Source organism: Esox lucius, chromosome 8 (genome assembly GCF_011004845.1).
Source record: "Esox lucius isolate fEsoLuc1 chromosome 8, fEsoLuc1.pri, whole genome shotgun sequence".
NCBI lineage: Eukaryota > Metazoa > Chordata > Actinopteri > Esociformes > Esocidae > Esox > Esox lucius.
Genome location: NC_047576.1, coordinates 8,334,166 through 8,476,317, shown reverse-complemented (window position 1 = coordinate 8,476,317; position 142,152 = coordinate 8,334,166). Strand labels below are relative to the sequence as shown.

Genomic DNA, 142,152 nt, shown 5'->3' with positions numbered 1-142,152 from the left:
GAAACAGGACGAGATCTATGAGATAAAAATATCCTAATGGGATATTTCAAAAAGTATTTCAATTCTAAATACTATCTAGCTAGCCCCAAGCACTTAATTCCTAACCTGAATTGTTACCTTTGCTCTTAACCTAACTCCTTAAGGCTAATATAAACTGTTTTCTGATGGGGACCTAAAAAGTTTGTCTTTGTTTCACTATACTTGTGGGGATATTTGGTCTGCGCAAGTATACAAAAACAAGAACCAGACATGATTGTACACACTGTACACACACACACACACACACGGAGACACACATATACAGACATAGACACACGCCAACACAAGCACACCCAAAGACACATATGAACACAGACATGACTTAATTGACAGTAGTTAATAGACAGTTTAGATGTGACAGTTAACAGGGTGGTGCGGTTTAGAGTTACTGGTTGTCAATGTCCCAGACAGGTGCCCCATAAGATAATAAGTAGTGGGGGGGGGGTCCATAAATTCTCTAACCGTGATCATCAACACACTGCACATCGTAGTAAAGGTCACGATCATCCACACCCGTCTCTCCCATCCCCCTTGCCCCAACTCCCCGTCTCTTACACACAAACACTCTCGCTAATCTGTTTTGACGAATGTTCTGCCACGGATAGCGACAACAACAGCAACAGCTCAGCCGAGGGAGTGGTTAGGGATTCGGAGGTGTGACCGATGAAGTGGCCAGCCTATAAGTATTGAAGCTATACTCGCTAATCTCCATATGGCCCTGAGGCAGAGAACAGCACTGGTATTACATCACCGTTGCCTAGTTGCCATCACACTGTTTTGTTTTGGTCTTTTGGCAGACAGAGACAATGTGAAAGGAGTTAAGGCAGAGGAAGTATGTGGCCACTACGCTGGACATTCAAGTTGATATAGAGCTTACCGCAGATGGAAGTGTGTGCGCTTGTAACTGGATGATAAATTTAATGAATATTACTGCAACAGTAGCATCTTCTAAAGTATATATTTCTGATGTCACAGTTTCATTGTGTGTGTCTGGGTGTGTGTGTGCGCGCGTGAGATCCTGGTTTTTTACATGTGGGGATGTGGAATCAGATTCAGAGTAAAACTTTGGGGTTATCGTTCGAATTGGGGTTTCTTTTAGGTTTAAGCATTAGGGTTTGGATTTTAGGGTAAGTTCAGGCTTAAAGGTTAGGTTTTGGAAGTTAGGGTTAAAGGTTAGGCGAAGGTGAAAATAGGGAATTCTATCCTCTGGTCCCCACAAAGACAGAAAACCAAATATGCGTTTTTGCACGTTTCCCTGCATGTGTAAGTGTGCAGGCACACGTGTGCGGCTGTTAAACTGATCTCACATAATAAATAACAGAAATTATTCTTGCAGATGGAAAAAGATTTCTGAAAGTGCCAGCAGTAGAGGTATAAAGCCTTTGAAAAGTGACCACCTCTGTTTGTTGTCTGGGCAGCTGCTACCATTGGTTACTAGGCCACGCTGTTCTCCCTCCCTCCCGCTGGCAGCTTGTTATGTCTCCTTAGTAACACTACAGCTCTAAAACAATTAATTCACCACGTTAGAAACAGTCGGGCCAAACTTGAATGTTCCCTCCACAGTCTCAAGACAGCGAACTTGATCCTCTCACAAAGCAGTGGTCATTCTGCCTAGTTAACAACCATGGTATCAAAACTGCATGTCACCTTTGTACCGTGGTCGACAGACAGTGGTGCAGTACTTCCTAAATGAAAACAATACAGGGAATTTATCTGTAGTAATTGTGTCTACCCCTTTGACAACAATGACCCATCTCATCTCAACAGAGGATCTATACTGAGTCACAGAGAATGTACTCAAACAGTGCTAAGCAATCCGTTTCAAGACTGGTACTAGCTGGAGGCGATGAATCTATTGTGCAAAGCACTCTGTAGAGTACTTCCTTTAACATTTACAAGACTGAATGTCAGCAATAACATGACTAGTGTCCTCCTCGTCTTCCCTTACCAAACAAGACCAGAATAGTATTTGCTAGTCCAGGGTGGAAAGCATAGTACTGCAAGTGTCAAAGTCAATGCAAACTGATAGACAAACAGAAAAGGACAAGGCTTTAAGTCGTTACGGTTGGACGAGTGGGCAATCTTTCTTTTTTTGTCTGGAAATATATTCCAAATGTACTCAAATAAATAATGATTAAACATAAATAACAATGCAGGGATAAAATAAATCAGTAAATAATTAGTGTTTGCTGATCCATAAAGGTAGGAGATTCATGGCGTGTTAACAGAAATCTTACACTATAGTTCTGATGCTTAACCAGGTTTCTACTAAATACAAATATGAGGAGCTTTTCACGGCTGGCGTTCAGCGTCCAAATCCAGGTCAATTGTAGCCACAAGGCAGACATTCAAATACGTTCGTATAACCTTCCAACCACCCAAGTCTGTCTGCGTTTATCTTGGTGATATGCCGCTATCACGGTGCAGCCCTTTCATTATCTAAACGTGTATTTGGAAACACAATGTCGCACTTTGTTGTATTCTCAGTGGCTACACATTCAAGTCAATGGGCGGCAAATTGATTGCAAATGAGTCCAAACAAAGACGGACAATCGCTGTTTCTATTTGAGGGGGAAACTCATTGAACCTAGTCAGTGAATGCACGGTCTGTCTGACCAGCCAGTTGTTTCTTTAAACTCCCTGCGGACAGACCTCCTTAAGAAAGACATATCCGTAATAATACCCCCCCCCCCCACACACACACACAAAACAATGAAATGTGATAAAAGGTACTCGTCTCATGCTCAAACAGTCGTTCATCGCTGTAATATTTTTTCTATATTCCTTTCTTTCTTTTATCCCACTCTCTTTTTCTTCCTGAACAAGTTGGAGCTTGTGGAGTAAGTAAGGCCAGACACAGATGTGGGGAGTTCCTCTGTAACAGGAAACCTGAGACATGCTAACCTCCTCCCCCTGAGACCATTGTAGATAGAGAACAGAACATTGCCAACACACTGCTCTTAGCGCTGGCCATGAATGATCGTGTTTCATGGGCTTTTCATGGGGTTAGACGAGTCCAGACTGTGTGTATGTTTGTGTCTGTGCTCAATAATGAATAACTGCTCCTTTTTGAATGAGCGTTTTGGGCCTTCCTTTCTGTGTTTGTACTCTGTAGTGTATATTCTTACACAACAACACATACTTCTTTGGTTGTATCTATTTCTGATGTCTTCGCTTGTTAGGAAATATCCACCATTCCAGCAGTCCACCAAGACCCCCTCCCATCCTTCTCTCTCCCAGCCTTCCTTTCTCCCTCCCTCTCTACCGCCTCCGATTCAGGAAGCCCAACCCTGACACTGATCCCACCCTGGCATTTTTCCCAGGATACCCCTCCCCCCGTCGACGATTCCCTTTTCCCCCACCCCCATCCTGACAACTCCCTCCCCCACCCGCCTCCTGTGCTCCGCAAGTTCCCAAGATAAACAAAGACCTCAGTTTGTCTGGGCTCCAACCAGGGTCACATAGCCGTGAATGAATGGGGCCATATTGAGGGGCCTCTTTCACTCCTTTTATATAAGAGTAGGAAAGGCAGCATTGTCTTTGTTATGGTTCAAGGGGGGCGAAGCCAGGTAGTATTGTATACCTGACAACTTTTGGCTGAAGTTGTGTCTATTTACTGTTTGACTTTAAATAGCAAGTTAAATGTTTTTCTATCACTTAAATCTGTTCTTGCCTTTTAAGAACGTTTGGTGTTAACATTGAGATCTCAACCCCTGATTGAGTTGGTAGGAAATGTGAGATCCCACAAGCATTCCTGGGGCTCACAGAGACCTATCGGTATAATCAAGGGGATATGTGAAGTAAAAAAATTTCATAACTCGATAGCATCTGCAAGGGCATTCTCACGATGCTGTGTTCTTGGTGTTTTGGATAGCTTTTATAGGGTTTTGCTCATTTCAGCAACACACAGCATTGATTCCTTTGGACAATCACCCCATTGAGCTCTGAAGAAGAGGGATTTCTCCCACTGTGTGTGTGTGTGTGTGTGTGTGTGTGTATAGAATAGATTTACGATCTTCTAGAAGTCCGCTCCTCTGGCTACATAGTCACATGCTTTCAATCTCAAGGCTGTGTGCTGGTACAAGATGCACAAGTGTCAGCTCAGCTTTGTGTACATCAATCAAGGAAACTGCAAGCCGGTAAACAAGTAAAACAAAGGTATGTGACAGTCTGATAAATGAATGATGGGCCCATTTGGCTTTGTAAAGAATATATATTAATCTAACTGATGAAGTCTAGACTATTACATCTCTTGTCTTCCCTTACTTTCTGATAACAAAGGGGTTATTGTAGCAGAACTTGTCCGGACATGTTCAGGGCTGTTGATTGGGCTGTTTGGCTGCTGCTTTAGAGAGGTTTCAGATGAACTAAAGAAAAGTATGCCACAGAGGGAGTAGCTGTGACCTCTAACCTCACATAGCCAAATGTGACCAGGGTCAAAACACCTTGTCATAATCCATCCATGTCTTTTATAGTATTGCCTATCTCTGTGTTGTAGCCTGTAGAGATCTGGTTATTTTGTAGCTAATTAAGTTAAAATATTTGTTGTTTGTATATAAAAAAAACAAGTACACTATCTCTATTTTACATTGCCACAGTTTCATTAATACATTGTTGGCTAGAGGGTTAGTTGAATACTTATTTTTCACCAGCCTTCACACACTAAGAACACACACTAAGCACACACACACTAAGCACACACACACTAAGCACACACACACTAAGCACTAGCAAACGATAAACACACTAGGCACACACACTAAGAACACACACACTAAGCACACACACTAAGCACAAGCAAACGATAAACACACACTAAGCACTAGCAAACGATAAACACACACTAAGCACTAGCAAACGATAAACACACTACATCAGCTTATTATCACTGTGAGTTTGTTTTTATCAAACCAACACTTCCCTTTTACTCTTTATATTTAGCCTTTAGATAACAATCTGTCTCTTACACACACACACACACACACACACAGTTCCTCAGCAGGAAATGGTTTCGCAACTCACTTCTCTTCTCTACATTTCTCTCCTGTCTTTTTCCAGGAATCTGGAATTCTGGAAGTGGGGCCAACTGGTTTCATAGCGTGATGGGATGGACAGCTGCTTGTGTTTAGCTTGAAAGGAGCCAGGCATGTGGTGACATGCATGCAACCTATCCTTGGTCTGCTTCAGGACTAGGAGAGAGGACGATGGCTGACTAATTGCATCACATGCCAATTAGTCATGCAGCATAAAACATGATCAGACAATAACATCTTTCCCACACCTGTAGATTTCTTTCATGCATACTTACTTTCTATGGTACTGTCACGAACACACACACACACACACTCACATCACAACTCGATATGTTCTGAAAAAGGTGATTTGTAATATTTACCTCAAATCATTTCCTATGCCCTCTTCAGCCTTAATATACAAAATCAATGAAATGGGTAAGACACAACAAACTACGCTTTTGCAAAATAACTTAAATTCCAGTGTTCTTTAATCCTTGCCCTGTAGACCCATTGCACAATGTGTGCAATCCGTCATTCTGTGGAGGCACTATCAAAACACCTGACTCAGCTGACCAAGGCCTTGATGATTAGTTGGGTCAGGTTTTGAGCGTTGCCACCCCAGGAACCAGGATTCAAGTACACTGCTCCCCTCCTCCATTTTGTCCCGTGTTTGGCTACACGCACGGTCACCTGACCTGTGAGAGCCCTTGTCCTGGGTCAGCAGTGACCCACATACCGTGAGTACGCCTAGCCAGGATCCGGCCAGCATTAGCCGCGCCTTCTGTCGCATCTCCGGGGAGTGTCGGCTATTAATACCCTGCAGCCTTGTCCGTGTGAAAGAATGTGGCCATGCAAGACACAGGAGGCTAAATCCCACTTAAGCCCACGCTGCATTGCCAGAGTAGCCTCACTGGACCGCTATGGTGCTGGAAACATGTCTGCCCGGTGCAGAGACGTTCAAGGAATTTGGTTATCCATCGTACCCACAACAAGACGGCACCGTGTTATTTCCTTTGGCATGTTTAAGTAGTATCCAATGACATGTTACAGGATATAAAGAAAAAAATTAACACACATCTCTAAAACTCATCGTGATACGTGTTTTAAAACAGTCCGTACATTTACGTCTAGGATACTGTAAGCGTGTCATGTGGTGTCTGCTGTGTTTGTGAAGATGACCTCTTGAAAGACGTAACTGACATTGAAGTTTAAATTAACCCAGCGGTGTGGTTTATATGGTTCCGTTGGTAAGAGAATGATCAAGATTATTCAACAGATGATCCCTGGCCACATTTTGTGAATTATTTTAGGTTAGAAGCACTAAGTCACTGGTACACAGGTAGTTATATTCTTATAACATATTGTGTGCTTTAAACAGCAGTTTATTTCTGATCTGCTGGCAAAAGTCTGATCTTATTGTTCTAACGACCAGTTAGGAAAATATCAAAGTTGGGATGCCTGTGTAAAAATCCATTGTGGAGCACTAAGCAGGATTAGCTTTAACATGGGAAAGGCTAGAGTAGAAACTTGAGACACATAGCTGACATGCCTGTAGGCCTAATGGAAATGGTTTACAGCGTGCTGTAAAAACTGGTTTGAGGCCTGACAAGTTCCCTAACAATCTGGTCTGGCAACAGACCAGAAACAACTCCTGAATACTTTTATCAACCACTATCTTTTTAATAAGAAATAAATGGTGTAGTATATATTGCCATTTAATTAGACCTGGAACATCAGTGGCATGGCATTCTGAACACCTGCCATGATGCTAATCAACTGTTAACATTTAAACAATAACTACCATTTCACTACCAATACCACCTGAATTGCTGTTTGAAAAGGGACACTGCTTATAAATAACTATGTTTATATATAAATAGAAGCTAGTGACTGTTATGACTGCCAAACCCATTTTACTTAAGTGACTGGCTACTGTACGAATGGTAGCATACCTCTCCCACTAGGCCACTCACTCTTAGGTGACACTTCACATTGCTGTGACACCACATTCACTACGACATTAAAAAATTAAAGCAAAAAACAGTGAATTGTTAGACAAAATGTTTTAATACGTGAGCATCACGCAATTATAATCCATGGCAGATGCCAAAATACATATTCATAATAAGACATGGGAACAGTATTTACAGGCACCATATTACAAATGTACAAGTCTTTTTAAAACAAAGACAATTGGAAACCGTGACCTGTCATATGTATGTCAACAGACGGCGTCAGCAGTGGTCACATTCAGTCCTGTAATTGTCATAGTAAACAAAAAACATAAGAATGGGCCTATCAACCAACATACGTTCACGTTTCATGGATACATTTCAACAACTGATATTTTGAACTTGATAACATGTAGACGCCTTGTATGGAGGCATGTTTCAGAGTGTTGACCATCATGAGAAACTGGTTATATTTGTATCACTCTTCGTCTAAGTTCTGAAGGCATTCTTGCTCAGTCTTCGAACAGGACATGTTCCGTGTACAGAAGTGCCAGGCAACAAAAGGCCTACTTTCATGTTCGGGGAATTCCAGTTTTACTACTTGAGTCCCTCACATTCCACCACGTGTTTGTCGGGTAGCCTAGAACTGAACTTGTGATATCTTAATTAAAAAACCCAAATTACAGATCAAAACTAGTTTTAAAGTTTAAAATGCTACTATTGCTGTACTCCAAGGGTTGAGGTTTTTAAGCATTTGATCACAACAGATTTGCCCTGAGTCACTGTCCTCTGTCTCGGAGTCAGATTCCGCTCCGTCTTTACTACTCAAGAGTCCAGAAAAACTGGATCCGAATATAGTTATTAAACTCGATACATTACTAGTGTCCATTTCTTCAGCGTCCCCGGTCTTCTCGCCGTTTGTAGACGGTAAAGAGGCGTTCAACACTTTAGTTTTTTTGGATGGTGAGTCTACGAGTTCACAGTCGTCTGCACTCCGTTTCCTGGTGATACATGCCTGGGGGGGTTTGGGTTCGTGCGAATGTTCCTCCGCTGATTTAATTTCGCCCGTCTGGCAGTCGATTTGTGTCTTTGTGGTTTCTTTTGTAACATTTGTTGAATGAATACTAATACAGTCAGGTGTGACAGTGGTAACATCAACACTGGATATCTTACACGTTTGATTAGCCTCCGGGCTCTCTTCCGGGGTTTTGAGGTCGCTGCATCCTGAATCCGACACTCCGTTATCGGCGTTTTCTTGCTTGCCACTAGTTTGCGCTTCTATATGCCGTTTCGTGGGGCAATCAACCACATCGCTGGGCTCCCTTTTATCTACAGCCACCTCGTTTTGTACTTCTGATTCAGGCCGGTTGTCCGTCGAACCGGGGACCGATTTGTCTTGTTCTGAGTCCATGTACTCCCCCTCACACCACGCTCTTGCTTGTTGGGCGCTTAAGCATATCCCGCCGTAATAGTCACTCAAATATACTTGCCGGGCACTCCGTAGAACGAGGGAGACTAGTAGATTTTTGTGTAGTTTGATCCCACCGCGTTGCACTCGGGAGTTATAAATTTTCCCCAGTGAAATACTCATAATCCGATGCGCCTCAACTTTATACTCCATCGCTGAAAAACTGAGTTTGATAATCAAAAGCACCCGGTCTTTAACGTGTCTTCGTGGAAACAAGTGGTAAAACTTGAAGGAAATCCCAAAATCCCCAGTGTTGTTGATGTTTGTTCAACAGTGACGTATGTAGTTGTTTATTTTAAAAACTGACGTTTGATAAATGCAAGCTGTGCTTCATCGTTCTCGTAAGCAGAAGCATGTCAGTACATTGATAAATAGCTGTCGCTGCTCAAGTTATCTACACCTATACCTTGAGACAGAGGAATGGGGCTGTTTCTATTTTTAACACAGCTTTATACCCTAACGTAATAGCTACGCCAGCCAATGAAAACATATGTCGTCTCTACAATCGTTACGAATTCAGCCCCGCCAAATTTCTAAGAACCAATGGGCGTGTGCTAAACAAATACATCACATTTTAAATACAAACGTGGGAGAGCGTTTTAAAGGGGAAAGCACACATTGTTAAACAGTCCGATGAGAATTGCTAATTAAAGAAACGTCTGTATAATAAAATACAACACCAATGACACGCGTATATTATTTTACTAGGCTACAAACGTGATTCCACATTAAGAATTGGATTAGTTTATATTTACATATATGTAGGATATTTTTATATTATCCTTATCGATTTTTGTAATCGTCCTTTAACTCTAAAAATACGTTTACATTTCTCCTCACGTTAATCTGACCAATATAGGAACAACAACAGTAATTTATACCGTGATTTAATAATGTGTGTGTATGGTACGATTTATTTTGATGGTCGACTTCCTGGGCTGATGTAATGCTTAGACGGTTTTCAGCCAGGTCACATGATGCTTTTGTGCGGTGTCTTGGCAAAGGCAAATGCTAGTGAATGGAACCGTTAGGAGGGGGAGGGGCGGTGGTGTTTTGTTTCAGGAGACTGTTGGGTATGTAGGGGGATGGGTTTGTTAAAATGCGCTCTAATCTAAATGGAATGGAAAATGTGTGCCGCTTGAGCCTATAGCGGAGCCTACATTTTTTTAGTGATTTATCAAGTAATTATCTGGACCATAGCCTAGTTCAGAATTTGCATTATGTTGAATAAACATGAGATCTACTTTAAAGGAGGATTTCTGCCATTTTGGTGTTTGGACATATCCAACTTACCTGAATTGTTGGTGATTATTTAGACTACAAGACTGTTTTTGGTCCATAAATGGTATATTTGCTCATAGGATTCAATAAAACTGGATAAAACCAGTGCTTGACTTAGGCCGGAATGGTCCGGAACGGCGTTCTGGTCCTTCTAATTTTAGGCAAACCATGTTCCGTTTCCTTTTTAGGCAAAGAAGCCATCAGGGATGACTGGGATAGCATAGTCTAATGGAACATGCCTTATTAACACATACATTTTGATGAATGTAGTCTAATGTGCGATTTGTCAGTTCCTGCATTTATTTTATCCCAAGTCAAGCACTGGATAAAACACATAGCCTATAATACCACTCAAAAAGTAAAGATTTGTTTTGTGAAAAGTAAAAATATGTCCCTTTCATTACAATCTCTTGTGATGTTAAAAAAAGACAGATGAGTGTGCATGCTGTGTTCTATGTGTACCTGGGCACACCAGACAGCTACACCACCTTATAGGCCAAACTTTTTAGTGTATCTACAAAGCAGTGGGGGGGCGGCGTAAAAAACAATCACAAACCAGATGGACTCACGTGTCTTGTCTCTACTCAGTGTTTGGACAGCACAGGCTGCAAACTCATGGCTAGTGTTGCTTTTGGTTGTATTGTAACAAGGAACTGAGAGTAAAACAGCATATAGAAGACTATTGAATGCTTATATAATATCCCCATCGCTTGCATTTAATATCCCAAGGGTTTACTAGGATTGATATTCCTGTTTCTGAACCCTCTGTTACTGGTCATAGATAATGACAGAGACACTATCATCTTTATATCTTTTCCATTCCAGGATCCACCAAATCCACATCAAAAGGTATTGAGGACCCCCATATAGGGAGTCCCAGGACATATGAAAATTGTACGATATGACATCCTCATCAAAGTGTATTGCTGTGATTTATTTTAATCATGGCAAATTAGTCTGGAGACAGAGATTCTGATCTCTTTTGGAAATCATATTTTGGCCAGATCAAGCTTTTTAATACTCCATGTTTCCCAGCCTCTGTTCTAGACTGGGGTACTGTAAAGATTCTTCTGGTAGCATGTTTCGTACGGTTTGGATGAGTGTCGTGGTACCAGCTGCTTCAACTGTGTTACTTTCAAAAAGTCTACACCACATACAAAGACCCATAATGATGCAGACAGTGTCTTTTAAATTTAGAGCCAAGTGAGGCTGACGTGTGTAACTGGCATTCATAATCTCTGTACTCCTAAGTGTAAAAGTTGTTTTTTCTGAACCATGCAATGTCCTTCCAACTGAGCAATGGAAGGATGCTGAAGAGATGTCTTTATGTTTAAAAAGGGGTTGAAAAGACATCTTTCAAATTATTTTGCTTAGTGGGTTATTTGCTGCACCTGATCACACAACTGGATATTAGTACAGCTGCTACAAACCTAGGGCCTTTAAGATCTGTCAGATTGACTGAGATGTCAAAAAAGCAGGGCAACACCTTGTCATGAAAATACGTTATACTGTACTGTTAACTAGTAAACATAGATTGTCTATCTGAACAATTTAGACTCCTCAACTTCCTCAATTGTCAAATTAATTAATAACAGGTCTTGGGTGAGGTGTAGGGGTTGTGGGGGTGTCTTTTCCCAAATACGATGCCTTCATATTTATAATTAGCAATATACTTTAAAACTGACTGGAGCTCTGTGTTTCTGTTCACTGTTTTACTGCCACAGCAGAAATGTTTACAGTTGAGTCACCAGGAGCTATAAATCAACATTCAATATTCCAAACAGGTAGGGCAGTTCCAAAATGTCCTGGTGGAATTCATTGACAAGCACAATTGCTAGAAGAAGCTTACATCTATAGCACTAAAACCGAATTTTCTATCCCCTGGATGAGAATAATGTTTCTCAGATTAAAAAAGATAAATGTATTTAACATTAAACTATATAAAATGAATGTACTAAATATATTTAATTCAACCACACTTATATTATGAAAATAGAAACATTGTGTGTAGAAAACAGCTTCCCGTCCCTTCAAATAAATCTCCCAAAACAACTCATGTCAGTTTAAATGTGTAATTTTGTCTGGGTGTTAATGTGCTGTAAGGAGTATTGCCAATTAGCCAGGCACATGTATTTTTATTTTAAGTGTACATGCAATGCGACAAGCACTCAAGCACCATGCACTAACAACTAAGCTACACGGGCCAAGAGCCATATTACTTCCAAAACATTTAACTTAGGCTCCTTTTTCAGTCTAACAGGAATATTGCACATATAAAGCAACACTTCCACCATTTGCATTCCTATATTTTCTGTGTAACTCATAACCAAATCTACTGCAGGAGCATTTAAAGGATGATCTAAATGTGGAAAAGTAAAGTTCCCGAAAGATCTGTTTTAGAGCAATCAACGTAACCCTAACCAGTCAGGTTGTAAGGCAGGTCACAAACACCTCTTGTCAGTATCACAGTGGCCCTCTCCTTTTCTCTCTCAAATCAGAGTCACTTGGACCATCATATATACTCACAGGGTCTCTTTTACCACTGCTGTGCAGATGACACTCAACAATCTCTCATTTCCACGTTCTGACAGCCAGGTGGTGACACATTTCTGTGTGCCTGGCAGATATCTTTTTGTCAATATTGGCCCAGCACCTCAAGCTCAACCAGGGCAAGACAGAGTTGGTGTTTCTTCGTGGAAAGACATGTCTGCTCTAAGATCTTCCCATCATGGTTGACAACTCCACAACCTTGGTATTACACAGGAAAACTCCCTGATGTTCCCTGCAACTATCAGAGCAGTTGTTCTTTCATACATCATTCAACATTACTTCACACAGCATGCTGCTCAGGTACAAATCAAACACTTGTCGTTTTATCACAGGACAAATTGAACTCATCGTTGGTATGGCCCCCTGCTTGGGCTATCAAACCCCTGCAGCTCATCCAAAACCTCACTACTCATGTGATGTTAGAAATTGCTCTAGACACAGATGTCTGCTAAGTGACTAAAATGAAAAAATTGAATTGTAATAATGTTTGAATATAATAAAAATGCATAGAAATGCATTCAATTTAAATTCATCTCAGCTTCATGACAACATGTTTGGCATTGCAAGGAATTAGTGTTAAAACGGCAAATTGTTCCTTCTGATGTGAAGACAAGGGTGACAAATATTATTGCCAAGGGCTCAGACAGACATCTGCTCATTGATAAGCCCCTTTTCAAAATACTACCATAATACAATCTTCATTGTTACTATAATTCCTTAAAAATACAGTAGATCTTTAAAAAAAATTACGTACACAAATGTTAATTAATGTACATATTTTAAATGAGATTAGAGTATTAGAAATGTTTTTGTTGTGCTTTGGTATGTATTTTTTGTTTTCTTAAAACGTGATTCTTCCATTTAAAACCTCTGAGTCAGAATACTTCTTGAACGCCCTAAATTCGCAGTTGTGTACAAAAACTTAATTACAAACATTTTCTAACAGTATTTCTTTCACATATTGTTTGATGTTCTTATTGTACAGACCACTTTACAATAACCATTAGATTATTATATACATTTTCAACTGTAAAAGTCCAACAATCAGTAGGGGAGGTCTTTAAAAGTAAATATTCGTAGATAATATTATAATAATTTATATTCCTGTCCCAAATAATAAATCAGTGCATTTACAAACAACAATCTTAACGAATTTAACACTGACCTGCAAACCGGAACCAATTCTGTGACGTCATGGCTTTGAGGCTGTGATGATCGGATGTCCACATGTAAACAGAACACTGGACAAGAGTCCCCTCGTTTTGTTTTTGTTAGTACAGTCAAGAAGTCGGAAATGGCTCTTGAAACGTTATGAGATTTAAACATCAGTAGATATTGCAATCATTTATTTGCCATAATGTCTATGGAAGATCCGTTTTTCGTCGTCAAAGGGTAAGTATACGTTGCTAACGTTAGCTATCTAGTACGGTTACATCGCTAGCTAAGCTTCTAGCTTGTTATCTTATGCCAGTCATCTGGCTTTCTAGCGGGACTGTAACACGCTAGCTACCTAGCGAAGTAACGTTAGGTTGAAACAAAAGGGTTTGTGGTAGCTACGTGTTGTAACAAAAATGCATGTATTTAGTCAGCTAGCATATTGAATATGTGTTTGCCAGATGTAACAAAGAAGATATGCGTTTGGTATGCTTTTGTGTGGTCCCTATTCACGTGTAGTTCACATTAGGTTGCCCAAAATAGACCTTAACCTCTTTGTTGCAAGAGTAACTTGACAATGTTTAGCTATTTTCGTTATCTAGCTAGTGTTGGATTATTATTTTTCTTCATAGGTTGTGGCTACGTGGGTTCATGTAGCCTCGTCAAGAACAACATAACTGTCATATAGGAGCTAAATCTACATGAAAATAGGGTTGATGTAGTGGTATTGTAACTTTGCGTGGTTGCATGTTACTGTCAGTGACTATACATATATGTAAACTTCAGCATTTTGCCAGTTACTTTTTTGGTTTACAGCTAGGTGCATTTATAATTGACTAACCCAATACTTCTACAAATCTCCAGTGAGGTTCAGAAGGCGGTAAACACCGCTCAGGGCCTATACCAGAGATGGACAGAGTTGCTGCAGGACCCCAGTGGCGCTTCCAAGGAGGAGGTGGACTGGACCACCAATGAGTTGAGGAACAGTCTGCGGTCAATCGAATGGGACCTGGAGGATCTTGATGAGACCATCAATATCCTTTCAACAGAAGATTAAATTTAGTTTAGCTTAATGATTTATCAGAGCTCTTCTGAGCCATGCAATGCCTGTGGATCTAATACAATCATTTACAAAGTACTTTGTCCCCCAATTTTTGTATGCTTTCATCTTAATAGGGAATAAAAAGTTGTTGATCTTTAATATTCCTTTGATGAATAAGCTGGGCAAATTTACCTTAACTGTAATTGCAAGTATTGTTGAATCAAACCCTAAGAAGTTTAATTTGGATGCGTTGGAGCTGACCAAACGGAAAGGTTTCATCACAAGCACTAGACATACTGTCAAAGTGAGTCAAAGCACACATGCATGGAATAAGTCTGCCTGCACTTCAGCCAATAACATTGGGGCAATCAGCATTAACACCAACAGAAAAAATATTAGCAAATAATTTGAAATGTTATTTTTTTTTCCCTTTTTTTTTTTTTTTTTTTACAGCCATTATCAGCCAATATGAGTTATAATAGGCAATGCATAGAGTATATTTTCAATTAAAGTACTGTGTTTTTAATCCCAATGCTATTGCTCTTTCTGTTTTAGGAAATGAAAGACCACATGTCCAGTCCGTCGGTCTTAGCCCTGTCAGATAAGAAAAACAGACAGGTTTGTAGCTCAGCATGGCTGTTGGACTAAGATCTTAGTGATAATACTGTTGACTGTTTGCATGTAATGATGCGATGGGGTGGGGATTCACTTATAAAGGGTGATGCTTAAAGCAACATGCGGTTGGGCTACTACTTGGTCTGATTATTGACACTGGTAACCCCTCCCCCTCACAGGCCCTGTTAGGGGATACTGGGTCCCAAGGCCCAATCTGGCAACCAGGACCGGACAAATACACCAGGCTGGACCAAGAGCTTCGGAGTGCCAACTCCCAGTTCATTGAGGAGCAGCAAACACAGCAGCAGGTGAAGCCTGTTGAAATGTGACTCGTTCTTATGTCCACCTCTGCTGATTGCTGTACTTTTTACTTTTTGCTGTCGTTTTTACATATATTTTCTGATGTGGTTCCACGGTATGTACTGCAATGCGCCTTTGTGTTAGAGCATTGGACCAGTGACCGAAAGGGCTGCTAGATGAAATCCAAGTTCTAACTCATACTTACTAGTGACATGAAGGTAAAAGACTGTCAGTGGTTTAACGTTTGTGTGTGTGCCTGCCTGTGTGTGTGCCTGCGTGCGCGCCTGTGTGCACGTGTATGTGTCAGCTCATGGCAGAACAACAGGATGACCAGCTGGAGCTGGTGTCTGGGACCATCGGGGTGCTGAAGAACATGTCAGAGAGGATTGGCATGGAGCTGGATGAACAGGCAGTGTATGACCACATTGACTGATACAGCAGTCATCACTAGCATTAGTTCAGGTCCTAGCAGGTAGTCAGGGACCTGATTAATCATGTCTGATTCCTCAGGGGGACCTGATCCTAGATAAGGACTGCCCTTAGACGCTTTGTCAACATGGGACTCATTTGAAATCATAGTTTATTTAAATAGCATTTTAACAAGCCCTGACACACTTAAAAGAAAAAATAAACTAGCAAAAAAAATGATGAATAAATAACAAACGTCTTGTGTTCTTTCTTGCAGGATGCTGGATGACTTCTCCCATGAGATGGACGGTACCCACTCTAGACTGGACAACGTCATGAAGAAGCTGGCCCAAGTCTCCAACATGACCACGGGTGAGTTAAGGCTCCACAGCCTCTTCTTTCCCCACCGTTACACTTAGAATCCAGGGAAAAATTTTAGATCCATTTCCTCATCAACAAGTTATCAAACCTTGGACCTTTGGAGAGGTGAGTCCCATGGGTTAATTAGCTGACACATTTTCCTGTGGAGTTCTTTTCATGTTCCCTCAAATGCCAAGCTCCCGATCATTGGTCATTAGCGATGATATATGCTTGACTTGAGAGAAGAGGCCTATTCATTAACTTCCTGTCGAAGGGCATTTCTGTGCCTGACACTCTGCAGTAAGGTCAATGGCTGGAGAGGAAGACCCCGACACACACACCCTCTCAAAATGGTGGCACATCCTTATATGGAAACACTCTCAGGAAGTTTCCAACAGGAAATAATGGGGAGATATTGATTCTAAAGAAGTCTGGTCCTTTTGAGTCAGGATATCCTGTGGTACTTTCCCTCTGGCCCTTAGACAATGTATATGGGTTTTAATATTTGGATTTCACTGTATTCTTTTTTTGCTTCATGTCCACTACTTTGTGTTTTTTGCAATATGCAAGTCTTAAAAATTTATTTTTAAAAACACAGTAGCCTTCATAGTTCATGTATGTTCTCTGTTGTATGTAGTTTCAAAACATCCAATCAAGCTCACTCATCTGCAAGGCTCTGGATCAGTACTGGTTTATTGAGACACAAAATGAAATGTCTTGTTGCCCTTTTGTCTGGTACAAGTAAATCATTGTCTGTGAGCCAGTTACTCGTTTCCAACTCCCCAAGGCTTCCCATCTACGCCGTTTTCTTCTCCCAGTTTCATGACATCTAATTCACAATTATGGCCTAGATGAATGTGAAGACGCGTGTCCTCTGCTGCGCGGCTGGCTAAGCCGTTCTTATCACACTGCTCGGCTCGACCCAGACATATTAGCCAGCGTCTATTGGAGATGAGTGCGTTCCTCCCGCTAGATCCCCGGCTCACAGGCCACCTTGCTCCGAGTGTCTGAGAGCGATGTTGTTGTCAGTTCTAATCCGCCTCTCCCTCAGATGTTGGATGACTCTCCCCTTCCTGGTTGTCTTGCAGATCGCCGGCAGTGGTGCGCCATCGGCATCCTATTGGCCATTCTGTTCGTGGTCGTCATGCTCTTCTTAATCCTGTGAGGACCGGGACCGCCCATCACCACAACAAACACTCCCACTTGGACCCCCCCCCCCCCCGTTTGCGTTTGGTCATAGGGATGAACTTTACATGGTGCTTGGAAAGTCATCACGGTTTTTATTGATATAGCCATCCCCCTGTCCCCCGGCGACCCCTTGTTACTTCCTGCTGCTGTAGGTGTGTACAGCCATACTCCTGAGGTGGCTGCAGTGTCCTCAAGGAACTTTCAAAATTCCTGCACTAAAACCTGCCTCGTGTGAAAGATCTACCTAACGTGCGTGCACATCTTTAGGTAGGATTTGGCGCCGAGCGACTGCTAGTCCTCTGACTGTTTTCTGGAGACGCGTGGGTGGCAAGGTAGACCAGGGTGTGACCAGGGGCTGTGGAATGCTCCTTGTCACATTTTAGTGTTAATATTCAGAAAAGAATGTGTGAAGAAGACGTATCATTGGTGTGATTATTCAAAGGGGCCTTGTCTGTCGTTTCTTGCTGAAAACCGCTACGGCTAGCATGGTCATATGTTTTTTTATTTTTTCTCATGCACTGACTTGCGTAACAGGTTTACCGGACTACTAAACTGTCTATTCAGTATAATCGTAGTTGAAATAAAACACTGGAGTTCCCCAACAAGGACAATAATATACAGTATGTTGCTGGTAAAGGCATTACTGACCACACTAAAATGAAATAACAGAATGTTATTGTTTTTATTTTTTTTAGTGTATTTTTGGATAGTTGCTTATACACTACCAATATGTTAATGACTCGCCTGCAAAATCAAGTCACTTCCTCCAGTATTGAATGGAAAGAAGCAGAACCATGCAGTTTTAAAAAAGATAAGTATTGGGTAGTTGCTTATACACTACTAAGACGTTGGAGACTCGCCTGCAAAATCAAGTCACTTCCTCCAGTACTGAATGGAAAGAAGCAAGACCATAGACTTTAGTGTGTGAAACAGGGCTCAGTAATTGATTTCCCTTTTCACCGAGATGTCCTCCGTGTGAATCTCCTCAATGGTCTGGTTTGTGTCAGTGTTGAGAAACTTCCTAACATGCTTATTAACCCTCTGCCTGACCTCCAGGCACTTCAGAAGTACTTGTCGGTACAGCTGAGAAGCGAGTATGTCAACAGAAAACCTATGTAACGCTGACGTTTGTTTACCCAGGCGACTAAGAGCTTGCAGGTGTCTTTGACATTTTTATTCCGTTTTCAGGAGGCCCTAATACCAAAGTTCTAGTGTTAAAATCTCCCCCGCTCACTCAGAAACATGACCTGACCCAAGTTAATGTTTTTCAGTATTACAGGAACACCAATATTGTATTTAGGACTAATAAGGGAAATGAACAGAATGAGTCATGCCGCGGTTGTTTTCATTAGGACATTTTGCAAAACAAGAGTTCCTACCTGTGTCAGTGAGTTTTTGTTTGTCAAGAGACCTAATGAAAATGACCCTGCTATTTGCCATGGAAACGGCAGAGAGCTGAGATTTGCATAGCCAGTGCCTTAGGCTGTTGTATGTATGTATGTATGCTATCCTAGGGCATTTTGGTCTTGCTTCCTTGCATTTTGGTCTTGCTTCCTTGTCCCCCCCCCCCCGGATAAGTCATGGGTTAAATGAACACGCTGCAGTTGTTTACCTGTTTTCGTTGTTTCTTTGTGTACAGTTACAGGATAAGGATGGTGTTATGGTACTTATCATAGATACTTGGTTGCAGACTTTTATTGAATAGGCGCGTTTGAGGATCTGATGTGAACCGAATACCTTGTTTGTATTTAAGGTTGTACAACATATCATAAAGACTATGATTCTGCAGTACACCAGGTGGATAAGGGGTGATCGTTCCACTATGAAGTACAGAGGACACTAGTGATCAAGATATATTTTTTCTGTATTAGAAATGTGTTTAAAAGAGAGAGAAAACAAGTCCTGAAAACATTTCACAATCTTTTTTCAACGGTCTTATTGTGAAGTTCCAAAATGTATATGTGAATTGTTTTTCTTGTTTATTTTAACACTACAACTTTACTGTAATATGCATACATTAACTATATAATGTTGTTGGAGGTCTAGGAATGATTGTTAAAATGATTACTGTTTTCTCCGTTTGTTTTGCTCTTTCAATTTGTGTCTTCAGGTATCCATATGTTTTCAGCAGTGTTATATCTAGGAAGGTTGTAACCACAGAATTTACAATATTTGCATTTATTTCAGCTTTTGGATAATTATGAAAGCATGACATTAACCCAAACAATTATTTACCATATTAAAATCACTTGGTTGTCACAAAAGAATCAATGCGTGTATACGTTGAATCTTTTTCATGCTGTATTACGATACAAAGCTCATTTTGCATTCAAAACTGTCCTCTTTGCACAACCAAGTGATTGGTGACAGTGACTGGTGGATGATTGGTACAAGTCCATGACCTAGTAAGTTCTGCCATTTGTTTTTGTGAAACCACTGTGTTCTTTGTAGTTTTCATGCTCCGGGAGTGTATGAAAATACTTTTTACCCTTGAACCTTGATCTTTTGACCTCTGCGTCATCGTGGCTGAGAGACTTCTTGACTACATTTGAAAAGCAAAACTGACAAGCAGGATGCTGTAAAGATTCACTCGATTTCAGCTCATTTCAATAAAATACGAACAACGTGTTCAATTTGCCTGATTGTGATTTTATTTTTCTATAGGGGCACTGGTCCCGATTCTAACCTTTTCAAGGGGATGGTACGTTATTTTCTGTTGTCTCAACCACAGCTCCCAAGCTCAGTTTTGTCTTCATTGAATTGTTCGGGTGCCTGTTAGGTGGATGGGAGAGAGCCGAGAGGGACGGTGTTAATGTCAGCGTGGTCAGCTGCCGTCCAGCAGTGGCTGTTTGAACGGCCTTTTATCGATCCCTACTTGAAGCAGAGGGCCTCTCGTCAACCGCCAGCGTGCTGTGTTTGAACCCGGGCTTGGTGACCGGTGGCCCTCAGCTCTCCTTCGCTGCTCTCCCTACGGTGATTTTCCTTCACCCGAGGAGGAAATTGCTCGTCGTCCACACCTGGTTACCCAGCACAACGCCCTCCGCCTGAAACGGCATATCTGCTGGAAAGACAATGGTTGGCGGGAAGCCAGGCTAGTATAGCGTTACGCTGACACCGTAGGTTGGTCCTCCTGACATTGTCTGACTGCCCTGTGTGGGGGGTGGGCCGGGCGGTGTCATGGTAACAATGGGATGTTTGGAAGTCACTGGTGGGAGTGTGTAGGGGGTGGTGTAAAGACTGGAGGGGGGGGGGGGGGGTTGGTGTATGTGGTGGGGCGCAGGTGCAGGTTCTCAGCTCCCCTCTTTTGTTCCCCTAAAGATGGAGAGAGGGGCCAGCTGAGCCCACGCCCCTATAAGGAGGGGCGGCTGGGTTGGGGGGGGGGGTTGTCCAGCCCCTTTAGACAGCTGCTGTCAGTTTGTTTGTAGTGCAGGGTGGGAGTGAATGTTCAGGGCTCGGTGTGAATATTGACAAATGAGAGAGGCGGTTGAATTGTTTCCTTTGCCGGATTCTAATTGGCCAAATCCAAAAAGGCAGCGTTGGATTTGGTGATCTTTTCCATCTACTTGTTAGTGTTTCCCACCAGGTGGTGTGCGACCACGCTCCTCTGGAGGGGCCCGCTCGCTGGTGACGGAAGACCGCCTTTGTGTTATCGCAGGGATTTGCGCAGAGTATCGATCACTTCCCGTCTGTACCCTCCTCCGTTTTCCCAAGACCACCTGAGGCCCGGCTTGCTCTTACCACTTCCTCCATTCACCTCCTCAAGGCAAACAAGCCATTGGCTTAAGTGGTGAAAGACGACCCCATTGACAAATCTATAGTCACGTGAGATTGGTTGATGCTTCATGCAGATGCTGCTTGCCCTTGAAGTGAAACTGATCTAATTTCCATTGAGGTACATACTTAAGAGCATTCCACTAAAAGAGAAACGTGCCTTTGAATTAATTTACACAATGTTTAAACGGACATTGGCTTGTAGCAAAAGACAAGCCAAACGTTAAAAACCTATGCTTTATGAATAACAAAGAAATGAGAAGCTTTTTTAATTAAAGGCACAAATCCACATATGCTTGGTACACCTTTTATTTCATTTGGACCATAGATATAAATAAAAGTAACAAAATACACATTTTGAGTGACATGAAAGTCTCTGTTCTTTGTACACTTTAATACAGATGAAAAATGTAAAATGATTCTTCAGATGTCAATACTTTCAGTGCTTTCCTCTAGTCATGCACCATGTATAGAAGGACCTCTAAAATACCTTGTATAAATACAATGGACATTTCAAGCTAATTTACTACACGTCTTGACCAATGGCAATGGTTTTCTCAACAACAGCTTTCATTTATTTTCTCATTGTTCTATGTGCCGATGATGTTGACCTTGTGGTTTTAAATAATCAATCTAACACTTTGGCAGTTATTGCTTTGCATACAACACATTCAGGTAATGACAGTAACAAAAGCAGCATTGGTAAACCCTTTTTCTATTGATAGACAAAACACTTGAGTTCAGAACCAGATCAGGGGTGTTTGAAAGCCTAGCAGGAATGTAATAAGGACCAATGATGAGGTGGCCTGGTCCCAGATCAGGCCTGACAATGACCATAGGAAGACGTAATAAGGACCAATGATAAGATGGCCTGGTCCCAGATCAGGCCTGACAATGACCATAGGAAGACGTAATAAGAACCAATGATAAGATGGCCTGGTCCCAGATCAGGCCTGACAATGACCATAGGAAGACGTAATAAGGACCAATGATAAGATGGCCTGGTCCCAGATCAGGCCTGACAATGACCATAGGAAGACGTAATAAGGACCAATGATAAGATGGCCTGGTCCCAGATCAGGCCTGACAATGACCATAGGAAGACGTAATAAGAACCAATGATAAGATGGCCTGGTCCCAGATCAGGCCTGACAATGACCATAGGAAGACGTAATAAGGACCAATGATAAGATGGCCTGGTCCCAGATCAGGCCTGACAATGACCATAGGAAGACGTAATAAGGACCAATGATAAAATGGCCTGGTCCCAGATCAGGCCTGACAATGACCATAGGAAGACGTAATAAGGACCAATGATAAGATGGCCTGGTCCCAGATCAGGCCTGACAATGACCATAGGAAGACGTAATAAGGACCAATGATAAGATGGCCTGGTCCCAGATCAGGCCTGACAATGACCATAGGAAGACGTAATAAGGACCAATGATAAGATGGCCTGGTCCCAGATCAGGCCTGACAATGACCATAGGAAGATGGCACAAACAAACCTGGGAGCAGGTTTCTGATAAAACTAGGGGCTCACTCACAATGAGTAGCTTTTTGAGGTGAACTTAATCCTATTTGGTTACTGAACAAGTGCATGGTGAAACGGCAACAAATGTATTCTACTTTGTTTGGCAAGCTGACACGAGCAGAGAGGAAAGTGGAGGATAGATTGGTACAATCTAACATGGATATAGTTTTGTTGCTCAACTCTGAATGATGACAGTTACACAACATGGAAGAGATTCAGGCTATGCACATTGGCTTTTTTTTTTGGTGAATATAGATAATGTCTATGATAGAACACAGTCACACTAGAGTTCAGGGAGGAATTAGTAATGCAGTTACTTCAAAGTCTCATTACTGTGACGACTGCGGAAATGTGGTTGTGAGCGGCACCTCATTCTTTGGAGTAGTCATACCTTAGCATGGGTGCCTGACTCATTTTACATTTGTGAACCTTGTCAGAGACAAGCTATAAAGCACAAATAGACTGGCACTCGGGCTAGGAAGAAAACCGACCTATCATTGGTCAGACTTCACACACCATCTCCTTCATTTATTGTAATACGTCATACACTAATACTTCATACTATTGAGAGTGCTTCATCTCCTTAGTTCCTCAGTTCATATCCAAGACTAGTCTATGACTAAAAAAACCTTATTCAGCTAAGAGGATCTTAATCCACAAAGAGAAAGCAAAGTATCTTCTTTGATAAGTAAGCTTCAATGGTGTCAACTATTAGATCATTTGTGTTATCTAATAAGAAGTCAAACAGAGATGGTAATATTTGTCCTGTTTCACATAAACAATCTGTTTTTGCATAACTTAACTCCCCTGAGAGTGGGTCAGGTAAGGAGCCCTTCAGACCTTCAGGAAAAAAGACAGGACATGAGAGAAGGGGAGTAGATCTCGTAGAGCAACTCGGTCTGAACCATATAGAAAAGGTAGCCAATCGTTTCAGAAATCCTGACGTGTGCCCTCAGAAGAGCAACGCTGTGTTTGGACATTACTACTGTCACAGCGGCCTCAGAGATAGTCACACACCTCTCCCCGTCTGCCCCAGAGACCCCAGGTTTCCATGGCGTTTCTGTTGTCCTCTGCGTTTGTGGTTGCCATGGAGCTGCCGGTTGCCTTTTGACAAAGCCTTTGTGGTGCTACCGCAGCGTTCCGTGGTCGCCTAGCGTGGAGGGGGCGGCCTCCTGTGTCGGAGCACGCGGACGGAGGTCACACCGCCCTGGGTCATGAGGTGTGTCACCAGGTCCAGACTGAGGCCTGCCACCTTCTCGCCGTTCACCTCCAGCAACTCGTCTCCCACTCCCAGCAGCCCGGCATACAGCTTCTCTGTGCTGCTGTCGCACATCTCCTCCACGTACACACCTACACGACAGACAGAATGAAGTAACGAACTGCCACTGGCGAGGTTACACACACACACACACACCTACAGAAAAGACGCACACTACTGATCTCTTAGGACACGAGAGATCAGCGTCACTTTGAAAACATATACAGGAGATCAGAAAGAACACACACACACACGACTGATCTAAAAGCCTTAGAACACAGGACAGAAAAACATGAGCAACCACACACACCTACAGGGCACATACATGACTAAACATGCACACACGCACACACACACACACACATACACACAACTGATCTAAAAAAAACACAGCCTTAGAACACAGGACAGAAAAACATGAGCAACCACACACACCTACAGGGCACATACATGACTAAACATGCACACACTCACACACACAAGGATCACACACCTTGACGCATACATTTGGTGAACATTCTAATGGACACTGTCACATTGCTTTCGGAATAAATAACGCCAAACGACAGGGCACATCCTACCCTGGGAAAATATTCTGTTTCCGGTCCATCCTGTTACAGTTTGGTGAGACTCTGACCATAGGTTATGTTAACGTCACAAACCAATACGGAGACCAAGCTAGGCATGGCCGGGGTCTCCTGTCCTCGGGTACCTGAGTCTGGTCGTCCTTTTCCCCGAGAGATGAGGAAGCCGAAGGGTCCGTCGGGGGGTCTGCTGAGTTCCAGCAGAAAGGTTCCGTCAGGAAAAGCCTGGGCCACCCTGCCCACCGAACGCATCCCACTGGGGCCGCCCACATCTTCCACACTCAGAGCCCTCTGGAGCCCCCTACTGGAGACACAGGAAAGCTGCGTTGAGTTGACATTGATCTATGGTTAGATTCCATTGGCAAACTAGACAGCCCTATAAGCACTTGCCCTATTCAGTTTCCCTTGGAGGAATCCCTGTCTAGACCAGATGAAGTTTCAGAAATACTGGTCCAATTTACAAAAGCCCTGTCCCCTCTGCGCTTGATTATCACGTGCTCCATACTACTGTGTATGTTATTCAATCTTGTTTTAAAGGGTATCATGCTCTCTATGGCCATTGGAGTTTTGATGGTGTTAATAGTATGCTTTCCACGTCAATAATCCTTAGCTGTCATGATATTTTATTTCAGCACTATGCAATAACAAGAGATGATTAATTACAAGCGAAATTATTGTGACTTGGGCTATTTACAGTTTTACGATGGACGGTGAGAGAAGGCCTGGTCTGCAACGTAGCCCACAAGTCTACGGAAGAAACAGTGATCTCTCCCGCACTTCCCAGAAAGCCACGTACCGCAGTCCATATATGGCTGGGCGGCTGTTCCTATCAGATTTCAGACTGCCTCTCGAAGAAGGTGTTGTAAAAGAGACAGAGGCTGGAATGTGTTCTTCACTGGTGTTCAGTAAATCAGCTGCCGCCGCACATAAACGCACATGATTCGGTGGTGTCAACCTAACCTAAACACATGTTAAAATTTGCCACAGCCCCCAGCACCTTTCCCATCTTTCAAACGTGTTCGGAATTCCATGTCTTTCTTTGGCAGCGCCGTCACCGTATTTTTACCTCCCCACTCGCAGACACTATCAGAGTTCGTGAATGGAAACTATTCGGTTGCACAACACACATGGCAGCGATCCATGCATACCAAAGATATACAGGGAGCCCTGAGCACATCCCGGGCTTGTAACCTTCTATGATCGACGTAAATGGATCGACGCTAAGTCCATTCATAATATTTTGACATGGGTAGCCAATTTGGTGCGAGCTTTGCATCGTGACCGATTGGATGTTAGTTGCATCCGTTTATTCATCTTACGGATGCCATAGTTCCAATGACGTATGTGTATTTGTTTAATACCTAGCACGAGCACATGTAAAAACATCCAAATTAGGGACAAAAGGATGAGTTTTGCGGGGCACTCGCCCCCACCCCCGCAGATGCACGGGACGAGCTACCGCGCACGTAGCCTACGTTATTTTGTGACGCAGACACAAGACACCACAATCAGGTATGGCTGTTTCACGAAAATCTGGTAGCCAAGGATGGATAAGGCTACGTATAAAAAATCAAAATGGCGTTCTGTCAGTTGGTGTACTGATGTGTTAATTATGCTTTTGATTTAAGCCAGGTCGTGATTGACAATGAGAATTTGTTCTTCATTGACTTATCTGGCACATAAAGACGAGATACAGAACCCGCAAGAAAAATCTATCCGGAAACTAGTAATTTTGTGATCTAGTTATATCCGTGGTTGTCAACCTTTTCGATCACTGTACCACTAACTGATTTTTGTTCTGTCCAGAGTGGTACCACCCCTCCCACGCATATGTGCATTTTATCTGTAAGCCTATGGTTTAATTAGCTTTCTCAGGTACACCCAGGGGTCCTTGTAACCATGGTTGGGATCATATGACAATTATAACCACCTAACCCCCAGCTTTGGAGCATTTTATTGTTCTTGTAGGACATTTTGCCGGGCATAGGCCTACCGGGCATAGGCCTACACGTCAATTTGCGCCACGTTCAATAATGCAAGATCTTTTCTTATTCTATGTTTTCTTATTATGATGTTGTTTTGATGTTTTCATTAGAGTATTTGGTTTTATGCTATTGGATTTTTATATTTTTTCCTTTTTCTTTGTAAAGCACATCGAATTGCTTCTGTGTATAAATTGTGCTGTGTAAATAAGCGTGCTTGCTTATTTAAGAATTGTATTTTAATTCGGACATTATCGTTTGTTTGCGTGACCAGGGGCCAAAATGTGGAACTATACAGCACATTTTGCGTGGCCACCCTAATTATACCTGAGAGCAGGGCTACGGGGTTGATCTCCTGGTTTGTAGGCACTGGAACGGTCTCCCTTCTTCCACGACTGTAAATTTTGGACTGATGACGATTTCCTCAGCTGCATGAAAGGAGACCCCTGGTGGCGAGAATTAAAAAAAAACAGCCGCTTCATGAAACCTTCCATCCTATTGGATCCTTCTTAAGTGCTACTTTTTGAAACGCCAGTGCCATATGCATTTTACATGACGGTTACCAGGAAAACAAGGTACATTTCTGTTTCTGATACACAATCACAATGTCCACCCGTTGAACTGAGATTTTAATATCCTTCCAGTTTAAACTTGGGGTTAGACTGACATTCAAAAGAAGGCTTTCAGACTACAAGCAAGGCTAGAATTGCTACAATCCCCTCATCATCTACTGTCCTGTAGGATTTCTCTCCAACTCTAATTTAGCACACCTGATTCTAATAATTACCTGGATGAAAAGCTTAACGATTTAGTCACAAATGGGGTTGAAAAGAAAACCTACGGGACAGTAGATCTCCAGGAACAGAGTTGGGCAGCCCTGATTTAAAATAGACATTTGACATAACAAAGAACTGTCTCCTTTCACCATGCGGAGGGACTGGAGCGAGGGAGCTTTCCTCAGCTGGTTGGACTCTGGCTGTGCGGGACTGGAGCCAGGGCTGGAGGTTGAGCTGGGTCCAGAAGAGGCCGGGGGGTTGCCCCGGGGCTGGATGCTGAGCTGTTCCATGCTGCTCGAGCGTCCTTTACCAAGCTTCCCCACTCCATTCAGGCCGAAGGCTGAGAAGAAACGACGCAGAGAGAGCTTGGGCCTGCCCTCCCGCTGTTCATCCTCTGTACCTACCCTCCTGTGAGAAGAGAGAGATAGACAGATTGAGAGAGGAATACAGAGGGAGAGGGAGCGAGAGACCGAGGAAGACAGAAAGGGACAGTGAGGAAGACAGGGAGAGACAGTGGGGAAGTGGTGAAAGAGAAGTTGAAGGAGAGGAAACCGAGATGAACTACACCACAATAAACCAAAACAGGTGCAGTCTAGCAAGCACATTTATTTATATAGCACAGTTCATACATAGATGCAATTCAATGTGCTTTACAATGAAAAGAAAAATATAAAAACGCAATAGAATTAAAACAGTCAGATTGTTCCAATTCTCTAACTCGGCTGTCTCCAGGGGGACTGCATGAACTTCAACACCCCGGTATCTCAATCTTCGCATTCCAGCGCTAGGATGAACCCGTCAGTCCCTTTGTGAGATAATCTTTGCATCGAGGTCTTACCCGGCTGTCTGTACAGTCCTACTGAGTAGGACTTGGGCTGTCCTCCCTCTGATTCTTCACTCCAGACATCATAAAACCACTCTGGCCAGAGTGTGGCTCATTTCCATTATGAATATTTAATTAAATTTGATTAGCACTTAAAATGCTGTATCAGATTCAAATCACCTAAAAAAAAAAAGAATTAACTTCTCTTCTGACAGGATTGCATCACTTACTGATCAGAAGAGGTCAGTGTTGAGCTGAAAATGCATCGTCTGTTACATTGCTCTGTGTGGGCAGTGGCACTCTAAAACCACCTTGTTTGACCTAGTTTCTTTTAAAATGTTAACACACTGTTAGGCCGCTAATGGCTATGGGCCGAGGCAGGCAGGGCACCAGATGATAGCGTGGTAAAACAGAACATGGTAGGATTCTCAAACTAGCTTTCCTACTCATCTCTCTGAAAGATATTAGGCAAGGGTAGAGACATAGATTGTTGGTCAAACCTTAACATAGGGCAGGTGTGGGCAGGTCTACAGCATATGCTTTGTTCCAGCCTAACACACCTACAAAACTAATCAAGGTACATGGGCGAGCTGTCCGGAAGTGCATTCCTGCCAAATTCTGCCTTACACAAAAGACTGACAACCTAGATTAATTACATAAGCATGGAGCTAAGGGTCAATTGCATAAGAATGTGGTGAAGAGGTACAAATCCTTACTGAGTAGGACTTGGGCTGTCCTCCCTCTGATGCTCCGCTCTCATTGGTCCCCTGACCCGTCCGTTACCCCCAGAGCGGTAAGGGGGCGGGGTTATGATGCTGGATCTTTCAAGACTGAGCTCTCCCATTCCTAGATGATGCTGTTCAACTGTAAGCGAAGACAGAAAAATGCAGGCTGTTTACAAGGTGAAGGATTATTTGTTTTTTATGACTTTTTAAGTAAGCAACTGGCCTTGGTGTGAAACAGAAAATAAAGGTAATTCAAATTAGCAAAACAGTGTTTGGGGCTGAGCAGCAAACCTCTGGGACTAGAGCAAAATACCTCTGGGACTAGAGCAAAAAACCTCTGGGACTAGAGGAAGAAAGCTTGGGTCTACATACATATCCACATAAAGACAATCAATGCTTTGTAGAAGCACCTTCAGTAGCCATTGCAATATTTTGGGGTGTCAGTATTTGTTTTGCACATCAGTACCTTTTTCTGTCGTATTTCCTTAGATTTTTAAAAAGTGTCAAGTTAGATGGGGCGCATCAACGAACAACAATCTTCAAGTCTTTTCACAGATTTTCAATGGTATTCAAGTCTGGGCTTTGGCTGTGCCACTCAAGGACTTTCCTTTTCTGAAGCTATTCCAGCATTGCTTTGGCTTTATGCTAGCCAGGGTCCATTGTCCTGTTGAATTGCCCCCAGTCTAAGGTAATTTGTGCTCTGAAGCAGGTCTTATCAAGTTTTTGCTCCTTGTCTCTTTTCATTATTCTCTGTATTCCTCTAGTCTGCCAGTCCCTGCCACTGAAAAACACCCCAAATAATTTCCCCTTAATAAATCATATAAAAAAACATGAATGTTAAAGAACTCCCATGTACAACAAAGACACTAAACACAAGTTCTCATATCTGTTCCAATATACACTAAAGATGCTCAACAATGTTTCTTTCCCGTCCACGGTGGCAGAACTGAGCCCATTCTAGAGGAACCTGTACTCAGTGGAGTGAGGCTACCTGGGGAAAAACAGATTTTTAACTGGTTTGCTGATAGCGTGGCACACGTTAAATTCAGTGGCTGGTAAGTAGAGTCTACACAGATTATACAAGTGCCTTTGCTAATAGGAAACGTGTTCTTGCCGAGCCCAGCTGCTTTTCAGTAGGTGTATGTTCCTTCTACACCCATGTGACGAAGCACAACTAACGATGTGGAAACGTAAATATCACATCACTGACATGTAGACAATTTCTTAGCTGCGCCCCGAAGCAAGATGTCCACATACTATATAGTTGCAGAGGCTTACTAATGGACTTTAGACACTTTGGACAAGCATGCTAACAGCTGTGTTTCAGAGTAATTCAGTTTGTTGAGTATGGGGGACTGACTTAAAGAGGCTGAGCAGTAAAGGGTGGTAGAGATATAGAAAGAGAAAAAAAGGGAGGGAAAATGAGAGAGAGAGAGACTAAAAGAGAGAATGGGAGAGAGAGAGACACACACACACAGAAACAGAGAGAGAGAGAGAGAGACAGATGCACTATCAGATGCTTCACATATCGAATCATCTAGCCAGGGAAAACAAGGCGTCCAGGCCTGGGTAGGATTACAAGCCTGGGACTGGGGGTTGTGTGGATGGGACTGGGGGTCGTGTGGATGGGACTGGGGGTCGTGTGGATGGGACTGGGGGTCGTGTGGATGGGACTGGGGGTTGTGTGGATGGGACTGGGAGTTGTGTGGATAGGCTGACTGCAAAATGCCCTGCTGGGACCTGGATGCAGCACACATGCGTACAGGCAGCGACGAACAGAAACAAACACACACATTTACACACACATACACCCACATAACCCATCACAGCCCAAGAGCTGACACCTCCCTGACACAAGCAGGACTCAACCAGCCATGAAGCTGTGCATTTACCATACGGCCACAAGGGATCTGGAGGAAGACAGCAAAACACATTTCATTGTTTGTCTTTAAAGTGTATTTTTCCTCTGCGAGACACCCGCACCAAAGATTATTTTAGCAAATGTTGATTGCAGTTGATGTCTTTTCGGATCATATTTAAGTTATCCACCTTCCCTTTCTGTAACATAACATGTAGTCTTTAACTTAGCCTTTAACAGCGGATGGTAATGAATTTGAGTTCAACATGGACATTACATACACAGTCAATTGATATCCAAATGATGCACAAGTGACCATACATACATTACATACATATATATATATATACATACATACCCCAACCAGAAGCCTTGGATTACAGGCAACATCTGCACTGTGCTAAAGGAGTGAGACACAAATCCCATCGCTTACAATAAATCCTGTTTACGACCTCTGATGACAAGCCATCAAACAGGCTGGGTCAATGATGGACTAGGATCAAATCGGCAGTGACACTTATCAGATCGGGCATGTCTTCCAAACAGTCATGGACTTCACAGGGAATCCCAGCTGCAAGCTTCCTAGTGACACAGATATATCAGGCAAGCTAAATGCTCAAGCTATGCATGCTTCATGTACACGAGCACCTGCTATTCCAGGCAGGTTAATGTTTGCCAGGGTGCAGGGTCAGACAGAAAACCAGGGCACATAACTCAATGCATGCTCAGACCAGTGGGACGATGTCTTCACTGACATCTACTGATTATTTTTGACATGTAATGCCAACAGGTTTCAAGCAGACCACCATAGTCACCGCGGCCAAGTACGCCAACGCTTACTGTCCAACATCTACGTATGTGAGAATGCTGTTCAACCACAGCTCAGCGTTCAACACCATACCGCCCTCCAAGCTCATCACTAAGCTCATGACCCAGTGGGAGAAATGCTCCCTCAGCAACTGGGTCCTGAACTTCCTGACAGGCCAACCCCAGGTTTTTTGGGACCCTCAACAGAGGGGCCCCTCAGAGGTGGGCCCACACAACACCATCATCAGGTTGACAACATGACGGTGGTGGGCCTGACAGTGACACAGCCACCGGGCAGGAGGTCAGGGAACTGGCAGCTGGTGCCAGGACAACAATCTCTCCCAGTCAAGGGCCAGCAAGACCCAGGGATGGCAACGTAGACTACAGGAAACGGAGAGAGCACACCCCCAGATACGTCAAAGTGGAGCAGGTAGGGAGCTTCAAGTTCAACAGTGTCCGCATATCTAATGAATTGCCATGGTCCAGCAACGTCCAGATTTGGCATGGGCCTTTCCGAAAGTTCAAAAACACATGTGCCACTAGGCTGTGCCCACAAAACCGGCCCACGGTGTCTTCCTAACCAACCTGCTATCCGAAAGCACGTGCAAAATAGAATGTGTTGTGTGTGTGTGTATATATGTGTGCATGTGAGCATGTGTGTATTTCAAGCTGACCTGGTGCCTCTGGCTCAGGGTTGCCCATCTTCCCCACTGTCGTCCCAGCTGGCGATGGGGGTGTCTTCAGCAGGGAGGCGTGCCTGATACAGGGCGCCGTTGTACCCGTGATGGAGGTCAGCCCCAAGGAGGCCACTTCCACGCCATGGTTTACCCCAATAGGACGCTCGATTTGGGGACTTGGTGGGGCCCCTCTCTCCTGGTCCTCCAGGGAGTCTTGGGGTACAAAGTGGTGCTGTGTTGAAGGCGTGGGTTTAACTGGTCGCTGGCCATTAGGCCTGCTCTTGGGTCCTGTTTTCAGAGCTGATTTGATGGGCAGTGCGGAGGGTGGGGAGGGGATGCCCTTGAGGCACGGGGGGCTGTTTGTGTTTTTGTGGGGGGGGGCGGGGGAGTGGATGGGCAAGCCCACCACATTTGACACTTGTTCAATTGCGTACGGGTTGGGCGGCACTACCACAAAACCGTTGGATGAGCTCACTGGTGCCATGCTGTGATTGGATGAGCTCACTGGTGCCATGCTGTGATTGGATGAGCTCACTGGTGCCATGCTGTGATTGGATGAGCTCACTGGCGGCAAGCTGTGATTGGGCCTGGGTGGTGGTGGGGTTGGCGACACCGTGACCCGCCCTCCATGCCCATTTGTGCACAAAATCTCCCCTCTCCTACTTCGCCTCCTCACCTTCATCGCCTGAACACTCCCACTAGTGTCTGTCCCTCCCGCCGAACTGGTCGCTATCCTATCGCCGTCCGCCACCTCACCTGGGGTGACCTTCCCAATGTACGTCTCCTTGATCAGCTCCGTGCGCAGCGTCCGTCCGGGCTCCTTCCCCTCATCGTTCAACCAGCTGTTCTGTCCTGACCCGGTCGAAGGATTCGCATGACGGTTTGGGGTGGGGTTCCCACCTTCCAGGAAGGTCCCACACGAGTTGCACTGCATGTTCAGCGCCTCCTGTGCCGCTAGGGCTTTCAGACGTCCCTTACTGCCCCCGTTCAGGCAGGCTCCCTGTGCCCTGGGGCCCGTGTGCCATAAGGAGGCGCTTTCCGGGCAGCGCCCTCGTTCGATCACCTTCCCGTTAGCGGAATCCGTGTCCCTCCGCCCGTTCACATAGGAAGAGAGGCTGGGCTTGGATATGAGCAGGCCCTGGGCCCTCTCACCTGCCCTCCTCCTCTGACGGAGCCTCTCCAGGTAGCGTACCTCCGCGTCTTTCTCCGATTCGTCCTCAAAGCGGACTCTCGTCGGCGAGGGGCCACGGCGCCGGCGCGGAGCGCAGGCCGAGTCGCCGCTCGATGAGTCGCTGAGGTTCCCAGACAGTGTGGTAACCGCAGGAACCGTCACCGACGACACCGACGCAACGCCCTTCCCCGCCAGAAGAGCCCGGTGCAAGGATGCTCCAACCAGGGACAGCTGCTCCCTGTGGAGACACACACACGCGCACGCACACGCACACACACGCACACACATCTTGAGGGACACACTAACAGAGCAGTCCTGTACATTAGGTAACACACATACACAAAAGAAAGACTGAAAGCCCATGAAGAAATGTTCAGCATTGAATTGGTAACATGGATTGGTAACATGGATTGGTAACATGCCTCTGGGCCCCCGTGTCCTGGCCAAGGTCTGTCCCGGCCTCGACATTCCATGGTCAGTTCCCACTAAGGGGAAGGTCATTCCCAGTATCGCCATGCCCTCCCTCTCTATCCACTGTCCAATCATTTATGCTCACTACTACAGCTACTCCTGATATAATTATACAGTATTTTCTACCTTACTGATGAAATACCCACATTTCATTAAATGTATATATTTCTTATGTTAGTCTAATGATAGACTTTGAATAACTACCCTGAGTAGCAGGTTTGGAACCACCAAGACTTCCTAAAGCTGGCCTTCCAGCCAAGGCCAGGGAAGTGACCAAGAACCCCACGGCCGTTTTAACAGACCAGCACTTCATCAATCAGGCTTTTAGGATAGAGTAGGTAGTCTCTCTATGATCTACAGTTGTGCTCATAAGTTTGCATACCCTGGCAGAAATAGTGACATTTTGAAAATATGACTGATCATGCAACAAAAAAAAGTATTTTGTTTAAGGATAGTGATCATATGAAGCCATTTATTATCACATAGTTGTTTGGCTCCTTTTTATATCATAATGATAACAGAAATCACCCAAATGGCCCTGATCAAAAGTTTACTTACCCTTGAATGTTTGGCCTTGTTACAGACACACAAGGTGACACACACAGCTGGAAATGGCAATTAAAGGTACATTTCCCACACCTGTGGCTTTTTAAATTGCAATTAGTTCCTGTGTATAAATAGTAAATGGGTTTGTTAGCTTTCACATGGATGCACTGAGCATGCTAGATAATGAGCCATGGGGAGCTGAAAAAAAACTGTCAAAAGAAATGCGTAACAAGGTAATGGAACTTTATAAAGAGGGAAAAGGATATAAAAATATATCCAAAGCCTTGCAAATGCCAGTCAGTATTGTTCAATCACTTATTAGGAAGTGGAAAAGTCTGGGATCTTTTGATACCAAGCCAAGGTCAGGTAGACCAAGAAAGATTTCAGACAAAACTGCCAGAAGAATTGTTTGGGATACAAAGAAAAACCCACAGGTAACCTCAGGAGAAATACAGGTTGTTCTTGAAAAATACAGTGTGGTTGTTTAAAGGAGCACAATACGATGATACTTGAACAAAAATTAGCTGCATGGTCGAGTGGCCAGAAAGAAGCCTTTACTGCGCCAATGCCACAAAAAAGCCAGGTTACAATATGCCTGACAACACCTTGACACACCTCACAGCTTTTGGCACACTGAAAGATGGAGTGACGAGACCAAAATAGAGCTTTATGGTCACAACCATAAGCGTTGTGTTTGGAGAGGAATCAACAAGGCCTATAGTGAACAGAATACCATCCCCACTGTGAGCATGGTGGTGGCTCACTGATGTTTTGGGGGGGGTGAGCTCTAAAAACACGGGGAATCCAGTGAAAATGTATGGCAAGATGAATACAGCATGTTATCAGAAAATACTGGCAGACAATTTGCATTTTTCTGCATGAAAGCTGCGCATGGGACGCTCTTGGACTTTTCAATACGACAATGACCCTAAGCACAAAGCCAAGTTGACCCTCCAGTGGTTCCAGCAGAAAAAGGTGAAGGTTCTGGTGTGGCCATCACAGTCTCCTGACCTTAATATCATCAAGCCACTCTGGGGAGATCTCAAACGTGTTGTTCATGCAAGACGACCAAAGACTTTGCATGACCTGGAGGCATTTGTTCCAAGACGAATGGGCAGCTATACCACCTGCATGAATTTGTGGCCTCATAGACAACTATTACAAAAGACTGCACGCTATCATTGATGCTAAAGGGCATGCAGGTCAGTTCATTGCCATGTTTTGTTTAATGATTGTGCCATTCTGTTTTGCCTGCTCACTCTTGTTTTCTTTACAAATGGCACATGTATTTCCAATTCTTCAAGGGTATGCAAACTTTTGAGCACAGCTGTATACTTAATCTATAAGTAGAATCACTATAATAACTAATAGCCATATAATTCCAAATTTGAAGCGAATATTTGACACTGGATATATCACCTGTTTTAACTTGACAGTGCCACTTTTACAACCAGTTACCACAAATCCCAGAATCCCAGAACAAAGAGTATAGAAAATGTTGAATATATTGCCTCTTGTTATATATGTATGTATGTATATATATGTATGTATGTATGTATGTATGTATGTATGTGTGTGTGTGTGTGTGTGTGTGTATATATATATGTGTGTTATATAACTTCTTGTTAAGGAAATACATTAAATAAAACTCTTATTGTAAAAGAAGATTATCATTAATGCTCCCTCTATGTGAACGCTACGGGCAATATTCTTGATATTTCTACTTAAATGTTTGTCCAGCAAATGTTGGATGTCCATGTTTCTTTTTCTTTCCATCTAAGCTAAATCCTCAGAGAACACGAGTGCTTTTCTTTCAATCTAAGCTAACTCCTCAGAGCCAACTCCTCAGAGAACATGGGAGTGCTTGGCTCTGCTTGCCTTGCTTATGCTTCTGCACACTGGGTTTGCACCCCTGGGAATGTGTGTGTGTGTGTGTTTGAGGGGGTAACAGCTGTCATATATGACAGGTGTAGCAAAGCAGTACGGGAAATTGCCTTATCAAGCGACAAATCACAATATGAAGATCCTTCTAAATTAATCAGACCCAACTCAGCAAGTACAAAATGAATTGTTCTTATGTAACACATAACAGAACCCAACATATGGCATCTCAATCGCGTTAATCCAGATCACCATCAGTATAAAGGATTTGTTTTCAAAAAGTTGTCTGTCATTGCAGGAAAATATATGAAAGGATTCATATCACATTGCATAATTTGTCATAACCACATCTGCGCCCAAACTGTCCCTTCCAATCATTGTGATCTGAGGTTGACAATGTATATGGGAACATCCTGTCTTGCTCAGAATAAATGCGCTGAGGAAACTACTGACCACAACTGGACCACAAATGGTATTAGGATTAGATGGGGCGGGTGTAGGCCTTGTATAATTCCCACGGGAATAACTAATGCTTTTTAAATAAATAAATTAATAGACAAAACTTAACGAATGGTGGAGATACATTTCGCTATAATTATTTACTTTACTTTCCAGAGGATAACATTCACCCGTTAACTAGGATATTGTATTTATTGTGTGGTTGTTAAATGTAAACATCAACATTTAACCACAAACTGTTGCACATTTGTAACACAATTCTATGGGTGACCTTCAGTGGATTTATAAAAAAACAAAAAAGTGCACAGTCAACAAAACATATATGACAACAAGTAAAACCAACGCTTTAGATAAATATACATCAGCCTCACAGTGAAGCGACACGGCACAGCCTGCCGCTGCTAGCTACGCTGATCCCTGTCAGTAAACACACAGAGATCTGCAGCCCACTTTAACCAGCCAAACACAATGCAGCCTTTCCGGTCGGTTCGGCGCAAAAGCCTACAGAGATTTACTGGCCACCCTGGGCCCCACCGAACTGAAGAGAAAATACTGGGAAAGAGAGCACATTGGGGAACACATCTCTTATTTCGTTTTGTTCGGTTGGTTTAGATGCTACAGGTGTCTGCCACCGCAAATTGCGTCTGGTAAACACACACACACACACTGGTGAGTCGACTCCTCTCACCCCCCTCCCCCCCCCCCATCCCCACACACAAAACACTTATACAAACAGGCAGTTGTGGAGCAGCGGACTTACGGGGCGTCTCTCTGGGGGGGTAGGATGGTGTGGTCGGCCTTCAGTGGGAACGAGCGGGCCTTCATGCGGGCTCTCTCCAGGAGACGCTTGGCCTGCTCATGGCGCGGACTCAGCGGCAGGTCCTCGCTGGACACAAAGGCCCTGGAGGCCGCACACACACCGTCACACACACTGACAGCCGGAGGGGTGGGGTCACGCGTCAGAGTCTGTGCGGGAGGGACACTCATAGAACAGGGGATTAGGCGGAGCGCGCCGTCACTACTAATTAGGCTGACAGTGTGCATGTCTGTGTGTCTCTGTAACTCTGTGTGTATGTGTTGTGTGTGTGTGTGTGTGTGTGTGTGTGTCTGTGTGTGTTTTGTTTGTTTGTTAATGTGCGTCCATTAGCTTTTGAGTTGGTGAGTGTGTGTGTAACTTTTATCCCATTCGCTAGGTGCTTGCGCTAATGAGTGTGTTTTTGCGAATATGTGTTCCACCGCGAAGCAGTGCCGCGCGTCACGCAGACAGCACTGAACACGGCGACAGGGCAGGGTTTTCGCCCCGGCGTCTCTGTGGGGATGTGTTTTTTTCAGACGTGTAGACATTTTTACTAACACCAAAACACACAGTTACCCACAGCTCCCAGGGCCCGAACCACTGAGCAACACACAGCTGTCTGTTCAGTTCTGAGGCACCTGCTACACGGGCCCTCGACAACAACAGAACAATTAAGTTATTGTGTTTCAAATTTTTGCCACCAGCTAGAAAGAGACTGTGAGTGAGAGGACATAGAAGGGAGACATGTAATCCTCTCTGATGAGGGTGGGGCTTTTAGTGACAGCTGTTGTAAACACTGTGTCGCAGTCACTCACTGCAGAAGTCTCAGGGACAGTACAGGAGTTGGTTCTGGTAGTCCTACAAAAAGTACCAGAGTTGGTTCTGGTAGTCTTAAAAAAGTACCGGGTCGGTTCTGGTAGTCCTACAAAAAGTACCGGAGTTGGTTCTGGTAGTCTTAAAAAAGTACCGGGTCGGTTCTGGTAGTCCTACAAAAAGTACCAGAGTTGGTTCTGGTAGTCCTACAAAAAGTACAGGGTCGGTTCTGGTAATCCTACAAAAGTACCGGAGTTGGTTCTGGTAGTCCTACAAAAAGTACCGGAGTTGGTTCTGGTAATCCTACAAAAGTACCGGAGTTGGTTCTGGTAGTCCTACAAAAAGTACCGGAGTTGGTTCTGGTAGTCCAACAAAAGCCCTATGTATATGGATCAGTGTTGAAACATCTAGTTTGGGGCTTTGGTAAAAGCCATGGAAATTAGTTTTGATACATCCACAGTTATAGTGAGAGACGAATCATGTGTAATGTTCCCTACATTTTCCACCCAGAGTTACTAAGCTGTTTAGCATGTGACTGTAGTAGGGCACTGTACTATTACACGAGAATCAAGGTTTTTACAGCAGGGCTGTAACAAAATATTGCGTCTGTAGTAACTCTATAGTTAGTTCTACAGTACTGTACCTCTTGCTGTGCTCGCTGTCTTGGAGGGAAATGCCTGAGTCCCAGTCGCTGTCATTCAGAGCAATGAAACCTGTGGAGAAATAGATGTAGTAGAATTTCCATCCATTATAGAAATATATCGTACAAATGTGAAAGAACCACATAAAAGAAAATGTCCTTGCTACTTTTTGACTTATAAAACGACTTTCTGTCTATAAAAGCATGATTCGTTTAATATGAGGATACTTGAGGCCATTAGAATGAGGGGCAAAGCATGAACCTACAGGCGGAAGGTAACGTTTGTGGCAGAGTTGCAGTTAAAGAGGCATTAGGCTCATTAATATTGATATTAGTTCAAATGTCTCAGTCAAAAAAGCTGTTGTTGGGGTGGATGGTTGTGGTGGACACTTTGTATCTACCTGGCCATGCAGAGATCATGTCAGAGGTAGGTAAAGCCTACCTCCTTTTCTTCACAGATTTTCATAATTGTTGCCATATATTATCATGAAATAGTAGGAAAATCTAAATTTTGACTGCACTGGGCCTTTAAACAAGGCTAACATATTTGCTGACAGAAGCATAATACAATATAATGCTTTGATACCATTATATGTCTGAAAAGTTGAGAAGGTAGTGTGAAGAAACTGAAAACAGCAGCAGAAGGTGCAACTTGATATTAGGGGAGAAACTCATTCGAACATTCAATGCATTTTTGGTTTTGTTTGGTGTGTTCTTCTGGCGGTTGACATATAGGCAGGAGAATCCAAACAAGGAATATCTTTCGCTCTTTACTGTACCTTGTTCGTTGCACTGGGCCACCTCTTCTGCCCTCTGCTCTTTGTCTACGGTTGTTTTGGCCCCTGGTTCTGGCCCCTGGCTCTTGTTCAGCATCTGCTTAAGGAGGCCCCGGTTCATCTCCACTCTCTCTGCTAGAGATATGGAGCTACCACTGCTGCACATACTGTCCAGGCTGTCAGGCCTCCACAGGCCTCCCACTTGCCTCTGGGACCCCAGCTCACCCAGGCATCCCCTCAGAGCCTCCAGGCTGTCCCTGCGAAGCAGATCCCTGCGAATTCCGCCTTGCCTCTGAGCTTTTCCCATCTGGGGCGTGCCTGGGGCCGGGGGCGTATCCCCGGTCTGGAGCAGGGCTTCGGGCCCGGTGGCCTTCCACAAGCCCTCAGGACTGGCCCAGGGTTTAGCTGCGCTAGCCCAGCTGAAGTTATCCTCCAAGGAACTAGCGCTGGCGCTAACATCAGACAGATTCTCTAGGCTGGAGCCCTCGCCCAGCCCGCGTGGGAGTGCTCCCAGGCAGAGGTCCAACCCAGCCACATCTAAACCCTCCACCGGGCTGTCCGGCACCACTGGACGGAATGTGGAACACTGGGAGTCTGCATCATCGTCGCTACTGCTGGAGCCCCAACTCACCAACACAGGACTGAAAAGGGAAGAGGCCACAGGGGAGGCCTTCTTATTCACGCCAACCTCGAAGGCCTCGCTCCCTGCAGCCATGTGGCGTTCAGACAGGGCCTTGATCTTGGACTGCAAGGCAGACACCGCAAAGCCCTGGGACGAGGGCTGCCGCTGAAGCAGGAGGGCGCCTGGGGTGGGTGAGGCGAGGGTAGGGGCGGTGGTGGCAGGACCCAGGCTGGACGGCGGTTGGAGGTTCTTCGCGTCTGGATCGAGGGTCTGGGATTCGGCCCTCTCCGGCACACAAGGTGTGAGGAGCAAGTAGTCTGCCGTGGTTGCCTTCTCCATGGCCACATCACACTTAGACGGTTGAACCTGGAGTGAGGGCTGCCTCAGTGCTGTGCAGGAGACAAGAGCACAGGGGGTGGGAGGTTTATGGTTGGGTACTACCAAGAATATGGTCGTTCAAAGATGATTTTGTCAGACTAAGATATTCCAAGAGTAATATTTTTTATGACACAGTTAGTTGAAGTTGAGCTTTCCTGAATGCCTCTTTGAGTAATTCAAGTCATATTTCTTTGAAATAACCTATTATCGATAATCAGTATTTGCCAGCTCATTTTTATCAGGGGGATGAAAGGCTCTAATTAAATTGTAGATTCAGATGATGAGTTTCAGATATATATAACTCAAACCCAATGGTGTTGAAGTGAAGATATATTACAAACCCGATTCCAAAAAAGTTGGGACACTGTACAATTGTGAATAAAAACAGAATGCAATGATGTGGAAGTTTCAAATTTCAATATTTTATTCAGAATACAACATAGATGACATATCAAATGTTTAAACTGAGAGAATGTATCACTTTAAGGGTAAAATAAGTTGATTTTAAAATTTCATGGCATCAACACATCGCAAAAAAGTTGGGACAAGGCCATGTTTACCACTGTGTGGCATTCTTGTCCAATACAGGCTTCTTGTAGCTCAACTGTCTTAGGTCTTCTTTGTCGCACCTTCCTCTTTATGATGCGCCAAATGTTTTCTATGGGTGAAAGATCTGGACTGCAGGCTGGCCATTTCAGTACCCGGATCCTTCTTCTATGCAGCCATGACATTGTAATTGATGCAGTATGTGGTCTGGCATTGACATGTTGGAAAATGCAAGGTCTTCCCTGAAAGAGATGAAGTCTGGATGGGAGCATATGTTGTTCTAGAACTTGGATATAACTGTCCAGATGTGTAGGCTGCCCATGCCACCCGCACTCATGCAACCCCATACCATCAGAGATGCAGGCTTCTGAACTGAGCGCTGATAACAACTTGGGTTGTCCTTGTCCTCTTCAGTCCGGATGACATGGCGTCCCAGTTTTCCAAAATGAGCTTCAAATTTGATTCATCTGACCACAGAACACTTTTCCACTTTGCCACAGTCCATTTGAAATGATCCTTGGCCCAGAGAAAACACCTGCGATTCTGGATCATGTTTAGATACGGCTTATTTTTTGACCTATAGAGTTTTAGCCGGCAACGGCGAATGGCACGGTGGATTGTGTTCACCGACAATGTTTTCTGGAAGTATTCCTGAGCCCATGTTGTGATTTCCATTACAGTATCATTCCTGTATGTGATGCAGTGCCGTCTGAGGGCCCGAAGATCACGAGCATCCAGTATGGTTTTCCGGCCTTGACCCTTACGCACAGAGATTGTTCCAGATTCTCTGAATCTTTGGATGATATTATGCACTGTAGATGATGATAACTTCAAACTCTTTGCAATTTTTCTCTGAGAAACTCCTTTCTGATATTGCTCCACTATTTTTCGCCGCAGCATTGGGGGAATTGGTGATCATCAGCCCATTTTGACTTCTGAGAGACACTGCCACTCTGAGAGGCTCTTTTTATACCCAATCCTGTTGCCAATTGACATAATAAGTTGCAAATTGGTCCTCCAGCTGTTCCTTATCTGTACATTTAACTTTTCCGACCTCTTATTGCTACCTGTACCAACTGTTTTGGAATGTGTAGCTCTCATGAAATCCAAAATGAGCCAATATTTGGCATGACATTACAAAATGTCTTACTTTCAACATTCGATATGTTATCTATATTCTATTGTGAATTAAATATACGTTTATGAGATTTGTATATTATTCCATTCCTTTTTTACTCACAATTTGTACAGTGTCCCAACTTTTTTGGAATCGGGTTTGTATATCCATATGTCCAAATGTGTAAAAGAGAAGACAACTTTCCAGGGGCTGTAGTTACTTTTTCACCTGGATATTGCTGGGATATTTAATAAATTAAATTGCTTACATAATTATTCAACCTCCACATATTAATATTTTGTAGAGCAACCTTTTAATGCAATAACAGCTTTAAGTATGTGCCAGATTTACACAATGTTATATAGTGATTTTGGCCTGATCTTCTCAGTTCTCCAGGTTGTTCAGGTGGGTCGGCTCAGATTCTCAATGAGATACTAATCTGGACTTTGACTGGGTCACTATAGAACATTAATCTTTTTGTTCTTGAGCCACTCAAATATTGCTTTGGTCTTCCGCTTGGGATCACTGTCCCCAAAATGTCCTTCCAAATGTTAATTCCCTAACCAGTCCTTGTTGATGAGAAGCATCCCCACAGCATGATGCTGCCACTGTAGGGATAGTCTGTGCTGAGGCATGAGCATTGTTTGGTTTGTGCCACACATATGCCTTTCGGTTCTGGTCAAATTCATATCTTATCTAACCACAAAACCATTCATACATGGATGACTCTCATGCTTTCAGATGTTATCTTTTGAGTACAGGCCAGTTTTATACAAAGCTCTTGATAAATTTGAGCAGTGTACCATTACTCCACTCCCAGCCATTGAACTCTGTAGCTCCTTCAAAGGGGTTATTGGCCTCTCCTCTCCTCTTCTCTCAAGAAGTCCCCTTCTTGTTTGAGTGCTGCGTTTTGAAGGGACAGCCTTTTCTTGCAATGCTTGGGTAGTGGGATGCAGCAAACCCTTATTTTGTACCCTTTTCTTAATATATGCATTTTAAATTACTTCATCTCTAACTTCTGTAGAATGCCCCATATGTATATGTTTTTATGAGATAGCCACACTGGACTTTTCTTTCATTGTCTTTGTCTGAGGTTTGTAAGAGGTTGAGAGAGAAAACACGCAATATTGCCTGGCAGCTAATTACTATAGCAACCCACTCTGATATTCACTCTACTTTGAGTTTAACACTTTGTTGCCATGGGTAACTCAATAGTGGCTCAAAGGCTAGCTAGAATCTTTAAATAGGTCCCCGTGCAGCCAATAAATGATGTCACAAAAAGACCAGAGCATGTGATACTACGCAACTACAACAAAAAATAAAGGTCAAAATTGGAACAAACTAATGTACTCTAGTGTGATGCAAAACAATAACTATTTTGGGTCTGTGAAAAACATTAAAATGGTTTAGTTCTTCGAAGGACTGCTTCAACCATCCAGGGCCGTTTCAAAACCAGGACTGTTTCAACCATCCAGGGCTGTTTCAAAACCAGGACTGTTTCAACCATCCAGGGCTGGAATGGAAATACCGTGCTGTAGGGTCCCGATCTTCCATTAAAGCACATTTTAAATGTACCAGTACTACCCATTACTGTGTTAAGGAACACCATCACAACATACCTTAAAATAACATCTTGTCATTCCAATGAAATGAAGTGTTTCAATGTGTAATACAGTGACCTGAAACACATACGTTTCAGGTCACAACAGGCCCGCAAGTCACATTAACTTGCTTGCAATGTGATGGTTAATTCAGTCTGTAATCTAGACAGAAAATGGACGTTTTGTTCACCTGCATTCAGAATGACTGACAGGGTTGGGAAGACTAAGAGACAACCTAGTCCTTTTTCTAAACAACTTCAACTACCATTTCAGTAACAGGTTTAATAACTTCAAGGATATTTTAAATAAGAAAACTGACACCAAGGTAATACTCGGTAAAAGCACCCTGTTTGAAGAAGTCTCTACTATGGTTGCACACCTAGATTTGGCAATATTTTACCATTCTTCTTTACAAAAGCTCAAACTCTGTCAAGTTCTGAGGGAGTGTCTATTGACAGTTTTCAAATTATGCATTTATTTTCCTTTCTATCCTGGCAAGTTTCCCAGTTCCTGATTATGGGAAACATTCCCTTAATATCTGCATATTTGTATATATTTGTATTATTGTTGTTAGAGAACTGGCCTCAGCTTGAATTCTCTGTATAAAGAGTCCTGGACATAAATGCCTTTAAATTTGTCAAAGTTGCCATTGGCTTCTTGCTAGCCACTCTGATTAGTTTCCTACTTTTAGTCATCCAATTTGGAGGGACGGTCTGATTTAGGAAGGGTCTTGGTGAGGCCATATATCTTCCACTCCTTAATCAATGTCATAGATGTAGGTCATTTAGGTGGAGGCCATTCTCATTGTGTGGGATTTGGTAGATGATCTGAGCTAATTTAAGATTGCTCTTACAAGGGTAGTGAAGACATCTAATTATATTAAAATATTTTATATTTTTAACATATAATTTCACATTTAAAAAACAATCCCCTTAAAATAGTTGTGTAGATAAGTGGAAAGACATTGCTATAGGCACCGTAAACCAGCAAGACTGCATACTGGGAACTATGATAATGATGGGCATAGTTTTGGTTACCCAAGATATACAAAAAGGGGAAGTTTGTCGGTTTGAACACAAAGTCTAACATAGATCTGGCTTCCAAAATAAACCCAACTCCTCAAAATGAACAGCAACACTTGGGTTGAAAGGCACAACATATGCAGGCTTTTATACATTTCAAATATATTTAAATGATACTCCAAGAACCCCATACTCAAAGGTTCTTCATCAGGCCAGAGTTCTCAGGTTTTACTGCATTGTGAACTGTGAAAATGTACAGATGTTGGGGAAGGAACCCAATAGGCTACTGTATCGTTCTATATGATATTTAGGTAAATAATACACAACTCAAAGTTATTGAAAACTATAGAAAGAAAGGTGCATGTCCATTTCCAAAAGAGGTTAAATAGACAATAGTTTCTCTTATCACAGCTTGTTTTTCCAAATCAGTATGCAGCCTCAAATCCACAGGAGATCTCTAACTCAAGCCAAAGACAATTAGATACACATCAACAAACCTCAAACATCTAAATCCCATTATTACTGGGTAGAGGTTAACACTGTTGCAGCAACTACATTTTGAATAATTTTCTGCAGTGCATTCAGAGTAAACTCACATCTACATTTAAGGGTTAGGTTTCAGTAACTTACAAGTGTATAGCATGTCACATGCACACAAGTGTTAATTAATGCGAGCTGGCTGTAAAATACAACCCATCTTCATCAAACAAACCCCAATACCATAAAGGGCTTCTCATGAACCAGGTAGCCAAAAAACGCTGGCAGATCACGAGGGAGCACACGCTGAAATTAGCAAAAAAACAAAGTTCTGTAAACCAACAAGACCTATTAACCTAGCCCGTGACAGAGAATCCAGATGAGGGACGTTTATGCAGATGTAGAGCTTGTTCATGCATGGCTCGTTCTGCATAGAGCTTAATTTGATTTAATTAGTGTGTGCTTCATACGGAAAGCTCCCTGCCAAGTTAAAACCACCCACAGGCCTCAACTATCAGTTGTCAAGTACCAAGAAAAGTAATAGAGTAAACCACACTCCTCTAAAATGAATCAGTTTCTGGTCCGGTTCTGAGAGTTAGACAAATAGGCAGACTGGCAGAGGTAGAAAAGCAGAGAGAAATACAACTTATATATGGAAGACAAAGTAAGTAAGTCAGAAAATAACCAGAATGTTACGTCATCAGAGGCCGTCATCTACCAAGATTTCACGTAACGAATAGAAATATCAGTAACAGATCAAGAGTCCCCAAGAGTCCAAGTCAATAATTTGTTGGTTTTAGTCATTGTATCTGTACCAATTTCATCCTATCCAAAAGGGTAATTGCAGATAGATAAAACAAGTCTCATGGCAATGGGATTTGGATACTTGACACCACACAGAGTACAATAGAGGGTAAAGACAGAAGATATTTGATTGGTCGTGCCCTATTGTTATTTGAACTGGATCTGCCATCCTAAGTCATACAACGATTTGATGGTAAGATTTAAAGAGAGCCCATTAGAGGTCTCAGACTGGTCTTAATGTCTTTTAACTTTTCCTGCTTCCTGTCAAGAGAGTTCAGAGCCCATACTTGCAGTGTCTTTAAGTGCTGATCTATATGCATTCCTCTTTTGATCCAAATTAATAATATCATAAGCCTATGGACAGTGCAGACCTGGCCCTAGAGCAGTGCTCCTACTCTGGAACTCGTTACAAAGTGGATACTAGTACGCTGTAGGGTTTTAATCATCACAGATTCAGTCTGGAATGCAGCTGCTGTCTCCAAATTCCAGGGAGTGACTGGGGAACGCAGAGAGCATGTTAAGGGTTAGAGGCTACCCTTCTAAACCACATTGACCGGGTTGCTTCTACAAATAACTGTTTTGGTGTGAGGCAATTTAGTAGAATTTCCTCGCATGGCAAGTGAAATGCTAACACATTAATTAACATGCAAATACTTCACGTTGGCCCAAAGGCTGTGAGTGATTTTGACCTTTCCTGCCTGTGTCTGAACTCACCACAGAGAAGACGCCACAGATTATGTGATCACAGTTGCACTGAACACTTAAAAAGTAGTTCTAGATAGTTCTAGAGAGATGCACCTGAAGGTACGTGAAAGGAAAAGTGGTGTCTTACCTCTCTCCCTCTTTTGATATTTGGAGACTAAGAAAGAACTGCTCCTGGCCTCCTCTCTCAAATCCCATTCTGAATTCTGCCAAAGCTTGGACCAGTGCCTTCTCACTGTTATTTCAGCAACGCCTTCTATTTTCCCTCCAGCTGTGTTTGGGGCAACTCACGTCTGAGGACTGTCTCAACTCAGCAATAACTCTCCCTTGAGTAAAAATCTCAGATTTTCACCAACCTTCTCCTCCCTTCAAAAAACCCTGCTCCCAACTATCTACCTCCTCAGACACACTTCCTGTGTGAAAACATCTTCAGCAGGCAGAGGGGAGCAGCTAACTGTAAAAGGTGATCCACATGTGTGGAAACCTCAGGGTTGCTCGGGGAGACAGTCTTGAGCAGCTGTTGGAGGATTGGCCACAAAACCTCTTACAGGAAATCTGAAAACATTTCTATTGGAAGAAGGGCTGAAGCTCCGCCTGCTGTGGGTGTTGTCTTATATATTTACCCTTGAATTTTGGAGAGAGGGAGTAAAAAAAAAGGAGGAAAGGAATCTTAAATGCAGAGAGCAGAGGAAGTGCACCAGTCTCCAAGCTCATATTCCAGCTGCCTCTGAATTTCCTTTGTTGATACTAAGTTTGGACTCCGCTGATTCGTCACATTTGTCTTTCACGTTCTAAGTTGCTGTTCGTCGTTTACAAAAAATGAATGAATTTGTTTCCATTTGAATTGCTGTGCAAAAGCGTTCAGTGGTAACACATTTTGTTATCATTTAGTATGAATGGATCCCTAAAGTCTCCAAGGCCTGCCTTGAAACAGGGCCAAAGTAATGGGAAACATAAGAAATTGAACTTTAGACCCAATTACACAGACCTGAGAAGCTCAAGCTCAGAAAAAGAGGAATGTATCATAGCCTTATGAAAAATGCCTCTCTTTCGCCCAAATAAATGATCCTCCTATTTCCTGAGCTGAAATGTGCCTTGCTCAATCAATCCTTTAAACAAGCCCTCTATTGTGCTCTATATTCTATTTTTAACACATCTATGACCACCATAAAACATGGCTATGTCTTACTGGCTAGTATTGCGCAAAGACCTATTCCCATCTCCAGATTGGGATAAACCAAACATCTCTGTCTGGTGTTTGCTCCTGCTTAAGAACTGTCTGCATATTTTAAAAAGTAGCAGTCTATGCTTGTATATCCCCAGTGGATAGGGTTCTCTGAGTAACCCAGGAATATGACCTCATTTCTGCCAGTGGGCCAAGTAGCCAGAGCAAAAGTAGACATTAGTATGTGAAGCTGTGAAACACTACTTTTCAGATTATGGGTTTTTCTGTTTGGTTAGTATTTTTTACTGAACGCACGTAACTAAGAAACAGACAAGGAATCATACAAACAGTAGCTTTGGGAAATATTCAGACATTTTTGGTGTTATGAATTGTATTTACAATTGATTGATATAAAAACAATTTTTTGCCAATCTACACACAATATCCCACACTGACCAATTGAAAAACATGTTTTCTTTTTTTGTGTACATTTATTATATATAAACCAATTAAATATTTCATACAAATAAATATTCAGACTCTTTATTATTCAGTAATTTGTGGAAGCACTTCTGGCAGTGATCACAGTTTCTAATCTTCCTGAGTACACTTCTATCAGCTTTGAACACTTGGTTCGAAGGCAGTCCCGGTTTCTCAGTCAGATCAGACTGTAAGAGTCGGAGAACTGCAATGTTCACGTCTACCCAAGGATGTTGCGTGACTTTGGCTGTGCTACTCAAGGACATTCACAAACTTGTCCCAAAGCCACTGCAGTGTTTTGGCTTCTTCATTACGGGATATAATGTGTAGATTGATGGTAAATATATATGTTTTATAAATTATTCAATTCAGACTGTGTATAAAAGCCTTGCTACCGAAATAACTATTTGACAGTCTCAACAGCACTGTGGGAGTAGACAGACAATGATGCTCTGATAAATTCACCAATATAGAAGAAAAGATTGACCATCTGCACAGATGTAAAATCTATGTACATTATTAACAAACCTGACCACTTAAATCATACTTTTTCAATATACATTCAGATGTTCTGGACTGGATGCTGAAACTCATCAACTGTACTCTGTATATCTACAGAGCCGTTCTGACAAAATGCTATACAAATGTACAAAATACATTTGAACATTAAAAAGGATTTAGCAATAAGTTACATCCAGTTAATCTTGTAAAGTGTGTTGTTACCTTTTTGTGTTTCTTCAGAGCATTGGTTTTCCAGCTGAGAACAAGGTTTAGGTCCTTAGGCTCCATGACCATTCACAGTTTGTAAATATCTCATCAAAGAGGATGGGGAATCTCGCTCATCTTCATACTGCATTTCTCATAGTACTCCTTTAATGTGTCACCCGCTCTCTGTCACACAGTTTCTCTCTGCATATCAATAATTAGTTGAGTTGGTTAACATCGTATGAAATTAAACGGATTGATGTTTAAACGAATCCATGATGGACAGTCGTTGGCTAGACAATTTCGTCATTCACAACTTGGACCCATTAGCCTTAGACAGTGAATAAGGCATGGATGGAGGGATTATTTCTGTCAGATGTGAAAAAAACTCCTCTGACTCAAATGTGTGCTGATGTCACATAAACTACATGATCCCAGCTAATGTTTGGGTGCACAGGGACTCATGGGAGGCCGGATTATTTACTATGAGATCTGTACAGTAGTTGCCCATGTGCGGCCGAGCACTAATACAAAGCGAATAGGATGTCACTGACGTGAAATTGCGTAGTATCGCGGCATATGACCCTTCAATGGATTAAAATTGTTCCGTCAGAGCTTCTGTAACTTGTAATATCGATAAATGAAAACTATCCTTAAAAAAGTAAAATCAAATTACAAAATAATTTACATTCGCCTCTTCTGCTTCAGTCAAAGACGGCTGTTGAAGTTCTGTCAATCATGAGCAGCATGCGGCTATGGAAAATTGCTGTATGTACCGTGTATCTGGTAAAATTACGCCACCTTGTGGTATTTTAGTTTATTTCCTGAGGCTATCGGTATCAAGTTTACCGTTGCGAAACTTGCCATACATACAGTTGCACGGTTATCGCTATTTAATACCATTTTAACAATCCAGATGGATCACATTAGTTAAGTAGTAAGAATGTTTGCGGAAAGTAGGCAACGCCCATTAGTACAAGCGACATCTCCATTCAAAGGTTGTGCTTTCAGCTCTTCTGATAGGTCGGTAGCTAATAATCCGATAATTCTATTGGCTGGATGTTTGCCCCGCCATTGGAACCTGGAAACAGCGCCATAATGAATTTACATTTGACTTAAAACAAGAAATATAGTTGCTGTGTGTTTAACAACTATTGAATTAATGCATCCCTAGGTTGCTGCATGGTGATGTTAAATATTAACTAAACGAAATCGACCAATTTACCGCGAATGTGACCGCTCTGATCTTGTTACGGAAGTCTTGAAAACGCTGCTTGAGGATTTATTTCACTGTATTTCGGCAATACATGTCTGCTGTACGCGTACCCAAATGCTAGTTAGCTAACTAGTTTTTTGGGAAGGATATCATGTGTTATGTTGCCAACTTGGACTGACGAATAGGTAAGAAAGGGTATGTAAGCTACAGTTTGGTACAGGTTAGCTGACGCTAGTTAGCTGCTACTGTAATGCCTTTTAAAGTGCCAGATGACTTTAAACCTAGATAGCGTTGCCTTTATTTCCATTGCTTCAATTTGCCTGTTAGTCTTTTGTTAGACAGTAGCTATATTGCTTCAAAATCATGGTGTGTCTGCACACACACATTCACACGTTGATTTACGCGTTATTAACCCAACGTCACCTTTCCTGTCCACAGAAATGAGTGTACCAGTAAATTTGAGAGGTCTGCCGTCTCATGTCCTCGAGCATGTTTACAAACCTGAGAATATAAAAATGGCAACAAGGTAAGCTTGCTTCCCTCGTAGCTGTATCATCCTTGATATTTCTCATAGTTTTCCAAATGCAGGTTTAGATGTACCATATTTGATTTTGTTAACCTTACCACAGGTCATCAGAAAACTATCTTGCTTCCCTCACCTTTCCCAAATCCAATGTGGCCCTCTGGGACCCCACTCCTAATGGCGATGCAGTTAGCTTTCACCTTTCTTATTACAGGTATGCAAGTTACAGTTTTCCTTTTGACAGTGAATAACTATCAATTAATACATTTTAAGTGGCACGGTTTTCTCGCCTCCTTCCCTTCATCTTCCATATTAAAATATTTTGCAAATGTAAGCAATAGCCCATGTCGTCTTGCTTAATTCTCTTCATTTACACCTTGAAGTCATTTAGCTGTAACATGCAATTTCATACCTTTACATACTGGCTGCATTTGGGAATCAAACCAACAACCCTGAGCCCCATGCTCTTACCAAGTGACCCACAAGTAACCCTGTTTATATTAATCCGTTTGAAAGAACCCACAGTGGTTCTGACTTTCGCGCACTGGTCCTGTGAAACCTGTTTTCTGTTAAACAGAAATCCCAAACTACTTCTGCTGGAGAAAACTCTTCGCTTGGCCCACCGCCACGCTCGACAGAGTAACGTCCCCATGTTCAGCTGTTACCTGCTGGGCACTATTGCTGTGGACTCTGGTGAGAAATCGTTTACAATGTTAATAGGCAATTAGAATGTCATGATACTGTTTGTAATTCCAAAGCAAACCAGTCAGACATTTTAAATGGCCAGTCATTGTAGAATAGGTGTAATAATGATAATTACAGTAATGGGCAGAATACTGTTTGCTTAGTAATCAGTGCTTTTACTTTGGATATGCCCCCTTCCCAATGGGAACTCTCTCCTGCTTCCCTTTCTCTTGCAAGATGAAGAAGGTGTGACTTTGACTCTGGACCGGTTTGACCCGGGCCGGGGGCAGCCTGGCTCCTCGGGAAAGGCCCCCACCGCCCTGATGCCCGGGGACGTCCTGGTGCCCTGTGTCTTTGGAACCCAGAGGGACACTGCCACAGAAGCCACGGTTCACTCTGAAGGAGACTTCCGGACCTCCTTTAAGGTAACATGAATGTTGAAATGTCTCCATTCACATTGAATTCCCTGGCGTTCGTATATAAATGTCCTTTTGTTATGTTTGAATAAATACATTTTTGTGGAGTTCTGTAGGCCTTAAGCTTACCTGCAACAATGTATTCTTATACCATGCTGCTTTGAGTTTTCATACTGTTGTGTGGCTAACATGAGGATCATATCTCAGCCCCTGGCTTGATAGTTACTGTAACCTCATAGTCACCGGTGCTGCTAAATTGTCTGAACTTCCTCAGCTGCTCAAAAAAACTAAACTGTAATAGTGGAACATTAAGCTGTTTAAAACCCATTTCTTGGTGTCTTTGGGTAGTCCAGCGGTCTGGGCTGCTGTCTCCGTACATATACTAACATGCCAGAAAATAAATTTAAAAGAGGAAGATCTAAGTGGCTTAGAACGTGGGTTCATTAATGGGGCGTGGATGGCAGGAGCCTCGCTAATGTTTCAATAGGAACAGTGACTTAAGATCTTTGGGAAAGTCGAAAGTTGTGTGTACACCCAACCTCATTGACAAACTAAATCTGCGGGAAGGAAAAGGGATCAGAAAGTGTGTACATATACGTACATACATACATACAGTTTCCGATCCCTTTTCCTTCCCTCAGATGTAGGTTTTCAGTAAAGGCAATTTGAAACGGTGTCCTCCTGTCAGTAAATGTCCCGTGCGTGCCTCTCATTCTCCACAGACACTGCACCACTGCTTCAGCACCAAGGAGTCCCTGGACCTGTGTAAGGTGCTGGCCCTGCGAGCCCACCTCACTTGCACCCAGCAAGCGGACAGCCTGAGCTTCTGCCTGCGCTGGGCTGCCGTCACCCCTGGCAACGCGCTGGATGCCACGCCCGTCCGACCGGTGTCCATCATCCCCACTGCCCTGGCCAGGAACCTGAGCTGTCCAGCCAGCCTCACCTTGCCTCTGCACAGCAGCTCCAGCCGCAAACGAGGGTGAGCATTACGGATGTGGAATAACTTCTGCATCATCATTATTTAATATCATAGGCCAGTTATTTCCTGCGTTACTGGGAAATCCATCCCTCTGTTCTCCCATGCTTCTCAGCTTTCTGACCATGGATCAAACAAGAAAACTGCTCCTAATACTGGAGTCTGACCCCAAGGCCTGCACTCTACCACTGGTTGGAGTGTAAGTATTCTGGAACTCAGTTCCTTTTTACCTTTTATATTTTAATTTGCCTGGGTTGCTTTTTTATTTGTGTCTTACTTAAACCTGTCCACCATCCAGTAGATATAATCTGAACCACAAAAGGATGTATTTTACCCTGTTGCATTTACTTAGTGAAGTGAATGTGGACAGTTTGTTTGACGTGTGTGTGTGTGTGTGTGTGTGTGTGTGTGTGTGTGTGTGTGGCAGATGGCTGAGTGGGGTCAGCCACATCTCCAACCCCCAGGTGTGGGCGTGGTGTCTGAAGTACCTGTTTAACTCCTCTCTCCAGACCAAGTGAGTGGGACGCCCATCTGTTCACACCTTAGGAAATGGCACACTGACTGTCAGTTGGAGGTAGCCTGGCTCTCTGTCCTGTGTGCCGTTGGGTTGTCATGCCGATCGCAACCAACAAGTACTGCAGAAGTGTCCAATAGATTCCTCCAGCTCTGAGTACTGGCAATAGGCATTCGTTGTCAGTGGAGTAGTCCGTAACAATGTTTGCATTGCCGTTTACCTCATACTTTCAACTTCTGAGTTGCTTTACTTTGTCCCGGCAGAAACTGAAGTTCATGACACAAACACTACTTGGTTAAATAGCAATTTATCTGAATATCTGCTCAACATTTCAAGAGATCTCCCAAAAAAGAATGAGAGCTTAGTCAAGGTCGATAACTGGCTAACTACAAAGCTGTTTTATATATATTCGTTTTTCACATTAAACTGACCAAGTAGCTAATCGTATATCAGCACAGAGGTTCCAGAAGCAATTACCACAATTTGAATGAACAAGGCATGGAACCCAGAGGCCGTTAAAATGTTATTGTCTATGCCACAACCCTTTCTGCAATTATAGGATTATCCGATTTATTTTAGTCGTTAGTTTCTCACCCAGTCCAACTGAAATGTAACCTCCACTTTTAACCCAGGGGGGTTGCCAAATCAGGGGGTTGAATTTGACACACTGTGTCTGGGGCCCGGGGGGAAATAATGGTTTTATGGGCCACCTGTCTGGGCAAAAACTTTTAAAAGAAAAAAGGTTAAAAGTTTTATATATCCCATTATATTATCAATATTAATAAATCGATATGAACATTTTTAATTGTAATTATTTAAATATTTATAAATACTTACAAATCCTGACAATGAAATGCCCTTTTGGTAGTTAACGAATTTTAATTCAAGTTTCGAGGTTGTATATTGTAAATTGGTTGTATAAAGTATGTATTCATTTCTTTTATATCTTGCGGCAACATCACATTTGCACACTGCAACAAGTGGAAAATGGTGTTCTTAGGGAACATGCTCAGTGTGGCTGCCACCTAGCTTCGAAACGTTTTCTCCCTACTGAACGCGGCCCTGATGTGTCACTGTTCGTGTTGCAGAGTGTCGTCAGAGGGCGGGTCCTTCCTGGTGGTGCTGTACTCGCTCACCCACAGAGAGCCGGAGTTCTACCAAGTCCAGCTCAGCAGCGGACAGCAACAGGACATGACCTTCCAACTGCTCACCAGCACTGAGTCACTCACCCTATACAAGGTAGTCACCACGATGAACACAAATGGGACTTTCCATCGCGGACGTTTTCCTTATACCTTCTCCCCCCTCGCTCCAGCAACATTTCAGCAGCTACGTTTGGTGTCACCCGGGCAGTACAATAGGGTCTGGCTTGGCTCGTCTCAGTACAAAGCACAGCCATCTAGCTGGCCTTTACCCGCGAAACACGCTGGGAGCTTATGTTGTGGTGAATCCGGGTGAATGTCTGGTGCTGATGTCTTTCGTTCCTTATCTGTTGCAGAATGTGGAGGTCTCTGAGGGCCGTACTTTGCAGTTTGAGCTGAGTGCAGAGAGCCGAAACCGCGAGGCAGAGTTCTTCAGGGAACTCGTGTCCCACGCCTCCTTCACAAGGTATAAATCATTTTCTTGCAACATCTGCATCTCTTCAGAACATCTGCGAGTTTCACTTCAAAGCAGTGGGGAATCCTGATGAGCTGTGGCTTTATGAGGCGCTGTTTGTTCTCCCCTCTTCCAGCCCTGCTGTAGTTGCTGCCTCGCCTCAGAACAGGCTGTCCATCAGCGACCATGACTCTGGGGTGGAGGACGAGGACCTCTCCCCCAGGCCCTCCCCGAACCCCCACCCTCTCACTCAGCAGGTCAGCGCTCTCATTACTTGTTATTTATTAAATCCAAAGATTCTGCCACCTCTGTCTATTGTATGTCCCAGTCCGTTAGCTGTGTTCTGAAAGACGTGCCTCCGTGTTTCCAGGCCAGGCGTGTCCGTCCCTCTGTGCCGGAACTTTCCATGGTGATGGACGGCAGCTTTGTTGATGGAAAAACTCCATCCTCCCCTCAGCCCCGGCAGAGTGGCCCCTCCACCCGCCAGCCCCACGCAGGGACTCACAGACCCCCTGGACAGGGGCCCTCCATCCTCAGTGGCCCCCCTCCCATCAGAAGGCCCCTGACCCTCGCCATGACCCCCCAGAGCAGCGGTAGCAGAGGACCCCCCATCACCCCGGGTCAGCCCCTGCTGCCACCCTTCTCCGGCAGAAAATCGAATTCTCCAGTCTCTTCGTCGTCATCCTCATCGTCGTCCTCCTCTCCTAAGAGGGATTCCTCCCCGAACGGATCGGTCCACCAAGGCCCCCTCTTCCACAGAGGCTCCTTACGGGTTAGACCCCCTCCCCCCCAGCACAGCCCCAGGCTCAGCTCTGGACCCCCGCCTGCCCCCGCCCCCCCTCACCAACAGCCCCCCACCAATCTCGGGCACTTCCACAGCACACCCGCCTCCAACACGAACCATCCTTGTGGGTGCTGCTCTTTCAAACCGCACGAGCATGTTTCCCCCCCGCCCCACCCGAACCGCTGGCAGGGGACATCGGGCGCCCACGGCAGCCCGGATTGGCATGGTTGCTCCAGCAATAACCCTGCCACCTTTCACCTCTCCCCCTCCCACCAAACACACGCCCGCCACCACCCAGGGGAGGCCCACACGCACCACCTAACCGCACAGGGCCCCTGTCTGGAGCCGCCTGCCCCCGCCTGTCAGAACCAGTGTTGCCGGGCCCAGTCGGTCCCCTTTCTCTCCCCCCTGGACAGGCCTATGGGCCTCTTGCCCCCCGACGCCTACAGAATTCTTGAGGACCAGGACCGGCAGCTCAAGTTACTGCAGGCCCAGGTCAGACATCCAGTGGTGTTAATCATGAAGCTCTACAGCGGGGCTTCTTTGCCTCTTAGGCTGAATCTTTTGCATTTCCTGATTTATTTCAGATCCAGAAGCTCCTCGAGGCCCAGGGGAGAGGAACGAGCAACCCTCCATCCACCGAGCAGGCAGCCATCCAAACGCAGACAAGCCCGGAACAACAGCCCAAAACTACTGTCAGCATTGCTGTAGGCACAGGTAGCAGACTCCTTCATCACGGCTGCTGGCCTTTTCAAACGCGTCGTTCATCCGTTTGTGCGTCTACTTGTCGGCGTGTGTTTGCACAACATTGTGACGATTTAATGTCAAAACCTCAGTGAAAAGTTCTTTATCTTGGTTCTCATCTTGTTTTTCATTCATTTTGTCACCCCCCCCCCACACCCCCCATAAAAGAGTTGTCTGACCAGACATTTACTGACTATCTCTCAACTTGGTGTAGGCGCCAGTCTGTTCTGGGGCCACCCTATTGAGGCCCCTGATCACTGCAAGGATGGGGCCCCAGAGCCGGGGTCACACACCAGGCCCGGAGCCCCCGATGGCAGCAGGTCCTCGGGTCAGAGCTCTGGCAGTGCCAGCCTTACCCACAGCGGGAGCATGGATGTCACGGAAAGAGCCGGCGGGGGTCGAGGAGACCGGGCGCCGGGCTCACCGTCCAACCAGTCAACCCACCTGAGGGAGGAGGGAGAGAGGTAGGGGGTGTTTTTATCTGGGCTGTATTGAACGTGTAGGCCTTTGGAAAGGATGAGAAGGATAGGGTGGTGGGTCAGATCATAAACCACGGCTACGTCAACACCCATGGCTGGTGTACACCCTGAGGTGAGTCTAACCCGAAGGTGATTAAGATGTATGGCACTAACCTGAAAGTTTACTCCAATTTACTGTCTTTCTTGTCCAGTAGAGAGTTGTCAGCTGAAAGGAAAATAGCACTTGTTCTGAAATTCCACTACTTGGGCTCATGGGTGATGTTTAAGGGACCCCCCTAAACCCTGTGGTCTTTCCTGTTTTGTTTCAACACTGTTGTGTGAAGTGCATATACGTTTGTGTGTTTTCTTGGAAGAACCCAGTCAGCGTTTGGAGACGCTTCGTTCCAGAGTCCCGTGTTGGGGGAGAGTGCCAGTATGTATTACGGGTCCCAGTCTCCGCAGAGACACGGCACCAAGAGCCAGGAGCCCAATGCCGTGGCGGACAATCAGAGGTTTTACCAGGATCTACTGGTGAGCAGTCCCATCGGAATAAGTGGCTGAGCATGCAATCCGTTCAGTCATTCATCCTGTAATCCTGTTATAAAATGTATGCCATTAATAATGTGAATCACTCTGAATAAGAGACGTTTCGGCCTTCATCCGTCCACAGGGCCAAGTGAACAGCCGTCTCCAGGGAAATGAGGACGACGAGGAACAGGGCGAGGAGACCTCCTTCCCACGACAGGAGAGACACAGCGTGTCTCCCAGTGAAGTGTACCGCTGTCAGTCGGAGGCCCGGTCCAAGCCCGGCAGGGAGTGCCCTCCCGGGCGAAAGGACCAGGTGCTTCACGCCACACTGCGCCAACTACAGCAGCTGGGGGTCAAAGTTGACCTGGACTCTGCTGACCCGGGTACCAAGGCCGCCCGCTTCTCAGTGGAGAGTGCCGGGTACGTTTCAGCCAGACATTCAGGTCTAATTGATTGTCTCTGCATGTAGGTCATCGTTGTGAGAAAATGGTTTGACAACACTGACACCTACAGGTGGGCCCGGGAACGGCGGTGGTCGTGTTGCTATTGCTACAGCCAAACTGACGGCGCATATTTAGGAAGTTATTAGTGGAATAATTTTTTCGAGTTCGCCTTCGTTAGGCTGTGTAGGTGACATTGTGCCGCAGTTGTTAAAACGCAGCTGTGTCTTAATCTCTGCAGTGTCCTGGCCAGCATCAACCCGGAGGCAGTCGTCAGCAGGCTGTCCTTAACGGAGGCAACGGGGACCAGCATGTGGGGACCCGGTGGCAGCGTGGACCTCAGCCTGGAGGCCAATGCCATCGCCCTCCGCTACCTCAGCGACCGGCAGCTCTCCCGGCTCTCTGCGGGGGGCGGGCTACAGCCCCCCAGGTTCAGCTCCGGCACACTGCTCTCAGAGAAGCCCCCTGCGGAGAAGAGCGCCGTAGGGCTGTCTCCCAACAACATGTCCTTCGCCACCCGCAAGTACATGCAGAGGTATGGGCTGATAGAGGAAGGGAGTGAGGAGGAGGAGGAGGAGGAGGAGGGAGTGGGGGAGCGGTTTGGGATGGGATACGCCGTACAGTTCCATGTGCAACAGGAGCAAGGAGGGCAGGGAGAGAGGGAGCGTCAAGGTTTAATTCTGAGAAACATCACCAACGAGGCGCCGCGCTCCGGACCTGGCAGAGACAAGGAGGCAGACTCTCAAAGCCAGCTGCTCAGGGACCTGCGTCCTCAAATGCAGCTTTTGGCCCTCCGCACCGGTCAGGAATCGGACAAAGAGAATGGCGCAAACCGGCGGCCATCGTTGGGTGACATGCAAAGGGAGTGTCCCCAGCCCGAAGGGTCCATGGGAAATTTTTTGGACCTGACTCGACTTCGACAGCTCCCAAAGCTCTTCTGAAGGACTACATGAACCTATGCTTGAGAGGCAGTCTTAAAATGACTGAAATCCCTGTCTTTGCATGTTTCATAGGAATGCTTTCAGATACTTCCATGTATTTTTGTTTACATATTGTTTTTTTAATCTTCTGATGGTGCTACGTGTTTGTTAGTACTGGGATTCCACCATGCTATGTGATCACTACACTAATGTTATCAAGTCTCTTCCTCACAGGTTGTAGTCATACTGTAGCGCTTAACATTTTTACAATTTCTACTGATGTAATGCAACTTGCAGCTGCATTTTAGCATTTTGAAAGTGTTCTTCTAAATGCTAAAAATGTACAGTGTATTTTAAATGGTAACTGTTTATACCTGGTGTCCTGGTAATTGTTTTCAAATTGTGCATATTTTACAGTACATTTTCATGGGATTCATTTTGTACCTTTCCATTTTTTAATGTTGTACTTTTTTTCTTCATGCTGCCTTGTTTTTATTGTTTACATGAAATGCCCCCAGCATTATTTTGTATTTCTCAACTTGAACTTTCTATTTAAAATTGCCTTAATAAATATATTCTAGATTCTTATATATTTTTCCTTCAGTATTTCAGTCATTTAAGGTTGTCTATAGTGAATTGAAATGTTAGTGTTCCCAGCCTTTCTTTCCAACACTTTACTACCCTCTGAAGGAGATTAACCACTACTTTTATAGCCACAGATTGATAATATGTAGCCACAAAGTAAGAATTGGTTAAATGTTTTCAGGTTTTAATTTAAGGGGATGATTAGGTTAGGGATACAGTTTTGTTTTGGTTGTAGAAAGATTCTGTGCTTATTTGTCACTGACATCTACTGGCTCAGATTCACCGCCAAACAAACTCCAGTCATACTGCGACTTACTCTTCATTGTCAGTTAATGTTGGTCATAGTCATAGTAAGTGTTAGACATCCACATCAGATGCGATAGAGACATGACATTTTAGGGATGGACAGTTGTTTAAGCTGTGTCAAAACAATTTCTCTTTTCAGAAGGTATTAGGTATTGTTAGAGTGTTGCAGTTGTCTCTAGTGTTGAAATGTAGAATGCAGGGAAAGGTGTTTATGTCCATTCTTGAATTCTAATTTGTATTTCTATGGTTTTGATAATAAACCAAGCTGCACTGCAGGTTATGCCATAATGGTAATTATGTAGCCGAGGAAAATATTCATAAATGTTTTTTTATTGGATTGATTTTACCATTTGAGAACAAACACAAGTGGATAAAATGCATTCAGCATCATATTCTATATATTGTGTTTGTTCTCGTATATAGTAAGACAGACCAATCCTGGCTTTAATGACAGTGTATACATTACTAGGTTATGTAAATACATATGTAACAACTCACTCCCCAGTGGGGAGACCACTAAAATGTTTACAAATATTTGAGGAGTTAATTAAAGCGATTTTAATTTGCACTAAACCAGGAAAACATTTATTTATCATTATAGTAATAGCAATTAAATTTTTAAACTGCTTTTCACAACTAAGCTGCTGACTAAATCTAAATTAAAAACACTGTATAATCATAAATACTAACCAAAGCAGCATTGTAAATAAACACAACCTAACTTCATGCAGGTAGACAGGAAAACAACAGTAACAAAGCTCTTAATAACTCCATCTAACTGTTTCTTAAACAAACTGCAGCCTTGACACTGGAAGGAAGTACGCAGCAAAAAAGCCACACAACTGGAAAAACCTAGTCACTGATGGTGGTAAGGACATTTGCAGGTTTTCGCTCTCTCCTTGTACTTGATTGACTAATTTAGTTACTTATTGGTTAGTTTCTACCCACACCTGGTTGTGTACGTGTGAACTGGGAACCTGCAGATACACGGCCCTCTGGAATGGTTTCGAACCCCCTGACCTAGAGGCATCCAGCTGCAGATGTTTCTTTCAGAGAATTACTTATCAGGGGGTTTTCACACTTTGTTACTTTCAGACAATTTTTGTTGACTTATAAATATTTGTTCAGTTTCTGAACACTCCACAGGAGCTCAGACTCATAAAAAGAGGTATATGATAAATATACCACAGCTAAGAGGCAATATACCACAAAACCCCAAGATGCCTTATTGCAATTATAAACTGGTTACCAACACAATTAGACCAAAAAAAGTACTGTGATGTCATACCTCGGGTATCAAACAATAAGCATTCAAACCAACCAATTTATAATGAAGAATAAAACACAAGAAGGTGTCAATTATGGACAATACAGCCTTTGAGCTGTTTTTAAGCATGACAGCCAGAGTGCCTGGCTACAGCAATTAGTCATAGTAAATAGGTAACACGCCACAATCCCACACGATGCCTGCTGTTCTAAATTGCTATTATTAACTGATTACCAATGCATTTATCAGACTGGAATTTGCCTCAAAATCACAAAGACTACCCTTGCCGTTAATGTGGGCATGTTTTCAATACACTACGCTTACTATATTCAATAGGGCAAACATAACCTTTGAAAGTTACTTGGTGTGATTTTTTTTTCTATAGTAACAAAAATGCAGTTTTGGTAAACCAAGCAGTTAAAGCCTCTGAAAAGTAACTGAAGGATTGATAGAATTTCTGAGACGTTAATGTGGAAAATCTGTTGTTCTGACCCTGAGCAAGGCAGTTAACTGGAATTTTTCCTAGGTAGATCCTGTAAATGAGAATATGTTCTCAGTCAAATTGGCTGGTAAAATCTAAATTTAGGCCGTCCTACAATATCTATTGTATGAAGAAGGTTGAAGGTATATTATTCCTAATATTTAGTGGAATTATAATAACCCCCTTGGTTCCAGGAAGAAAAAACGATATGTGGTCTCAGATAGAACTCCTTTAGCTCTGATTTAAACCATTTTGAGTGGTTCCACCTGGAACCAGATATCGTTCCCCTAAGAGTGCAACCATAACCAATGTGCTAGCACGAGAGCAATGCTTAATTCTACACTGAGTAAGTAATGTTGACAGAACCAATAGGCATGAAGAAAAATAAATCGGCCTGCAATTAGTTCAAATAATTCTGTAAGGAGTAGGCCAATTACAAACTTTATCTTCCACGATTGCCGTAGGAGTGAAATGTCTTCATGTCAGACTGGATTCTTGTCATCATCCAACATATATATATATTTTTGTTATAACAGTTATAATATTTTTATTGTATGAGAGTTGGTTTGGTTTCTCCACCTCGAACGGTTTTAAGAGTTGCTGTTTAACCTCTTCCTGGGAACTTTATCCAGTAGGTGGCAGTATAGTGGTCTGAGAAGGAATTCCTCAAGAGAAAAGGCTACATCTGAATGCTGTTGGGAGATACCGTACCTGGCTAATATTAGAAACAAAATCATGCACAACTCGAACAAAACACATTCAAACCAACATTAAAACCAGCATTTGTCCTGATAAATATATTCCACGTCAGTTAACACTACACCATGAGATAAACATAAAAGCATCATCAGAGTGGTACTGGTTCAGAGTTTCTGCTGGCTTCCCAGTCTCTTTACGGCTAGTCGGCTACTCTTACGTGGGACTTTGGCCTGGTTGGTTAACCCTAACCATCCCAATGACATTCAGAACCCTGAGTTCACCTGTCACGTGTCGATCCACATCTTAAGTGTGTAACATTGCATTTCCCCTAACCCACCACTCACCTAATATTGAGTTTTTGACATTTGTGTTTGGAAACAAAACAACGTCTGTCTCCTTATTTTGTTCTAAAACCAAGAGGCCAGAATAATCTACATAAAGGAAGGAACAGATGGCATGAACAGGCAGAGTCTGTATCATTTATGCGCAGCAAAAAAGCAAAAGATAACACACTTGAAATCCAAATCACTTAAATTAGGGATCGTCTTTTGTGCAGTAGTGTCATAAACCTAAATAGTTTATACAATAAGGATTTTATCAGGAGTGTGTGGTGTAGCTGTTATGGAGGTCTGTAAGTACAACATGTCCTGTATAATTTTAAATACACGAGCTTGAGAACAAGTGGTTGGTAACAGAGGGCGAAGAAACACGGTAACGACAAACATTAAAACTGTGTTGTCTGCTGTTGTATATCAACGTTGCTAATAACCAAACAACCATCTGCAATTAGGGCCGGTTTCACAGACAGATTAAGCCTAGTCTAGGACTAAAACAACAAGCACAATGTTTTCTATTGAACTTGTTTTTTTAGACCTAGACTAGGCTTAATCAGTGTCTGAGAAACCTTAAAGTGTTATATGCGTATGCAATTATTTTGTTAAATTAAAGCAAACAAGTATTGCAAAAATAGTATGAGCTATATGTTTTATTTTTTTTAACATTCTTTTTAATCTCAATGACTGTCTACATTTGCATCCCACTGAACTACGTTTAGACTAGAACTAAAAGCTAAAGTTAGCCACTAGCCAAGCTAGTTAGTTAGCCAAGCTAGCTCATTAGTGCCAGTCCACTGCCAGGCTCCAGCTACACGGTCGACATGGCGACCGAGGTAATACAGAGACATTATCGTAAATACAGTTGATCGTTGATGCAGCAGAATTGGAAATTGTAAGTACTGTTGTTATTGGTGGTGCAACGTTAGCTATAACAACCCAGCTGAGCATTAATGTTCTAGAAGTTAGATTTTTGCGGCAAATTTAAATCTGTTATGTTAGCAGCTAACTAACCGGGCTAGCCGTCAAAAATTATGTAGCCTAAGCGTTTCAAACCACAGCTTATCATGTACGTAGCTTAGCTGGCTAGCTATATAACGTCAGCGATTTTTAGGGCTTATTGGTACCAATGGCCTCATAGTATAAAAAGAAATATAACTTCGCATTTCTACGTTAAAAACTAGACTGAAATAACTGGACTGGATGGCTGTCTAATGTTGGCGTACATTCTTAGCTACCTAGCGCGTTAGCTGATCTGGCTTACGTTAACAATGTACCACAACTTGTTACATATTTTGCATGAACTTGCTACACATTGTAGTTACCTCTAGTTATATAGGTATATCTCATTGGGAAATAAGATAAATCACCAGTTAGCTATCAAAGAAACCCGCACAACGAAACAGTTATCAGTGCCTTTGGTAATTGCAATGGGTACTTGTAGATAGCTACTGACTGCAGCAACTAGCAAGCTAACAAGTTAATGTAATGTTAGCTAACTTTAACGTTGGCAAATATTTCACTTTCTTACTACTTGGCTAACTAACTTTAACCGGCTAACTAACTACGTATAGTTTACGTTGTACTGTAATGATAGTTGTGTTTCATGTTTTGATTGCTTTTAACTAGATGACTAATACTTTTCAGAAGCCTTATAACATTAGCTACTACGGTAGTGACTTAACAATATTTGGTAATACACTTTTAGAAATTGGAGAGGCGCCCCATGCTCTTCACTGAAAATAGTTTTCCAGGTTGATTTTGGATTGATGACGTAACAACAGCATGATCATAGTAGACAGCGACGCGTACACTGTAGTTAGTGATTTTTATTTGTACTGCTTACATATTTCTGGAAACCCAGCCCTGATACAACTGCAAAATACAAGTAGACTGATCGGTGTAGGGAAATTATACAGGCCTTTGACCAGTGTTGTGTTAGGGGTTCGTACAGTCGAGTTTCAATGTGACACTTAAAACAATTGTTTGCCTTCAGTGAGTGTCCAACTGCAGTTCCCACTAGGACTACAGGTAGAATATACAGTCTGATAGTAAATCACAAAATGCAACTGATAGTTATGTCTAGGTGCAAAAAGGTATATGGATGTCTGTTGGTAGGATACACTAATCTGTCTGTCACATCATGATTTGAATGGTATGTTATTAATCCATTGCGTGAGTAGAAGGGAGGAGATTTTTTGAACAGTTACCACTCTGCAGGCCAGGCTATGACAGCCAGATTGCCTTGGTGTCCGGTATAAATTTAGAGTCATGTAATTGTAACCTCACTTTGGTGAAGGAGTCATAAGACAGAGGCCCATCTGGCCATCTCTGTATTTTGTATGGGCTATCTAAAAGTCAAAGTGGATGTTACCTCAGTCTGCGTTAAGGGTCAAAGACAAACGGAGGTACGTGATTTGACCTTTTGTGTTTAACATTGATATTTTCCATGATGGAATTTGTTCTGAATTGTCCTATCGTAACTCAGATCATTTGTTTTTAAATTAAGACATAAGTTTTGTCAAGGCTCTATTTCCCATAAGCATATCACATTTATGTTAATCTTTACACGAAGGGTAATCCACCTTGAAAAATGCAAACCATGATATTCTAATGCATTTGGTGAAAGACCTGTGTTTCTATTGGGTCAAACTTTTTTTTTTACCAGGATTTAACATGGTCCGTTGGTGAAGACTGAATATCGTGCAGCTAGGCTATATTTTATTGGAACTGGGGATAGGGGATAATGCACTAGATTTTCATAAAGCTTTTAAAACAATTCCCTGCACTCCAGATTGCCAAATCAACTAGTTGAAGGTATCGCCATACTTGTCAAGAACACATCCATCTATTTCGCTGTGACAAAGTATAGGCTATATTTAGGTTGCATTTCTTCAAGGTTCACACTGTGCCATCAGATTAATATATACATTGCTTACTCAAACTACCATCAAGCAAAGCAGTTTTCAAATTCATCAGGGGTACTTTGGGGAAGATTGGAAACCTCACTGGAATCCTGTAAAGCACATTTTTGTTACCCTGTATGTTGTCCACACTGTGACTTAGTATTAGCATAGCATGCTATATGATAAACCTGAATACGATTGATCAATTGTCTGCTTTGCAGGAGTATTATACTTTCTCCGTTCATTGGCCATTGTGTTTCAAATCTCCTTTATTAAATATCTCAGTTTTAGGCATGCAAATATCTCAGTTTTAAACTTAGAAATGAAGTCTTAACTAAATTGATTGTGAAAAGTTTCAAACTCTTTTCAAATTTTGCAGGTTTTCCTATTTACAAAGCATGTAGAGGTCTGTAATTTTTATCATAGGTACACTTCAACTGTGAGAGACAGAATCTAAAACAAAAATCGCATAGAAAATCACATTGTATGATTTTTAAATAATTAATTAGCATTTTATTGCATGACATAAGTATTTGATCACCTACCAACCAGTAAGAATTTCCGGCTCTCACAGACCTGTTAATTCTTCTTTAAGAAGCCCTCCTGTTCTCCACTCATTACCTGTATTAACTGCACCAGTTTGAACTTGTTACCTGTATAGAAGACACCTGTCCACTCACTCAATCAAACAGACTCCAACCTCTCCACAATGGCCAAGACCAGTGAGCTGTGTAAGGACATCAGGGATAAAATTGTAGACCTGCAGGTGGCTGGGATGGGCTACAGGACAATAGGCAAGCAGCTTGGTGAGAAGGCAACAACTGTTGGCGCAATTATTAGAAAATGGAAGACGTTCAAGATGACGGTCAATCTCCCTAGGTCTGGGGCTCCATGCAAGATCCCAACTCATGGGGCATCAATGATCATGAGGAAGGTGAGGGATCAGCCCAGAACCTGGTCAATGACCTGAAGAGAGCTGGGACCACAGTCTCAAAGAAAACCATTAGTAACACAGTACGCCGTCATGGATTAAAATCCTGCAGCGCACGCAAGGTCCCCCTGCTCAATCCAGCGCATGTCCATGCCCGACTGAAGTTTGCCCATGACCATCTGGATGATCCAGAGGAGGAATGGGAGAAGGTCATGTGGTCTGATGCGACAAAAATAGAGCTTTTTGGTCTAAACTCCACACGCTGTGTTTGGAGGAAGAAGAAGGATGAGTACAACCCCAAGAACACCATCCCAACCGTGAAGCATGGAGGTGGAAGCATCATTCTTTGGGGATGTTTTTCTGCAAAGGGGACAGGACGACTGCACCGTATTGAGGGGAGGATGGATGGGGCCATGTATCGCGAGATCTTGGCCAACAACCTCCTTCCCTCAGTAAGAGCATTGAAGATGGGTCGGGACTGGGTCTTCCAGCATGACAACGACCCGAAACACACAGCCAGGGCAACTAAGGAGTGGCTCCGTAAGAAGCATCTCAAGGTCCTGGAGTGGGCTAGCCAGTCTCCAGACCTGAACCCAATAGAAAATATTTGGAGGGAGCTGAAAGTCCATATTGCCCAGCGACAGCCCCGAAACCTGAAGGATCCCTGCTGCAGTGTGTGCAAACCTGGTCAAGAACTACAGGAAACCAATCAATCAATCAAATGTTTTTATAAAGCCCTTTTTACAACAGCAGTTGTCACAAAGTGCCATACAGAGACACCCGGCCCTAAACCCCAAGGAGCAAACTACAATAGTGTTGAATTTCAGTGGCTAGGAAAAACTCCCTAAGGTCGAATTTTAGGAAGAAACCTAGAGAGGACCCAGGCTCAGAGGGGTGACCAGTCCTCTTCTGGCTGTGCCGGGTGAGATATTAAGAGTCCAATTGGAATAATAAATACATTTCTCTGGGCTAAATCCAGAGTCTATTTGATTTTAGACTAGGTCCGAAATATGACCAGGTGGACAAGTTCAGGGACAGCAACGGGCCCCCCAAACCAGGTAATCCGCAAGTGTGGACCAGGACCTCATCTCTTCCTAAAATTTAAAACTGGAGGAGACAGAGAAAAGTTAGTAGTGCATTCCTCATATCCCCCAGCACAATAATATAGCAGCGTAACACCTTACTGAGAAACGTATGGTCTCTGTAATTGCAAAAAAAGGTTTCTGTACCAAATATTAAGTTCTGCTTTTCTGATGTATCAAATACTTATGTCATGCAATAAAATGCAAATTTATTACTTAAAAATCTTAATGTGATTTTCTGGATTTTTGTTTTTGATTCAGTCACTCACAGTTGAAGAGTACCTATGATAAAAATTTGACTTCTACATGCTTTGTAAGTGGGAAACCCTGCAAAATCGGCAGGTTATCAAATACTTGTTCTCCCCACTGTAAATGAGTTACTTAGGACTGGCCCACGTTCTTCCATCACATGTATAACAGACAATTGTCGGCACTTAGGCTCTCCCAGGCTTTATAGGAAACACTGTCACGTCCTGTCAAACTCACCTCAGAACCCCTGTGGGGGTGTTTCCTGTTCCAATTTCAGACAAAAACACTTGTATTGCTGCGTATGCTGTGCACTCGTTTGGTTCGGTAACTCTCCTTAGTCAACCCTGGGTTAATTTCTGCCGGTGGAATCCCCACCCAGGTTGAAGGCACCTGACATCAGGTGTGTCACAAACTCCTACGAACGCTCTGGTGATGGCGCATGCACACGAGTGAAGGGGGAATTTGAATGTTACACATGTCCCCTGTTGACATAAGGGCAGACTTTACGCAAATACCTTTGTTTTGTTATGGCTTGTGGGAGCGTAGATCGACTGAGAACCACTTCCTCATTGTAGACAGCGGTATGGTAGGTTGGGGATGTTAGTGGCAACATCAGGAAAATATTGCTCCTGGCCTAACAGGCTGGTTAGCATTGCCAGGGAATGTCTGACGCATTGGAAATAGACGCCAAACTACTGAATGGTGTGTCTGTCATATTTTGATGTGCACGTCCTCCGTCTGTTTTTGGGGTGAGTCTTGTTCATTTTTCTGTGCGTGACTGTCAGAGCACTACTTGTGTGAGGTGGGTCTACACAGCCAATGCTGTATGCTGGCAACGTAGACGTTTTTCTGGGTAAGGAATAGGGGGTGGATGTAAAAGCTCACAGCCATGCAGCCGCAGTTTGGCTACAGGTTGAAACGTGTTTTGAAGTGAACCGTCATAGTTTGGCATGTGATTGCACAATAATATATTGGAGTGACCAGGTTGTCCGATTGTCACACAAGCGCTATATTGGTTTGTATTCATCATCTGAATTGCTGTACAGTATTAGTCATCTGAAACTCCATGCTTTTGTATTTGGGGACACCGTTGTCTTTACTCTTCAGATATCAGTATCTAGCTTAGTTTCATGTGCTGCTGCTGAAATGAAGATATTCAGTTACTGCTACTATATGCAAACATATTGGCAACTGAAATTATACTCTACCGGGCATGGCCAACATTGTCAGCACAGATCTGTCATAATCAGTACTGGTTCTCTCATAAAATCAACTTCCAATGTTGGTGATTTAGGAAGGCCTTCAATAATGGGGGCATTATTTAATACAGTTTAGTGGCCTTGTATATTTGTTTTGATCCTACATCTTGGTAATAGAGAGATGTACTTCTGATTGGGATGACTTCCTAAACAAGGGCAACATACTATATGTTTCATATTTTTAAGGGGGTCGTCTTCTGGGTGAGGACATCAGCCTGCCAAACGCAGATACAGTAGGTAATTGCTAGTTAAGTACTCCGCCAATCCTGCCCCCATATGAAGCCATGCCCTGCAGTATTGTTGAATTAAACAATGACAAAAACATTACCAAGTGAAGTCCCTCCCACAAGGCCAGCATCGAATGGAAGGTTCAGTGTGCAGTGGTCTGAGGATTTGGTTATTTGACCAATAGCTAGAGCCTCCCACCACATTTGGGGTACCAAAATATTATTAAAATGAGGCCTGGTTTTGACCTGTGGGCCACCTGTTACTGCCCAGTGGTATATAGCACCAAGGAGCTCTCTTCCCATTCAACCCCAGACTTCCTGTTTTCAGATGAGCGCTTGTTAATGGACACAGGAACAGTCCAAATATAGCTACAGTAACTCATCAGCCTTCTGGCATTTGGACTGTTGGTGTGGGAGATACCCCAGACTGCCCTGTTAAGACCTGAGTAAAACTTAGGGTTACATTGGCATTCTGCTGGATTGGTTCTTTGCTGGACGGGCAGCCAGGTGAATTAAGCTCAAATCATCTGCCGCACCATTGCTGTTTTTTGCTGGTGATAGCATTTAGGTACTTGAGTATGTTTTTACCTGCCACAGAATTAGCTATATTGTTTGCCGTTTGGTGTTTGCACTTTAAATGCTTATGGTTTGGCTTTTTTTGTCTTTCAGGTCATACCACGTGGGGTTCATGATGTCTGGACATTTAGAAGAACATTGATGTTCTTGAATGAGTTATTTTGATTCCAGTGGAATCTGCCAGATCTTTTTAATCACTCTGTTTTCAAGAAGAACTATAACCCAGGTTCCAGCGGACCGATAAACACAAGGATCCACGGTTCCTTGAAAGAGAACGCGTCCATCAAAGCCACAGGTCTTTCTCCCAGGGACCGTAGAGTGTGACCATGCCTGTTCAAGCGCCACAATGGACGGAATTCCTGCTGTGTCCCATCTGCACCCAGCTGTTCGAGGAGAGTGTCCGCAAGCCCATCAGCCTGGGCTGTGGCCACACCGTCTGCAAGATGTGCCTCAACAAGCTGCACCGCAAAGAATGCCCTTTCGACCAGACGCGCATCACCGCCGATGACATCGAGCTGCTGCCTGTCAACACTGCCTTGCTGCAGCTGGTGGGAGGACAGGTGAGATGAACGCTAAGCTAAGCTAGGCTAGGCTAGGTAGGTAGGTACTATTGAGGTGAGAGGCTAGACTAGGTAGCTAGTTGCGATCCAGATAAGAAGCTAGGCTAGTTAGCTGTACAGTTCCACTGAGGTTTAAAGCTAGGTAGGAATTATTCAGGTAGATGCCGTTTTGATGACTAAGTAGGTAGTTACTTTTCATATAACAGGCGATTGTCTTCCCACTTGCAAACCTTCTGTGGGGCATTAATGTGACGCATGCTATGTAGGAATGTGGCATCTCAATATCTGCAAGTGTATACAACAAAATTATTGTGTATCTTTTAAAGATAGTTATATAGAAGGAACCATGATACTCAATCTATAAACATGGTTGACCGCCATCGTTGATGGACAGACACCAGTGTCAGTAACTGTGAAGTATTCGGCCACTGGAGTCTGTTTAGTGCAGTGCAGTGGAATAGCAGTGCGTAATGACAAATGGATTATTCACTATCTGCTCCAACATATTTGTGGTAGTTTGAATCAGGGTTTCTTCTTTCAAAGAACGTGGTGGCAGACAGTATGACCGGAAGCCTTATGTTTGACCACTTACTTGATCATAATCCCAATTGAAATGCAATTTGTTCAATGAAATTAGATGTTTTTCTCTTCCAGACAATTTGACCAACATCCAAAATCCTTAGAGCTTTTTATTTTATTTCTATCACCCTAAAGCGTCTATAGCCAGCAAATGGAATCCCTGGTCTGAATATTAACCCTCATGCAAAAGAACAACTTAGGTTATTTGAAGAGCTCAGGGCACTAAGCGGCTGAAATTGTAATAAGGAAATACAATGTTATTTCCCTCTCATGATCGACCATCCAAACAATAAATGGGCATAACTTAGTTACATTTCTGAATGTTGTTTTTGAGTATTGAGTGCTAGAATAATCAAATACATTCAGACACGGCGGATGCATTTCTGCTTATTGCAGTTTAGACACAAATCTCGTCTTTTGGAAATCACGTATTGCCAACCAAAAAATAATAGCGTAGGTTTATGTAAAAACAGTGGCTGTAGATGTTACCTTGTTATATTTGAATAGGCTATTTCTGATGTTGTCGGAAGTCTTTGTTAATATTGCGTAAACGTATAATATCCTGTCTCCCGCAGCTGCACTTTCAGTGAGCAGAGGGAAAAAAATAGCTTAGTGGTTGTCCATAAGACAATGTTATTTAAAAATATATATATATTTAAATAACATTTATTAAAAAATAAAAAAATAGTAGAATATTGTGTTTATAATACAACTCCTGCAACAGTAAGGTGATAATAAGGATATTTTTGAATTTGGTAGCTTGAACCTTAATTAACTAAATGTTCTGTAATTATAAATAACTTGATAAAAGAAATTAAGCTATTATATATATTCTTTATAACGAGGAAGGTAATTGATTAAGGGTTGACAAATATTTCAGCCTAGGCTTTAGAAACCGATGTGCCTAGAACTTCATAGGTGGTAAAATTAGAAGTGAAATGGGGAACCTTAAGTCTAGTTGCATCTATTACAAAGGGTTACTGACAATGAACACATTTGTTCTCTTTTCCTGGTTTAATCACAAAACAGCTGCTCATTACTTATTATATCACAGCAATTAAACAAAGACCGGTAGAGGCCTAATCCAGCAGAAAAACAATCGGAATCGGTCTCTAAGAAGCTGTTCATGCAGCCCTAGTAGGTACTAATTCCATGTAACTATTACATCTCTGAGCTGTTAGATGTTATAATAGTTAGGATAGTAACCACATTCACTTTGGGCACTTGCTTTCTTCCTGATGAGAGTTCCCACCACTTGGTGAGGTGACTTCTGCTCAGAAATGGGCTATTGATGACTAACAACTCAGCCGTCCATTGCCTATTTTGGGAATGTGGTGATGTCTGTCATTGGTCTTTCGTCAGGTGGATCATAATTCTGTTTTCAAGTACTTGATTCTGAAAACACAACAATGAAAGTCTGGAGGACTTTTACATTTAGACAAAGTAACAGATGTTTTATTGTCATTTTTAACTGTAGTGCTTATGGAAAGTAGGCCTGCTGCTGTGGGTCTCGTTTGGGCCTCCTTGTTTGTCTCCTTGTTGACAATAAACTACCTGCTGTCATTTTCTGCAAGACAATGTATCAATGTGGTCACACAACAGGTTCAGTGAATTCTCGCTTGGTCCTTACAATGGTGCTGGTTCTTATTTTTTAAGAGTGTATTGCCAAAGACACTAGCTTGCCTCTGCTTTGGCCAAAAGCCATGCTGCTGTGTTTTCCCAGCCCAACCAGTGTTGCATACGAGTGATAATATCACAACGGCCATGTCCCCACGGGATGGTTTATTTAGCTGCAGAGGAGGGAGTTCGTTGTGTCTCTGATTGAGGAAGTGGGTTGGTGGATGGGGGCAATACATAAAGACACATGAAAGGATGGAGAATAGAATGAGGAAGGGGAGGGGTGTAGTGGTGGGGTCTGGGGGTCACGTGTACCTCGAAGCAGCATTTTGTCTGCCGCTTTTATTCGGGTTTGATTGGCCCTATGATGTTGTGGTCAAATGTTCTTATCATTTTCAGTTTGTGTACTGTACAGGGCTCTACCATCCACACCCATGTCTCCTTCGCCAGCACTCTCTCTCTCTCTATATCTAGGTTAACACAAGTGGCGTCGTTAGGCCTGGGCGTCCGGGGCTGTAGCCACAGATCTTTTATGAATAGCCCCGGATCTCAAATTGACCAATAATAATTATAAAAAATAGACAGATCTATTCCTCTATAATTCCGATTGTATTGTGATCCTAGCGACGGCTCTGGCTAACACTACTGCTCCCCTCTTATATTCTCATCCAGGTTTTTTCTCCTCTACTTCTCTCTCTCTACTTCTACTTTTCTCTAAGTTCTTGCCTTTCTTTTTCTTCTCTGCTCCCTCTATTTATGTTTAGACCCAATTTCCATTTTTTTTATATATAGGCCTACACAGAAATAGAGAACAAAAGAAAGAGGCAAAAATAGAGAGAAGTAGTGAGAATAGTTGAATCGAGGAAAGTATAAACTGGGAGAAGGGAAAGTAAAAGAAGAAAAAGAGGTGGAGGAGAATGTGAGACAGGGGAGCTGCATCGGTAGCATAGGTTGGGGGGGGGTGAGACAGGATTTGGGTGGTTGTGCTTCTAAAGTACTGCAAAAAGACTAGTAGTTGGCAGAAACATGTTTTGTTTTGTTACATTACATCAGTCCAATACTACCTCCTATGAAAATATTTAGGCTATTATAACGCTGTGTATCTAGTCACATGGCGATAGTTTGATGCGTGACTCCAGCAAAGGGCAAACGTGCACTTTATGGAAACTGATGGGGAAGTGAGCCCCTACTGTTACAGTGGTTGATTTCTGAAGCTTGTGGCACACCCTCTACCAGAGTTTCAGTTCATTAGCTACAGGCCTTTCTGCTGTTGTTGATCTGAAAATAATCTGGATTTCAAACAGCCTTGAAACCCAAGATCTCAGTTTTGCTTTCACTTGCTCTGGAACCATTACAGTTTCATACACGAGCGCGTGCCCGCACACCTCCTTTCAATTACGGTTTTGCTTTTAGAATAAGAAATGTCTTTGGTTTAATACTCTATGCGTGAGACTGCCAGTGCATTTGTTTTAGACTAAGTTTGGTTTTGCTCAAAAGAGTTTGTGTTTTAACTGTGTAGCTGATAAATGCAAAATTTCAACACATAATGTAATGCTTACAAACAAAGCTGATTGCCTTAATAACATTACTGGTCATAGTAGTGTGGTTTCTCAGCAAGCTCTTAAACTCCTGTCTCAGAAAATATGAATGTGTAAATGACATAATAATATTGGTGTAATCAATACCAGGGCTCAACATTAACATTTTTTGCAGTGGGTTTGAAACTAACTGGCCTGAATTCTTTTTTTCCAAAATTGTAATTTATCAGTGTTACAACATATAACCAAATACCTTTGTTACTTAACAAGATTCATCATTTATGAAATGCACTCTTGATTTATAAAACAAAATGTTTTTGTATTTCTTTCATAACATTTCTAATTCAAAAAAAGTCGAAAAAGCATTTGACTTTCAAACAAAACAGTAACTCATTCACCCCAGGGAACAAGGCGACCGGCTGGTCCGTCAGTTACTAGGTATGCGGTTATGTCGTGCAATCACCCAATGGGCATCTGCATTTAAATTCCTGATACAACCAAGGGCCCTGAAGACAGATTGTCACAGTTAAAACGCAAAATCTTTTGAGCGAAACCAAACCTAGTCTAAAACAAATGCACCAGCAGTCTCAAGCATACAGTATTGAACCAAAGACATTTCTTATTCTAAAAGCAAAACCGTAATCGAAAGGAGGTGTGCGGGCATGCGCTCGTGTATGAAACGGTTCCAGAGCAAGTGAAAGCAAAACTGAGATCTTGGGATTCTAGGCTGTTTGAAATCCAGATTATTTTCAGGTGACCAGGTGTTGATTGCTATTGGCATGGCTGGTCAGGGATTGTTTGCGACAGTTGTCAGTGTCTTTGTAAAAAGACCCACATTTGTCCGCTATAGCTTAGGACAGACGACAGTGCATCTGAGTTCAATTGACGTCATCAGATAAAAATGTTTTTGCACTGAGGTAAATTTTTTCGCTTTCGTTTGAAATTGGCCGCAAGTTCACCTATTGGTTAGGGCAGCCTAGTAGTGTCCGAAATGTCCCTGGGTCTAATCCCTCTACTGCCAAGGTGAGAGCTACGTTGTATTGTCCCAGACCGAGGCAGTTAACCTTATTTGCCCCCCCCCAGAACCCCACAGAAGCAATCTGTGTCCTTGCATGTCTTTGTAACCGTGTTATATCTCTCTGGTCTTTCTGCCCAGGTCCCCAAACGGCAGCCAACCACCTTGCTGATTGCGGCAGAGGACATGGCTCACTATGAAGAGGCCAGTGATTGTGTGGAGGTGCTGGCCCTGTACCTGAAACCCCTGAGTAACAACCGAGGTCAGCAAGACTCCGCCTAATCCATGTCACTCACATACATGACTCAGGAATTATGGGACAACCTTCTGTTCAGATCCGATCATTTTTCAGCGAAGCGTATTTTAGAGCGTCCGCTTTACCCTTATTTAATCTACATTAATTCCTCATCCTGTTCCAGGGCGCCCCGGATCAGGTCTGCTTTTGTTTGCTGATGTTAACGGTTGGGGGGCAACTAAAACATAAAACATAACTGAAGCAGGACTGGTGGGGAAAAAATGAGCCAACAGCGTAGATGACAGTCTCAGTTTGTTTTATACTGGTCTCTTTTAGATTTCCAAAGCCGAAGTCCATAGGAAGCAGTGTAAATACAAGTACAAAACAGGTTTTTCACACAGACATGCGTTCTGCAGTTCTCTTCAGACTTTATTGTTACAAAGTGAGCCTCTGAGTGTGAACTCTGACTTCAATAAACGGTATAATTAAAGCCTGAGAAATGGGACTGGACTTATCACCCTGTAGGTTGGTGGGAGGTAATACAGTCAGAGCTATTCCATGAAAACGAGACGGAGGGAATCCGGCAGCCCGGTAGAGCTGCTAACATTCTTTGCTGTGGCGCTTCCTACTCCCCAGTCATCTTCTTGTGACGCAGAGGGGTGGTCCGTGACATCAGAGCTGGCCTCTGGTAGTGCACCCCTGAATGCCCAGCCTGGCCTGATTTTTAGGACGGAGAAACGAGAGGCTGGTGTTGTCGGCTGGGTCCTACAGTTGCCAGGCAGCCCGGACATTTCCACTAAGTAAATTTACACATACCCAGAATTTGACTGGGCAACATGACGTTGCCAGTGGAGAACTGCATATATAGGGACAGAATACACAATATACATAAAGTTGGCATACATTTATATGCGGTGTACATATGAGGTTATTGGGCATGAACGGTGAGACTAACTGAAAGTGAAGGTTTGGGTATATGTACCGATTTACATTTCCAATATATGCATCTCTGTAGGTGTAGGGAGACGAGCAGAGCTTCTGAAGCAGTATAGCGCATGTGTTTCCAAGGTTACAGGTGGTGTGATGTGGTGGGCGGAGTCTCGTCAGTGTGGGAAGGTGGCTGGTTACTGTGGGCCAGAGCACTGAGAAAGAAACTATTTTGGTGTCAGGGTTTTTTTTTTTTTTGTCATGATGAACCTGTAATGCTTGTCTGCTCCTCCACCTGCCAGGGGAGAATTGCTGGAACATCATGTGCCTAGGGTGGGACGCTTTAGCCGTGATCTCCTTCTCAAGTCACTCTTCCCCAAGTGTCTTGCTTAAGCAACTCTGTCTCTTCTCTCACCCTCATTCTCTCCCTTGGCTCTCATCCTTATCCATTCTCAGATACTCTTATACTATATTTGGCTCACCCACAATCCTGCCGTACTGTTTTATTTGGTTGTAAGTACACTGAACAAAATTATAAACACAACACTTTTAGTTTTTGCCCCCATTTATCATGAGCTGAACTCAAAGATGTAAGGGGGGGTGAGCTGTATTGGGGGGACCTGGAACACGCTATTATATACGCCAATCCAGAGCATCCCAAACATGCTTAAGGCACACCTGTGCAATAATCATGCTGTCTAATCAGCATCTTGATATGCCACACCTGTGAGGTGGATGGATTATCTCGGCAAAGTGCTCACTAACACAGATTTAGACAGATTTGCGAACAATATTTGAGAGAAATAGGCCTTTTGTGTAGATAGAGAAAGTCTTAGATCTTTGAGTTCAGCTCATGATAAATGGGGGCAAAAGTGTTGCGTTTATAATTCTGTTCAGTGTAGCTTTTAATGAGTGTCAGTCCTGACCTCGTTTCACACTCCACCTGTTTTCTGTCTCATCCCAGGTGTGGGGTTGAGCTCCAGCGGGGCTCAGAGCTCTCTGAGTCGGCCCATGCAGAGGAAGCTGGTGACCTTGGTTCACTGCCAGCTGGTGGAGGCGGAGGGGCGGGTGAGGGCCACGCGGGCTGCCAGGTCCCTCGGGGAGCGCACCGTCACCGAGCTGATCCTGCAGCACCAGAATCCCCAACAGCTCTCCTCCAACCTGTGGGCTTCAGTGAGGGCCCGGGGCTGCCAGTTCCTCGGCCCAGGTACCGTGAATAGACACACGAACCCGTTCAGAGCACCTGTCCGGGAAGAAGCGCCTAGTCCCCCCCCCCCCCCCCCGTATGTTCTGAGGAAAGGAACTGTCCGAAATTGCTTGCCATTTCTCCTCGGCGTTCATGTTTCGTGTTGTTCTGTGTAGCGATGCAGGAGGAGGCCCTGAAGCTGGTACTGCTGGCTCTGGAGGACGGATCCGCCCTGTCCAGGAAGGTCCTGGTGCTGTTCGTGGTCCAGAGGCTGGAGCCACGTTTCCCCCAGGCCTCGAAGACCAGTATAGGCCACGTGGTGCAGCTTCTTTACCGGGCTTCCTGCTTTAAGGTGGGTCGGACTCTATCTGCTGACATTGCCATACGTCATCAACATTTATGGCTGGGGAGAAACGATAACTAGCTTTGAAATGATACATGCCAACCTTTTGTAACGCGTATGGCTCGGTTTTTGTTTTTGTTTGTTTGTGTTACTATGTTATATAATGAATAATAATGTTTTAAAGTAACTCATTTGCCTATGCGTGTGGACAGGAATTGTCACGGGTGGGGGAGACCTCAACGAGCATTAAAAGCCTTGCATGAGCCGCCTCCATCGTGGCGATATCACTTCTCAGTGATGCTTCATTTTTCATCTCATTGATCAGCTTTGATGAACAGGGTTTAACATGTTTTGACTAATGTAATTTAAAAAAAAATATGGCTCAGGAAGAAAAGGTGATTTCCTATCAGACTATTGCCATTTCTATTTTAAATCATCTTTTTAACCAGAAATGCAATAAATTATATGGACAGTGACACATTGTCTTTGGTTTTGTATTCCAGAATATAATATTTAATGGACTGGTTTCACAGACACTGATTAAGCCTAGTCCAGGCCTAAAACAACAAGCCCACTGCATTTTTTTGTTGTCCTAGACTAGGCTCAATACGTGTCTGCAAAACCAGCCCAATGAGTATAGTGTAAAAGTGCAGACTGTCAGCTTTAATTTGTGGGTATTTCCCCACAAATCAGTAACCGTTTTGAAATTGGATCAAATATCTTTTCTAGTTTCCCCATTTTAGGGTGATGTCCAACACAGTCATGTTCAGAACTTTGCGTACCCTGTATTAGTCATCTTCAGTTCCTGCTTGTTTTGGGGCCATTTGCCTTCAGTGTTGTCTTCAGCATTTTAAAGGCACCCTAAATTGTATTGAGGTTGTATTGACATAGCCAGTGCAGAACTTTCCTCTCTTGGCTGTAGAATCCCTTGCTTTGTCTTTCCATCACGTCCTGGTTAATCTTTATTTATTCTCCGCATAAGACTCCATTTATGCAACAGGCTTTTTTAGGTACTTTTTATCTCACAGCGACCTGGCTGTTTGGTTCTTGAGGCTTATTAGTGGTTTTCATGTTGTGGTGAGTTTCTTATCTTTAAATCTGTTGTTAACAAGGGGGGGGGGGGTTTCTTCGAAAATGAAAGTATTTCTTGCTCACCCACGACTACAGGGATCTTTCTTGTCTTTTGATCTTCATTCAACAACAGTTGTATTTTGGTCTAATTTTTTGGTTGTTTTATTCATATTTTTCTTCTTCATGTTGGCTAGCTGGAAACCTCTTTGGCCATTGTTTGGTCAGATACCAGCATATGCAAAACGTATATCCAAATACAAATGCGAAACCTATAATCAAGGCTAGACAATGGACAGCCATCTTGTGCGTTGACTAACAATGCAAACTCTGTAATGGAGCTTCAGCACGCGACGCAGCTCCTTTACGTGGCTTCGTGCTGCTTCAGGGCACGCCGCTGAAAGTTTTTCAAGATCTTTTGCCACAGAAAATGAGTGTCTTAGGCCTAGTCCACACGGACACGGGTATTTTTATAACCGGAGTTTTTTCTCCTCCGTTTAAAAAAAAAACCCGTCCACACATGCTCGGTTTAAAATAAATCTCCGTCCACATGAAAACACAAAAACGCGCTGTCAAGAGCATGCCACACCAGCAGGCGGCGATATAACCCAAATCGTAAAGTCACCTTGGCCAATCAGAAGCCTAGAAAAAAGTTATAACAACATGACGAACAGAGGAAAGGGAGAGTCGTATGTTTGGACTGATGGCGAAGTTGAGATTTTACTTAATGTCACACGTGAATATAAAGTTTACAAAACACATGAAAATGTGGACTGGGAGTGTTGTCATTAGCAGTGCCCTGCGTAGAATTGCATTCTGACGCCTTTGTTCCTCAATATAGTGATATAATTGAGCATGTATCTGTATACATGTTAGAAGCCCTGTTAGCAGCACAGTTGTTATAAGCACGATTTGGGCTACATCCGCCATTGCAAAGAATCGTCAACAAACATCAACAAAGCAGTTAGCGGCGCACAATATGACGTCAAACACAGCGGATAACGGCGCACACTCTGCGTCGCAAGGCAAAAAACCCGGTTATACTGTCCACATGACAACACTGTAACCGGCGTTTCTGAAAATGCTCACCCTGGCCGGAGTTTTCAAAAATGTTCGGTTACAGTGCCCTGAAACTGCGTTTTCGTGTGGACGGAAGGCCGAACCGCGTAAAAAAAGTCACGGTTATAAAAATACCCGTGTTTGTGTGGACTAGGCCTTAGTAGACCCATCCATGTAGTCCCCCCTCTCATTCCCTTTCTGTGCTTTTTCGTCCTGCCCTGATGTTGTCCTGCTGGCCTCTTTAGGTGACTAAGCGTGACGAGGACTCGTCCCTGATGCAGCTGAAGGAAGAGTTCCGGACCTACGAGGCGCTGCGGCGCGAACACGACTCCCAGATCGTTCAGATTGCCATGGAGGGGGGGCTCCGCATTGCCCCGGACCAGTGGTCCTCCCTGCTCTACGGGGACCAGTCCCACAAATCCCACATGCAGTCCATTATCGACAAGGTATGTGGCAGAGTTTGACTTGGATCATTATGGGTTAGGTGACGTTTACTCTGAATGTTGCCCTAGAGGGATATTGTAGTTGTGTCCATTGAAGTCCAGCGGGGACTGTTGGTCTGGAACGATTTTGTGTCAGTTTTCGCGTGTCTGTGTGTCAGTTGCAGACGCCAGCATCGTTTGCTCAGAGTGTGCAGGAGCTCACTATCGCCCTTCAGAGGACGGGCGACCCAGCGAACCTCAACCGCCTACGACCCCACCTGGAGCTCCTAGCCAACATCAACCCCAACCCTGGTTGGTTTATAATCATTATGCTGGTACCCTCTAACGCTGTCATTCTGACCCTGACCAGATTACTGGCCGTTCAGATTCACAACATCAGCTTGGTACAGCTTGGCTTGGTTTAGTTAAAATCAGCAGTATCATAAGCCCTCAGTGCGATCATCTTTACAGTTGAGTCAGCTATGTTAGTATGTCAGTTGAATGTCCTTCAATTTAAGGCCTTCGTTTGGAATGTAAGTAAACGTGTCCAGTCAAAGCAAGTCAGTTTGTTCACAGGGCCCGTTAGACTGATTGTTCACAGGGCCCGTTAGACTGATTGTTCAAAGGGCCCGTTAGTCTGTGGCCTCTGTGTTCTTCTCAGTAGAATACATTTGACGGAAAAATACCGTATCTTTCCTCCACCTTAGACTCTCCTCCGCCCACTTGGGAGCTGCTTGATACGGGCCTGGTGGCAGTGAAGACGGTGGTTCACGGCCTGGTTGATTTCATCCAGAACCACAGCAAGAAGGGAAGTGACCCGCAACAGGTCTGAATCTAGAAAACCGATGATAAATAAATCCATGACAGTGTTCACTAGGTCTGCAGCGCCACCTTGGAGGCGTGCACACGTCCACACGTCATCTGTATTTGTCTACTTTCTGCTGCAAACTTATTTGAAATTAAATAGGTTTCATGTAGTAGTCATCGTTGCTTATTCCTTTCTCATGAGGAATAATACATGTTCCCCTTAAGAGTCCCACGAAACCTAATGTAACAGTGGCCTTTCAGCATGCTGTGTTTAAGTGAACTGAATATGGGTTTGAGTCATTTTTATGCTGACTCTGGGGAGGGTGATGAGATTCTAAGCTTAAAGAGCCATTTCCTCCATAACAATGACTAATCCCTCTGAAAATGGCCCATGTTGCATTGATGAGCAACATGGGCCAGAAAAAATGTATTCTGTTGTAAGAATGGGCTATGAAGTGTAAGTGTCATAAAATAGTATTTTCCAAATAGTATTTTCAAAAGTCAAGAAACCTGTTGTTAACATGGCCTGTGCTGCCCCCCCCAGCCCCCCCAGCACAGCAAATACAAGACGTACATGTGTCGGGACATGAAGCAGAAAGGGGGCTGTCCCAGAGGAGCCAGCTGCACCTTCGCCCACTCTCAGGACGAGTTAGAGAAGTGAGTACTCCACCTTGAGACACTGCTAATGGCAGAGCATTAACCATATTAACGCCACATTGTATATTTGCCTCAATTAACAGTCGGGATATCAGGTCGAAAGCTAGTGTTCGTTGTGCTGGTCCATGCTGACCATGTGACCTCTTTTCATTAACCTCCCCTTAACCTTCTTCCTGAAGGTACCGTAAGATGAACAAGCGGCTGGCCGCCCGTCGTCCACTCAGCCTATCCCTGACGCAGCTCAACGAGGTGGGCCTGTTGCCCGAGGAGGTGGGCATGCTGGAGGGGCTGGCCCACAAGGGCCTGACCAATGGCATGGTGTCGTCGGTCACCGGCTCCGCCCTGCCTCAGCTTATCTCCCGTGGCGCGGACTCCTCCTACGAACCCTTGATGAGGAAGCCCCAGTCCCAAGGAAGCCTCAGTGCCCCTGGCTCTCCGCCTGACTCGTATGTAGACACGCATACATACACACTCACTCACACACTCTCACACCCCCTGGTTTTACTATCAAAATGTGGACCGTTAGTGCAGCACATTATCTTCTTACTTAACCTCAGCAACCTATTCCTTATGTCTTAACTGACCTCTAGCTGCTTCTAAACCTAACCCTAATTCTGAGCCTAATTCTAACCCTAAACCAAGTCAGATGATGCTCAAACCTCTGTCTTTAATTAGACTGGACACTGCACCCAGTCGGTCCACCCACCAGGCCAGGATGTCAGTGGACCACCTGGCCATACACAAGCAGATGCCCAGGGCCCCCCCCATGTATACCCCCCAGCAGGGGGAGCACTTCTACCCCCCTGAGCCCAGGGCACCTCCATCATCACTGCAATACGAGTCCTCACAGTACCCCCCAGGTAAAATACCATAACTGTTCCTCTGACACATCTGTCCAATCTAACTATGGACCTGTTCCTCTCAGGGAGCTGGTTGACTGTAGAGTTGTGTATTTCCTATCTAACCATGTGTCTTCTCTCCTCTGTACCCTCACAGGTAACCCCCCCTACCCCTACATGCCCTCCCAGTACCCCCCCCAGCCCCGTTACGTCCGGAACCCCCATCCCCCCAGCGACCCGCCCATGTCCCCCTACCCAGAGTCCCCCTATCCCGTCTCCTACCCCCAGGAGCGCCAGTGTCCCCCTCCAGCCCAGCCCCCAGGTCCCCACTTCTCGAACACCGCCCCCCATGGCTACCCCCCTCCCCCCCATTACGACAGCCAACGACACCCGTCCTATCTGCCGCCCCAGTCGTATCCCCACAGGGAGAACCCCTCCTCCCTTCCTGCGGATGACGCCTCCAGGGAACGATATGCCTCAGATGTTTACCCCCCCGCCGGCCCCCACCCGGGCCACATGAGGCCCTACGCCAGCAGGGTAAAATCTGCTAAATTAACATCCATTAGCATACTACTATGTTACTATGGGAATGCGGTTGCTTATTTATGGTCAGTATTCCATGGCTAAAAGCTGTTGTTAGGCATGACACGGTGCCTCGGCGTGGTATATTGGCAATATAGCATAAACCCCCGAGGTGCCTATTATAAACCAATTACCAACACCATTAGGGCATTACAGAGTGATGTCTTGTGTACCACGTCTATATAATAGTAATATAGACACTGAACAAAGTTATGTTTAAACCCAAAATTATTTCGGATGGATGTTTATCAAAGGGGAAATTAATACACTGTGTGGCTAATCTGAGATAAAGCCTTTTGTTGTGTATGGAAAATGGGATCTCTTGTTTCAGCTCAACATGGGGCCAATACTGTACATGATGTGTTTTTTTTATTGTTGTTTCGTGCACACCAGCTGTACCCAGCTGCCGTAACTGTCCCAGACGAATCCTCTGACCAACTCTGCCGCGTTCCTCTCAGTGCTGGTGGCCTCCACAGTGACTGTGTTCTGCTGCTCTGTCTCACAGGAGGCTTACAGCCGGCCCCAGCCCCCCCCCTCTCTGGACTACCTGCACCGGCGCCGACAGGAGATCATGGCCCAGCTGGAGGACAGGAAGCAGGTCGTCTCTCCCCCGCCGTTCACTCCCTCACCGACGCTGCCGCACACCACGTACGAGTCCAGCTACACATCTGAGGTACGAGGCCACGTTTAGCCGGTGTGTGACGACCTGCGGCGGTAGTTCCGCGCGGTGCCTCGGGGGGGCAGTTAGCCTAGAGGAATGGTTCGGCTGAAACGTTGTGTGTTTGTGTCAGCAGCTGCAGTACATGGAGGAGAACTCGCAGGTTCTGGCGAAGTACCGGGAGCAAGGCTACGCTAGCCAGTATTCTCCTTGGTCATGTGACATTATTGGTTCCTACATGGGCAGCAAGGAGGGGAAGTCTAAAGACAACATGGAGGTCATGGTGAGGCTCATTTGTCATAATGTCATCAGTTCACGTCCTGGTCATTCGGACAAAAGATTGACCCCTTTTGTGAGTAACTAACACGAGCATCTGAAGCTAATCCAAGCTCCGAACCTTTTTCCGAAGCTGATCTCTTGCAGTCTGTTTCTGTTTTCCGGTGGCAGACGGTTGTTTAGTGCACACTATTCTGTTGGTTGTTCCTTTCACATGTTGTTGACTGAGCAAAGGTCGCTTAAAAGAAGAGCTGGTGATTTATTGAGAGCAAGGTTAAACCAGGTTTTGCAGATACGACAGTTTTTCTATTTTCTCTGGGGTGTTTTTCTAACGCAGTGTGACTTGTGCAATTAAGTTTGATTCATTTTTCTTGTCATACATTATTGCCATAGTAAGTCATGGTGTTGCTTGTCGTCTCCCCGGGTGTTGTAGAACAATGCGGCGAAAGTCGTGGAGGGCCAGCGCCGGGTTGCCGAAGCCAGAGACGACGACCCCATCATCCCGTTTGGCTCCCTACCCACTGTGTCGCGCTTCGGAGTGATTTCCCGCACCCCCAAGTCAGGCTACCAGATGGCCGGGCCGGGGCCAGCCGTGAACCCCTCCCAGGGGACCAGCAGCCCCAAACACACTGCTCCGACAGGTGAAGGGGGGGACCGCACACCTGGGTTGGGGTTTCTCCTGTGATCGCTGCATTTCGTCCAAGGTCCGAATGGCTCTTGTTTGTCCCCTCAGCAGACTACCCGTTTGCGAACGGCACAGGGTGGGGCGCTGCATCGTACGCCCAGCCCCCTCAACCGCAACTGGGCCAACGGCCGGTCCCAGAGAGGGAGCAGCTGAAGATGGAACTCCAGCAGGTCAACCAGCAAATCAGCAAGCAGTCCACCCAAGCCACCCAGGCCGGCCCGGGGGAGTGGTCGTCGGGCGGCGTCTCCAGCCAAGAGCTGAGTCTGGAACTCCACCACGTGGAGAGAGAGATCGGCAAGAGGACCCGCCAAATTGCCCTGGTGAGTGAGGGAGAGGCAGGCACAGATGGCCAAATGGAGACAGACCAGCTAGATAGGAGTGGGAGCCATTGGCTATAGTTGTAGTGAAAGGCTTTTAGCACAAGAGCAGGGCCAACGGAGCCCTGGGGCTGATTATGTCACTGCCACTGCTGTCCCACAAAGAAATATGAAAGTGTGAAACCAAGCCCAACAGCTTGATAGCTTTTCTGCTGAAACAACAGGGAAGTAGACCCCCCCCAGAGAGCAAGCTCCCAGTCACTGTTGTGGTGAACTGACAGTGGTGCCGTTGTCCCTTTGCAGGAGAACCATGTGTCTCCTGATAGGAGCGGGGCGTACAAGCTGAAGCCCTCTGAGAACGGGCAGGCTGAGCACAAAATGCAGAGAGAGGAGCACTCGTTGGTCCTCAGGTAAACAGCACGTTGTGGGACTGCTAGTATATCTACAGTGCTGTGCAAAAGTCTTAGGCACCCGAAAGTCAAACTAAAGTCATTTATTTGGATAGTGTTTATTTGTAAATAATAATAAAATGTATGTATTATTTCTGTTTATTTTAAGAGTCCCAAATTCCATCTGTAGATATTATATAGATAGTAGGGGTGTTACGGTTCGCGGAAGTCACAGTTTGGTACATACCAAAACTTCTAAGTCACGTTCAGTACGATTTGGGTAAAGTGGAAAAAAACATGCAAAACTTAACATAAATTTACATTTATTTCGAAGTTATAAACTTTGCCCATTGCCACTGTATTTAAACATGCAGTAGGTTGGATTGGAATTACAGCATTTTGCATTTACTCATCGGTCAGCACCAATGCCCAATAGAGAATGATGTTCAGAGAATTACCTGTTCTAAAAAGCGTTAACATTATTCTTAGTCTTGCTAACGTAAGCTTTGGGTTCCTGGTTGCTAGCTAATAAGTTTGCATGTTTTGCATGTTATTTTCCACTGTTACCGAAATCGTACTGAACGTGACTTGAAAGTTTCGGTACATACCGAACCGTACTGTTACACCACTAATAGAAAGTAATTTCAACAAACCACAAAAATATTATTGGTTGATAAACAGCTGCTTGCTAAAGTTAGGGTTAGGTTTAGGGTAAGGGTTAAGGATAGAATAAAGGTTAGGGTTAGGATATAGTTAGTTAAAATGTTAGTCAGCAGACAATCTGTAGAGCATCTATAGGCACCCTTTTGAGACTCTCAAAATAAAGTGTTACCTTATATTCATAAATACATTTATATTTATTTTAATTACATTAAAACACTAACTCCCCAAATAAATGGCCGTAGTTTGACTTTCGGGTGCCTATAAATTTAGCACAGTACTGCGTATATACAAGATATGTAGTGAATAATATGACAACTTTCTCAAATTAGTTTTAAATGTCTTTTTTAATGTCTGTGACAAACCACTGCTATTTGATTTTGTGAAATGCATAGGACCAGAAAAAAACAATACGAAAGGAATGAACACTTGCAAATGAGTGTCACCAAAGCCTTCTTTGGGCTAGATAATGCCAGTAATACAGTACTTAGGGTCAATGAAACGCTCTTAAGATTTGGTTCTGGGTGCTGAGATGGATGCTGTCGGGGTCACCGATGACATGCTACTTGCACTGTTCTCATGGTCAATGGCTGAAGTCAGTGGTTCCCAACCAGGGGTACTAGGAGCCCTGGGGGTACTTGGCCTTTCCACAGGGGGTACTTGAAAACCTTCATGACACCATAGACTTACTAGTGAAATGAACATGAGGGGGTACTTCAGGGGTACTCCAAGCAGTGCAAATTCTTTTTGGGGGTACAGTAACTGAAAAAGGTTGGGAGCCACTGGCTGAAGTAACAAGTCATACAGGTAAATCATGGAGGACGTAGAATTGCTCAATGTAGACGAACAAAGCATGTTTGAGGCGTTCAACGTTTCCCCTGTGTTACTCCTCTGCTTCCCAGCAGTGAGGCCTGTTCCGGCGGTGTGTTGGCGGATGGCGGTTCGTCCAGTGATCTGTCCCGTCTGACCACCAAGACCTCGTCTCTCAGCCTATCAACTGATCTGGCTACTATCGGGGGCGCTGACCGACCAACCAACAGTGTGGTCCACCTGTGCTCCTAGCCAAACCGTCTGGTACTACAACTACCCCCAAACCAACCACACAGAGCCTTGGGGGACCCCCCCCCCCCCCCACACACACCACCACTACGATTGCTAAATCCTTTTTACTGTCGTTCTGAGGAGCACAACCTGGTCCGTCCTTCGCTCCGGGTCCTCTACTCTGTTCTCGAATGCTCTACAGTACCTACATCCACATTTGCAAAATATGATTGACACCACTAACGGGATTTGAACTCCATTACATGTGTGGCGAGAGGTGCTACCTCTCTCCTTGCTTACAATACTGAGAGGCCGTTCTAGGTCTCTTACAAAGAGAGATTTAAGGGCTCTAATTGTGAAACTTTAAAAAGCCACTGATATGCTAATGTGGATGTAGTGCCTGCGTAGGAAACAGAACTTCATCTGAAACAACACAAACTCCCACCATTGCAACTTCAGGTTTCTGCATCTGAGTAGTATCTGCCATACATTTTCCTATTTTTCTTTATTTTTTTATGAACGGTTTTTACATGTGCATTCTCACTGCCTTGGAAACCAAGGATTTAGAGATTATTATTATTTTCTCCAAGAACTCAAGAACGTCGACCCAATAATGATTAAATAATATAATGAAAAGAGACCAGTTCATTGGTTTCAAACGGACAACCATTATTGCATTGACATGAATTACACCTCAGTCATTAGCATCACATGCAAAAAAAAAATGTGTAGCAACCATTGTATCTAGCATACATGCATGTTCTGAAATGTAGACCGTTTGGAATTCATCCTAAGTCCATTTAGCTATGCTGCGATGTTATTCGCCAACCCTCTAGTTGAGCGGTTAGTTAAATTTAACTCTTGCCACTTGAGGATTTCATACTTTCAGCTCTGTTCAAGGAGCACTTTTACATGTAGTCTAAAGATCTCCATCTTATAGAAACAATATTTATTAGCAACCGGCTGTGAGAAAGATGTGCATTGCCAAAACATTAAACATTGAATATGACATTGGTGTCCTTTCAGGCAAATTAAACATGTGTTTTAATGTAAATGAAACCTTAACATACGGCAAATAAGACAGGGTGTGTTCTGCAAACAGAAATTACGCGTTAGGACGTCCCCGGAACGTCAGGAGGTTATTATAGACCCTTAGCTGCCCTTTGGGGTTAGCCTGTTTGCTGGTTCCAGTAGTTAGTTCAGTAGCCTGGCCTTCTTTCAATACGCCCCTCCACCCCGGAACGGGAGATTTGTATCATCGTCTGCACCCTATAGGATTGGGGATATAGAAGCGTTTTGCTGAAGTGCACAACGACAGATTTGCTATAACTTGTTGGCTCGGGATTAGAACCAGTAACCCTCCGGATACCGGCCCAACACTCTTGACCACTAGGCCATCTGTGTGAACGTGACCACGGTCACATTTGGACCTGGCATTCGAGTGGGACTATTTCAGTGCCACGATTGACTGCACAGGGTGTAGTTAGTGTGTCACGCATACGTCTGCTGTTGATTGGTTGCTCAGAGGTGCAGGAGAAGGAGTAAAGGAAACCAGGATGAAGCCGGACAACAATCATGTCTGCAGTTTGAGGCATTTGTCTGCAAAGCATATTTGCACTTTCATAGCTTTAACGGTGGTTTGTACTGAGGATCTGTATTTATTCGTATGCATTTTCATCCTGAGGATGGATGTAACATTAAAAGGTAAAAGGTAAAACCACACTCTGTTTTAAGAGTGTGTCGTCTAAGGCTGTGGTTTCTCATCAGGTCTTTACACGTCACTCTTTCTGAGCTGATCTGATTAAAGACCATTGGGTGAACTGCGTATGCTAGCCTTAGATGAACGTGGCTGTTCCCGAAGCCTTAACAGTTGCACATTAAACCGTGTTGTAGAAAACAAGGTTAAAACAACCACACGGTTTTTATAAATCAATCTACTGTACTGATTTAGTTTTTTTACTGCGGATGTACGACTGGTTCACTTTCAAACTTTGTGACGTGGTTTGCTGTTTAACATCCCCATAACACCGTTATTAACGGGAAAGGTGACATTCAAGCTTCAGTTACTCCTCTTCTCATCTCCTCTGGCCACCTTCCTCAACAGATCCAGCCAACATTTGTCTAGTTTTATTTTAACTTCCAAGAAGTTGCCTTAGTGAAAAGCTTTATTCTTTTTTTTTCTTTTTTTTTTTCTCAATCCTTGATGGGGTTAATCATTTTTGGATGGGGGTTGGTGCATAGGAGGACACAGGCTACTGAATTGAGGGTTATATAACTACACAGACCCTAGGGTTATCCAGGTAACTATATTCAATACGGTCTTTTTTATCATCTTAAAAGAGGCATGGCCCTAAGTTATTCAGCAAAAACACTTATTTTGTTATGAACCATTAAAACAATTGTTTTTCCTGTTTGCTTAACAGAGATGACTGGCTAAATTCTGGTTTCTGCATGGCGGTATACCAATTAGGTCCAAAAGGCAGTGGTAGAGTTAGCAAAACAGTTAGCATCACTGGATCAACAACTGCAGCACTTCCACGGCATAATGGGAGGAGTCTAGACATTTTATTTTGAGATAAAGTAGTACCAACCAGTAATTGAATTTATTTTCAAGTGATTCAGTATCTTTAGTTAATTGCCTAGTACTTAGTGCTTATGCATCCCTAAAAAAAACTATTAACAATCCAACAATAAGTAATGCAGATATTGTTAGATTGTTATTACTAGATACATGCTTACTATGAATTTAAGAGTTCTTGCCTTCTAGGTAAGCTTAATTCACAGAATGTATTTAAAGATGTAATATTATGAAATGATGGCTGGGATTTTCTATTTGATTTTATAAAATATCCAACAAATTGAATGGTCACACTTGTTTTAATCAGGTATTTGTTTTGATGGGAATATTTAAGTATGGTATAAGTGCATGTCTATAGTTACATCTCACTCTTGCTGTTTTATTTGAGATGACAGACACTGAACATGCATAGTGTGTATTTACACACTATACTGAATTGGCTCTTTGCAAAGCCAGACAAGGACTGTGACTTATTTAGTCCATTTGTCTTCTTATAACAATGTGTGCCTTCTGTGCACATGACATTGAAATGTCCAGTATTCCTCAGAAGTTGCTGCCTTTTGAGTTACGACTAGCTCCACCTTTGCTTTTTCTGTGCTTGTGTCAGAGCATTGGATTTGTTCGTTAGCATTCTAGCTAGCAATATTATGGAACGTTACTGTTACCCTGAACGTAACAAATTTTCAAGGATTGGATGATGGATGTAATCCCTTCATGGATAATTTAGACTTTGTTATTCTGCTTTATTCACCTCTGTAACATCAGGTTTTGGGTACAAACTATTGCCATTGTGGAAATGAATTGTGGTGAGGTGTTGGGCCATTGTGGCAGCTGCATGATGTTGGTGGTGGTTCTAGTAGTTACATCCATTCACAGGAAAAAAACACATTTATCAGTGTGGAAAAACAGATTTCACTTTGCCAACAGAATGTTCATCAGTAGTTCTAGGAATGAAAAGAACATTAAGGGTCAGTAGAACAGTAAACAATGCGGTGTTCACTCACGTGGCCAAAAGGATGTGGATGTCTTGGGGAAATGGGGGTTAATGATAACCACTGGTAGAATCACAGGCTCACAAAAAAAAAAAGATATGTTTTCATACATTACGTTTTGTATTTGTGCTCAATGAGATGTCTCGCCTGCAACTTCTGTTATCTGAAGGGCAGTGCTCGCAAATCCTGCTTCAGATGGCAAACACGTCTGTCGTAGTAGAATGGCCTCCAGCAATCCTTCCAGTAGCGTTTCTATGTAATTTCAGGCGACGCGTACGGCCATTTCAGATCTAAATGTTATGAGCTCAATCTATGTCGATGCATATTCCTCCAGTGTCGTCACCAAAACAACATTTACTCTTAGGAAGAGGATTCCTTGCCCTCTGAATGTGGGTTAGTGGTGCACACTCTCGGTATGCATAGTGTGGACTCCATTGTAAAGAATGTTAACGTTCCTTGGGAACTTGTTGAGCGGTGTCATGATGTTGCCATTAGCTGATGCTAACTTGTGACTTCGCCCTGAATATGGGTCGATGTACTCAGGGTCTTGACTTAGTACTGGGGATTTGGACTGTTTGATGTTAAGCTAATAATGTATGTTCCTGGTACATTCATTCACATTTATTTGCCTCTCACGTGTTTGTTGCTATTGTGTAGACCAATTTATGCTGGTCTCTCAACATCCTATGTTCTTAAAATACAGAATTTTGATGCAACCTCTTAAAAGTATAATCTCTGTAACATCACTGATTGCTTAGAAGGAGCTATTGACATTCAATAATTTGACTATTTCACCCCTTTCAGAAATGTTGTTCATGGGTTAAACTACTAATTAACATGCTGTGGATTGCATTTTACTGACATGGAGATAGAAGGAACAGCCATTGCCAGCACTGGGAGAGGAGAATTTCTCCTAAAATGTAACTTTTTCATGTTAGATGGTGCCAAATGTGTTGAATTCTCATGGGCAGATTGTTCTGGAAAGATTAAAATGGAGAGGTTCTACCACAGAGTATTGATTGACAAGCAACAGTAGTGCCTGGTTTTTGTCATTGCAGTTTTTGCCAAGCCGGTACTTTAACTGGCACGAAAGCTGGGAACAATGATTAACCCAAGCAGTAAAATCAGCGAACGGCCAGGGTTTTTCCTTTGAGTTAGGGTTATCCCTCACCCTCCATTTTTATTTTGCATCCTTCCTTTACAGAATGCTAATCACATTTGTTGGTGGCATTTCCCCCAGAGGTGAAACAGGAAACGAAGAACTGTCGGAAGGAAATGTACGTACTTTTAAGGACAGTTTCGTGGACACAGATTAAGCCTAGTCCTGGACTAAAAAATCAACTACATTTTGCCATAATCAGCGACATTTAGCACCCCAAGCAAGATCACTGGAAGTAATCTGAGCATTTAGCATGAAAGGTGGTGTCTGGTTAATTCGTTGTTATGGTATTGTGATCATCTTGGCCTATCATTTAAATGAACTGTTTTGAATTATGCTGTGGCTTAAAGCCATGTCAGTTGCTCAATTATATTTTCTGATTTCAAGTGTTTGCAGTGCTGCAGCACTTTTCTTTTTTCCAATTAGTAACATATTGAAACCCAAACATGTACAGTATCGTTAAGAGTTTCCTTTTAGATGTATGTTTGATTTTGAAGTGTTCACTTGATAAAAACATGGGCCGAATTCACACGAGTGCTCAGTAAATGACATCTGGCTTTGTAGAGTCTGCATGGGAACGCCATTCCCTCCATATCACGGCCATCTCCTGAATACCGTCGGATCCCAGGCGCTGTATGGTTCCGCAGGCGCTTGTCGGTGCTTAGTGTTTCATGTGCCTTCAGTAGGACTATTTTAAAGTTTAAGATGCATACTTGCAGGCTTGTCTATGTAGTACATCATATTGTAACTGGTAATTAAACTCCTTCAAGAGATGAGCATTTATATTAAATGGGCTCTAAGAATCGGCCGAGCGAAGATGAGTGTCCGCTCATTGCCAGTGCAAAGCAGAGGAATTTTTTTAATCCTTCCTGAGACAGAGGTGGTCGGTGCCAGAATCTCTTTTGGGGTGGGTTTCCCAGAAGCCTTGCAGCACTAACATAACCTTTTGGGTTTTACACATGTGAATCAGTGACGCACGTTAATATTTACGATCCACTGATTCTGGGGAAACTCACATGTTTGTTTACGTAGCCATTTTGCGTCAGTTCCATCCAATCCAAGAAAATGTAGTTTGGCATGTTTTGGCTTTCATGTAGCATCTTTTGGTCTGTATTTTAGATAGATGGTCATACCAGATATGATGAATTATTTTCTCAGAGCCTTGTATCTTTCCAACCCTTGTCCATTTTTGAAAGTTGTTGGGTGATCACAGTAGTCTTACTTTATACTTCCTAATTGAAAGTGTGTGTGTGTGTGTGTGTGTGTGTGTGTGTGTGTGTGTGTGTGTGTGTGTGTGTGTGTGTGTGTGTGTGTGTGTGTGTGTGTGTGTGTGTGTGTGTGTGTGTGTGTGTGTGTGTGTGTGTGTGTGTGTGTGTGTGTGTGTGTGTGTGTGTGTGTGTGTGTGTGTGTGTGTGTGTGTGTGTGTGTGTGTGTGTGTGTGTGTGTGTGTGTGTGTGTGTGTGTGTGTGTGTGTGTGTGTGTGTGTGTGTTTGGTGACTAGTATCGGGTGATGTCACATTGGATAGTTGGATTGTCCTACAACAAGATGACCCAAGTAATTTCAGAATTTTTTGCCAAGAATGTTATTGTCAAGGAAATGTCTGGTTCAGTGTTATGTGTTTATGGAGTATTTTACTAATTACTGCAGACTGCTGGATTGTTGACTTATTTGGACTTAGTTGTCCTTATTAGCAATCATCCACTGGGTTAAAAAGAAAAAGCAACATTAAACCAAATTGTAACACCTGGGTTAGTGGGTATTGCTGGGAGTTGATTTCCATGTGGGTGGCCATGTCCCAATGGGAGAGGCCACTTGAATTCACATTTTTCTCTTGTTCACGCTGAACACTCGTTGCTTGCACTCAAATTGAATTTACTGTAATAAGATGGGGCTGTTTTTTTTTTGGGGGGGGGGGGGGGGTAGTTTTTAAACATGATTCCTACAATTGGGAGTTGTAATTGCTATTGTTGATTACTACAGCTAATACTCCCACCGTAGTTTTCTTGTGTGAGTGAAAGATAGACTCAGCTAAATGACGTTGCCACGGAGACGAGTGGTACGCGAGACTTGACACCCACATAGTCAAAGCGTTGTCTGCACTGGGTTCACGTCACTGTTACAGCCTGGTTGCCACGGGGCCAAAAGAGATTTAGCATCACTGCTCTTAGTTGCTGCTGCCTATACACTTTGCAGTTTCAGGTGTTATCGCTGTTTACTTTGTCCATCTACGTCATATCGCTGAATCTACCTTTTAAATTGAGGTACAGGTTTAACTTCGATGTGAAGGTTTTTATTTTGTTTGTATTGTTTTAGCTATACTCCCTTAAGGAATGTTTAGAATTATATTTCTCCAAATGTGGATGTGGCTGTTATACCGTTTTTCTTTAAAGAATTCACTGTGTGAAAATTGGATTGCATTTTTGTATAATACAATTGTTTTTTTGTTTTGTTTCTTTGAGGGGAGAACTAACTGGAAGTTTGAAGTAAATGTAAGACAAATGTAACTTATGTGCAACAGTGATTCTTTACTGGCAGGGACTGTAATTAAAAAATATGAAACTAATGCCTTTTCATCTGTCTTTTGTATCCGATTACATTCTTTAACTTTTCAGTTACTTTAATTTACCTATTGATCCATTGACACCTTTGTCAGATCTGTTAAGCACTGATGCTTATTCAGGAGCAACACACTTTAACTTGTCACATGCTTGGTCAATCAAACGGTGTAAATTCTCATCCAGTTACGTTTAAAAGATTGACACCTCACCTGTAATTCATTCTTTGTAGTGGCCGTTATACCCATTGGCCCGATGTACTATTTTATATATATATTTTATGTATTTAAATACCTCTTTCTGAACATCGGATCAATCCACAATACTTGGGACCAACACAACTGAGGTAATCAATACTTCAAAGGTTGAGCTGAGTAAATCTTTTCTTGCTCTAGCCCTCCCTCCCTGAACTGTGGGGCAGTGACCCTCTCCCCTGTGAGTGACTTGCATGCACAACTCTCAGCCAATACTTAGGTTCCATACAGTCATTTACAAGGAATTATACCGTCGCAGGTAAGGAGATGTCAATTCAAAATGTTTATGTAGGGATTCCTTGGGTTTAATTAAGTGATGTTTTGCTATTCAAAGATTCTATGTTGTTATTAAGGTAGTTCTCAATGGCCAGCTAAATGTGCAGCTTCTCAATAGGGATTCAAAATTTTGTATTTTCGTTGTGTTGTTCTTACCTGATACTTTAATGTCTTGTGTCGGTACTGTACACTACTTAGATGTTATGTTTTGAAATCAAAAGGTAATGCTGGCGATAAAAATGTAAACTTTGGATTTTTTTTGATACGTTTTAATGTTTGTTTATTAGGTCACGTTATTAGAGAGTAAACTGAGCAGCAATTCTTTGTTTCCCCAAACCTTTAATATATCCTGCAAGCTTTGTTCCTATTTGTTCACTTCAAAGTAATCTAAGTTCCCCACTTCACAGAGGTTTCCCACAATGTAAAGAGAATGTTGAACTTTGGAGGTTTTGAAAAATGTTTTGTTGGTTTTTAGTGTGCTCCTGGTATTTTGAGGCATATCATCCCCCACCAGGGATGGACATTAGTGTGAATGGCACTTGGTTATTGGGCAAGTCAGATGTGTTGTTTTTTCAATTGCCTAAAGATTATGACCACTTCCACAAAATGTAATTTTGCTATTTACACGCAGAAATCTGTAAATAAATGTACATGGAGATGGCTTAATATTATTAACATTTACATTTTTACACACATTTCAGAAATGTATATGTAGAAGCTTTAAAAACATCCCGACGTGAAAGGCTTGTTTGATATTTTCTTCTTTCCCGATGCTTCCAGTGGAGTTGAATGACCCAGCTGTGTCCTCACAGGTCCCGTCACCTCTCCCTCCAGGATGAAGCTTTCTACATGTGTGTGGACTCTGGGGCTGCTACTCCCCGCGCTGTCAACCCCCCAGGCGGTCAAAGACATCTGCAATGCCAAACCCAAAGATGTGCCCCTGGAGCCCAGGTGTGTCTACCGCAGCCCGGAGGAAGAAGCCGTGGACGCCGACGGCGAGCAGGAGAAAGTCCCTGAGCACACCAACCCCCGGGTTTGGGAGCTGTCCAAGGCTAACAGTCGTTTTGCCCTGTCCCTGTTCAAGCAGCTAGCCAAAGGCAAATCCAACGAGTCCAACATCTTCATGTCCCCCATCAGCATTTCTACGGCCTTTGCCATGACCAAGCTGGGTGCCTGTAACAACACGCTCAAAGAGATTATGAATGTAAGTAGTCCGAAGTCTAGGACTGCTAGCATTAGGTATGCGGGCTTGGTAAACAACATCAAAAGTATATATCAGGGTCAGGGCTCATGCACATTAGGCAAGAGGAACTTGTGATTTTTTAAAAATGTTTTATTCCAATGCAGATTTTCACACTTGCAGTCCTTCAATTATTTATAATGAACAGCTAGAACTAATAACAGACTGGGCCTCTCTCCATATGATTTATATCTCACTCTCAATTCAGGTGTTTGAGTTTGACACAATCAAAGAAAAGACTTCGGACCAAGTGCATTTCTTCTTTGCCAAGCTGAACTGTCGCCTATACAGGAAGAAGGACAAGACCACAGAGCTCATTTCAGCCAATCGTCTTTTTGGAGAAAAGTCCCTGTCATTCAATGAGACTTACCAGAATATTAGTGAGCTGGTGTATGGAGCTAAACTCATGCCACTTAATTTCAAGGTGATTCCCTCTTTACATTTATTATCTCTGCTGCATTATCCATAGCCAACCTGGTTAATTTAGTCTTTTTACACTTCAGCATGTGTTATTATATACTCTTTAATAACAATGAATGTAAGTACAGCAGGGAATAAGTACAATGCAATGATGGACCAGAGTAAAGTCTAATCAGTTATTCACTGATGATCAGTGTTATCTGCAGTCACTGTGCACAGTCATTCCCGATCTTCAAAGTACTTGGGCATGGTAGAAATACAACTTTATTAAAAAAAGTGTGTTTTATTTTTAGGAGAAGCCAGAACTTTCTCGGGTGGCCATAAACGATTGGATTGCGAATAAGACTGAGAACAGGATTCAGAACACCCTGCCAGAGGGTTCTTTGGACGACACCACTGTACTCGTCCTGGTCAACACAATCTATTTCAAGGTCTGTCGAGATTATTTTTATAGTGGCTCCCAGCGGCCTGTAGAGTACATTTTTCTTTTTTAACAGGAAAGTATGCTAAGAACGCATTCTTATTTCTAGCAACTCCCTGTAAGCAGCTAGGGTTAATTGTCTTTCTCAGGATCAGAACCAGTCTTGACCACCAGGCTAGCATTCGGGTGCTAGCTGAATTATAACATCAGCAATCATTTTGCTTATTACTTGATTATTTAGTCCCCAACGAGGTTGTTGTTTTTCACTCAGGTATCACTAGATTCTAGAACCAAACACTGATACTATGTATCCACGAAGTCAGATTCCACAGCCACATGATTGTATCTTGTTTGGTCTGAAGGTTATGGTTTGGCATCAGGTTAACAATGGGGTGGAGTTTTCGTTATGGTTAATTATCACATTTTAGCTAGACAAATTGTCGAAATTGTTTTTACAACTTGACGTCTATGGGGATAACCTCATCCGGCTGTCTAACAGGGTCAGTGGAAAAGCAAATTCGACAAAGACAACGTCTTCAAGGCAGATTTCCACGTGAGTAAGTCGAAGACGTGCCCGGTGTCCATGATGTACCAGGAAACCAAGTTTCGTTACGGCAGGTTCACTGAGGACAAGGTGCAGTTGTTGGAGCTGCCGTACCGCGGAGATGACATCACCATGGTCCTGATCCTACCTCTCAAAGACACAACCCTGTCCGAGGTGGGTTCCTGGTGCCTACAGTCATCATACGGTATACGCCGTTCACTTACAATATACCTGTGGTGTGTCATTTCTGAAGAATGAGACATGACCACCGATCACACTGAACCTCCCACTCTGCTGCCGTTGCTTTCAGGTGGAGGCGAAACTGAATATGAAGACGCTGACCGGCTGGCTGCATAACATGAAGGAAACATCAGTGTCGGTGCAGCTCCCCCGCTTCCGCATCGAAGACGGCTTCAGTCTGAAGGAGAAACTGCAGGCCATGGGGCTCAAGGACCTCTTCAGCTTTGACGCCAGCCTGCCAGGCATCCTTGAAGATGGGGCGAATCCCTTGTACATTTCGGAAGCATACCATAAAGCTTTCCTAGAGGTATGTATACTGTAATATTCCAATTCAACGGTCTGGTGGATTTCATAAAGACCTTTTTACACCAGCGGTCAAGTGCTGATCCAGGCTAAAACCCCTCGAAGAGGCCTGCCACCCATACAGTGAAGATGGGCCATTTTGGTGAAATATTTACTATAAAAAACTGACAATTTTAACAATTTACAATGTTAAAAAGAAATCCAGAAAACAAACAATCGCTGTAGTTAGAGGGTGTGAAAATGGTTGATCCTTTAGAGAAACTGGAGACCTTAGTTGGCTTTTTAGTGTGATGACGTAGAGACAAAATTAGCAAAGCAAACCGGTGGGCCGAGACCGCAGGGAGTTATCCAGTTTTCTTCCACAACATGATCAGGTGGACCAGGAGGGTCGTCAGGTCCAGTACACCTGAGACATGGTCCGGTTGAGAGAATAGCATTAGTGCGTGAATACCTAAGAGCCATCTGGACACCAACTGGCTGCCTGGCATCTCACGGTGAGGTCAAAGGGATTTGATGTCTATGTTGCTAAAAGAGGAGCACACCTTTAACTTGGGTGGAGTCAGTTACCCATCAGCAGGTCAGACTTAGTGGGTTTTGTGGGTGACTGCAGAAAGAGGGCAAAATATATACAAATCCTATCATTTAGGTCAGTGCTGCCCAACCCTATTCGTGGAGATCTACCGCCCTGTAGGTTTTCTCTCTAATTTTTACTCTAATTTAGCACACCTGATTCTAATAATTACCTGGATGAAAACCTAAATCATGTTAGTCACAAATGGAGTTGAAGAGAACCTACAGGACAGTAGATCTCCACGAACAGGGTTTGGCAGACCCTGATTTAGGAGTTGCAGAAATCATGAGTGTCATGAAAAAGAAAATAACACAGAACAATTAACAAATCAAATGTGCATCAGGTTTTGCCCGCCTAAGCCTCATCAAAAGGCAAGATTGGAAGAGCACCATTAAGAGGATTGTAGCCTCTGAAGCTGTCTTGTCCGGTGGCTTAACCAATGATGACCTGTTGCAGGTGAACGAGGAAGGCAGCGAGGCGGCGGCGGCCACAGCGGTAGTGGCCATCGGCCGCTCCTTCAACTTCAACCGCGAGGTGTTTGTGGCCAACCATCCCTTCCTCCTGTTTATCCGCGAGTCCAGCATCAACACCATGGTGTTCGCCGGCCGAGTGGCTGACCCCTGTGTCCCCTGATTTGATCTCTCAGGCAAACACACACATCGGGGGTTTCACCTGAAATAAATCAATGGGCCGGACAGTGGACCAGTGTGATGTAGAATGAGTCGTTTTTTTTTTCAAGTCAGTACTTGATTACGGATGTTGGTCAGTGGACGCATACTGCAACATATTCCTTTCACACTGCAAATCCCCAAATTCATCCTGCAACATAGACCTGTCAGACTGCAAATCCCAAAATTCATACTGCAACATATACCTTTCACACTGCAAATCCCAAAATTCATACTGCAACATGTACCTGTCACACTGCAAATCCCAAAATTCATACTGCAACATATACCTTTCACACTGCAAATCCCAAAATTCATACTGCAACAATTACTAGTCACACTGCAAATCCCAAAATTCATACTGCAACATAGACCTGTCACACTGCAAATCCCCAAATTCCTTAGAAATAAAACCAGGCAATCCCAGTAACACTTAAAGTGCTTTATTTCCTTTGAGGAGGAAGTACTTTAATACAGTATGTACTTGTGAAGAAAATGATATAGTGGTTATAGTGAAGTAACCCATTTTCACATTATCAAAAACAATGAACAAATCAACCTTTGGCCTTGCAAATGACCCCAAGTGATTAACCAAACCCTCACATCTTCCTATCACCAGCCATTCCATTATACAGTATAATAAAGAAATTTTTCTTTTTCTGGAACAGGACCATGCAAAATGAAAAAGAAACTTCACATATAACCTGCCAGGTCTTGCAAAACCAGAGATGGTTTTGGAACTTTCTTGACAGGGGAAAAACTAAATATGGGAATTTATTAATATAGGCCTATTGAAACTTTTTGTTAATTAATATATTTTTAATTTCAAATAATATGCTTTAAGTATTAAATATTTTTGTAATTCATTACATAGCTTTATGATTTAATGGAGTAAGCATTTTATGGTCAAAACCATATTTATGGATGTATGTATGCATCTTTGTGTATACACTTCACAAAGACAACTGTTAAAAATAAAGAAATATCTGATAAGACACATGAAACCTCAATGAATCAGCAAGACAGACATACCAGCACAATAAAAAATTTGAATATATTAAATGTCACCTAATAAATCATTATTTGGCATATTTTGGAGCAAATACATTGATAAAGAAACATTCCCAAATTTGGCATTAATAACCTATGACATAGATAACATGCATTGCTGCTAAAGAGGGGCTCAGCTTGACCATGTATTAAAGTTACTTAAATGTTCAGATTCCTGATTCTGACATCTGAACATTTTTAGATACAGATGTTTTCACAGTTGGACAGAGGGGTCAAAACAGGACTTTTCAGAACAGCATTAAATAAACTATCTGTATTATTGACATCCTCTGTATATATAAGAATGTTCACAGGACATACTGAGGTAAGTGGAGATGATGGAAAACCACTATAAATCTGTTATTTGCTGAAACTAGAGAGGCTATGTGAGATAGCTTGTACCTGTCATTGATCTACATACATTCAGCAGTAACAATGCAGACACACATGGATTTAATAATCATATTTACACTGCATACAGATTTTTTCGCATTTAAAGCGTATAAAAAAGTTACAAAAGCCATTTTAATTGTAAGAAACAGACAAAAGAAAGAGAAAAAAAAAAGCATGAAACAAATCTTGGTCAAATCCCCAAAAGGCCTAATTAAGATCTGGCAAACCCTGTACCTGGCAGCAAAAACAAAATTATAAAACAAGTATTTTTCTTTTTCAAAGCAGTAGTTGTTTTAAAACTCATTGTTTTTTTTTTTTTTACTTTTCCATATCGCATTAGCACTTCTATCTAGATTCCAAGTATGCCAGCATCAAGGTTTGAAACATTGCTCTGCGGCTGACATCTACAGTACTGTATCTGATAATCTAGTGTTGATTAAAATGATCTTACTCTGGAATGCTATGCACGCACTGGAATGTTTAAGTTTTAAGTCCTCACGACATGTACTGAAACACCAGGACCAAGGATGGTGACTGGCTAAGAAGCATGATCTGTGAGTCTGACTCAAATTCTCCAGCAAATCGTCAACCAATTAACCATTCAAGCAAATCTTGCAATAGCAGATGTGATGTCATTGTAAACAGTCTTTCTACTGCAAAATGTTTAGATATTTTTAAATTTTTCATTTAGCAGATGCTCTAATTCAGAGTGATGTACAGGAGGAATTAGGACAAAGTGTCAAGACCAATGATGGCTGGGAAAACATTCTGGCCCAATATACTACGGTGTGAGCTAAAATTACATAGAAGATGCAAAGGAATTAAGATTTTAGGTGAAAATAAGTTTACATTTTCTTATTCATGAGTGATAAAGTCCTTTTTATGAACAGCTGGTTGTTTCACAATTTGTGAAACGCAATGTATTTGGCATCAGCCATCATGCAAAAGATAATATTGGTTTTCGACCAAGAGTTTCCATATTTGTGCATCCCCCATTTCAATATATGATAATAGCTGCATTGCTACTGCCATAATGGCTTTTTCATATACATAATATTAAATGTTATTAATCCATGTGTATTTAAGCTAGTATTTGAGCTTTATTAAGCTGCACTTGCTAATTAATGTTTGCTGTAAGATTTCACTGCAGTTAGCCCAAACATAAAAAACCCTTATTCTTAAATGTCACATACAAAGAGTAAACTTAAAAACAGTGAACAAAAATACCTGATATTTGTTGTAACAAATTGACCTATTTTTGTCTGACAAATATACTGTAGACGGAGGTGTACTGTGATGTTAAATTCAGTCTCAATTTGAATGAGAAAAGCCCAGTGGACAAATCAGTAGCTGTTTTTCACTTGCATTCACCGTTTGTAAAATAAAATAAAAAAACTGTCAGATGTACAAATGATTCACAGCTCTGTAAAACAAACCCCACCAAAACCGTAACAACCAATCCACTGCACTACCCATAAATCTGGACTGAAAATGTCAGCAAGTTGCTTAGGTTTTCTTTATAACAAATTTTAAATATCCATTATGCAATACATGTATACCTCTTACTTAATTCTTTAAAGATGCTATTCTTCCATTCTCCTACTTTCTGCAAGTGCTGGGCATTGTTATTTTGACCTCCGCACGGGAGGGATGTAAAACCCACGGCATGTCCACTCAATTATTTTAGTTGCCAGGATGCTGCTTCTTATTGATTTCCAGTGGAGTACACTCTACTATAGCAAGCATGCGGGCTGAGTCGATCCTCTGGTGAAGGTACAATCTTGGCATCAGTGGGCTCCGGGTTTCTCTTGGGTGGTGCAGCCACAGGAGTTTATTTGGCTGTCCTTTCCTCCGTAAGACTCCTCTAACAGAAATACCAGTGTCCTCATTTAATCCTGTCTCATCTCTACACCCCTCCAGTCCACATACATTGTCAGAGCTAGGTAGAAATGTTCCAAAGACACACACCTCTGCAGAAAAATCGGTCCCTTATTTAAAAAAAAAATGTAGTTAACCACAACAAAGAAAAATGAGAAAAAGACATGCTGAAAATTCGGCAGAGTGCATTAACCAATCTGCTTAGAGCAGAGCTATATTGCGTAGTGATGTGTGAGAGGTAACAGTTTTATTGTAGCTTATCTGAGGTTAAAAAAACAGCGTTTTCTGTGTTCCTGTCTAGAAGCATGCGTTTAGCAGCTGGTTGAGTTAAGTGGAGATATGAGGTTTTAACGGATAAAATAGATGTGGATTAACACGAGTCCTCTTTGAAAGGCCTCTGACGTTTGCCAATATCTTAATAATAATAATAATAAATGGTGCACTGACAACAATGGTACACTACTAAAAGCATTACGCCTTGTTAAGACCGATGGCACAACAATCATGGTGAAAGTGAAGAGTTATCCTCACTAAAACCAAATTGATTTACCGTTTTCTTTCTTTTTACCCCCCCCCCCCCCCCCCACTGAGCCAAATCTACTATTTATGTGCACTTAAAATGAGCATATACGAAGAGGGGTCTGATTAACTATCACTGACCCCCAACTGCTCAAGATTGTCTTAAGGCAAAAAGAAATAAAGGAAAATATGTATGTAGATATTACACTGGCACTGTGTTTTGGCAATATTAATACATTACCAAATTGTAACCAGTTCAAATAGTTTTTCTGCATTCTGAACCTGTAAAACCGGTAATACAAAAGTATAAAACTGTAACATAGGAAAACAGTCAAATAAAACCCACTGCACTCAGTGTTTTAATGAGGTTATTGGAGTGTGTGGCATTTCTTCATGTGTTGGCTTTATCTGTTCATGTTTGTATTGTGAAGGTAGATGTGGTTTAAAGCGGAAATATCACTTATAAATAACTATATAATACAAAGTGCCCTATCAAACTACTCTTTTGCATCGTTCTCCTGTCCCTGCTGTTTAGTTGAAAGGAATTGAAAAATGCTTATAAAAAATCTCACCCTGGATGGACTTGAAAACCTCTGAAAATCCCCTACTCCCTTATTTATCCTTTACTTTGAAGCAACTTGAAGATATCATCTTTCGTTCCCTGGCAGGAGTGTACACGCAAGCCTAACATATACCCTGTCAATCAGGCCCAGTGGTGGAAACCGAAGCCTGGACGCCGTCACCAAAAGAAACCCCACCACCGCTGCCACCCCCCTCTGGTTCCTCCTGGCTTGGCGAGCCTTCCTCGTTCTGGCCCCCACGGGAGGAGACAGTGGTGGTCTCTGGGGAGGCGCTGTGTGTCACCTCGTGGGGGGCACAGCCCGGGTGGTTCTTGCGGAAGTGCTGGTTGAGGATGGCCTGGAAGGGGAAGCTTTTGCCACAGACGTGGCAGTGGAAGGGCTTGTTTCCTGTGTGTTTGCGGATGTGATACTCCAGCTGGTCCTTGCGCGTGTACTTCTTGCCGCAGATGCGACAAACAAAAGGCGTGATGCCCATGTGTAGTCGCATGTGGCGGTCCAGACTGCCCTTCTGGTTGAACGACTTACAACAGTAGATGCAGGTGAGCCGGGGGTTGTAGCGGAACCAGCGGTCCCCCACCTGTTCACGCAGGTAATCCTCGTAGCCGCCCATGTCGAACGCAGCCTGCTCCTCCCCCTGGCAGGCCAACCGTAGAAAAGGCAAAAGGGTACATTTCAAACGTTCATCCATGTATCCAAACTCATAATACTACCGAAAGATAACCAGGGATGTAATGCTATTTGCAGTTTTTGTTTTTAGTTGAAAGCACCATATGTCTGTGATACAATTAGTGCCCACAGCTATAATGTCTCAAAAAAGTTAAAATGATGGCATGGCTTTTGGCTTCCACTCCTGTACTATAGAGCCGTAACAGAATCTGTTTATGGCCTTCAGTCTATAAAGAAGCTTTTCACAGAGCTTACATCATCATAAAAGAGCTTCTCTGTGTATGAGGGAGACTGCACACATATGCAGTATTCAATGTACACCCCTATTCACAGAGCACAAGGCTACAGTGGGGCAAAAAAGGATTTGGTCAGCCACCAATTGTGCAAGTTCTCCCACTTAAAAAGATGAGACCTGTAATTTTCATCATAGGTAAACTTCAACTATGAGAGACAAAATGAGAAAATAAATTCCCGAATTCCTGTATTGGATTTTTTATGAACTTATTGGTAAACTATGGTGGAAAATAAGTATTTGGTCAATAACAAAACTTAATCTCAATACTTTGTAATATACCCTTTGTTGGCAATGACAGAGGTCAAACGTTTTCTGTAAGTCTTCACAAGGTTTTCACACACTGTTGCTGGTATTTTGGACCATTCCTCCATGCAGATCTCCTCTAGAGCAGTGATGTTTTGGGGCTGTCGCTGGGCAACACGCACTTTTAACTTCCTCCAAAGATTTTCTATGGGGTTGAGATCTGGTGACTGGCTAGGCCACTCCAGGACCTTGAAATGCTTCTTATGAAGCCACTCCTTTGTTGCCCAGGCCGTGTGTTTGGGATCACTGTCATGCTGAAAGACCCAGCCACGTTTCATCTTCAATGCCCTTGCTGATGGAAGGAGATTTTCACTCAAAATCTCACGATACATCCCCATTCATTCTTTCCTTCACGCAGATCAGTCGTCCTTGGTCCCTTTGCAGAAAAACAGCCCCAAAGCATGATGTTTCCACCCCTATGCTTCACAGTAGGTATGGTGTTCTTTGGATGCAACTCAGCATTCTTTCTCCTCCAAACACGACGAGTTGAGTTTTTACCCAAAAGTTCTATGTTGGTTTCATCTGACCATATGACATTCTCCCAATCCTCTTCTGGACCATCCAAATGCTCTCTAGCAAACCTCAGACGGGCCTGGACATGTACTGGCTTAAGCAGGGGGACACGTCTGGCACTGCAGGATTTGTGTCCCTGGCGGCGTAGAGTGTTACTGATGGTAGCCTTTGTTACTTTGGTCCCAGCTCTCTGCAGGTCATTCACTAGGTCCCCCCGTGTGGTTCTGTGATTTTTGCTCACCGTTCTTGTGATCATTTTGACCCCTCGGGGTGAGATCTTGCGTGGAGCTTGGATCGAGGGAGATTATCAGTATGTCTTCCATTTTCTTATAATTGCTCCCACAGTTGATTTCTTCACACCAAGCTGCTTACCTATTGCAGATTCAGTCTTCCCAGCCTGGTGCAAGTCTGCAATTTGATTTCTTGTGTCCTTTGACAGCTCTTTGGTCTTGGCCATAGTGGAGTTTGGAGTGTGACTGTTTGAGGTTGTGGACAGGTGTCTATTATACTGATAACAAGTTCAAACAGGTGCCATTAATACAGGTAACGAGTGGAGGACAGAGGAGCCTCTTAAAGAAGTTACAGGTCTGTGAGAGCCAGAAATCTTGCTTGTTTGTAGGTGACCAAATACTTATTTTACTGATGAATTTACCAATTAATTCATTACAAATCCTACAATGTGATATTTCTCATTTTCTCATAGTTGAAGTGTACCTATGATGAAAATTACAGGCCCCTCTCATCTCAAGTGGGAGAACTTGCACAATTGGTGGCTGACTAAATACTTTTTGCCCCACTGTATATGATAAATATACCACAGCTAAGAGGCAATATACCACAAAACCCCAAGATGCCTTATTGCAATTATAAACTGGTTACCAACACAATTAGACCAAAAAAGGTACTTTTTGACCCACTCTATGCTAAAAAGCCTTGAATTATGTGGCTCTCAGACGATTCCCCCACGTTTTCTTGTGTTAAACCATTAATTCTAAATGAATTACAAATACAAAACAAAATGATTGATTGCATTAAGTATTCACCCCCTTTCCTATGACATCTGCTGACATGACCTATGGTGCAAACAACTGTTCCCAAATTAAGTTGAATGGAGTCCACCTGTGTGATATTAAAGTGTGTTACATCCTGCTGAGTATCCGGGCGAGAACGGCACTAGTCAGAAGCCACCAAGAGGCCTATGGCAACTCTAAAGGAGTTACAGTCTTCCAAGGTTGAGCTGGGAGACACTGCTAATTGCAACAATGGTCCAGGTGCTTCACAAACGTTCCATTTATGGGAGTGGCAAAAAGAAAGCCATTGTAAAAAAAAAAAAAAAAAAACTCCCATCAAATCTCATCTAGAGTTTGCCAGAAGGCAAGTGGAAGAACATTCTATGGTCCTATGAACAAAAGAGCTTTTTGACCTCAGCACTACATTTGGAGGAAGCTTAACACTGCACATCTAGTTTATAGTACTCTTTTTAAACTGCTGCTATGTACGGTGTTATGTATATTATTGCTTTATCTTCTTGCTATACTTTTGCTGTGTATAACATTTTCCTAAATTCCCACTACATAGTTATATGTCACCCTTCATACGTTTACTACACTCGTGTATCGATAATATTCAATAATTCTACCAATTGCTGTTAGTTGACACTTATGTATATTACTGCAATATTTGCCATATCTAAATGTTCAATAATACTACCCAGATTGCTGCTAGTTTAAAAGAGTATCATTTTTGTCCACCAAATGGGCCCATTCAAGTTCAGAGTTTGAGCAATTTTGCAAAGATGAATGTGCAAAAATTGCAATCTCCAGATATGCAAAGCTGGTAGTCTTATCCAAATAGTCATGGGTGTTGACTTTACCAAATATTGACTAAAGGGGGTAAATACTTGTGAAGTTTATTTCCTGTTTTGTATTTTCAGTCAATTAAGAACAATCTCTAGATTTTACTTTTCACTTTGACAATATTGACTTTTTGATGAGTATATCAGTGTCATCACCCCCCGAGTTAAATGCACAAACTGTGGAAAAGTCCAACGGGCAAATACTTTCGAAAGCCACTGTCTGTACAGTGAGGGAAAAGATTATTTGATCTCCGGCTGATTTTGTATGTTTGCCCAACGACAAAGAAATTATCAGTTTATAATTTTAATGGTAGGTTTATTTGAACAGTGAGAGACAGAATAACAAAAAAAATACATTTACATTTTAATGAGTGAAATAAGTATTCGACCCCTCTGCAAAACATGACTTAGGACTTGGTGGCAAAACCCTTGTTGGCAATCACAGAGGTCAAATGTTTCTTGTAGTTGGCCACCAGGATTGCACATATCTCATGAGGGATTTTATCCCACTCCTCTTTGCAGAAATCTTCTCCAAGTTATTAAGGTTCCGGCTAGGCCAGTTGAGTTGAGTTGATGCCAAAGAGCTTGATTTTGGTTGATTTTTGATCATCTGACCACAACACTTTCACCCAGTTCTCCTCTGAATGATTCAGATGTTCATTGTGAAACTTCAGATGGGCCTGTACATATGCTTTCTTGAGCAGGGGGACCTTGCGGGCGCTGCAGGATTTCAGTCATTCACGGCATAGTGTGTTACCAATTGTTTTCTTGGTGACTATGGTCCCAGCTGCCTTGAGATCATTGACAAGATCCTCCTGTGTAGTTCTGGGCTGATTCCTCACCCTTCTCATAATCATTGCAACTCCACAAGGTGAGATCTTGCATGGAGCCCCAGACCGAGGAAGATTGACAGTTCTTTTGTGTTTCTTCCATTTACGAATAATCGCACCAAGTGTTGTCACCTTCTCACCAAGCTGCTTGCCGATGGTCCTGTAGCCCATTCCAGCCTTGTGTAGGTTTACAATCTTGTCCCTGACATCCTTAAACGGCTCTTTGGTCTTGACCATACTGGAGAGTTTGTAATCTGATTGATTGCTTCTGTGGTCAGGCGTCTTTTATACAGGTAACAAGCTGAGATTAGGAGCACGCCGTTTAAAAGTGTGCTCCTAATCTCAGCTTGATACCTGTATAAAAGACACCTGGGAGCCAGAAATCTTTCTGATTGAGAGGGGATCAAATAATTATTTTACTCATTAAAATGCAAATCAATTTATAAAATATGACATTGGTATTTCTGGATTTTTTGTTGTTATTCTGTCTCCCACTGTTCAAATAAACCTACCATACAAATTATAGACTGATAATTTCTTAGTCAATGGGCAAACATACAAAATCAGCAGGGGATCAAAATGTTTTCCCTCACCGTAACAGGCTGGTGTACCGATGAATAACCTTAACTTGGGGGGGGGGGGGAGCAATGTAAGGCAGACTTTGGACAGGCAGAGTACTGACCACCAGGGTAGAGTCACATACCTGGGAGCTGGCATGGCGCTGGTCGTCCGCTCTGCTGGGTGACTCACTCTTGGCTCTCTGTCTCTCGGCCATCACCACCACACTGCCAGTAGGACTAAACCTGACAGGACAGAGACATTGGATCCTCAAACATCTTCGTCGAGCTGTTACACCTTTCAAAAACGTGCACGCACACTCGAAGAAACCATGAAGCGCATGCTTCCTTGTACCCACCTCTCTGTCTCACTAAAACTGCTGGAGGGCTGAGAGCTCTTAGCCCCGGTGATAAAACCCTCCTGGACCAAAGAGCTCCTCCCAGATGTGTCAATCATCATGGCTGCTCCCTCTTCCGCCCCGCTGCCTTCCTCCTGGGTATCGGCCCCGATCCACTCCTCCACCCTCTCAGTCTTTATCCTTAACCCGTCCACCACCCGTACAGACTCCCCTTCCTCGCCGCCGCTCCCCCTCTCGGACTCGGCCTCCACGTACCACTGGCCGGCCCGATTTATACGCAAAATCGGCTCTTTCACCAGCCTGCTGCCTACCCCCCCGGCAAGCCCTTCCGGCCCTAGCCCGCTGTGCTCCACCATCTGGGGACTCATTGACTCCCCCGCTGGGCTCCCCACCTCCCGGATATCCATTGCCCCTCCAGTGTTGCTTCCTCGAGGGCCCAGAACCCTGGGGCTGCTGTGGTGTGGGCTGAGGGAGCGCAAGCCCCCTGACGTTCCCACCACACCTCCTCCTCTTCTGGCCTCCAAGCTCCCTGCGCCTCTGTGACCCTGAGGTCCCACCCCGGCCCCCAGGTCCTCCTCCACATCCGCCAGGCTGATCTTCAGGTGGATGCCCTCCAGGATCTGCGTGCAGCGGTCGATGATGTGCTGCATCTGCAGGAAGCTGGCGGCAGTCAGGTAGCTGATGATGTCGGCCAGCTGTAGGCACAACCTCCCAGTGTAGCAGAAGGAGAGGAGTTGCTCAAACACGGAGGGGTTGCGGATGACTGACAGGGAGACGGTGCTCATCTGGCTCAGCGACATGTGGTCTCGGAAGTAAGGGGAGCTAGCAGCCAACACCACCTTGTGAGCACGGAAGCTCTGGCCCTGCACATTCACCACTATGTCGCACAGGCGCCCCTGAATGCGCAGCTGGTTCAGGTGGGATAGCACAGAGTTGCTGAAGTCAGGGATGTCCAGCTGGATGCTGCCTGCTCGCTCCATGGTGCTCGCTCGCTCCATGCTGCCTGTTATGATTCCTTATGGCTGTGCAAAGGAAATAGACATCATAAGGACATAGAGGTTATAGAATAATGAATAATCTTTTCTGTATTACTTCACATACACAGACAACCGTCAAATTAGAAAACTGTCTCAGAGATTAACATTTTGACAACCTAACCAAAAAGTTAGCTTTAGCGTAGGAGGACATAACTTTTCTTACCTTAATGAAATGCACCAGCAGCACTGGACCACGGGCACGGAAATGTTACTGGTTATCAATTTCTGTACTGCACCATAATATTAGCAACTGACTAACTTGCATAGAAGATGGCACTAATTATAGCTTGCAAAGAAATGTACATTGTTGACAAATAGTGTGACCTGACGCTGCTCTCGTACAGCGGAGACGTTCAAATCCAATAACCGAGTCCTGGCCCTCCTTTTTGCCACTGTATCATACTGCAGTACGGGGATGAACCAAGCCTTCTAACGAAGAATACACCCCGGCGTTGCTCGTGAGGGAGGTGGCTAGCCAGCTAGTTCAACGTCCATGTAGCTAACATAAAAAACTGAGCAAGAGAGAACACCGTACAACTTCTATGTCATAACGAACCATCGTAATACAACTGCGGTAATGTTGCATATATGATGTGTCAATACGTTCGTTAACTTATTTTCTATTTTATCTGGTCTGTTACTCCTTTCGCCGCTCTCATTTTCCCATTTCATGACACGGCAGACGGGCCAATTTTGAGGAAAAAGTCAATTTGCATTATGGGAAGTGGTGTTCTCTTCTTAATAACAAGCCATAAAGGACCCGTGTAAGCGCCGGATAAAAGAACATCTGTCCCAGAATGCATTACCTTGAAGTGAGATAGATTTTACGGCTACGGTTATTGGTTATTGTAGTTCCTTTAATTTATTTTAGAAAGTAAAAGAGAGAAGAAAAAAAAAAGACTCAACATCGCGATACTTGCAGGAGCGCGTCGCCGAAGCAGGTTGGTTCTACCTACAAACAAGCCATTTTTTCTTAATTCAAAGACTTATTTTTAACTAGAGATATCATATAACAATGCCAATCTTTTTATTTATTTTTTATTTTATATAATTGGTACCAAAACAATCTTTTTCAGTTAAGTCAACTGCGGTAAATGTATGTTGTTCAGTTATTCACATAAAACAAATTCTAAAAAAGAGTAAATCCCTATAACTCCTCAGGAATTCGGTTTTGTTTCGATGCAAACCCTTTGGGAGTTATTGTACTTTTTAATTTTGTGGAAAATATGATGCCTACACCATGCCTACATCATCGTTTGATCGGGCAAAGCTAATGGTATTAAGCCCTTTTCTATGCATTCGGAAAGATTGTACGTGTCCTTAAACAATTGCAACACCTTTCCAGATCTTTGAAATCATAGGGTCTGAAGACTAGATGTTGAGACATAATCATTACCGCTCGACCAGAGGCTGTGAACCAAATCATTTTTTCTACTTCACTTTTGTTTGTCAGACAAGCAAAACAGGTTTTCCCAAACAGGGACGACTCAAGTTGTAGCCTCCCGTACCCATCAAACTATTTGGCAGAAAACGAAGTTGCACATAATGTTTTGTAAACATAGATTTTATGCATATATGGATGTTTAGGCGACCACTTCGACAAAATTCCAATGCAATTTTGTGAGCAGAGAAAGGTTTATTGGATGAATAATGGTTCTTAAAATAAATATGAATGTTCCTTTTATGTAGCAATAGCCACATATTGCCATTGGGAGGTGCTAAGTGTCTTTCTTATCATGGACTTATCATCCACCAGCATTAGTGTTCCCCCCAAACCTGCCACAGTCACCCCAGGAAACAATCTCACAGAAAACTGCATTGCGAAGAAGTTTTTGGCTGAGTTTTTGTCATCCCACAAGGAACAAAGAACACACTATATTACACATGGGAAAGTGTTTGATACCACATTTCCCAAAGTTCATTCCTTTGCTGACACAGTATGCACAATACACGTATTCATATTCACGATGTTATTATCATTGGACAAAAGGGGGGGGGGGTGTATTGTGATCCTAGCTACGCCTCTGTCAGGCAGCAATGTCCCATTTTCGCCATTTTATATTGCCTGTCAACAATTGGTTGTCCAAAGTTTGTTACTCTGAAATTGTAATAATAATGACAAATATTTGCGATTTGTCTAAGTTCATACATTGCTTTAAGTATCTGCTGGACTGATTTTCCTTGCTCGCAACTCATTCAGTAAGGGTCTTGCTGCACACGCTAATGACGCGTCTTTTGAGGTGATCTTTGAAAATGTAACATTTAAAACCCGTCGCTAACATTTATCACATAAAATGTCTAACATTGGTTCCCCAATGTTACGTTTTCACTGTGACAATTTGTTTTCCTCGAAGATAGCAACTGTTTCTTAAAATTTTATCAAATCACATTAGTGGGGGTAAAGCAAAATATCAGGTGACGTTGCGCTTGCTCGACCCTGTTCTCACTGAGTGAGAGATTGGCGCTTGTGGAGAGAAAGTCTAACAATTACTTCAAGCCGGTGCTTTATTTGTAAATCGGGAGAACCCGGAAAACATTGGGGCGCCCGAGAGACTTGGATCCGGTTGGCAAATCGATGCGAATAAGGCAAATCGATGCGAATAAAGCACATCGGCAGCGCAAATAGCGGACAACTAAAACTATTTCACCATCTTTCATGCAGGGAAAGCCAGCTGTATGAACTCTTTTTGTTTCTAGTGTAGGATGACCACATTTTCAAACCCCCAAACTGGGACCCTAGTGTAACCGCACGTTAATGCACGCGCACATGTATGCGCGTATGCATGCATGTTGGTCATCATGCGTGCTTGTAGGTGGAGCGGGAGGCGCTTTGAGGTTTGATGAGAATTGTAGCTTTGCTACGCATTTGTTTGTTTGGCTCTGACTCGTACGTGGAAACATTACAGTATTCTTCTTCTTTTAATTGTGCTGAAAACCTGGACAATTTGGTGGTGAATGTCAAAAACCGGGACATTTCTGTGTTTTACAGATATTTGTCGGGACCCGGGACACCCAGCTTGAAACCGGGACAATCCTGGGCAAACCGGGACGGCTGGTCACTGGTGGAATGTTTACAGTGCAAAGCGAAAACAGTGATGGAAAAAGACAAGTCAAGCGCAGCATACCACATCTGTTAAAAGTAGGTGCCGGAACAAACTGAGGAAAATCTGAGAGGTGCTGGATCCTGTTCGAGCAGGTGTGGTCTGCTGCGCTTTTAGCTCAAATTAACCACTGCTTCAAGCGATATATGAACGTAGAAAATGTGTAGATAGTCGTCGTTATTCCCTTTTAAAGCAACAAAATTGCACCAGGCTTGCCATTGTAGCCTATAATGACCATGTGTTAGGTAGTCTTAATTAAAGCAGTATTTTGGTGATGTGTAATTAAGATGTGTAATTAAGAACTGTGGCAACCCCACTGCAATTCCCCCAAAAACAAACTTGGGGTCTCGACCCAGACTTTGAATACCTCTGCGCCTACCTAGGGAAAGAAAAGTTTATTCATTTTTTTAATTTAGAAAATGGGAGGAGTCAGATATGATTTTGAAGTTTGCTCAAAATCACTTTAAAAAAAGCAGGCTCTTTTTCATATTGGCCTACCATGAATATTCAATTATAGCACGAGAAAACAGATTTTCATGTCAGATCCAAAGACCTGAAGTATCCACATAGATTGACACTATAGAACCTATTCAAATTTAACAAGTTTGTAAGTATAATTATTACAAGGAAATTAATAATCAATAATTCAATCAAATGTTTCCTTTGTCAAATTTGATTATTCAGATTTAATCGTAGCCCCTGCATTAAGTGTTGAATTGAACCCTAGATATTACAGTATTTTAAATAACAGACTATCATATAACCTTGTTGATTTTCATAACGTTATAATTTGTTTTTTTTAATATCAGTTGATTATAGGTTTGACAGATTTACTATTGCACTTACCTGTACTTCAGGACTGCGGTTGAATTAACTGGGTAAATTTTCTCTGTAGGTGGAACTGTACTTGAAACAGGTTGCTTTCAGGAGAGTAACCTACTCTCAAGAGAAACATTGTTTTTAGAGATGGCAGAAGTTAGTCTGAGCCCTTCATTGAACCCTTTGATAATGCCTATATACATGCATATACATACATGCTGTAACAATGACAACTATTATGTTACTGTCACAATATTCTGCATTGGGCCAGCCTAACTTGCATGTTGAGAAAATACATGAATTGAAGAATATTCCCAAAAAAAATCTATTTTTATTAATATATTAACAGCTAACCAAAACACAAAATGTGATCAATTGACTCTGATCAAGAGTTGTTGCATTGCCATTCAAGTGCTGTGGGTGTTGAACAGTCCTAAACAACACATGTTTATTAACGGAACAAATCCAGGGGTCCATAGCACCATTCCAGTGGTCTAATTGATGTGTCCACTGTAAGATCTATATTCCCTTATTTCATTATAGAACATTCATAGGGGTTGGGAGGGATTAGTGCTGTTTGTCTGTTCATGTCAGTTTTCATCTATTGGTGCTTCATATCCATCCCTACTCCACAGGCCTGCTAGGTTTCACAAGAAAGGATGTTTCAAGGGGACAGGCAAACATGCGCACATTGAAAGGCTGGAGCTAACTATAACTTCAATGAAGGGCCTAAAACAGAATGTTCTTGGCATTTTTCACACATCAAAAAGAAGAAATAACACCTTTTCACTGTTTTGAATATAAATTATTATTGCAACTACATTGCATTGCTACAGAGAACTTTTTTCCAATAAGAGTGAAATGAAAAAAATGAAAAGCACAACATTCTCAATTGTGGGCTGGAACTGACATTGTAGTTGCCTTCAGAGTTAAGTAGAAAGAAATACAGCACTTCATTAATGGTATTTCTTAAATATTTCAATAATAACAATAAGTGCTACAAACTATTGTCACACATTCATCAACGCCTTAGAGAATCAGTAAACACCTATAATTTGTTGATGGTTCTTAATTAGCACTTGCACAACAAGTGCTTTACTAATAACAAAAATACCTTTGTCTGAAAAGGCTTCCTCTCAATCTGAAAAAGAATGTGGTTGAATTCATAATACTGAAAAGTCAGGTTTATGGTTTGGGTGCTGTAGTGTAAGTGCTTCCACATGACATTGTCTTTTAAATGTGAAAATATTCAGTTCAGTGCTCACAGGCCTCAAGTTGTGAGGAGTGGAGGAACCAAACTGCATCACTGCAGATTTCTACTGTCTGGCATGGGCAACTGGATGTCCAGAGATACCCACTTTCTTCCAGTTTAGCCCTTTTTTTCTCCTGGAGTAATTCCAATTGCCTCAAAGACAAACACTCTGAGAAATGGAAACTGAAGAGGGAACTTACACACTTTCCATAAACACAACCACAGGGCAACAAAACCACATACAAACACACCCCACTTCTACACATATATACACAATGTACACACATTTATACGTCCTCATTCCCTGACCTCGCGGGCAATGCAGGATTTCAGTCCTTCACGACGTAGTGTGTTACCAATTGTTTTCTTGGTGACTATGGTCCCAGCTGCCTTGAGATCATTGACAAGATCCTCCTGTGTAGTTCTGGGCTGATTCCTCACCGTTCTCATAATCATTGCAACTCCACAAGGTGAGATCTTGCATGGAGCCCCAGACCGAGGGAGATTGCCAGTTCTTTTGTGTTTCTTCCATTTGCGAATAATTGCACCAACTGTTGTCACCTTCTCACCAAGCTGCTTGGCGATGGTCCTGTAGCCCATTCCAGCCTTGTGTAGGTCTACAATCTTGTCCCTGACATCCTTGGACAGCTCTTTGGTCTTGGTCTTGGCCATGGTGGAGAGTTTGGAATCTGATTGATTGGTTCTGTGGACAGGTGTCTTTTATACAGGTAACAAGCTGAGATTAGGAGCACTCCTTTTAAGAGTGTGCTCCTAATCTCAGCCCGTTACCTGTATAAAAGACACCTGGGAACCAGAAATCTTTCTGATTGAGAGGGGATCAAATACTTATTTCATTCATTAAAATGCAAATCAATTTATAAAAATTTTGACATGCGTTTTTCTGGATCTCTTTGTTATTCTGTCTCCCAATGTTCCAATAAACCTACCATCAAAATTATAGACTGATCCTTTCTTTATAAGTGGGCAAACGTACAAAATCAGCAGGGGCTCAAAATATTTTCCCCTCACTGTAACAGGCTGGTGTACCGATGAATAACCTTAACTTGGGGGGGGGGGAGCAATGTAAGGTAGACTTTGGACAGAAAAAGAGGAAAAGGTCCCAGAAAAGGTCAGTACCCACCAAGTGACACATACCTGGGAGCTGGCATGGCGCTGGTCGAACGCTCTGCTGGGTGACTCACTCTTGGCTCTCTGTCTCTCGGCCATCACCACCACACTGCCAGTAGGACTAAACCTGACAGGACAGAGACATTGGATCCTCAAACATCTTCGTCGAGCTGTTACACCTTTCAAAAACGTGTGCGCACACTCGAAGAAACCATGAAGCGCATGCTTCCTTGTACCCACCTCTCTGTCTCACTAAAACTGCTGGAGGGCTGAGAGCTCTTAGCCCCGGTGATAAAACCCTCCTGGACCAAAGAGCTCCTCCCAGATGTGTCAATCATTATGGCTGCTCCCTCTTCCGCCCCGCTGCCTTCCTCCTGGGTATCGGCCCCGATCCACTCCTCCACCCTCTCAGTCTTTATCCTTAACCCGTCCACCACCCGTACAGACTCCCCTTCCTCGCCGCCGCTCCCCCTCTCGGACTCGGCCTCCACGTACCACTGGCCGGCCCGATTTATACACAAAATCGGCTCAATCACCAGCCTGCCGCCCACCCCCTCGGCAAGCCCTTCCGGCCCTAGCCCGCTGTGCTCCACCATCTGGGGGCTCATTGACTCCCCCGCTGGGCTCCCCACCTCCCGGATATCCATTGCCCCTCCAGTGTTGCTTCCTCGAGGGCCCAGAACCCTGGGGCTGCTGTGTTGTGGGCTGAGGAAGTGCAAGCCCCCTGACGTTCCCACAACACCTCTTCTGGCCTCCAAGCTCCCTGCGCCTTTGTGCCCCTGCTGTCCCACCCCGGCCCCCAGGTCCTCCTCCATATCTGCCAGGGTGCTCTTCAGGTGGATGCCCTCCAGGATCTGCATGCAGTGGTCGATGATGTGCTGCATCTGCAGGAAGCTGGCAGCAGTCAGGTAGCTGATGATGTCGGCCAGCTGTAGGCACAACCTCCCAGTGTAGCAGAAGGAGAGGAGTTGCTCGAACACGGAGGGGTTGTGGATGTCTGACAGGGAGACGGTGCTCATCTGGCTCAGCGACATTTGGTCTCGGAAGTAAGGGGAGCTAGCAGCCAACACCACCTTGTGAGCACGGAAGCTCTGGCCCTGCACATTCACCACTATGTCGCACAGGCGCCCCTGAATGCGCAGCTGGTTCAGGTGGGATAGCACAGAGTTGCTGAAGTCAGGGATGTCCAGCTGGATGCTGCCTGCTCGCTCCATGGTGCTCGCTCGCTCTATGCTGCCTGTTATGATTCCTTATGGCTGTGCAAAGGAAATAGACATCATAAGGTCATAGAGGTTATGCTACAATGAATAATCCTTTCTGTATTACTTCACATACACAGACAACCGACAATTTAGAAAACGGTCTGAGATTTACATTTTGACAACCTAACCAAAAAGTTAGCTTTAGCGTAGGAGGACATAACTTTTCTTACCTTAATGAAATGCACCAGCAACACTGGACCACAGGCACGGAAATTTTACTGGTTATCAATTTCTGTACTGCACCATAATATTAGCAACTGACTAACTTGCATAGAAGATGGCACTAATTATTGCTTGCAAAGAAATGTACATTGTTGACAAATAGTGTGACCTGACGCTGCTCTCGTACAGCAGAGACGTTCAAATCCAATAACCGAGTCCTGGCCCTCCTTTCTGCAACTGTATCATACTGCAGTACGGGGATGAACCAAGCCTTCTAACGAAGAATACACCCCGGCGTTGCTCGTGAGGGAGGTGGCTAGCCAGCTAGTTCAACGTCCATGTAGCTAACATAAAAAACAGAACAAGAGAGAACACCGTACAACTTCTATGTCATAACGAACCATCGTAATACAACGGCGGTATTGTTGCATATATGATTTATCAATACGCAAATTAACTTATTTTCTATTTTATCTGGTCTGTTACTCCTTTCGCCGCTCTCATTTTCCCGTTTCATAACACGGCAGGCGGGCCAATTTTGAGGAAAAAGTCAATTTGCATTATGGGAAGTGGTGTTCTCTTCTTACTAACAAGCCTTAAAGGAACCGTGTAAACGCCGGATAAAAGAACATCTGCCCCAGAATGCATTAACTTTAAGTCAGATTTTACGGCTATCGCTATGGTAATTGTAGTTAATTAAATTTATTTTAGAAAGTAAAAGCGGCGATACTTGCAGGAACTCGTCGCCGAAGCAGGTTGTTCTACCTACAAACAAGCCATTTTTTTTCAGTTAAGTCAACTGCAGTAAAGGTATGTTGTTCTGTTATGCCCATAAAAAAAATATACAACTCCTCAGGAATTCGGTATTGTTTTCGAGTCAAACCCTTTATTATTGTACTTTTTAAGTTTGTGGAAATTTTCAATCAAATTTCAATCAATCAAATGTATTTATAAAGCCCTTTATACAAAAGCAGTTGTCACCAAGTGTTTTTACAGAAACACCCAACCTTAAACCCCAAGGAGCAAACAACCGTAGTGTTGAATTTCAGTGGCTAGGAAATTTAGGAAGAAACCTAGAGAGGACCCAGGCTCAGAGGGTGACCAATCCTCTTCTGGCTGTGCCGGGTGAGACGTTAAGAGTCCAATTGGAATAATTAATAAATGCATGTGGGCATGGTACATGGGACAGCAACGGGCCCCCCAAACCAGGTACTCCGCAGGTGTGGAGCAGGACCTCATGTCCTCCTAAAGTTTAAAACGGGAGGAGACTGGGAAAATTCAGAAAATGCATTCCTCATATCAACAACGATTTATAGTGGAGAAAGAGAACTTAGTGGGGAAGGAGAACTGACCCAATCCCCCAGCACAATAGTATGGCAGGGTAAGACCTTGGGACTGAGACAGGGGGGGTCCGGCGACACCGTGGCCCTACCCGGGGGAGGCCCCGGACAGGGCCCAACAGGCAGGAAATCAATCCACCCACATTGCCAAGCATCAAAAGGGACACCCACTAACTGCAACCACCCTGAATGAGGGCAGAGTATTGCCAGCAGAGTACAGCCCAATTGTACAAGTGCGCAATAGAGAGACAACAACAAGCCAGTGACTCTTCCCCCGAAAGGCATTGGAGGGAGGGCATCCCAGTGGTGACAAGAGCCCACCTGGCAAGACAGCAAGGGTGGACAGTATCAAGCCTTCTGGTTACCTTCACGCCCCGGGCCAGGCTACACCTAATTATAAACTGTGCTGTAGAGATTAGTTTTTAGTAGCACATTGAGTTTGCATTTTTAACCTTTACTGGCAGATCATTCCACAGTAGTGGAGCTCTATGAGAAAAGGCCCTGCCTCCGGCTGTTTGTTTAGAAATTCTAGGTACAATTAAAAGGCCTGGATCTTGCGACCGTAGGTTACGTGTAGGTATGTATGGCTGCATCATTTCAGCAAGGTAAATAGGAGCAAGTCCATGTATTGATTTATAGGTTAACAATAAAACCTTAAAAGCAGCCCTAATCCTAACAGGCAGCCAGTGTAAGGACACTAGTACAGGAGTAATGTGTTTAAATTTTTATGTTCTAGTTAGGATTATAGCAGCCGTGTGCAGCACTAATTGAAGTTTATTTATTGATTTGTCAGGGTAACCGGAAAGAAGAGCATTGCAGTAATCTAGTCTAGAAGTAACGAAAGCATGGATACATTTTTCTGCATCCATTTTTGATGGAACGTTTCTGATTTTTGCAATGTTTCGAAGATCAAAATAAGCAACTCTTGAGACATATTTTATATGTTCATCGAAGGAGAGGTCAGGGTCAAGGGTGACGCCGAGGTTTCTCACAGTTTTTTGGGATACGACCATGCAGCCATCGAGGTTCACAGTGAGATCTGCTAACAACGCTCTTTGTTTCTTGGGTCCTAAAACGAGCATTTCTGCTCGTTGATGCCTCCTCCAACACCATCATTTGATCAAGCCAAGCTAATGGTATTAAGCCCTTTTCTAAAAAATGTTGAAAGATTGTAAGTGTCCTTAAATTCCATTCCAACACCTTTCCAGATCTTTGAGATCATAGGGTCTGGAGACTAGATGTTGAGATAGAGTCATTACCGCTCCATCAGAGGCTGTGCACCAAATCTTTTTTTCTACTTCACTTTTGTTTTTGTCAGACAAGCAGAACAGGTTTTCCCAAACAGGGACCACTCAAGTTGAAGCCTCCAGTACCCATCAAACTATTTTGCACAAAATATAATTTTTTAAAAACATTGATTTTATGGATATATGGATGTTTAGGCGACCTCTTCGACAAAGTTCCAATGCAATTTTGTGAGCAGAGAAAGGTTTATGGGATGAATAATGGTTCTTAAAATAAAAGTAAAATAAATATGAAGCTATAGCCACGTATAGCCATGGGGAGGTGCCAAGTGTCTTTCTTATCATGGACTTGTCATCCACCAGCATTAGAGAGGGTAAAGTCGAGGCGAGTTGAGTGGAAAAACGCCATTAGTGTTCCCCCCAAAACAGCCCAGGAGTCCATTCTCCAATCACCCCAGGAAACAAGTCCTCACAGAAAACTGCATCGCGAAGAACTTTTTAATAACTTTATTGTTTTTTTCATCCCACAATGAAGAAAAGACACTCTATATTACACATGGGAAAGTGTTTGATACCACATTTCCCAAAGCTCATTACTTTGGTGACACAGTATGCACAATACACTCATTCATATACACAATTTTATTGTCATTGGAAAAAAGAGGGCTTAATTTGATCAGCTTGCACCATGTAGATCGGTGTTATTCAAACCTTTTTTGCCGGGATCCCATTTTATCTGTTTTTTATCAGTTCTCCTTGCACATGTTTCATGGACAACATCCCAGTTGTGCCTATGTCAACCAGCAATGTCACATTTTCGCCATTTTATATTGCCTGTCAACAATTGGCTGTCCAAAGTTTTTTGCTCTCAATCTGTAATAATAATGACAAATATCTGCAATTTGTCTAAGTTAATAAATTGCTTGAAGTATCTGCTGGATTGATTTTCCATGCTCGCAACTCTTGCCGCACAAGCTAATGAGCCGTCTTTTGAGGTGATCTTAGATTTTTTTTTTATAGGCTCATTGAGATTAAAAATCTCTTTTCCAAGAGCGTCCTGGCCAAGAATAGGCAGCCTTAAGTCGTTACATAAATTCCAAGTCCATCATTAATGATTTAAAAATGCTAAGAGAGACAAGATTTTGTAGTTTTAAACGATTTTGAAAGGTGTTCCAAGCTGATGGAGCGGATTACATGAAGGCACATTTTCCAAAATTTGTTGTGACCAGTAAGTGACCAGTAAGTAAGTAAGTAAAATAACATCCTGTGAGCGGAGACAGTATTCACCACATTTTTTACAGATAAATGAACATAAATATAAGGACAATAAACCCAATTTGGCTTTGTAAACAAAGGTATACCAGTGGCTAAGTCTACAGGATGCTAGTGAAGACCATCCAACTCCAGCATATAAAGTGCAGTGGTGTGTAAGTGCCTGACAGTTTAAGATAAATCTCTGTGCTCCATGATAAAGGGTGTCAATAGATCTCAAACACTGAGCAGAGGCATTCACATATAAAATACCACCACAGTCCAATATAGATGTTCCTGATATATGTTTTTTTCTGGCTTTAAAAGAGAAACAAGCCTTGTTCCTAAAACAAAATCCCCCAAAAAATGTATAAGTTGAAGTAAATGCAGTTTGAAGGACAAGTCATCATCAATTAAAATTCAAAAATATTTCTATGAAGTTACTGTCTCAATCACATTACCCTGGTAGGTAGTCATACATGGAAGATTTAGAGGTTTCTTTTTTGTTTTAGAGAACATTAATCACATAAAATGGTTGCCCAGTGTTATTCTTTCACTGTTACAGACCATTTGTTTTCCTCCTAGATAGCAAGTTTTTCATTAAGTTGTATCAAATCACATTAGGAGGGGTAGAGCAGTATATTAGTACTGAAAACTGAAAACTTATTATGCGAGATGCGACAGCCAATCAGAGCACGCCTGCCACTATATAGGACCCGTGAGCCCAGAGAACACCCTCCCGAGTTTATTCAGCACGACTCGTGGGATGGCAGGGTAACAGTTCTAGGGGGCTCCACTCCACTCATATAGCCCTAGAGGGGCTTTAGCTCCTAGTGGTTCACGGTGGTTCAAGGATGTACTCCCTGCTGGACCAACCAGCACGAATCGCAGGGTTCAGTAAGAACCGTCCCTTAAAACCCCAAGACGTAACATCCCCAATAGCTGACGAGGTGAGAGAAGGGATGATCGCATGCGTTAATGATGGAAATCCTCCCCCAGAGCAGGCCTATGAACACACAGGCCACCTGAAGGAGAAGAAAGGATGTTGAGCTCAAGCGAAAGGGAAACGTACCCGTTCCACATAAGCACAACAAACAAACCCACGCATCACACATCACAAAATGAGGGGCATGGGAATACAAAACAATTACAATATGAGGGAAGCCCTGCGGAGGAGGCGAACCCGGCAGTGACAATACTCCTGAACCAATCAGGCTACAGAATTAAAGTGTTAAAGCAGAGATAGAATCAAGGCAAAGCACGAGATCAACCACTCGTTTGGCAGAGCAAAAAGCGAGGAGCAAGGCTGTCTTAAGGGAGAGCAGCTTAAGAGAACACTGCCGTGAGGGCTCGAATGGAGGCTCACAGAGACCGCTCAGCGCCCTAGCAAGGTCACACTGCGGGGCACCCAGTCTGGCCACCGGGCGCAGATGGCGCGTTCCCAAAGGGAACAGCGGAGAAGTGGGTGGCTGAAAACAGCGTTCCAGCAACAAACCCTCATGGCTCACAGAGAAGCCGATGCGTATCCAAGGATAGTCAAGGGCGACCTATCCATGTCAAATAGATACTGTGAATGACAGCATCTCCTCCACAGGGCAACACAAAGGGTCAGATGACCCCTGTGCACACCACGACTCAAACATATTCCACCAAGTGGAATACGTTTTGGATGTAAATGTCGCTGGAGCGCCCTGGATGGTGCGGACCACCATAGCAGGCAGGCCCCATTCAAAAGCCTGATGCCTTCCCAGCTTAGGGGCTCCAGTGCTGTCTCCAATCATTTGGAAAAGGTGCGCAGAGCCAGAGCGTTATCATATGGAATCCTTGCATACTTGTAGACCTTGCCCTGAAAGGGAAATCGGAAGAACTTCCTACGCCTGCCAACGATCGGGACATGGAAGTAAGCATCCTTGAGGTCTATGCTCGCACAGAAACCTCCTGGTAGGAAGGCTTCTAACAGGCGAGTAGTGGTGAGCATATGGAACGGCCGTTTGGCTACGCAAGCATTCAGAGATCGGTCTCAATCCTCCCGACTTCTTGGGAACCAGGAAGTTACGGGAGTAAAAACCGTCCTCTCTGAGATCCTCCGGGACCTCTGAGATCGCTCCTTTGCTCAACCATTCCGTTACCTCGGACCGGAGGGCAGACACTCCGTCGGGCGATGACATCACTGTCTCCATTATTCCCAAGCAGCAAGGGGGAGCCGAACGAAACTGAATTAGATAACCTAGTCTGATCGTTTAATCGAGCCAGGCTGACATGGTACAGGGTCCCTTGAAGTCCCTCGCTGTCCCTACCGCCGCCGAGCTCCACTGGAGAGGAAGAGACACGGAACCAAGGAGAGCAGAGAAAGAAAGGGATGAGAAAAAAGAGGAGCCGGGCCGGGAGGCGAACTCGGGTCCACGGGACAAGAGCGCTAACCATTAGGCCGTCCGCCACAGAGTTTTCAGTCTAGGGTCAGGTTGCCTGCGTCGCACAGGAGGTGGAGCAGGAGCCACGGCAGCCAAAAGTGCTGGTGTCTGACCACGGAAGTAACCACTGTGCGTCCGGCGCAAACCGTCTGAGCCTGGTTAAGGTGGAGGATAACCTTTAGATTACGCGCTACCTCTTCGACGTCACTTGATGACGGAGTAGGTGAACGGTCTAAAATATGGGAGGCCGCCGATGTGAGGAGAGCAACGTTGTTCGCCGCGACCAGGGCCTGCGAAACCAGGACGTACACTTTATCCCATAGCTGCCCAGTGTAGCAGTCCTTGGTGGATGGCAAGGCAGGCTTCTTCTCCAACCAGCCCCAGGAAGACAGGAAATGCGCGGCCAACTCGGGGCTCTAGAGGAGGGATGGCCGAGCTGATGGGAGTCTGCCTACCGTCGACTCTGGTGAAGGTACCAAAGGATTTCACGGGAGCTCTGGCAGAAGAAGGCTTTAAAACCATGGCCCTCAGGTGCAGGGGAGTCCACCGGTTAGGCACATTCTCCCCAGGAGCCGAAGGACATGTCGGATGGTTCCTTCGGCGTCAGCAGAGGAGGAAGGGGCAACGGAATACGAAGAGCCGCCCTCTCAATCATGCCCGCAAACTCCATGCGGAGAGGGGGAGGGAAGCAGCAGAAAAGAGGTGGTCATCTAGTTCTCCCCGGAGAGAGGGAGAAGCGTGAGACCCGCCACCACAACCCACGTGGGAAGGGAGCGGGTCTTTCTGTGTCAGAGGAGTCAGGTCCTGCGTAGGAGCGTCCTCCTCAGAATTCAACACGGCAGAGATGTCCACTTCCTGTTCAAAAGCAGCACAGGAGGATCAAGCCAGGGGGTCGGTGAGACCCTCGCGAGCGTGGGCTGGTCCCAGGCAGGAAACGCATGGATGGTGAGCGTATTCCTGGCCTCCTTCACCAAGATGTTAGAGTGATGAGACCGGATGTTGTGAACTCTCTCTACAGCAGACCCATTGATATGTGTGGGGGCGTGGTCACCCCGCCGCTGCTTCCTGTGATCCACAATCATCTCCTTCGTTTTGCTGATATTGAGCTGGAGGTTGTTTTCCTGACACCCCAAAGTCAGTGACCTTACCTCGTCTCTATAGGCTGACTCGTCGTTGTCAGAGATCAGGCCTATGATGGTGGTGTCGTCAGGAAACTTAACGATGGTGTTGGAGACGTGGGTTGCCAGGCAGTCGTGGGTGAAGAGAGAGTACAGGAGCGGGCTCAGCACACAGCCCTGGGAGGAGCCAGTACTGAGTCAGTGAGGAGGAGGTGGCGTTGCCCATCCGCACCACCTGGGGTCTGCCCGTCGGGAAGTTCAGAATCCATCTGCACATAGTGGGGTCGAGACCCAGATCCCTGAACGTCACCGCCAGCTTGTGGGGCACAATGGTGTTGAAGGCTGAGCTGTAGTCAATGAACAGCATTCTCACATATGTGTTCCTCTTGTCCAGATGAGAGAGTGCGGAGTGGAGGGTCAGAACAATGGCATACTCTGTAGATCTGTTATGTCTATAGGCAAACTGCAGTGGGTCAAGTGTTACAGGCATGGCCGCTCAAAGCACTTCATGATGATTGGTGTGAGTGCTACAGGGCGGTAGTCATTCATGCAGAGGAACAATTATGGAATTTTTGAAGCAGGTGGGGACCACTGACTGATGTAGCGATAGGTTGAAGGTATCAGTAAAGACATCAGCCATTTGGTCTTCACAGACCTTGAGAACACGGCCTGAGATGTTGTCTGGTCCAGGAGCCTTGCGGATGTTAATCCTTTTTAGGGCTTTACAGACGTCTGCCCAGGTCATTTGTAAAGGGCAGACGTCCTGGTCCATTTGAGTGTCCATGCCAGGGATGATGTTCTCAAAGCGAGCGTAGAAAGAGTTCAGTTCCTCTGGGAGAGAAGCCGACACTTCCCCCACACTACCTGTATTGCCTTTATAGTCAGTGATGGTTCTCAGACCACTCCACATGTTCCTGGTATTGAAGCCCTGGTAGAGAGATTCAACTTTGACTCTGTATTGGCTTTTTGATGTTTTTATTGCCTTCCTGAGGTAATTGATTGGTAAATGATTTTGTAGTTGTATGTGGTACAACGTCGTCGATACATTTGCTAATAAAAGTGAGTGAGTGAGAATCTGACAGTCTGATGTTGGTGGTTGACTAGGTCAAACAAAGGATATGTTAGATATTTCTTTACTTCTATCACTCAATACAATAAAAAACATTTGTAACCGTTACCAGCCTTAATTGTCTCTGCACTGAATTACAGGTCCCACTGTATGTTAGCTAGCAGTTAGCTGATGTTTGCTAGCAAGCTGTTTGCAGCTGTTTGAATTGGAGTCAATGAGAAGTTTGCAGTGCAGTGTATGTAGTGTTCCTTAGCTGGCAAAGTGACAGTGTTCGTGTCCACCGTCTGAAAGGCACGCATTGCTCGTAGCTAACGTAAGGCTAATCCAGTAAATTTGTTTTATGTTGGTGGGGTTCTCACACAATAGCTGAATTTCACCATCTTGTCATGCAGTGCCGAGGCTGCAGGAAAAGGCAGCTTTATGAACTCTTGATTTCTTCTAGCGTGGGGTGACCACATTTCAAAACCCCTAACAGGGACCCCTTGTGTAACCGAACGTTAATGCACGCGCACATGTATGCGCTTATGCATGCATGTTGGTCATCATGCGTGCGTGTGGTAGGTGGAGCGGGAGGCGCTTTTGGTTTGATGAGAATTGTTGCTTTGCTACGCAGTTGTTTGTTTGGCTCTGACTCGTATGTGGAAACATTACAGTATTTTTATTATTATTTTAATTGTGTTGAAAACCTGGAAAATTTGGTAGTGAAAGACAGAAACCGGGACATTTCTGTGTTTTACAGATATTTGTCGGGACCCGGGACACCCAGCTTGAAACCGGGACAATCCTGGGCAAACCGGGACGGCTGGTCACTGGTGGAATGTTTACAGTGCAAAGCGAAAACACTGATGGAAAAAGACAAGTCAAGCGCAGCATACCACATCTGTTAAAAGTAGGTGCCGGAACAAACTGAGGAAAATCTGGATAAGTGCTGGATCCTGTTCGAGCAGGTGTGGTCTGCTGCGCTTTTAGCTAAAATGAACCACTGCTAATCGTCGTTATTCCCTTTTAAAGCAACATAATTGCACCAGGCTTGCCATTGTAGCCTATAATGACCATGTGTTAGGTAGTCTTAATTAAAGCAGTATTTTGGTGATGTGTAATTAAGATGTGTAATTAAGAACTGTGGCAACCCCACTGCAATTCCCCCAAAAACAAACTTGGGGTCTCGACCCAGACTTTGAATACCTCTGCTCTTACCTAGGGAAAGAAAAGTTTATTCATTTTTTTAAATTTATTTTTAAATTTAGAAAATGGGAGGAGTCAGATATGATTTTGACGTTTGCTCAAAATCACTTTAAAAAAAGCAGGCTCTTTGTCACATACCTACCATGACGCCTCAATCACACCTACATCATCCTTGTGCATCTGGATGTGTGCAACAAAAGTTCCCTTTGTCACATGCCTACCATGAATATTCAATTATAGCACGAGAAAACAGATTTTCATGTCAGATCCAAAGACCTGAAGTATCCACATAGATTGACACTATAGAACCTAATCAAATTTAACAAGTTTGTGAGTATAATTATCACAAGGAAATTAATAATCAATAATTCAATCAAATGTTTCCTTTGTGTAGTAACATAGCCTTTGTCAAATTTGATGATTCAGATTTAATCGTAGCCCCTGCATTAAGTGTTGAATTGAACCCTAGATATTACAGTATTTTTAATAACAGACTATCATATAACCTTGTTGATTTTCATAACGTTATAATTTATGTTTTTTTTAATATCAGTTGATTATAGGTTTGACAGATTTACTATTGCCCTTACCTGTACTTCAGGACTGTGGTTGAATTAACTGGGTACATTTTCTCTGTTGGTGGACCTGTACTTGAAACAAGTTGCTTTCAGGAGAGTAACCTACTCTTAAGAGAAACATTGTTTTTAGAGATGGCAGAAGTTAGTCTGAGCCCTTCATTGAACCCTTTGATAACGGCTATATACACTCACCTAAAGGCTTATTAGGAACACCTGTTCAATTTCTCATTAATACAATTATCTAATCAACCAATCACATGGCAGTTGCTTCAATGCATTTAGGGGTGTGGTCCTGGTCAAGACAATCTCCTGAACTCCAAACTGAATGTCAGAATGGGAAAGAAAGGTGATTTAAGCAATTTTGAGCGTGGCATGGTTGTTGGTGCCAGACGGGTCGGTCTGAGTATTTCACAATCTGCTCAGTTACTGGGATTGTCACGCACAACCATTTCTAGGGTTTACAAAGAATGGTGTGAAAAGGGAAAAATGTCCAGTATGCGGCAGTGCTGTGGGCGAAAATGCCTTGTTGATGCTAGAGGTCAGAGGAGAATGGGCCGACTGATTCAAGCTGATAGAAGAGCAACTTTGACTGAAATAACCACTCGTTACAACCGAGGTATGCAGCAAAGCATTTGTGAAGCCACAACACGCACAACCTTGAGGCGGATGGGCTACAACAGCAGAAGACCCCACCGGGTACCACTCATCTCCACTACAAATAGGAAAAAGAGGCTACAATTTGCACAAGCTCACCAAAATTGGACATTTGAAGACTGGAAGAATGTTGCCTGGTCTGATGAGTCTCGATTTCTGTTGAGACATTCAGATGGTAGTCAGAATTTGGCGTAAACAGAATGAGAACATGGATCCATCATGCCTTGTTACCACTGTGCAGGCTGGTGGTGGTGGTGTAATGGTGTGGGGAATGTTTTCTTGGCACACTTTAGGCCCCTTAGTGCCAATTGGGCATCGTTTAAATGCCACGGCCTACCTGAGCATTGTTTCTGACCATGTCCATCCCTTTATGACCACCATGTACCCATCCTCTGATGGCTACTTCCAGCAGGATAATGCACCATGTCACAAAGCTCGAATAATTTCAAATTGAACATGACAATGAGTTCACTGAAATGGCCCCCACAGTCACCGGATCTCAACCCAATAGAGCATCTTTGGGATGTGGTGGAACGGGAGCTTCATGCCCTGGATGTTCATCCCACAAATCTCCATCAACTGCAAGATGCTATCCTATCAATATGGGCCAACATTTCTAAAGAATGCTTTCAGCACCTTGTTGAATCAATGCCACGTAGAATTAAGGCAGTTCTGAAGGTGAAAGGGGGTCAAACACAGTATTAGTATGGTGTTCCTAATAATCCTTTAGGTGAGTGTACATTCATATATATACATGCTGTAACAATGACAACTATTATGTTACTGTCACAATATTCTGCATTGGTCCAGCCTAACTTGCATGTTAAGAAATGACATGAATTAAAAATATTCAAAAAATGCTATTTTTATTAACATATTAACAGCTAACCAAAATACAAACCAAAACTTGTGCAAACTTTAAATTGGGGAGTTTGGCAAAATGTGATCAATTGACCCCCATTAAGAGCTGTTGCACTGCCATTCAAGTGCTGTGGGTGTTGAACAGTCCTAAACAACATATGTTTATTAACGGAACAAATCCAGGGGTCCATAGCACCATTCCAGTGGTCTAATTGATGTGTCCACTGTAAGATCTATATTCCCTTATTTCATTATAGAACATTCATAGGGGTTGGGAGGGATTAGTGCTGTTTGTCTGTTTATGTCAGTTTTCATCTATTGGTGCTTCATATCCATCCCTACTCCACAGGCCTGCTAGGTTTCACAAGAAAGGATGTTTCAAGGGGACAGGCAAACATGCGCACATTGAAAGGCTGGAGCTAACAATAACTTCAATGAAGGGCCTAAAACAGAATGTTCTTGGCATTTTTCACACATCAAAAAGAAGAAATAACACCGTTTCACTGTTTTGAATATAAATTATTATTGCAACTACATTGCATTGCTACAGAGATAACTTTTTTCCAATAAGAGTGAAATAAAAAAAATGAAAAGTACAACATACATTCTCAATTGTGGGCTGGAACTGACATTGTAGTTGCCTTCAGAGTTAAGTAGAAAGAAATACAGCACTTCATTAATGATATTTCTTAAATATTTCAATAATAACAATAAGTGCTACAAACTATTGTCACACATTCATCAACGCCTTAGAGAATCAGTAAACACCTATAATTTGTTGATGGTTCTTAATTAGCACTTGCACAACAAGTGCTTTACTAATAACAAAAATACCTTTGTCTGAAAAGGCTTCCTCTCAATCTGAAAAAGAATGTGGTTGAATTCATAATACTGAAAAGTCAGGTTTATGGTTTGGGTGCTGTAGTGTAAGTGCTTCCACATGACATTGTCTTTTAAATGTGAAAATATTCAGTTCAGTGCTCACAGGCCTCAAGTTGTGAGGAGTGGAGGAACCAAACTGCATCACTGCAGATTTCTACTGTCTGGCATGGGCAACTGGATGTCCAGAGAGACCCACTTTCTTCCAGTTTAACCCTTTTTTTTCGGAGTAATTCCAATTGCCTCAAAGACAAACACTCTTGTCTTTGAGGCAAACTGAAGAGGGAACTTACACACTTTCCATAAACACAACCACAGGGCAACAAAACCACATACAAACACACCCCACTTTTACAACATACATATATACACAATGTACACACATTTATACGTCCTCGTTCCCTGACGCCTCAATCACACCTACATCATCCTTGTGCATCTGGATGTGTGCAACAAAAGTTCCCTTTGCGACCATGTCTGCCAAGCTATCCTAAGGGGACAGCGAAATCCTCACAGTGGACGAGTCCAGTGTATGCACCACATAGAACACCGGGAGAGTGGGAATGGATGTACCTCCGGTTGTGCCAAAACCCAAACAGGCTGCGGGTGTGATCGAGGCACGAGCGTTCAAGCTACTGCTCACTTAATGCTCCGGAGAGTCCTTCAGGAGGAGGAGGTGATATTCCCAGAGGACACGATGTTCTCCCGCGGCGAGTACTCCGGGTCGTCCTTGTTAGGGTGGGACGAGTTATCGGACTTGCTTCGGCTGAACTCGGCTCCCATGATGGGCCGGGAGAACTTGCCGGTGGGCCGGGCGCACACGTTGCAGCACAGGAGCGTTTTCAGGAAGGCGCGGCGCATCTCGTTGCTGGTGAGCGTGTAGATGAGCGGGTTCATGGCAGAATTGAGCACGGCCAGGGCCAGGAACCACTCGGCCTTGTAGAGGATGGGGCACAGGCGGATCTCGCAGGCCACGTCCAGCAGTAGGAGGATGAAGAGCGGCGCCCAGCAGGCGATGAAGCAGCTCAGCACGATGATCACGGTCTTCAGCAGGGCCATGGACTTCTCCGAGCTCTTGCTGCCGGCGCCGGCACCGCTGCGGCCATTGGACACCTTGCGGAACACCAGCTTGCGGCTGCGCGTGCGGACCAGGGCGTAGATGCGCGCGTACAGCACCACGATGGCCATGAGAATGACGCTGAACACGGTAGTGCAGAACAGGATGTAGGTCTTGTGGTAGAGCGGCAGCACTGTGGAGCAGCTGGGCATGCTCCGGATGCAGTTCCAGCCCATGATGGGCAGGCCGCCCAAGATGGCCGCAATCAGCCACACGGTGCTGATGAGCATGAAGACGCGGCACGTGTTGCCGTTGTTGTGCAGCTTCATCTTCAGCATGGTGAGGTGGCGCTCGATGGCAATGGCCAGCAGGCTGAAGACTGAGGCCGCCAGGGCCACGAACATGCTCCCTTCCCGGAAGAACCACTGCATGGGGGTCAGTTTGTAGGTGTTGGCGCCTGACAGCAAGATGTTGGCCGTGTACACCACTCCAGCCAGCAAGTCTGACAGGGCTAGGTTCCCAATGAAGTAGTACATGGGCTTGTGGAACTTCTTGGTCCTCCAAATGGTAAGTAGGACCAAGACATTCTCAAGAATAATGAAGCAGCAAACAATAATGAAAATCACAGAGTCTGCTTTAAGCCCGGAATCCTGCTCAACTTTCCGGAGCTTCCCTGTGAAGTTGTAGTGCCTGGCAATTAAGTCTGAATACATGGAGTCACCCATGGCTCTGATTTCAACTTGAAATCCCACAAATTCTGTAGTCAACAATTTAGTCCAGTGAGGGGCGCTGTTGCACCAAGACACAGCTGGTGACAGTAATCCTTTGAATTTGACGCCTTACCATTGGAGTTAAATAATCCTCAGAGCTACAGGATATTCTCAGAATATCCTTGGACTCCATCAGGAAGAAACCTCTTAAAAAAGACAGAAATACTCATTTAGAACCGTCATAAAGAACAATATGAATAGTCTTCTCCTGCACTTATATATTACACATGGATATAAAATGATAACTAAGAAGTTGGTAACACTTTTATTTTGAGAGTCCCAGAAGTGTGCCTGTAGATGCTCCGCAGCTTGTCTACTGACTATCTGAGACATTTTAACTATCTACTGATTCTAACCTTTATCTACAGTGGATATAAAAAGTCTACACACCCTTCTTAACATGCCATCTTCTTGTGGTGTATAAGAATGAGGCAAAGATAAATCATGTCAGAACTTTTTTCACCTTTAATGTGACCTATAACGTGAACTATTCAATTGAAAAACAAGCTGAAATCTTTGAGGGGGAAAGATAAAAACCCACTATAACCTGGTTGCATAAGTGTGCACACCCTTAAACTAATACTTTATTGAAGCACCTTTTGATTTTATTACAGCACTCAGTCTTTTTGGGTAGGACTCTGTTAGCATGGCACATCTTGACGTGGCAATATTTGCCCACTCTTCTTTGCAAAAGCGCAGGTGGAGGTGTGCTTTGGGTCGTTGTCATGCTGAAAGGTGAACTTCATCTTCAGCTTTCTAACTGACGCCTGAAGGTTTTGTGCCAAAATTGCCTGGTATTTGAAACTGTTCATAATTTCCTCCACCCTGACTAAGGTCCCAGTTCCAACGGAAGAAAAACAGCCCAAAGCATGATGCTGCTACCACAATGCTTCACTGTGGGTATGGTGTTCTTTGGGTGATGTGGAGTGTTGTTTTTGTGCCAAACATACTTTTTGGAATTATGGCCAAAAAGTTTAACCTTAGTTTCATCAGACCATAACACATTTTCCAATGTGCTTTTGGGAGACTTGATGTTTGTTTTTGCAAAGTTTAGTCGGGCTTGGATGTTTTTCTTTGTAAGAAAAGGTTTCCGGCTTGCCAACCTACCCCAGAGCCCATTCATATGAAGAATATGGGAGATTTTTGTCACATGTAGCACACAGCTAATACCAGAAATTCCTGTAGTTCCTTTAATGTTGCTGTAGGCCTCTTGGAAGCCTCCCTGACCAGTTTTCTTCAATTTTGGAGGGATGTCCAGTTCTTGGTAGTGTCTGTGTTGAATTTGATTGCCACATCCCCAGTTATAAGAGGGTGTGCACACTTATGCAACCAGGTTATTGTAAGGTTTTTATGTTTCATTCTTCCCCCTCGAAGATTTCAGTTTGTTTTGTTCACATTATGTTCACATTATAGGTCACATAAAAAGTGGAAAAGGTTCTGATATGATTTAACTTTGTCTCATTCTTTTATATCACAAAAACCTAGCATTTTCACAGGGGTATGTAGACTTTGTATATCCTAATCCTTAACTTTATTCTATCCTTAATCTTAATCCTTACTCTAAACCTTATTCTCAACCTAACCTTAACTTTAGCCAGAAGTTGTTTATCAATTGATTTAAAGTTTGTTTGTTTAAAGTTTGTTGGTGGTATTACTATCTATAGAATATCTACAGATGGAAATTGTGACTCTCAAAATAATGTGAAACCAAGAAGTTTAGTAAATCAACTTAAAGACAAAATGGAAAGTCTTTCTAAACAGTTGATGAGGATAACAGTTATTAAGGACTATGTGATCAAATAAAATGAAGCAAATGTAAGGTTATTTATTCTCTGTGTGGATATCCTGACAATACACCTGGTTCTAAACTGTGCTGAATTCTTTAAAAATTGAGAAAGTAAGCATATGTTGTTGGCCCAATGAGCTATTTTGAGTGTCAGTGCTTGGGAACCTATTGTAACCAAGCTACAATTACTTCAAACTGATATAAGTTCAAGTTACTCTTAAATTGTATGGTTTACCTAACTGAAGTTACTCTGAAAAAGTAGTTCACGACAACCAAACAATGTCATAAAAATATGTAAATCTGACTCTGTACTCCAACTGCCAAACAGATTACGTTGGGGTCATGATAACAGAATGTGAAGTAAAACTTATAATATACACAAAAAGTGCTTCAAGTAGGCATGATGCTGAAAAATAAAGAAATGTAGTGTAGTTTACCCACATTTTTGCGAAGTCGTATGTAGTTCCACGAGTTAACTACACTGTAAGCAACACAATCAACTACTGATCACAACCTGCGTTTCAGTTTTGTTTAAATACCCCAAGCTACCGCAAAATGTAATTAGTTGTAATTAGAAGAAAAAAAAAATTAAATTACAACTGGAATTGTGCTAAGAATTTCACGGGGAGAGGGCATTTGTTATTACTACGATATGGGTATATGTCTATTAAATGTTTACTTTTGAAAACTTCAGAATAAACTCACAAGAACTAACATAACACCGGTCTCTTTTAAAATGAACTTGAAATGCTGGTGAGCAGATCGTGAGAATTATGAAAACGAATGAAGTATTCGTTCATTCTGTAGTCAGAACGTTTTCGACTTGAATCACTTTCAAAAGGCAAAACAATAATGACTGTTTTTTCGCAACATGATTATTATTTACATTTCATATTAAAATGTTAACATGATGGCTTGACGGAGGTCTAATTATCTAAAAACATTGATACAAATAAGTAAGTGTTGTTTCCTTACCTTAATAGGCGTCATTAATGCGAATATACATTACAAGTATTAACTGTGTTGGCACAAATCCTCAGGTTATTTGTATCCCAGTGGCTGAGTTCTGTGTGTTAGCTCAGTGATCCCATAGACTGAGAAGCTTAGGAAAAACGAAGCTTTTCGTCATCTCTACCCACGAAACCCTCCCCTGCCGCTTAAAGATGCATTCCGGGAATTTTAGACACTGGTTGTAAGAGTGTTGCACACGATCCAAAACGGGTACCTGAAAATGGTTCTGTGCAGAAATGTGTCCCCTGACATCAAAACCACTTTATTTGAAACTTAGAATTCCTTGGGTATCTGAGGCTATTGTGATTCTACTCATAAATTACGATAATCTGAATTTATTTACACATCCAGTTCAAAATGGAAAGAAATATATTTGCCAAGACTGCATCTTAAATTCTGTCCCAGTCGGAAGTCTTGTCAATGAATTTACTGTCATTAAATATATTTTTAATTAACAGTGTGACTCAAATTATGTATGTTGGTGACAAGGTTATAAAGAAGAACACTAATGAATTCACTATAGGCAAATATTGTTCAAACCTTTACAAATAAAAATACAATATTTCAAATTCTGAATGTATGGGTATTCCATGGATGGAGTTTTAGATTATTATTTTGAATTGCTAGTGAATTTGCAATCTCAAAATCTCACAAATATATTTATTGTAATGCTAATATTCATTATAAATGATAGGCCACTGGTACAACTTAAACAAAGAAAAACATATTTTTATCCTGAAGATTATAATGTTTTTGCTTTGACTGAAGAAAAAACTCCCTGGGACCATAAACAAAGTCTTTCGTTTTGGAGGATCACAATGGCTTTCCTTTTTGGTCAATTGCTGCCATTCAGATGTGCATAGCTAAGCAATATGTCCTTTATTATTATTGTGGGGTTTGATATGTCCATTTGGTTAGCACTTTATTTAATCTATTGTAATCATCTACAACGTTTTGTAGAAATAGGTTTATAAATATATTGGATGTGCATATGTTTTATTGTTTATCCATTATGCCATTTACCCAAAGCTTTTGTAATTGTCATCAAAATGGCCTACCTTTAATGAATAATAGCCTTTACTGGAGCTGTGGTGCAGATGTGATCTAATTTCAATTCTAAGATTCACAAACAAAAACCAAAAATGATAATGCCACACACTGCTGTTAATGCGAGTGATTGTATTGTATTAGAGATACAAAATGATGTCTGATGAAGCCCTAAAGGACGCTGTAATCATGATATTATAAAATCACGTGGGGAATGCAACCCAGTGGTTTCGTTTGGCTGTTGATTTTGTAATATGGTTTAGATATTTTTAAATTTTTTATTTTACTATGATACTACTACTGCTATTACCTTGAGTATTGGCAAAGGCAGTTGTGTTAGTAAAATTAACAACAATTATATTCATAATGTACTGTAATTCATGAAGTCCCGTATTAGAAATCTTTTTGTTTAAATCTCTGGGAATGTGCCAGCTGTGCGTATTATTCCACCCCCTGAGGTTCCACCCCTAATATTAAGGCCAGCGTTATGAGTAGGAATACCCCCCTGCGGCCCCCCCTTCGTCCCCTATGTTCCTATGTAAAAGAAAATTCTGCCCATTAATTCCATGTGCTGCTCCATCAGTCTCTTCAGGTCTGCTGCTCCGTCAGTCTCTTCAGGTCTGCTGCTCCGTCAGTCTCTTCCGGTCTGCTGCTCCGTCAGTCTCTTCAGGTCTGCTGCTCCTCCCAGCCCTCCGTGTACTGGGGCAGGGGGTAAACTTGGCACAGTATCACCAACCGACGATCATCCTTACTTTTTGAGAGGATGGCGGCTGCATCAGGTATTGGGGATGGTTTCGAACAGAAATACTCACATGTTTAATTGCTACCAATGTTTCCCCGAACAAGCCATCACTTCCACCAGCCTCTCCACTGTGAGCAGGAAGTAGTAGGCCTCTCAGTTCCCAGCAGACTGCAACTCTGGCTGAGAGAATAGTTAATGCACCTGAACAATGATCTTGCTAGGGACTGTAAATTAATGAGTGAGCCTGTCTGTATTTTGTGCAGTATTAGTCTTTCTGACTGGTCAGGTTACCTATGAGTCCATGGAATCAGCAGTTTCACTCCAGAGGCAAGAATGAAAGAGAGCTGCTGCCTCTTTTCTAAGAAGCAATCCCTAGCTGTGAAACGTCACATTTGTTTTGTGATACAGCAGCAGCAAAGACCTAACAAAGACATTTTTATATTTTAGTAATTTAGCTGATACGCTTATCCAGAGCTATTTACATACAATGTCAAGTTTTTTCTGGTTTAAGTTAAAACAAAGAGCAGATAGAGGGAAACATGGAAAATAACAAAGGAACTGCTTCCTTCGAGAGGAACATTTGGTACAGTGTTTGACAAAGAGAATATCTATATCCATGCCTCAGTTGGTCATCAGTGAATCAATGATGGCACCATGGCCGTGAGCTTTCTACACCATCAACCTAAAGGAGATCAAAAGCCTGCTTACAGAGGGAGCCTATGGCTTTCAATTTTATAGCCCCTTAAAATGTTCCTCCACCGGACTGACCTATTTATCCTCTCAGAATGATTGTGGCCTACTGGAGGGAGAACATCATAAATCTAAAACAAAAGGAACCATAGATCAACCATCCAAAAATGTTCTCTTCATTCCCTCATGATTTCACTGCCATGCTTTGCTGAACACAGCACCTAACTTGCCATCCGCTGTTAATAGATAATCATATTTTGGATATTTGATGATGTGCGTTTCTGCGAATGGGAACCAAAGCAGCTGGGTCCTTATGCACGTCACCATGCCCCCCCCCCCCCTCCCCTCCTGTGTCCAAGAGGTCAGTGGAAGAGTGGCCATGCAGAAAAATATTCGGAGGGGTGAAAAGGAGGAGAGAGAAAAAGGAGACAAACAAACGGAGGACTGTGCTTCCATGCGCTCCGGTGACTGTTTCATGGTTCCAGAGTCGAGGAGGAGAAGTGACATCGGGCCCCAAAATGGAGAAGAGGGGCCCTGACATAAGATGTATGACTGCTCGGTGGTACCTAAAAAGGAAGAAATGTGTTTGATGATATTGCTCTGTCGTGCTCCGGTTGATCCTTGATACTTCAATAGGGGAAAATCTTCGAAAAATCTTTCTTGTTATCACTCCCTTCAGTCTTTTGGATCTGGTTGGTTCGTCATTACCCCAGTCCTTCCTCACTTACAGTGATTGGATTTAGTGCAGTTGAATGTCTATGGGTTTATCCTACAACCCTCCACTCCATATTAGTATTTTCCTATACCCTATTTATATGTACTGAAACGGATCTGTTTGTGTAGTATATTGTTCACAGTGTACCAAAGTTACTGTCGTGAAAAAGTCAAACTTTCAAAGACCACCTCCGGGAATAACACAGACTGGCACAGCCCAGGAAAGGATGGAGACGTCACTGATTTTGGACAATGTGAAACCACAGGCTATTTAGGCAGCTACATAGCACTGCTCTAGACTTCTGTTGTAGTTTAGTATTATAGCATTAGTCTAAGAAAAGTGGATTATTTATTTTTTTAATCTCGAACAAGGAAAGGATTGACCCAGAGATGAGGTAAAAAGTTGGTTTTCCCGGAGTGTAGCGTAGGTGTTTTTGGAACCCCTGCAGGTCATAAATCGTAAACATTTTGTGGTGCGTACCCACAACATTAAACTCCTCTCATGAAGCGTTCCACAGCAATACGATTGCAGGAAATGCTCTATCAACGACTGGACTGAAAACTGTAGTAATTTACAGATGTTTTTACTAGGGCTCCCGGGGATATTTTTACTTTAGGTGTCAAAAAAAAAAAAAAAGTTACTGCAACAAAGCATGGCCTATTTCACAGTGTCCAGTGTATTACTCACATAAAGAATAGAAAAAAACGTAACAGCTTACACTTTACTTTTGCCAGATTTCGGTCTCTGGGCAGCCTACACGCAGACAAAAGTCCCAAATGTAATTGTGAACGCCGTCCATTGCATATCCACCCTACTTAGCCTATGATCCACAAACCCTAGAGTTGACCCGATTGGACCAGGTCAAGTATACATTGTAAGGAGGGAGGAAGGAGAACGTTTCACCAAATGTAACAATCACCACATCCTTGCTTTTTCCCTCTGGCCTAAAAGTGACTCGTCTCCTTCCTCCATCCGGTTCTCACAGTCATTATAGATAGCGTCAATCAACCACACCCCAAACATGCGTGGGGAATTCGTGGTTGTCACACTGGCCATCAGGAACCCATACAGAGGCCGCTGTCACCCAAAAGTAGGTTGAAAAGACAGTGGTGTCAGACACGCTTCAGGATAATCAATGCATTTAATGTGCTCAATTACTGAACGTGGGATGAAAAATGTTTGACGGCGTTGTCAACAGTTGAGAGAGTCTTTGGAGAAGGAAGTCAAATACAGTGGAGATGGGCACGAGAAGTGAACCATGTGGGATGAGACTGCAGGCCTTGATGGGTACTGGACATGTTCTGCACCTAACTCTGCTTATTCAATTCCTGAGTAGCAATCAGCTCCACGTGGTTAACTGTGAAGTCTCGGGAATGTCGCTCACTCTCAAAAAGGAAATTCTTGGACCGTCCTTTGTCGTCTATTGAACTGACATGTAGAAATAATTATTGTCCATTGGACTGACTTATAAATCATAGGAGTTGCATTTCCAAAATGGTCATCCTCTAATGCAGTCTGTGAATTAATGAATATCTTTTATTTAGTTGTGGTGATTGAACATCTGTAAAGGTAACAGCAGTTGAGGGCAGGTGTGGCTGGTTATGGATAAGTGATCTCCAGTGCCATTTACTTTATTATTCCTGCTACAGACTAAACCTAAACTGGGGAGTTAGACCTAGGTCTACATGATGACAGGATGGTCTGGACAGGACTGACCTTGTGGAATAATAGAACCATTTAGACTTTGTGTGTGTTTTATATGCATCCATGAAGCTGGAAATGATTCTGGCCACACATGAAGTAGAACAAAAGAGCAGAAATCGGCATGGGGCCATTGTCCAGAAAGCCGCTTGAATTCCCTTTGTTGTCGGGGGCAAATCTGAGCCTGACGTGATCCAGATCTGTGTAAGCCTTTAGACCAGGTCTCGTATATTAGAAAGGCTTTGGAGATTTCTCTGACAAAAGAGAGCTTTGTACAAAAAAAAAGAGAACACACACATAACCACACAAACTAGACACCTTAAACTGTGTTATTTAAGACGATATCAGGAACTGATAACTATAGTCGGAAAGAATGGAGGGCAGATGAAAGACAAGAATAAGCTACAGTCACTAGTTTTCCATTACCAAACTGTGGCTGTTGACTCCAGTTGTGGTAGCTCCTGATATATTCTGCTAGTTTCTTTGGAAAAGATCATAGATAAGTCTTCCCAACTGCTAACCAAGTGGTGCAGTGGTCTTACGCAGACTTTCAAAGTCAGCCCTGTCCAGACCATCCTGTCATCACGGAGACCTTGATGTTAACTCCCCAGTTTAGGTTTAGTCTGTAGCAAGAATAATAGAGTAAATTACACTGGAGATCACTTATCCATAACCAGCCTCACCAAGTTGAGTTCAAAAGTTGTGAAAAAACAATCAACTGGGATCAAACCAAATATTTAAAAATGAAACAGTAGAGCTTCTCCAATACCCTCATTGCTCTGATGGAACACTTCAGACAGTTGGGTCCTCCACCTAGATCTATACTCTCAGGATGCATTGTTTTGGAATCAGGTGAATGTGTGCTTAGTGTGTCTGTATGTGCTATAAGTGTGTGCTCTGAAAATATTATAAACATGAAAGAAGAACTGCGCCTTGACCATAGACACATATCTTAAAATAATTGTCACATTACCATGTTACTGTGACTTAGAGGAAATCAGCTGCTAAAAGTGTACTGTAGGTTTTATTGAGAGAACCAGCAGAATAAACTGACACAGGCACATTGGCACTGTTTTTTAGCCGGTCGCCATGGTGCAGAGTAGACTATGCCCAACCCTGAAAAGGGTCAAACGCATTCAAGGAGAAGGGTCTTTTGTTGGAGGAACGCCCCCTTCGCAACATTCTCAGTTTTTCTGAGCCTTTCAGATGAACAGGAAACAGGACTTGGATGGGTCATGAGTCTTAGGATCTCTCCCTGCACTGCCATGTCAAAATTCACTATGGGAATTTATTTCAGTTCTAAACTAACTATAACTTACCCACTAACTAACAGGCCAAGCTTGTAACAAACAGCATATTGTAACTCTCTGTCTGCCTTTGGGACGCATCCCAAAAGGACTGTCAAAAGATGCGTCTCTGTGTCTTTGAAACTTCAGAACACCAATGATAGATGGTGATCCTAAGAGGTCAAGTGTTACTCGATGTTCTGGGATGCAAGTGACTGGTCAGTGACAAACAAAGGCCTGCCTTTCCAGACCAATTGATGCTGGCACAATGCCACAATGGATCCTTGTTTATGAAGAGATGAATTCCACACTGGCTGATCCTCGCATCTAAAATGGAGATGATGCATATTAAGCTTTGGACCCGTGTTCATACAATTTTGCCTGAGAAAACAACCCAATAGGACCCCGGTAGAGTTATTCTAGCTGCCACCAGATAAGTTACGACAGGCTGGTCTCAGGATGTCTGAGTGACCTAC

General features: G+C 43.3%; 9 protein-coding genes across 14 annotated transcripts; 4 read left to right on the top strand and 5 right to left on the bottom strand.

The window, feature by feature from the left end:
* Positions 1-7,098: 7,098 nt before the first annotated feature.
* Positions 7,099-8,909, bottom strand: ier5 (immediate early response 5). The gene has a single exon (XM_010871412.5). It carries the CDS (start codon positions 8,625-8,627, stop codon positions 7,713-7,715), a length of 915 nt encoding a protein of 304 aa, XP_010869714.3. The 5' UTR covers positions 8,628-8,909; the 3' UTR covers positions 7,099-7,712.
* A 4,608-nt stretch (positions 8,910-13,517) lies between these two features.
* On the top strand, positions 13,518-20,006 carry stx6 (syntaxin 6). Its single transcript, XM_010871413.5, has 8 exons — positions 13,518-13,697; positions 14,325-14,494; positions 14,712-14,806; positions 15,058-15,120; positions 15,297-15,425; positions 15,725-15,831; positions 16,103-16,197; positions 17,274-20,006. The coding sequence occupies exons 1-8, from the start codon at positions 13,663-13,665 to the stop codon at positions 17,348-17,350; spliced, it is 771 nt and encodes a 256-aa protein (XP_010869715.1). The 5' UTR covers positions 13,518-13,662; the 3' UTR covers positions 17,351-20,006.
* Positions 20,007-21,437: 1,431 nt separating this feature from the next.
* Positions 21,438-50,282, bottom strand: si:dkey-121a11.3 (uncharacterized protein KIAA1614). 3 transcript variants are annotated; one of them, XM_020049369.3, is made up of 10 exons: positions 49,359-50,282; positions 39,725-40,732; positions 38,949-39,018; positions 37,457-37,627; positions 32,166-33,577; positions 28,818-28,965; positions 27,428-27,686; positions 26,830-26,948; positions 24,649-24,824; positions 21,438-24,028 (listed from the first exon to the last, which is right to left on the bottom strand). In XM_020049369.3, exons 2-10 carry the CDS (start codon positions 40,680-40,682, stop codon positions 23,829-23,831), a joined length of 3,513 nt encoding a protein of 1,170 aa, XP_019904928.2. In that variant the 5' UTR covers positions 40,683-40,732; positions 49,359-50,282; the 3' UTR covers positions 21,438-23,828. The 3 variants fall into 3 exon arrangements, with proteins under 3 accessions (XP_019904928.2, XP_012990524.2, XP_019904930.2); XM_013135070.4 differs by lacking the exon at positions 49,359-50,282 and adding an exon at positions 47,121-47,481; XM_020049371.3 differs by lacking the exon at positions 49,359-50,282 and adding an exon at positions 47,121-47,481 and having other exon boundaries at positions 37,457-37,597.
* Positions 50,283-50,405: 123 nt separating this feature from the next.
* stil (STIL centriolar assembly protein) lies at positions 50,406-59,720 on the top strand. 2 transcript variants are annotated; one of them, XM_029121417.2, is made up of 17 exons: positions 50,406-50,741; positions 50,995-51,082; positions 51,186-51,293; positions 51,657-51,772; positions 52,001-52,188; positions 52,902-53,158; positions 53,271-53,354; positions 53,583-53,669; positions 54,758-54,908; positions 55,168-55,277; positions 55,402-55,522; positions 55,636-56,544; positions 56,637-56,766; positions 57,008-57,257; positions 57,626-57,782; positions 57,922-58,199; positions 58,461-59,720. In XM_029121417.2, exons 2-17 carry the CDS (start codon positions 50,997-50,999, stop codon positions 59,158-59,160), a joined length of 3,732 nt encoding a protein of 1,243 aa, XP_028977250.2. In that variant the 5' UTR covers positions 50,406-50,741; positions 50,995-50,996; the 3' UTR covers positions 59,161-59,720. The 2 variants fall into 2 exon arrangements, with proteins under 2 accessions (XP_028977250.2, XP_028977251.2); XM_029121418.2 differs by having other exon boundaries at positions 50,406-50,751.
* A 9,016-nt stretch (positions 59,721-68,736) lies between these two features.
* On the top strand, positions 68,737-89,691 carry rc3h1a (ring finger and CCCH-type domains 1a). Its single transcript, XM_029121652.2, has 18 exons — positions 68,737-70,031; positions 70,133-70,599; positions 75,490-75,610; positions 77,475-77,717; positions 77,873-78,048; positions 80,412-80,612; positions 80,768-80,900; positions 81,296-81,414; positions 81,940-82,052; positions 82,232-82,498; positions 82,728-82,912; positions 83,049-83,428; positions 83,979-84,146; positions 84,265-84,414; positions 84,841-85,048; positions 85,141-85,412; positions 85,713-85,819; positions 87,361-89,691. Exons 2-18 carry the CDS (start codon positions 70,366-70,368, stop codon positions 87,518-87,520), a joined length of 3,237 nt encoding a protein of 1,078 aa, XP_028977485.2. The 5' UTR covers positions 68,737-70,031; positions 70,133-70,365; the 3' UTR covers positions 87,521-89,691.
* A 5,499-nt stretch (positions 89,692-95,190) lies between these two features.
* serpinc1 (serpin peptidase inhibitor, clade C (antithrombin), member 1) lies at positions 95,191-99,771 on the top strand. Of its 3 annotated transcripts, XM_010871364.5 has the most exons (8): positions 95,195-95,297; positions 95,790-95,864; positions 96,127-96,518; positions 96,763-96,978; positions 97,268-97,405; positions 97,895-98,113; positions 98,250-98,486; positions 99,510-99,771. In XM_010871364.5, the coding sequence occupies exons 2-8, from the start codon at positions 95,831-95,833 to the stop codon at positions 99,684-99,686; spliced, it is 1,413 nt and encodes a 470-aa protein (XP_010869666.1). In that variant the 5' UTR covers positions 95,195-95,297; positions 95,790-95,830; the 3' UTR covers positions 99,687-99,771. The 3 variants fall into 3 exon arrangements, with proteins under 3 accessions (XP_010869668.1, XP_010869667.1, XP_010869666.1); XM_010871366.5 differs by lacking the exon at positions 95,790-95,864 and having other exon boundaries at positions 95,191-95,297; positions 96,095-96,518; XM_010871365.5 differs by lacking the exon at positions 95,790-95,864 and having other exon boundaries at positions 95,192-95,297.
* A 3,842-nt stretch (positions 99,772-103,613) lies between these two features.
* On the bottom strand, positions 103,614-111,430 carry LOC105011381 (zinc finger and BTB domain-containing protein 37). Its single transcript, XM_010871363.5, has 4 exons — positions 110,721-111,430; positions 109,521-110,542; positions 109,308-109,407; positions 103,614-104,776 (listed from the first exon to the last, which is right to left on the bottom strand). The coding sequence occupies exons 2-4, from the start codon at positions 110,516-110,518 to the stop codon at positions 104,261-104,263; spliced, it is 1,614 nt and encodes a 537-aa protein (XP_010869665.3). The 5' UTR covers positions 110,519-110,542; positions 110,721-111,430; the 3' UTR covers positions 103,614-104,260.
* Positions 111,431-116,574: 5,144 nt separating this feature from the next.
* Positions 116,575-118,807, bottom strand: LOC105011388 (zinc finger and BTB domain-containing protein 37). Its single transcript, XM_029121510.2, has 3 exons — positions 118,290-118,807; positions 117,098-118,113; positions 116,575-116,984 (listed from the first exon to the last, which is right to left on the bottom strand). Exons 2-3 carry the CDS (start codon positions 118,069-118,071, stop codon positions 116,789-116,791), a joined length of 1,170 nt encoding a protein of 389 aa, XP_028977343.2. The 5' UTR covers positions 118,072-118,113; positions 118,290-118,807; the 3' UTR covers positions 116,575-116,788.
* Positions 118,808-129,980: 11,173 nt separating this feature from the next.
* s1pr1 (sphingosine-1-phosphate receptor 1) lies at positions 129,981-135,613 on the bottom strand. Its single transcript, XM_010871362.5, has 2 exons — positions 135,460-135,613; positions 129,981-132,844 (listed from the first exon to the last, which is right to left on the bottom strand). The coding sequence occupies exon 2, from the start codon at positions 132,651-132,653 to the stop codon at positions 131,535-131,537; it is 1,119 nt and encodes a 372-aa protein (XP_010869664.1). The 5' UTR covers positions 132,654-132,844; positions 135,460-135,613; the 3' UTR covers positions 129,981-131,534.
* Between the last annotated feature and the right edge of the window lie 6,539 nt (positions 135,614-142,152).

What these genes read in the sequence shown, in the direction of transcription:
- ier5 (XM_010871412.5), bottom strand. Translation starts at nt 8,627, where the DNA reads ATGGAGTATAAAGTTGAGGCGCATCGGATTATGAGTATTTCACTGGGG.
- stx6 (XM_010871413.5), top strand. Translation starts at nt 13,663, where the DNA reads ATGTCTATGGAAGATCCGTTTTTCGTCGTCAAAGG. An exon ending in GGATCTTGATGAGACCATCA is followed by an intron (nt 14,495 to 14,711) that starts ATATCCTTTCAA and finishes CTGTAATTGCAA; the next exon opens with GTATTGTTGAATCAAACCCT. An exon ending in GCACTAGACATACTGTCAAA is followed by an intron (nt 14,807 to 15,057) that starts GTGAGTCAAAGC and finishes TTTCTGTTTTAG; the next exon opens with GAAATGAAAGACCACATGTC.
- si:dkey-121a11.3 (XM_020049369.3), bottom strand. Translation starts at nt 40,682, where the DNA reads ATGGAGAAGGCAACCACGGCAGACTACTTGCTCCTCACACCTTGTGTG. An exon ending in GACAGCGAGCACAGCAAGAG is followed by an intron (nt 37,628 to 38,948) that starts GTACAGTACTGT and finishes TCCGGCTGTCAG; the next exon opens with TGTGTGTGACGGTGTGTGTG. An exon ending in AAAAGGACGACCAGACTCAG is followed by an intron (nt 24,029 to 24,648) that starts GTACCCGAGGAC and finishes TCTGTCGTGTAG; the next exon opens with GTGTGTACGTGGAGGAGATG.
- stil (XM_029121417.2), top strand. Translation starts at nt 50,997, where the DNA reads ATGAGTGTACCAGTAAATTTGAGAGGTCTGCCGTCTCATGTCCTCGAG. An exon ending in ACTCTACCACTGGTTGGAGT is followed by an intron (nt 53,355 to 53,582) that starts GTAAGTATTCTG and finishes TGTGTGTGGCAG; the next exon opens with ATGGCTGAGTGGGGTCAGCC. An exon ending in TTCTCAGTGGAGAGTGCCGG is followed by an intron (nt 58,200 to 58,460) that starts GTACGTTTCAGC and finishes TAATCTCTGCAG; the next exon opens with TGTCCTGGCCAGCATCAACC.
- rc3h1a (XM_029121652.2), top strand. Translation starts at nt 70,366, where the DNA reads ATGCCTGTTCAAGCGCCACAATGGACGGAATTCCTGCTGTGTCCCATC. An exon ending in TGCAGCTGGTGGGAGGACAG is followed by an intron (nt 70,600 to 75,489) that starts GTGAGATGAACG and finishes CTTTCTGCCCAG; the next exon opens with GTCCCCAAACGGCAGCCAAC. An exon ending in CTGCCAGTTCCTCGGCCCAG is followed by an intron (nt 77,718 to 77,872) that starts GTACCGTGAATA and finishes TGTTCTGTGTAG; the next exon opens with CGATGCAGGAGGAGGCCCTG.
- serpinc1 (XM_010871364.5), top strand. Translation starts at nt 95,831, where the DNA reads ATGGACATTAGTGTGAATGGCACTTGGTTATTGG. An exon ending in CGCTCAAAGAGATTATGAAT is followed by an intron (nt 96,519 to 96,762) that starts GTAAGTAGTCCG and finishes CTCTCAATTCAG; the next exon opens with GTGTTTGAGTTTGACACAAT. An exon ending in ACCATAAAGCTTTCCTAGAG is followed by an intron (nt 98,487 to 99,509) that starts GTATGTATACTG and finishes GACCTGTTGCAG; the next exon opens with GTGAACGAGGAAGGCAGCGA.
- LOC105011381 (XM_010871363.5), bottom strand. Translation starts at nt 110,518, where the DNA reads ATGGAGCGAGCGAGCACCATGGAGCGAGCAGGCAGCATCCAGCTGGAC. An exon ending in AGTTTTAGTGAGACAGAGAG is followed by an intron (nt 109,408 to 109,520) that starts GTGGGTACAAGG and finishes CTGTCCTGTCAG; the next exon opens with GTTTAGTCCTACTGGCAGTG. An exon ending in AGCGCCATGCCAGCTCCCAG is followed by an intron (nt 104,777 to 109,307) that starts GTATGTGACTCT and finishes TTGGCCTGCCAG; the next exon opens with GGGGAGGAGCAGGCTGCGTT.
- LOC105011388 (XM_029121510.2), bottom strand. Translation starts at nt 118,071, where the DNA reads ATGGAGCGAGCAGGCAGCATCCAGCTGGACATCCCTGACTTCAGCAAC. An exon ending in AGTTTTAGTGAGACAGAGAG is followed by an intron (nt 116,985 to 117,097) that starts GTGGGTACAAGG and finishes CTGTCCTGTCAG; the next exon opens with GTTTAGTCCTACTGGCAGTG.
- s1pr1 (XM_010871362.5), bottom strand. Translation starts at nt 132,653, where the DNA reads ATGGGTGACTCCATGTATTCAGACTTAATTGCCAGGCACTACAACTTC.